Source organism: Acomys russatus, chromosome 14, assembly GCF_903995435.1.
Source record: "Acomys russatus chromosome 14, mAcoRus1.1, whole genome shotgun sequence".
Classification (NCBI taxonomy): domain Eukaryota; kingdom Metazoa; phylum Chordata; class Mammalia; order Rodentia; family Muridae; genus Acomys; species Acomys russatus.
In genome coordinates, this window is record NC_067150.1 from 16227037 (window position 1) to 16363632 (window position 136596).

At 50.6% G+C, this 136596-nt stretch overlaps 10 protein-coding genes across 20 annotated transcripts in view; 5 read left to right on the forward strand and 5 right to left on the reverse strand.

Annotated features, from left to right (window-relative positions):
- The first annotated feature begins 21555 nt into the window (after positions 1–21555).
- Tspan16 (tetraspanin 16) lies at positions 21556–45652 on the forward strand. 2 transcript variants are annotated; one of them, XM_051155783.1, is made up of 7 exons: positions 21556–21624; positions 24334–24531; positions 25680–25754; positions 36430–36537; positions 37647–37799; positions 41256–41339; positions 45605–45652. In XM_051155783.1, the coding sequence occupies exons 1-7, from the start codon at positions 21556–21558 to the stop codon at positions 45650–45652; spliced, it is 735 nt and encodes a 244-aa protein (XP_051011740.1). The 2 variants fall into 2 exon arrangements, with proteins under 2 accessions (XP_051011740.1, XP_051011741.1); XM_051155784.1 differs by lacking the exon at positions 25680–25754.
- An 8448-nt stretch (positions 45653–54100) lies between these two features.
- Rab3d (RAB3D, member RAS oncogene family) lies at positions 54101–60205 on the reverse strand. The gene is made up of 4 exons (XM_051156048.1): positions 59924–60205; positions 59180–59298; positions 58942–59066; positions 54101–54402 (listed from the first exon to the last, which is right to left on the reverse strand). Exons 1-4 carry the CDS (start codon positions 60149–60151, stop codon positions 54215–54217), a joined length of 660 nt encoding a protein of 219 aa, XP_051012005.1. The 5' UTR covers positions 60152–60205; the 3' UTR covers positions 54101–54214.
- Positions 60206–64713: 4508 nt separating this feature from the next.
- On the reverse strand, positions 64714–69323 carry Tmem205 (transmembrane protein 205). 2 transcript variants are annotated; one of them, XM_051156049.1, is made up of 4 exons: positions 69181–69323; positions 68223–68331; positions 67964–68127; positions 64714–65054 (listed from the first exon to the last, which is right to left on the reverse strand). In XM_051156049.1, exons 2-4 carry the CDS (start codon positions 68320–68322, stop codon positions 64749–64751), a joined length of 570 nt encoding a protein of 189 aa, XP_051012006.1. In that variant the 5' UTR covers positions 68323–68331; positions 69181–69323; the 3' UTR covers positions 64714–64748. The 2 variants fall into 2 exon arrangements, with proteins under 2 accessions (XP_051012006.1, XP_051012007.1); XM_051156050.1 differs by having other exon boundaries at positions 68223–68323; positions 69181–69227.
- Positions 69324–69439: 116 nt separating this feature from the next.
- Positions 69440–71928, forward strand: LOC127198203 (coiled-coil domain-containing protein 159-like). Of its 3 annotated transcripts, XM_051156054.1 has the most exons (4): positions 69440–69632; positions 69851–69868; positions 71395–71492; positions 71615–71928. In XM_051156054.1, the coding sequence occupies exons 1-4, from the start codon at positions 69628–69630 to the stop codon at positions 71887–71889; spliced, it is 396 nt and encodes a 131-aa protein (XP_051012011.1). In that variant the 5' UTR covers positions 69440–69627; the 3' UTR covers positions 71890–71928. The 3 variants fall into 3 exon arrangements, 2 of the variants coding, with proteins under 2 accessions (XP_051012011.1, XP_051012012.1); XM_051156055.1 differs by lacking the exon at positions 69851–69868; XR_007831811.1 differs by lacking the exons at positions 69851–69868; positions 71395–71492.
- A 1963-nt stretch (positions 71929–73891) lies between these two features.
- Ccdc159 (coiled-coil domain containing 159) lies at positions 73892–80008 on the forward strand. 3 transcript variants are annotated; one of them, XM_051156051.1, is made up of 10 exons: positions 73892–74199; positions 74788–74876; positions 74955–75036; positions 76922–77117; positions 77649–77716; positions 77813–77889; positions 78235–78356; positions 78565–78647; positions 79557–79736; positions 79874–80008. In XM_051156051.1, the coding sequence occupies exons 2-9, from the start codon at positions 74799–74801 to the stop codon at positions 79721–79723; spliced, it is 873 nt and encodes a 290-aa protein (XP_051012008.1). In that variant the 5' UTR covers positions 73892–74199; positions 74788–74798; the 3' UTR covers positions 79724–79736; positions 79874–80008. The 3 variants fall into 3 exon arrangements, with proteins under 3 accessions (XP_051012008.1, XP_051012009.1, XP_051012010.1); XM_051156052.1 differs by having other exon boundaries at positions 79638–79736; XM_051156053.1 differs by lacking the exon at positions 74788–74876 and having other exon boundaries at positions 74932–75036.
- A 2614-nt stretch (positions 80009–82622) lies between these two features.
- On the forward strand, positions 82623–93563 carry Plppr2 (phospholipid phosphatase related 2). 4 transcript variants are annotated; one of them, XM_051156057.1, is made up of 9 exons: positions 82623–82990; positions 84028–84107; positions 85677–85790; positions 85913–86048; positions 88026–88297; positions 89081–89257; positions 91655–91777; positions 92094–92148; positions 92275–93563. In XM_051156057.1, exons 2-9 carry the CDS (start codon positions 84042–84044, stop codon positions 92616–92618), a joined length of 1287 nt encoding a protein of 428 aa, XP_051012014.1. In that variant the 5' UTR covers positions 82623–82990; positions 84028–84041; the 3' UTR covers positions 92619–93563. The 4 variants fall into 4 exon arrangements, with proteins under 4 accessions (XP_051012014.1, XP_051012016.1, XP_051012013.1 ...); XM_051156059.1 differs by having other exon boundaries at positions 91655–91761; positions 92275–92439; XM_051156056.1 differs by having other exon boundaries at positions 82634–82990; positions 85602–85790; positions 92275–93562.
- A 6995-nt stretch (positions 93564–100558) lies between these two features.
- Swsap1 (SWIM-type zinc finger 7 associated protein 1) lies at positions 100559–102146 on the forward strand. The gene is made up of 2 exons (XM_051155785.1): positions 100559–100801; positions 101319–102146. The coding sequence occupies exons 1-2, from the start codon at positions 100559–100561 to the stop codon at positions 101910–101912; spliced, it is 837 nt and encodes a 278-aa protein (XP_051011742.1). The 3' UTR covers positions 101913–102146.
- A 2305-nt stretch (positions 102147–104451) lies between these two features.
- Epor (erythropoietin receptor) lies at positions 104452–109056 on the reverse strand. Its single transcript, XM_051156060.1, has 8 exons — positions 108894–109056; positions 107802–107934; positions 107265–107440; positions 107021–107178; positions 106212–106365; positions 106033–106120; positions 105242–105329; positions 104452–105143 (listed from the first exon to the last, which is right to left on the reverse strand). The coding sequence occupies exons 1-8, from the start codon at positions 109006–109008 to the stop codon at positions 104532–104534; spliced, it is 1524 nt and encodes a 507-aa protein (XP_051012017.1). The 5' UTR covers positions 109009–109056; the 3' UTR covers positions 104452–104531.
- A 6119-nt stretch (positions 109057–115175) lies between these two features.
- Rgl3 (ral guanine nucleotide dissociation stimulator like 3) lies at positions 115176–134011 on the reverse strand. Its single transcript, XM_051156061.1, has 19 exons — positions 133904–134011; positions 133373–133483; positions 132553–132779; positions 132347–132400; positions 131996–132210; positions 127287–127426; positions 126985–127200; positions 126322–126425; positions 126150–126234; positions 122983–123039; positions 122790–122876; positions 122502–122534; positions 122274–122395; positions 121397–121492; positions 121240–121305; positions 121055–121172; positions 119809–119961; positions 119468–119582; positions 115176–115443 (listed from the first exon to the last, which is right to left on the reverse strand). Exons 1-19 carry the CDS (start codon positions 133934–133936, stop codon positions 115325–115327), a joined length of 2151 nt encoding a protein of 716 aa, XP_051012018.1. The 5' UTR covers positions 133937–134011; the 3' UTR covers positions 115176–115324.
- Positions 134012–134340: 329 nt separating this feature from the next.
- The window catches only part of Odad3 (outer dynein arm docking complex subunit 3), a 12184-nt gene continuing 9928 nt past the window's right edge, over positions 134341–136596 (reverse strand). The window contains exons 9-13 of one of the 2 annotated variants that reach the window (XM_051156086.1): positions 136524–136596; positions 136290–136446; positions 135459–135614; positions 135003–135087; positions 134341–134837 (exon numbers count right to left, since the gene is read on the reverse strand). The exon at positions 136524–136596 is cut by the window's right edge and continues 88 nt beyond it. In XM_051156086.1, coding sequence (XP_051012043.1) covers positions 134719–134837; positions 135003–135087; positions 135459–135614; positions 136290–136446; positions 136524–136596 — 590 coding nt within the window. In that variant the 3' untranslated portion in view covers positions 134341–134718. The remainder of the gene's footprint in view (positions 134838–135002; positions 135088–135458; positions 135615–136289; positions 136447–136523) is intronic. The other variant, XM_051156085.1, reaches the window with a different exon arrangement.

The following is a 136596-nucleotide window of genomic DNA, read 5'->3' on the forward strand; positions in this document are numbered from 1 at the left end:
ATTTGTAAAGGCAGACAGGGACCAGGCAGAGCAGGGGCTGCGTGGAAGGGGCTGGGAGTGGAACAGGGGACTATTCCTCTTCCACTGGGGTCAAGATGGGGAAACTGAGTCTTCTGTTGGGCTTGGGAGGAAAAGATTGAACATAAAACCCTGTCAGGTCCCCGCTTGCCTCGGAGGCAACTCTGGCTGGAAAACATCAACGGCACACAGGGAGGAACAATAATTACTAAGGTTTTGTTTGTAGCCCTGCAATGGACATAGACCGCAAAGGACTGCTGTTTTATGCTATCGACAAGTGAAGCCTAGGGTGTGAGGTTTTTATTTTTTGCTTAGTATGCCTCACCAGGGGTTCGAGGGACTCCATGCCACTCTCTGGCTGCGTTGGAGAGGTGTGATTCAGAAAGCTGGCATTGATACCTGAGGGAGCCAGACCGGAAACTTCTGACTACCTGACGTTGTAGAGACAACTTCATTAATATGCAGCCTTAAATAATTTCCTTATTGCCATTCTCCCACGGGCAGTTTTCTAGCATTTTCTGTCCTGACTCATCTCTGATATGCCAGGGGTCTCCTGTACTCTCCACCTCCTGCTGGGAAGCTTCAACGGTAAAAGTCGAGGGAGAGCAGGCAGCTGTGTGACACCAGGACATGTCTGCCTTAGAGCTTTTGCATGGGCTGTTCTTTTCCTCCCTAACAGATGCTAGCAAGAGCCCCGTCTACGGATGTTGAGGCTGGGGCCAGAGGGCACAGTGACTTACCTCCACTTGCCCAGCAAATCTGTACCTGCTTCTAAAGCCGCAAAAAGGACAACTAGATGACGGGGACACCCCCTAGATGTCCATCTGTTATTCCTGGCCCAGCACTTGATCTGTGTACACAGCTGTCAGGAGCCCACGCACCTGCCCAGAGTGGTCCAGCTGCTTCTGCCTAGGAGACAGAGAATGGAACTCCACCCACCCCTGTGCTGGGCCCCACCCAGTGCCGCTCAGGTCCCTGCCTCTTTCTCTCCTCTCAGGCTGGAACATGGAGCTGGAGCCCTCTCTGCTGCTTCCACTGTGCATGGTCTTGGGGACATCTGAGTCTCACCACATCCCTTGTGGCCCACCTCATTTGGGTCAAAGTCCAGCCTATAGTCTCCAGGCTCTGCATAATCTGCCCTGTCACCACCCTGTCTTTATCTTTTTTTTTTTCCCCCAGACCTGAGGACTGAACCCAGGGCCTTGCTCTACAACTGAGCTAAATCCCCAACCCCGACCCCCACCCCTGTCTTTATAACCTGCCCTCCTGACTCTGGCCTCCTAAATATTCCTTAGAAACCCTAGGCTGTAGCTAACTTCAGGCCTTTGCACTGGCTGTGAGTTTTGCATACACACACACCCCAACTACAAGTTGCCAGCATGTTGGAAAACCCAGGATTTGCCCTATTCACCCAAATGCATCCACGTCAGATTTAAGATTTGGATCCAAAGGATCTTGATGCCCAACCCCCAAAAGAAGGCAGTTGTGCCAAGATCGGCTAGGTCCCCAATCCAGACCTGGCTGTGTGATCTATAGTTTAAAATTTCAACCTCTCTGAGCCTTGATTTTTCTCTTCTGCTTAATGAGGGCTCCTGGTGAGTCAGAGCACAATGCACAGATACGGGTAGGGGGAAAGGCCCTGCAGAGCCCTGATTCCCTGGAGAATCTAATGGGGCCCTAACCAGAGCCAAGGGACTTTTAGAGTGGCTTTCGTTTCGGAAAAGGAGGTTTCAAAGATCCCTTAAGTTAAGATAGTACCCAAGCACCACCCAGGTGCCCGCCAGACCTGATTGTCAAGGCCAAACCTCTGCAGGGCACTGCCAGGCCTGACTCAGCCGGGCGGGGCAGGGGTGCTCCTACAGCTGCTTAAATGTGGGAGACTTTGGCCTCCACGTGATGAGGTGTGAGGTGGAGCCAGTAGACCAAGGCGGAAGAGACTGTGGAGGAGACTACCTTGTTTTTCTCTGGGAGATGGATGGCCAGGATTGGATGAAGGTGGGGCTGAGAGGGGCTGTGAGGAGATGGAGGGTCCCAGCAGCTGGCTTGCAGGCTCCTTCACTGTCTATATGAGAAATGAGGGGTTGGAGACCATTTTCTGCTGGGTGTGGCAGTGCATACATGTAACCTTAGCACTTGGTAGGGAGAGGCAGGAGGATCAGGAATTTAAGGCCAGGTTTGGCTATCTATTGAGGGAGTTTAAAGCCAGCCTGGGCTACATGACAGCAGCAAAAAGTTTCTCTTCGTCCATGCTGTTCCTTTGTCCTGGAACACTGTTCCACCCATTGTGACATTAATAATTGTGTCGCCTACCTCTGTGGTGCACAGCTGCTGCGAAAATATCTTACTCTGGACTCTGCTCTCATGTGCCCCTGGCCTGCCATTCGTGTTGTCTGTCCCATGAGCTTGTAATGTGAATCACTGTGGCATGAAAACGTGTCTAGGTGAGCCCAGAGAGATGGCTCAGTGTGTAAAGTGCCAGCTGTGCAAGCACAAGGACCCGAGGTCAGGTCCTAAGCACCCACGTGAAAAACCAGGCCTGGTGACCCGCGTCTGTAATCTCACACCTGAGGAAGCAGAGAGGTGGGGATCAGGAGTTCAGGGCCAGCTTCAGCTAATGAGGCAATTCTAGACTAGCCTGGGCTACACGAGACTTTATCTCAAAACAATGCCAAGGGGCGGGGGAGATGGCTTGCTGCTCAAGTCTGAGGGCCTGAGCGCAGATCTCCAGCAAGTGACACACAGCACTCAGCAGGCAGAGGCAGGAGGATCTCTGTGAGCTTGAGGCCAGCCTAGGCTACAGAGCACATTTCAGGACAATCAGGGCTAGACAGAGGGACCTTGTTTTGAAAAATAAGATAGATAGATAGATAGATAGATAGATAGATAGATAGATAAAATGGGGAGTGATTGAAGGTGTCTGATATTGACCTCTGACCTCCACAATACACACATGTACCCACACAATAGTGTATATGAACAAGTAAACATTCACATAACCAAGGCAGATTTTCTTTAAAGATTTATTACATATGGGAGCTTGAGTGTGCATATGTGCATCACGAGTGAGCAAATGAAGTTGGAAGAGGCCGTGGGATGCCATAGAGCTGGGGTTACAGGCAGTTGGGAGCTGCCTGAGGTGGGTGCTGGTTGGCAGATCCAAGTCCTCAGTGAGAGCAGTAAGTGCTTCACCCTCTCTCCAGCCCTGTACGGCTTTTGTAATCTGTCTTTGTATTTTTGGCTTTTCCAGCTGTTTCTAGACCTTTGCATAAGTGATGTCTTCTTCCTTAAATATTGTTTCCTCACTTTTTACTTTTAAACCTGGTCATAAAATATATAATGGATGTGCACGTCTAGAGCGCCTGTCTAGAATCCCCAAGTAAAGGCTAGGGTGTGGCTCAGTAGTGTGCCCCTGCGAAATGTGTGTGAGACCCTGGGATACATTCCTAGCTAGCACCACAAAAAATAAATATATAAAATTTTTAAAATTAAAAAAAAAAATAAGTAAAAATTTCTCACCTAGAGGACTTCCTAAGGATGCCAGGGCTCAACACTGGTGGACACAGCTCTCATGCCACAAACAGGACTGGTGTGACCAGCAAGCCCTGTACCACCCATGGGCAGGGAAAGTGATGTGGAGGGACATTTTTTCAACAAGTGTGAGGAGCAAAGCCCCACTGAGTCTACCATCTTCAGCCTGAAGGTTAAAGGGACTGAAGCTGAAGGAGAGAAGCCACTGGCCTCACAGGACGGATTTGTGTGCACTTTCCAGTCATCAGGTCCGTTTAGGCAGATTGATGACTCACTGAACGGATGGATGGATGCGTGGATGGGTGAAAATGACAAATTAAGCCCGGCAATGGTGGCAGGCAATCTCTGTGAGTTTGAGGTTAGCCTGGTCTGCAGAGAGAGTTCCAGAACAACCAGGGCTACACACAGAGAGAAACTCTGACTTAAAAAACCAAAATAGAAAAAGAAAATGATAGGGGCTGGAGAGACGGCTCAGTGGTTAAAAGCAGTGACTACTCTCCCAGAGGACCTGGGTTCAATTCCCAGCAGCCACATGGCAGCTTACAACTGTCTGTAGCTCCTGTTCCAGGGGATCCGACACCCTCACATGGACATACATGCAGCCACACACACACTGTTCATAAAAAATAAATTAAAAAATATAAAATGGCAAGTTAATGAGTGACTGGCTGAATAGATGGGCAAATGAATGAACAAACATGTGCTGAATAAATGGATGAGTTAGTGAACAGATGAATGAGCCAATGCATGAATGAGTGAATGAATGAATGAGTGAGTGAATGAATGAGTGAGTGAGTGAATGAATGAATGAGTGAATGAATGAATGAGTGAATGAATGAATGAATGAATGAGTAAATAAATAAGTGAATGAATGAATGAGTAAATGAATGAATGGGTGAGTGAATGAATGAATGAGTAAGTAAGTGAGGGAATGAATGAGTGAGTGAATGAATGAATAAGTAAGTGAGTGAATGGATGAGTGAGGAGAGTGATGTGCGTAATGAATGAATGAATGGGCGCGCGAATGCCTGAATGATGCGTACCTACGTGCGTGCCTGCTGCGTGAGTGAGTGCGTGACGTGCATGCCTGCCTGACTGCGGGCGGCGGAGTCATGCTGCATGCGGGGGGCGTGATGCATGCCTGCCTGCGGGCGTGCTTCCTGCTGCCTGGCTGGCTGCATACCGCCTGCCTTCTAGCGTGGTTCCCTCTCCCTGCCGCGGTTTGGGACTCCATTTCCAGGCTGACCGCAGGTGGCTTGGGCACTGTTTGGCCCTCAGTATCCTCTTTGGTAAGCTGGGTGCAGTGGGGCGGCAGGCCTCAGCCCACAGAGCCACAGCAGGGCCAGTAAGGCATGCCAGCCTAACATAAGCCACCAGGGCCTCACAGGATTGTTTTCTTTGCTCCTTCCGGAGCTAGGAAAGGAAGCTGAAGCCAGGCAGGGTGTCCTGGCCTGCCTTTGGGACCTGAAGTCACAAAGAGAGGCCACAGGGGCAGGTCCCAGGCTTCCTGTTTTCTTTGGGCAGTGACCTAGTCACCGGATGCTTGCCTGTCTCTGATGCTGCAGCTCCCTGGAATCCACTGCGCACATTTTTTTCATTACAGAGGATGCTCTAAGCAAGCACTCTGTCTCTGAGCTACCGCCCAAAGCACGCTTTTGTTGAGTGTGTGTGTGTACACATATACATATATACACGTATTGTATATATTATATATTTATGCATATATGTGGTGTGTGTGCGTGCAAATACATATTTATAAAACACACACATAGAAGTGTTGTCCATGTATGGTGGTATTAAGTAAAGGCATTCACTTTTTTGTTTTTGTTTTTTCGAGACAGGGTTTCTCTATGTAGCCTTGACTGTCCTGGACTCACTTTGTAGATCAGGCTGGCCTCGAACTCACAGCAATCTGCCTGCCTCTGCCTCCTGAGTGCTGGGATTAAAGGCGTGCGCCACCACTTCAAGTTCACATTTTATATCTCAAAAAAAAAAAAAAAAAAAGAAAGAAAGAAAGAAAGAAAGAGAAAAGAAAAGAAGCAAGAGTCAACAGGACAGCTCCATCCGTAAAGGAGCTTACGTGTAAGACTGGTGACCTAGCCAGGCAGTGGTGACCGTACCTGTAATCCCAGCACTTGGGAGGCAGAGGCAGGAGGATCTCTGTGACTTCGAGGTCAGATTGCTCTACAGATTGAGTTCATGGACAGTCAGGGATGTTACACAGAGAAATACTGTCTTGAAAACAAAACAAAACAACAAAGCAAAGATTGGCGACCTGAGTTTGATCCTGGAATGGATATAAAGGCAGAAAGGGGCACCTAACAGCACCCCTGTGAGGCTGTTTCACCTCCACACATAAGCCATGGCAAAGGCGTCACAGACACTCATTACACACTCATCACACACCAACATCCCTCAGATCACACACTCAGCACACACCAACATCACTCACACCACACACTCAGCACACACCAACATCACTCACACCACACACTCAGCACACACCAACATCACTCACACCACACACTCAGCACACACCAACATCACTCACACCACACACTCAGCACACACCAACATCACTCACACCACACACTCAGCACACACCAACACACTCACTCACACCACACACTCAGCACACCAACATCACTCACACACACACTCAGCACACACCAACATCACTCACACCACACACTCAGCACACACCAACATCACTCAGATCACACACTCAGCACACACCAACATCACTCACACCACACACTCAGCACACACCAACATCACTCACACCACACACTCAGCACACACCAACATCACTCACACCACACACTCAGCACACACCAACATCACTCACACCACACACTCAGCACACACCAACATCACTCACACCACATACTCAGCACACACACAACATCACTCACACCACACACTCAGCACACACCAACATCACTCACACCACACACTCAGCACACACCAACACTCACACCACACACACTCAGCACACACCAACATCACTCACACCACACACTCAGCACACCCCAACATCACTCAGATCACACACTCACACTCAGCACACACAACACACTCACTCACACCACACTCACACCACACCAACATCACTCACACCACACACTCAGCACACACCAACATCACTCAGATCACACACTCAGCACACACCAACATCACTCACACCACACACTCAGCACACACCAACATCACTCACACCACACACTCAGCACACACCAACATCACTCACACCACACACTCAGCACACACACCAACATCACTCAGATCACACACTCAGCACACACCAACATCACTCACACACACACACACTCAGCACACACCAACATCACTCACACCACACACTCAGCACACACCAACATCACTCACACCACACACTCAGACACACACACCAACATCATCAATCACACACTCAGCACACACAACCACCATCACACCACACACTCAGCACACACCAACATCACTCACACCACACACTCAGCACACACCAACATCACTCACACACCACACTCAGCACACACACAATATCACTCACACCACACACTCAGCACACACCAACATCACTCACCACACACACTCAGCACACACCAACATCACTCAGATCACCACTCAGCACACACCAACATCACTCACATCACACACTCAGCACACACCAACATCACTCACACCACACACACACTCAGCACACACCAACATCACTCACACCACACACTCAGCACACACCAACATCACTCACACCACACACTCAGCACACACCAACATCACTCACACCACACACTCAGCACACACCAACATCACTCACACCACACACTCAGCACACACCAACATCACTCACACCACACACTCAGCACACACCGACATCACTCAGATCACACACTCATCACACACCAACATCACTCAGATCACACACTCAGCACACACCAACATCACTCAGATCACACATATGAACACCACAGGCACATAATGATTATTTTATCTTGTGTGTGTTTTGTATGCATGTATGAGTGTGCACCATGTTCATGCAGTGCTCTTGGAAGCCAGAAGAGGGTGTTGGATCCCCTAGAACCACAGTTACAGCTGGTTGTGAGCTGCCATGTGGATGCTGGGAACCAAACTTGGAAGAGCGGCCAGTGCTCATAACTGCTTAGCCAGCTTTCCAGCCCTGATAATGATAGGCTTTAAAAAAAAAAGTATAACTGCCGGGCGTGGTGGCGCACGCCTTTAATCCCAGCACTTGGGAGGCAGAGGCAGGTGGATCGCTGTGAGTTCGAGGCCAGCCTGGTCTATAAAGTGAGTCCAGGTCGGCCAAGCGTACACAGAGAAACCATGTCTCCAAAAAAAAAAAAAAAAAAAAAGAAAGAAAAGAAAAAAAAGAAAGTGTAACTTTCCTCTCCTCTCCTCCGTGTGCTGGGTAGCTTTTTGTCAACTAGACAAAAGCCAGGGTCATCTCGAAAGAGGAACCTCAATTGAGAAAATGCCTTCATGATTTTTGATTACTGATGTGAGAGGGTCCAGCCCACTGTGGATGGTGCCACCCTGGCCTGCTGGTCCTGGGATATGTAAGAAATCAGGCTGAGCAACCCATGAGGAACAGGCCGAATCTAAGTCATCCTTCTGTAGCTGTGAAGGGACATCATGACCAAGGCAGCTCTTACGAGAGGAAGCATTGCACTGGGGGCTGCCTTACAGCTGCAGAGGCTTAGTGCCCTGTCTTCATGGCAGGGAGCATGGTGGCCCACATGGAGCAGGAGAGATAGCTGAGAGCTTTACATCCTGACCCACGGGTGGGGGAGAGACAGACAGAGATGGACAGATTGGGTCTGGCTTGGGCTTTTGAAGCCTCAAAGCCCACCTCCAGTGACACACTTCCTCCAGAAGGCCACACCCCAACCCCTCTCATGTAGTGCCACTCCCTAATAAGTAAGCATTCAAAATACAGGAGCCTTTCTTTTTTTTTTTTTTTTTTTTTTGGTTTTTCGAGACAAGGTTTCTCTGTGTAGCCTTGGCTGTCCTAGACTCGCTTTGTAGACCAGGCTGGCCTCGAACTCACAGCGATCCGCCTGCCTCTGCCTCCCGAGTGCTGGAGGAGCCTTTCTTTAAGTGCTCCTCGGCCACTAAAGATTCTTCTTTAATTCTCTCAAATTCTCTGTGTAGCTCTGTACCCCATTTTTATTTTTATTTTTTAAAAAAATATTTTATTTAATCTTAATTTATGTGCCTTGGTGTGAGGGTGTCAGATCTTGGAGTTACAGACAGTTGCAAGCTGCCATGTGGTTGCTGGGAATTGAACCCGGGTCCTCTGGAAGAGCAGGCAGTGCTCTTAACCGCTGAGCCATCTCACCAGCCCTGTACCTCATTTTTAGTTGGGTTGTTTGGTTTGTTGCTGTCTAATTTCTTGAGTTCGTTATATATTTTGGATATCAGCCTTCTGTGGGATATAGGGCTGGGAAAGATCTTTTTCTATTTTGTAGGCTGACAGTTTTGTCCTTTTGGTGGGGTTCTTTGCCTTAAGGAAAGTTTTTGGTTTCATGAGGTCCCATTTATTAATTGTTGATCTTAGATCCTGAGCTGTTGGGGTTCTGTTCAGAGTTGTCCCCTGTGCCAGTGAGTTCAGGTCTGTTATTCCTCACATTTTCTTCTGTCAGCTTTAGTGTATCTGGTTTTATGTTGGGGTCTTTGATGCACTTGGATTTGACCTTTGTGCAGGGTGATGAACCGGGATCTATTTGCATTCTTCTACAGGCAGACATCCAGTTAGGCCAGCACCATTTGTTGAAGATGCTTTCTTTTTTCCATTGTATATTTCTGGCTTCTTTGTCAAAAATCAAAAATCAAGTGTCCATTGGTGTGTGTGTGTGTGTGTGTGTGTGTGTGTGTTATTTTTTATTTTTTAATTTTAATTTAATTTTTCTTTTTTGGTTTTTTGAGACAGGGTTTCTCTGTGTAGCCTTGGCTGTCCTAGACTCACTTTGTAGACCAGGCTGGCCTTGAACTCACAGCAACCCGCCTGCCTCTGCCTCCCGCGTGCTGGGATTAAAGGAGTGTGCCACCACGCCCGGCTGGTGTGTGGGTTTATTTCTGGTCTTCAATTAAATTCCATTGATCAACCTGTCTGTTTCTATGCCAATACCATGCAGTTTTTATTACTGTTGCTCTGTAGTACAGCTTGAGATCAGGGATGGTGAAACCTCCAGCAGTTCTTTTGTTGTACAGGATTGTTTTAGCTACTCTGAGTTTTTTGTTTTTCCATATGAAGTTGAGAATTGATCTTTCAAGAACTATAAAGAATTGTGTAGGTATTTTGATGGGAATTGGCATTAAATCTGTAGATTGCTTTTGGTAAGATGGCTATTTTTACTATGTTAATCCTACCATCCACGAGCATGGGACATCTTCCCATCTTCTAATAATATCTTCTTCAATTTCTTTCTTCAGAGACTTGAAGTTCTTGCCAAGAAAGTCTTTAATTTGTTTGGTTAGAGCTATCCCAAGATACTTTATATTATTTGTAGCTATTGTGAAGGGTGTTGTTTTCCTAATTTCTTCTTCAGCCTGTTTATCATTTGTTCCACATTCTTAGTCATCAGGAAAATGCAAATCAAAATGACTCTGAGATTCCATCTTACACCCAATACAATGGCTAAGATAAAAAAAAAAAATTAATTGACAGCCCATGCTTGTGAGGATGTGGAGCAAGGGAAACACTCCTCGATTGCTAAGGGGAGTGCAAACTTGTACAATCACTTTGGAAATTTGGTGTTTTATCAGAAAATTGGGAATAGTTCTACCTCAAGACCTAGCTATACCACCCCTGGGCATACACCCAGAAGATGCTCCACCATACCACAAGGACACTTGCTCAACTATGCTCATAGCAGCTTAATTTGTAATAGCCAGGAACTGGAAACAACCTAATGTCTATCAACTGAAGAATGGATGAAAAGATGTGATACATTTACACAATGGATACTACTCAGCTATTAAAAACAATGACATCATGAAATCTGCAGGTAAATGGGTGGAATCGGAAAAGATCACCTTGAGCGAGGTAACCCAGACTCAAAAAGACAACCATGGTATGTACTCACTTATAAGTGGATTTTAGCTGGTGTGGTGGCGCACGCCTTTAATCCCAGCACTTAGGAGGCAGAGGCAGCTGGATCACTGTGAGTTCGAGGCCAGCCTGGTCTACAATGTGAGTCCAGGACAGCTAAGGCTGCACAGAGAAACCCTGTTTCAAAAAACAAAACAAACAAACAAAAAAGAGTGGATTTTAGCCATATAGTACAGGATAACCATGCTGCAATCCACAGACCCAGAAAGCTAAGTAACAAGGAGGGCCCAAGGAAGGAAGCTTGAATCTCACTGAGAAGGAAAAATAAAATAGACATCTGGGGTGGGTGGATGGAGGGAACTGGATGGGAAAGAGGGTGGGCAGGGGAACAGGGGGCATCAAGTGTAGGGAAGATAGTGGGAGAGAGAACTGGAACAGTGTGTGTGTGTGTGTATGTGTGTGTGTGTATGTGTGTGTATGTGTGTGTATGTGTGTGTGTATGTGTGTATGTGTGTGTGTATGTGTGTATATGTGTGTGTATGTGTGTGTATGTGTATGTGTGTGTAAGTGTGTGTGTATGTGTCTGTGTATGTGTGTGTATGTGTGTGTATGTGTGTGTGTGTGTGTGTGTGTGTATGTATCTCTGGGACAAGCTGGAATCTAGGACAATGGAAACTTCCAGGAATCTATGAAGGTGACCCTAGCTAAGACTCCTAGCAATAGGCGATATGGAACCTGAAACAGTCACGTCCTGTAACCAGGCAAGACTTCCAATGGAGGCATGGCGACACCAACCCAGTCACAAAACCAACAGCTCACAATTTTCCTGTTTATAAGAGGTGCAGGGATAAAGAGGGAGCAGAAAGTGAAGGAATGACCAACCAATGTCTGGACCAGCTTGAATCCCACACCATGGGAGAGCCCACCCCAACACTTGTAATAATATTCTGCTCTACTTGCAGACAGGAGCCTAGCATAACTGTCATCTGGGAGGCTCCATCCAGCAGCTGATGAAAACAGATGCAGAGATGCACAGCGAAGCATTAGGCAGAGCTTGGGGAATCCTATGGAAGAGTGGGAGGAAGGATTGAAGGAGCTAGAGAGGTCAAGAACACCACAAGAAAACCTGCAGAATCAACTCACCTGGACCCATAGGGCCTCACAGAGACTGAACGACCAACCAGAGAGCATCCATGGGATGATCTAAGCCCCTCCCCCACATATGTAACAGATGTACAGCTTGGTCCTCATGTGGGACATCTAACAGTAGGGGTGGGGGCTGTCTCTGACTCTGTTGCCCTACCTTTGGATACCTTTTGCCTAACTGGACAGCCTTGTCTAGCCTCAGGAGAAGGAGATAGCCCAGTGCACCTACAGCTTGATATGCCAAGACAGGTTGATAACCATGGGAGGTCTCCCCTTTTCTGAGGAGAAAGGGAGGGAGACATAGGGAAGAGGGGAGGGGAGAGGAGAGGGAGGGACTAGGAGGAGAGGAGGGCAAGCGTCAATTAGGATGTAAAGCAAATTAATTAATGAATAAAAAAATTAAATGCCAAAAAAAAAATCAAACCATAAGCAAACAATGCTGCCCACTCCCCACCCCTCGCAAAAAAAGAAAAAAAAAAAAACCCAAATACACAAGCCTGTGGGAGCCTGTCTTAGGGTTTTATTACTGTGAGGAGACACCATGACCATGGCAACTCTTATAAAGAAAAACATTTAGTTGGGGTGGCTTACAGTTTGGAGGTTTAGTGCATTATGGTCATGGTGACGGGACACAAGGCAGCACGGGCAGACATGGTGCTGGAGAGGGAGCTGAGTTCTACATCTGGATCCACAGGCAGCAGGAAAAGACAGTGGGCCACTAGGCCTGGCTTGAACTTCTAAAATCTCAAATCCCCCCCCTCCTCCTACACACACACACACACACACACACAAACACACACACACACACACACACCCCTCCTCCAAGGCCACACACTTCCTAATAGTGCCATTCCCTACGGACCTATGAGGGTCAGTTTTTGGGTTTTTTTTTTGTTGTTGTTGTTGTTGTTTTGCTTTGTTTTTTCGAGACAGGGTTTCTCTATGTAGCCTTGGCTGTCGTGGACTCACTTTGTAGACCAGGCTGGCCTCAAATTCACAGCGATCCACCTGCCTCTGCCTCCCGAGTGCTGGGTTTTGAAGGTGTGCCATCATGCCCGGCACTATGGGGGCCATTTTTATGCCAGTCACCTCAGTCCACAGCTTGGCCCCATAGGCTGGTAGACATATCATAGCGCAGAACTGCATTTGATCCACTTCAAAAGTCCCCATAGTCTATCATAGTCTCTACAATGCCTAAAAGTCCAAAGTTCAAAGTCTCTTCTGAGAGTCATGCAATCTCTTAATGGTAGTCCTCTGTAAAAATCAAAATGAGAAGCAGATTGCATCCTTCCAACATACAACAGCGCAGGATATGCATTACCTTAAGGAAATACTGGGCCAAAGCAAGGCTGAAAGCCAGCTGGGCAAACCCCAAACTCTGCAGCTCCATGTCTGGTGTCAAAGCGCTCTTCAGATCTGCAGCTCCATTGACTGCAACACTCCCCTCTCCTGGGCTTGTTCCATCCCCTGTGAGCAGCTTTCCTCGGCAGGTATCCCAGGCTCTGGCACCTCCAACATCTTGGGATCTTCAAAGCAATCCGGGGTTCACAGGTAAAGGTGAGGCCTCATGCAGTGGCCTCTCTGGGTCTCCATGCAGGGACACTCCTGACATATGCCTGGCCTCAGCAGCTTTCCATTACTTCATCAGCTTTCTATTTCCGATGGTTCTCTATACCACCTAAGCTTAGCTGTCCTGCAACTCGCTCTGTTGACCAAGCTGACCTTGAACTCCACAGCCTCTGCCATCTGAGTGCTGGGATTAAAGGTGTGCACCACCATGACTGGCTTTCCTTTACTTCCTTTTCAGGGGAGCTGGAGAAATGGCTCAGCGGTTAAGAACACTGACTGCTCTTCAAGAGGACCTGAGTTCAGTTCCCAGCAACCACATGGTGGCTCACCACCATCTATAATGTGATCTGATGCCCTCTTCTGGCATACAGGTGTACATGCAGGCAGAGCACTGTATACATAAAAAATAATAAATAAATAAAGTAAAAATTCCTTTTCACAAGTTGGAGGCTTAGCTAGGTGAGGTCCTGCTCGCTCTGAGGTCACCACTCTCTTTATTCCACTTGGCTTCAGGCTTTTCTTTCATCTGTTTATACTTCCCAGGGCTCCTTTTCTCCTCTAACTCTACACTTTGCTCAGTTTGCTCCTTTGCATTATAGAGCTGCATACGACTGGCCATCAATAGCCACACAACAGTCAGTGCTCGGCTGTTCAGAACTCTCCTTTGCTGGAGCCCTTATTTCATAGCTCTTCAGTCTAGCCTTGGTGTCTTAGTTAGGGGTTCCACTGCTGTGAGGAGACGCAACTCTTATAAAGGAAAACACTTAGTTGGGGCTGGCTTACAGCTCAGAGGTTTAGTCCATTATCATCATGGCAGGAAGCATGGCAACACGCAGGCAGACATGGTGCTGGAGGAGCTGAGTTCTACATCTGGATCTACAGGCAGCAGGAAGAGACAGTGGGCCACTAGGCCTGGCTTGAGCTTCTAAAGCCTCAAAGCCCGCCTACCCAGTGACAAACTTCCTCTACCAAGGCCACGCCTCCTAACAGTACCACTCCCTATTGGCCTATGAGAGCAATATTTGTTCAAACCACCACAGAGCCATTGTAATATGAAATAAACCCTCTTTCCCCATATTCCTTCTGGCCATGGGCTTTGCCATTGCAATAGAAACCAAGATGCAGCCGGGCATGGTGGCACATGCCTTTAATCCCAGCACTCGGGAGGCAGAGGCAGGCAGATCACTGTGAGTTCGAGGCCAGCCTGGTCTACAAAGTGAGTCCAGGACAGTCAAGGCTACACAGAGAAACCCTGTCTCGAAAAACCAAGAAGAAGAAAGAAGAAGAAGAAGAAGAAGAAGAAGAAGAAGAAGAAGAAGAAGAAGAAGAAGAAGAAGAAACCAGGATGCACACCTTGTCCCTCTCTGCACAGTGAACAACCCCAAAGCGTGTTCCCTCTGGCCCTCTGTACTCTCTCACTGTTTTCTTTGAAGACCCCTCTGCCCCTCCATGCCCCATGCAGAAGCTCACAGACTACCACTACAGACCCTGGTTGCTTTCTTTTTATGTGTGTTTAATTATTTGGGTGGGTGGGCAGGGTGGGCAGCCATGTACAGGTATGCTGTGGGCATCTATGTGGAGGTCAGAGGGCAGCTTGTAGGAGTTGGTTCTGTCCTTCCATTGTGTGGGTCCTGGGGATTGAACTCAGATCGCCAGGCTTGGTGGCAAGTACCTTCGCTCACTAAGCCATCCTGCCGGCCTAACCTTCCTGCTTTCTCGGACCCTAAGTCACATGGCATGTCTTTCTCCCTGCCACTTGCACTCCCCCTTTCCCAGTGGCTGCTGGGACTTCAGTATGTCCATCTAATTGCTTTTCTCTTGAACTCTGATAAGACTGCCCCCCCCCACAGCTAACCACTCCCCACACCCTGCCAGAAAACCCACTGCCCGTGAATGTAACCACAGCAGACATAGCAGCTTTATTCATTATTGCCAATGACTTGAAATGGCCAATTGTGTGTCCAGGAGTCAGTGTTGTGCCAGGGTCTGTCTGTACCATGGAATATTCTTCAGGAAGACAAAAAGAATTACTTATTGCTACAGGCAACAGCTTAGAGACGTTATTGCCGCTTCAGATGCTGAAGGCCACATTCAGGGGCCAGTGAGATGGTTCCCTGGGTAAGAGGCTCGGGTTGCCAAGCCCAGTGACCTGAGTTTGATCCCTGGGCCTCTGACCTCCACATCTGCACTGTGCTCTCCACTCACACAGCGCAGCAGGTTTGTCTGTCCACACACAAGTAAATAAGTAACATGTCTTAAAATTGAAATTAAAAAAAAAAAAATTGGTATGAGGCTTGGTGAGGGTCCTGGTTGAGTGGGAGAGTTTTTCTGACCAGTTTTCAAGGTGTTTGGGGGCAAAAGTGCTCCTAGCAAATATGGGGAGACAGACTTGCCAAGGGCAGGAGTGGATAACTGTAGCAGTTCGTACTGTTTGCTGGGTTTTTACTAGGTGCCAAGAGCTTTGCAGAATACCTTCAGATCCACAGAACCTCAACTCTGAGGAAGGTGCCCTTAAGAGTCCCCATTGCAAGAGGGGAAACTGAGGACAGAAGGGCAAAGCCACCCACCTTCTACTGCAATGCCAAATGGCTGACATCAGAAATGTCAGCCCTAGGCAGCCCTAGAAGGGTGGGACAGGAAGATCAAGCACTCAAGGCCAGCCTGGGTTATATAGTGAGTTCCAGGCCAGCCTGAGCTACATAGTGAATTCCAGGCCAGCCTGAGCTACACATGTCTCAACAACGAATATCACCAGACCCTACCCCCTTAGTACAATCCCTGGGACCCTTATGGTGGAAAGAGACAACCAACCTCTACAATAAAGAAATAAAATGTTAAAAATTAGAAATTGCAGAGGGAGAGATGGTTCAGCGGTTAAGAGCACTGACTGCTCTTCCAGAGCACCCAGGTTCAACTCCCAATTCTCATGACTGTCTGTAACACCAAGATCTGGCCCTTGCATTTTTGTTTGGGGTTTTTTTGGTTTTTTGTTTGTTTGTTTGTTTGTTTTGTCTTTTTTTTCTTTCTTTTTCTTTTCTTTTCTTTTCTTTTTTTGAGACAGGGTTTCTCTATGTTATCTTGGTTATCCTGCAGTCACTTTGTAGACCAGGCTGGCCTCGAACTTAAAGCGATCCACTTGTCTCTGCCTCCCAAGTGCTGGGATTAAAGGCGTGCGCCACCACTGCCCGGCTTGACCCTTGATTTTTAAAAGAGGGATCTTGCTATGCTGCCAGATTGGCTGGGATCACAGGGGCACTAGCACACCTGGCCTCCACTAAATGTAATGTATATATTAGATTTTTTTTTTTTTTTTTTGAGTCAAGGTCTCTCTGTGTAGTCCTGGTTATCCAGGACTCAGTTTGTAGACCAGGCTGGCCTCGAACTTACAGTGATCCACCTGCCTCTGCCTCCCTCCTGGATTAAAGGCATGAGCCACCACACCTAGCTCAAGTATTTACTTTTAATTGTATGTTTATGTTATGTGTATACATGATCCTGTGTGTATGTTCACACATGCATGCAAGGCACCTGTTTGTGCAAGCCAGAGTTTGACACTGGTTGTGTGAATGTAAGAGTGTACATGTGTGAGTGAGTATGCATGTGTGAGCGTAAGTGTGAGTGTGTGTGTGAGTGTGCATGTGTGAGCGTAAGTGTAAGTGTGTGTGTGAGTATGCATGTGTGAGTATAATTGTGAGCGTGTATGAATATGCGTGCATGGTGTGTGTGTGTGTGTGTGTGTGTGTGTGTGTGTGTGTGTGTGTGTGTGTGGTGGTCAGCGAGCTCCAGGGATCCTCCTGTTTTGCTTCCTTGTGTTTACACTATAGGCAAATGCTGCTTCACCTGGTTTTTTGTTGTTGTTTTTGTTTTTTTTTTTTTTGGTTTTTCGAGACAGGGTTTCTCTGTGTAGCCTTGACTGTCCTGGACTCACTTTGTAGACCAGGCTGGCCTCGAACTCACAGCGATCCGCCTGCCTCTGCCTCCCGAGTGCTGGGATTAAAGGCATGCGCCACCACGCCCGGCTCTGTTTTTTATTTTTCAAGTCAGGGTTTCTTTGTGTAGTCTTGGCTGTCCTGGACTCACTTTGTAGACCACACTGGCCTAGAACTCACAGAAATCCACCTGCCTCTGCTTCCTGAGTGCGCCACCATGCCCTGCTTCACCTGGGGTTTTAAATAACGTATTTTTATTTTATGTACGTTAGTGTTCTGCCTGCTTGTGTGTGTGTGTGTGTGTGTGTGTGTGTGTGTGTGTGTGTGAGTGAGAGTGTCAGATCCCCTGGAACAGGAGTTACAGACAGCTGTAAGCTGCCATGTGGTTGCTGGGAACTGAACCTGGGTCTCTTGGAAGAGCAGTCTGTGCTCCTAACCACCAACCCAACTCTTCAGTTCTCCTTCATCTGGTTTTTCACTGCTGTTTTGTTTTTCAAGACAGGATTTCCCTGGGTAGCCCTGGCTTTCCTAGACCTCACTCTGTAGACCAAGCTGGCCTCAAACCCACAGAGATCTATTGGCCTTTGCCTCCCGAGTGCTGGGATTAAAGGTGTGCACCACCTGGCTGGTTTTTGTTTTTCTGTGTGGGTGCTGAGGATCAAATTCAGGTTTTCCAGTTTGCCAGGCGAGTACTCCGTTACAGACTGAGTCCTCCTCAGGCCACTTGATTTGTGGTGCTGATTGCTGGGAGTGCAGCTCAGGGATCCCAGTTGCCAGGGCAGCCCTCTACAGGCAAGCCACGCCCCCAGCTCCTCCCTGGGACGGTAGGCCCGGGATCTACCTTTCAGCCTTGCCCTGCTCCAGCCCAGGTACCCTGCAGGAGCCATCCTGAGAAATCCCTCCATTGACCTTCCCACTTCTCATCAAAGGAGAGCTACAGCACAGCACAGAGAAAACCAGCAAGGAAAATTCCTCTGCTGGGCCGGGCCACTGTTTTCTTTGACTCCCTAGAGGATTTAGCTAAGTCTCAGATCAGAACTGGTTTGTTTCTTTCCCTCCCCTTCCCCCCTTGATCTCTTACTTGCTTGGTCCAGGATGTGATCCCAATTCCCAGGATCCTCCCTGCTAGGCTCAGCAGGTGCAGCCAGCTGAGAGAGCTGCAGGGAAACCCTAAGAATGCAGAGGCCAAAGGCCTGGCCTAGTGCTCAGACCTGTTACCTAAGCATTTAGAGGCCGCAGGGTAAAAAGTTCCAGACCAATCTGGAATCAGAGCAAGACTTTTCTCAGCTGGTTATGTAGCTCAGTGAGTAGCGCCCTTCACTGACACGCATGGCTGGAGAGAGAGAGAATTAGAGAGAGTTTTCAAAGATCCTTTTAGCCTTAGGCAGGTATCTAATCCCTCATGGCTCAGTTACCTCATATTGAGGAGAAGGGCTAGCACCAAATTTACTGTGACAGCAAATCCTCTGACACACTTATGACAATGCCATAATGAGCCCCAGTATCATATATAATTACTATTTACTGGTAGAAACATTTAAACATGGATCGACACATATAACGTTCTGAGGATAATTGCTGGTGACTGCTAGTTAGTTTTTTGTCACTGTGACAAAATACTTGACATAATCAACTTAAAAAAGAAAAAAGCGGGCTGGAGAGATGGCTCAGAGGTTAAGAGCACTGACTGCTCTTCCAGAGGTCCTGAGTTCAATTCCCAGCAACCACATGGTGGCTCACAACCATCTATAATGTAATGTGATTTAATGTCCTCTTCTGGCCTGCAGGTGTACATGCAGGCAAAACACTGTATACATAATATTCAATAAATATTTAAAAGAAAAAAAAAAAAAGAAAAAAGAAAAAAGGATCCTGGCGGTGGTGGCGCACGCCTATAATCCCAGCACTGGGGAGGCAGAGGCAGGAGGATCGCTGTGAGTTCGAGGCCAGCCTGATCTACAAAGTGAGTCCAGGACAGTCAAGGCTACATAGAGAAACCCTGTCTCAAAAAAAAAAAAAAAAGTGTAAGAGCCAGGCGATTGGGGGCTTGCTATGAGATTGTGTCTTCTAGAAATATCAGAGGCTGTACCCATAATGCATCACCAACATAATTAACTAAATGTGAGCTGAGCAAGACATTTCAGAATGGGCAGAGAAAAGCCATGAGGCGTGCATCCTACCCAAAGACCTCCAGGCAAGGAAGGGATTCTGAGAGTGGGACAAACAATCTTCCCCGGGAAGAGCGCCCCATTCGGTTATCCCATACTACGCAGTGAGCCCTGAAAACACACACGCAGGTCACACCATACAGACGCGACTGGGCAGGTTATATGTATCAGGAATGTATATGCATATGCATATACGCATGAAACAATGAGGAATAAAAAGAGAGACCATGAATTTGAAAGACAGCAAGCAAAGATCTATGGGAGGATTTGGAGAGAGAAAAGAGAAGGAAGAAATAGAATTATATTAGACTCTCTCAGAAAGAAAACAAAAGGAGCAACCGAAGAGAGAGTCCAAGGCCATCCTCACCTACATGGCCACGGCGCGGCTTCCACGTGGCCCTGGAACTAGGGACGGACAGAGTGTCCAAGTCATCCTGGGCTACGTGGAGTTTAAGGACAACCTGAGCTACAAGAAATTTTTGTCTTAAAGAGAAGATGAGAGGGGAGGGGGAGAGGGGCCAGAGGAAAGGGAGAGAGGAGAGGACTCGGTGGGTATATGGGGACATGGAGCCCTCCACCAACGTATGCCTGAGCGGCATGAAACAGTGTTTGAGGAGACTGGTGACCCGCGCACCCACCCCAGAGGCTTTACCCAGAAGCACGCTTCTATATCCCTAAGGCCGCTGAGAAGCGTCAGTTGTTTTCTATGGGAATAGCGCCCCCTAGCGTCCACCAGGGAACAGCTCCAGAATTCCGCCCCTGCAGCCGCCTCCATCAGGCCAGTATGATTTTGCAGGTCAAGAAAATCATCCTTTAAGTTCAAAATTCTGTGGACTCCACAGAGAGGCTGATTTCAGCGCCTCAGAATTCTCTGTGGAAGAGAGAGACATATCCCTCCACCTGCCGCGCGGGGGAGGCAGGCCACTGCAAGTTTTCAGAGGTGGCTTAAAGGATGAAGCCAGCTGTACGGGGTAATTCCAGCACATGGAAGGCGCAGGCAGGGGGATCTCTGTGAGTTCTACAGAGCCAGTTACGGGCAACCTGGAATACACAATGAGACCCTGTCTCAAAGGGAAAAAAGGACAAGATTATTCTTAGCTACATATCTACTTTGAGGCCAACCTGTGCTACATCATTCTCAGGGGACCAAATGCCTTCCTGCCTCTATGGGCACCAGATGGTACAGGTCTTTAATCCCAGTATTCTGGGGCGGGGGCGGGGGGCAGAGGCAGGCATATCTCTGTAAAGTGAAGACCAGCCTGGTCTACAAAGCAAGTCCAGGACAGCCAGGGCTACACAGAGAAACCAAACCAAACAAAACAAAGTGTGTTACCCTTGTAGTCCCTTCCTCATTCATGCCCCCACTCCCACTCACCCCCCCCCCCCGCGTCTTACAAGCACCTACTGGGCCAAGCCTCAGAGCAGTGTGGAGGGACCACCAGGAACGTCAATTAGTAGTTAAGTACTGGAAGGAGACTTGTCTCCTTCTGTGTCCCGCATGGCCTGTTTGAAGACGGAACTGGGGAACTGGGTAGGGGCCAGGTGGCACACCTGCTGCTATAAATCTTGCCCCAGCTTCCAACTGTTTTGTTGTGCTTTTTAAACTTTTTATTTTTAGGTGTGTGCATGCATGTCTGTGTGAGCTGTCTGCCATGTGATGGCAGGGACCCACTGGGGCTAGAAGAAAGCATCAAATCCCCTGGAGCTGGAGTTCCAGGCAGTTGTGAGCCAACAGGAGTAGGTGTTGGGACCTGACTCCCGCCCTCTGGAAGAGCAGTGTGTATTCCATCTTTCCAACTCTTGACGGGGCCTGTTTCTTTGTTTGTGACAGGGTCTCATAAACAGCCCTGGCTGGTCTCATCTTTGTAAAGATCCTCCTGCCTCTGTCTCTAAAATGCTGGGATTAAAAGTGTGTGCCATCATTGCCCAACCAGCTCCCTATTGTGATGTGATAAAGGGTTAGGGCTGATGCAAGCAGCCCAAGGAAATTGCCAGGCAGTTAGGAAACAGAGCCAGTCAGCTAGAGTGTCCCTTGCTAAGATCACTAGCATGTGGGGACTCAGCCGCCCAGAGGCTTAGGGAGGATGCTGACTTCAACATCCAGAGGACCCCAGCTCTGTCCATTATGCCTGAAACACACATGTCATATTCTTTTTTGAAGAAGCTCTTGTCTTTATTCAATGGCTTCACGGCTGTGAGTATGTCACAATGCAGGCCCTGGAGACGTGGCAGCCCTCCCCTCACAGCCTTTTCCTTGGAAGACAGAAATAAGTTGATCCAAATTGCCTTCCGGATCTGTGCTCCCGGAGGTGGTTGGGGGCTGGCAGAGGGGGGCAGGAGAGATGTAGGTCAGGTTGGTGGGGGGGGGGAAGACATGTTGGAAATAAGTGTGTAGGCACCAAGGGACCCAGAGCTGGGGAAAGAAAGAAAGAAGAAAGAGAAAAGAAAAAAGAAACGAAATCAGTCTGTGGTGTACACTTTTAATCCTAGCACTCAGGAAGCAGAGGCAGGCAGATCTCTATGAGTTCGAGGTCAGCCTGGTCTATAAAGCCAGTCCAGGACAGTCAAGGGTACAAAGAGAAACCCTGTCTCAAAAAACAAACAAACAAACAAAATGACAACACAAGCCAGTGTTTCTTTTGGCAAGGCAAAAGTTTTACTTCTGTAGATGAGTGCACGGCCTCGGGTAGGTTGCCACCACGTTTTCTTAAAAACACAGAGGGGTCCTGTACCTCATGAGTGGTCAGAGCCGGGCCTCACATTCCGAGGATATTGGCTAATACAAACAAGGAAGGTTTCTATGGAGAAGTGAAAGCTGGACATAGCGATTTTGATTTGCAAAAGTGCTGACCCTTGAGAAATTCAATCTTCTGCCAAGTGGCTTCCTTACAATGTTTTTCTGGGGGTTGCCTTTTTTAACCCTTTGATAGGAAAGACAGTGTGTTTTATTTATCTTTCCCATGCCCTGGAGCTGGAGCTATAAGGACCGTGAGCTGCCACGTGGGTGCTGGGAGCTGAAGTCAGGTCCTCTCTGAGAGCGAGCCCTCGTGGTCTTTCTTGTTTTCTATTTTGTGTGCTGAGGATGAAACCTGGTTTGGGGTGAGGAGGACATTGGGTGTCCTGCTCTGTTACTGTCCACCTTTTTCTCTTGAGGCAGGGTCTCTCACTGAGCCTAGAGCTAGGTGGCCAGAAAGCTCTGCGGTCCTCCTGTCTCGGGTCTCTCCTCCCCGCGCTGGGGTTACAGCCCAGGCAGGCAGCGATGCCTGGCTTTGACCTGGGTACAGGAAACTTGAACTCAGGTATCCAGGTTTGTGCAGCAGGCACCGCCGCCCACTGAATCAGGTCCCCAGCCCTGCCCCATACTTTGACAACTTTTTTTTCAGTGTGTGTGTTTCTCTTTCCTAGATTTTGTTCCTTTCTGTTCCTTTCTCCACCTTCTGCTTCACTCCTCTCCTGTCCTTTCCTAATCTTAAAAAAAAAAAAACCAAAATATTTACTTATTGTTTATACAGTATTCTGTGTGCATGTGTGCCTGCAGGCCAGAAGAGAGCACCAGATCTCATTATAGATGGTTGTGAGCCACTATGGTTGCTGGGAATTGAACTCAGGACCTTCGGAGGAGCAGCCAGTGCTCTTAACCTCTGAGCCATCTCTCCAGGGCCCTCCTAATCTTTCTTCTTTTTATTTTAGTGTTGGGGGTGGCAGAAGGGAGTGTCAGTTGACCTCTAGCATGCTTCATTAAAGCAGTTAAGCTTTCTCCCTGAACCTGGAGCTGGTGCCTCAGCTAGGCTGGAAGCCAGCAAGCCCAGTGATCCTCCTGTCTCCGCCTGCCTCAGAGGTAAGGTTACAGGTGTTTGGGGGGGGGTGGGTACCTCAAGTGTTAAATCGGTGCTAGAATCTGAACTCTGGGACCCATGATTTGAAGCAAGCACTCTTCAGTGCTTTAGTGTGTGTGTGCGCGCTCTGTGCCTGCAGAAGCCAGAAGAGGGGACGGATCCCCTGGAACTGGAGTTACATGCAGCTGTTAACTGTCTAGTGTGGGTGCTAGAAACGGAGCTCAAGTCCTTTGCAAGAACAGCAAATGTTAACTGCTGAGCCCCCATGTCCTCTTCATATGAAAATACAGGAACAGCTGGATGTGGTGGCGCACACCTTCAACCCCAGCACTTGGGAGGCAGAGGCAAGTGGAGCTCCATGAGATCTAGGCCAGCCTGGTCTACACAGTGACAAAAACAAGTCATAGTAACAAAGCGGGGTATAACAGGCCATGTTTGTGACTCCAGCACCCAGTGAGTAGAGACAGGAGGGTCAGGAGTTCAAGGTTAGCCTACCCAGTGAGCAAGCCTGGGCTATGCACCTGCTTGTCACTGAAAGATGGTTGTGATTATTTCCCTAAGCTGAAAATGCCAAAATGTCATTTCTGGATAGAATTTTACCTCAAAAAGTCAACTCTGGGGCTGGAGGCATGGCTCAGCAGTTAAGAGCCCAGCAGGATCCTAGGGTTTTGTGTTTGCTTGGCCAGAGCTCTGCCAGCTGTGCCACACCCTCAATTTAAAATGTTCTGTTTTCTGGCTGGGCATGGTGGGGCATACCTTTAATCCCAGTACTCTGAAGGCAGAGGCAGGTGGATCGATGTGAGTTTGAGGCCAGCCTGGTCTACAAAGTGAGTCCAGGACAGTCAAGGCTACACTGAAAAACCCTGTCTCAAAAAAACCAAAAAGAAAAAAAAGTTTTGTTTTCTGTTTTTCAAACAACTAGGAGAGTGTTTCCACATCACCACTGGCTCTGAGTATTACCCTGTTTAGCATTTGTGCTGATTTTATTAGCCTTTGCTTTCCTCTAGCCCCCACCCAGGAAGAGTCTCATTTGCACTCTGACCTCCTGTCTGGTTTCTGTTCTCAAGATGTCTGGGATGGTCCTCACTGGCTTGGGTCTCGGGGTCAAGTATGGAGAGGCCACACTGACGAAGGTCCTCGGGATGTCCTCTGCCTACCTCTTTCATTTCGGCTTCCTGAGCCTGGGAATGGGATGCCTCACTATAGTGCTCAGCCTTGTTGGGTGGTATGGGACAAGCAAGGAAAGCAGATGCACACTCCTGATGGTAAGTAGGAGCAGCATGTCCAGCCAACATGGCCGTCTTCATCGCATGCATGGGGCCCCAGTGTTTTCCCTCCACAGCCCTGTTTTTCTGTTTTCTTTTATATTGTTTTATTTTTTCTTTCTTTCTTTTGTTTTCTTTTTTTTAATTTTGGAGACAAGTTTTCTCTGTGTAGCCTTGGCTGTCCTGGACTTGCTTTGTAGACCAGGCTGGCCTTGAACTCAGAGCGAATCCGCCTGCCTCTGCCTCCCGAGCGCTGGGATTAAAGGCGTGCGCCACCACAGCCCGGCTAGAGGCAGGACCTTAAGTAGCTCAGAATGACCTCAAACTCAAAGATCCACCTACATCTGCCTCCAGAGTGCTAAGAATAAAGGTATTCACTGCCACACCTGGTTCATACCTGGCTTTTTTGTTTTGTTTTGTTTTTTCTTTTTCTTTTCTTTCTTTCTTTTAAGATTTTATTATGTATTCAATGTTCTGCCTGAATGTGTGCCTGCCAGCCAGAAGTGGGCAGATCTCATTATAGATGGTTGTGAGCTACCATGTGGTTGCCAGGAACTGAACTCAGGACCTCTGGAAGAGCAACCAGTGCTCTTAACCTCTGAGCCATCTCTCCAGCACTCTCTCTCTCTCTCTCTCTCTCTCTCTTCTCCTCCTCTCTCTCTCTCTTTCTCTCCTTCTTCTTGAGTCAGGGTCTCATCCATCCCAGGCTGACCTTGATCTGGCTAAGCAACCAAGGATGAGTTTGAGCCTGTTTCTTTCTTTTCCACACTGTTCAAGTGCAGAGTTTTATTTTGATCCCAGTAGGGGGCTGAGACTTGCCTGGAGTCTTTCATATTCGTTTCTTCTTCATCAGCCTTGTCCTCCATATATATGAACCCTTAAGTCTCTCACAATAAGGTTCCCACCTCACAGCTCCCTCAAGCACCCAGGCTAGTCAGCAATCCTGGGGCTTCCCGCGCCCTGGAAACAGAGCTGGGAGGAACAAAACCTGGCAACTGCCTACCCCACCTAAGTCTGGGTTCTTTCAAATTGGAGCCTTGTGAGGTGTGGGGGGAGGACCAGAGGACCTCTTCCCTCCTCAGCTTTAGGTCCCTGGGATCTGCTGAACAAGCTCACAGCCTAGCCCTGTCCCTCTCTGTGCCCTCCAGTATGTGATGTTCCTGGTTATCATTGTCATCCTGGAAGTCGTGGTGGCCTCTGTGGTGCTTGTGTTCTTCCCACTTGTAAGTACACAGTTTCTAAGTCACAGAAAAGAGAGAGAAGTCTGATCCCCAAAGGCATTCCCACTCCATGCCCTCACCAGATACCCAGAAGCCTGGAGATGGGGGAACCCAGGGGTGGGGAGGGGAAAACTGAAAGCCTCAGGTGAGACCAGGAACGTGCTACGTATGCCTTGTCTTCTGTAGGGAGATAGAAGGCAAGGGGCAAGGGAGCCATTGGTAGAATTAAAAAAAAAAAAAAAGATATCCAAAGATTAGGTTTGTAGGGGTGATTCAGCCAGAGAGCCCCCGCCTAGAATCCACAGAGAGGGGGTGAGTATTCTCCCGTCAAGATTCAAAGGCTTTAAACAGTCATGTGGCAGCCACCTTGTGGTAGTTGAAGTGGTGGTGGTGGTGGTGGAGGAGGAGGTGGTGGTGATGGTGGTGGTAGTGGTGGTTGAGGAGGTGGTGGGGGTGGAGATGGTGGTGGAGCAGGTAGTGGTGGTGTGGAGGTGGTGGTAGTGGAGGAGGTGGTGGTGGAGGAGGTGGTGGTGGTGTGGTGGTAAAGGAGGTGGTGTGGTTGTGGTGTGGTAGTGCTGGTGGTGGTGGTTGTGGAGGTGGTGGTATGGTAATGGTGGCGATGGGGGTGGAGGTGGTGGTGGTGGTGGTGATTGTGGTGGTGTGGTAGTGGTGGTGGTGGAGGTGGTGGCAGGGGTGGAGGAGGTTGTGGTGGTGGTGGAGGTGGTGATGGTGCTGGTGGTGGAGGTGGTGGTGGTTATGGTGAGGAGATGGTGATGGTGGTGGTTGTTGAAGTGGTGGTGGTGCAGAAGGTGATGGGGGTGGTGGAGGAGGTGGTGGTGGTGGTGTGGTGGGGGGGTGGTTGACGTGGTAGTGGAGGTGGAGGTAGAGGTGGAGGTGGTGCTGGTGGTGGTAGTGATGGTGGTAGCGGTGGTGGAGGTGGTGGTTGTGGAGGTGAAGGTGGTGGTGGTAGAGGTGGAGGGGGTGCTGGTGGTGGTGGTGGCGGCGGTGGTGGTGGCGGTGGTGGTGGTGGTGGTGTAGTAGTTGTGGAGGTGGTGGTGGTGAAGGTAGAGGTGGTGAAGGTAGAGGTGGTGGTGGAGGTGGTAAAGGTGGAAGGGGCTATGGTGATAGAGATGGTGGTGGTGGTGAGGGTGGTGGTGCTGGTGGTTGAGGTGGTGGTGGTGGTAGTGGAGGTGGTGGGGGTGGTGTGGTATTGGTGATGGTAGTGCTAGAGGTAGTAGCGGTGTAATGGTGCGGGTGGTGGTGGTGGCGGCGGTGGTGGTAGTGGAGGAGGAAGAGGTGGTGGAAGAGGTAGTGGTGGTGGTGAAACAATGGTGGTGGTGTGGTGGTAGTGGTGGTGGTTGTGGAGGTGATGGAGCTGTTGTTTGAGGAGATAGTGTTGTTGGAGGTGGTGGTGGTGGAGGTGGTTGTGGTGGAGGTGGAGGGGGTGCTCTTGGTGGAGGTGGTGGTGGAGGTGGTGGTGGTGGAGGTGGAGGTGGTGGTAGTGGTGGAGGAGGTGATGGTGGTGTGGTGGTGATGGTGGTGTGGTTGTGGTGGTGTAGTGGTGGTGGTGGTTGTGGAGGTGGTGGTGGTGGAGGTACAGGTGGTGGTGGTATGGTAATGGTGGCGGTGGTGGAGGTGGAGAGGGTAGTGGTGGTTGTGGTAGTGTGGTGGTGGTGGTGGAGGTGGAGGAGGTGGTGGTGGAGGCAATGGTGATGGTTTGGTGGTGGTGGTGGTGCTGTGGTGGTGGTGGAGGTGATGGTAGTTATGGTGGAGGTGGTGGAAGTGGAGGTGGTGGTGGTGGCGGTGGTGGTGGTGGTAGAGGTGGAAGTGGTGGTCGTGTTGGTGGAGATGGTGGTGGTGGTAGGGGTTTATGGTGATGGAGATAGTGGTAGGAGGGGTGGTGATGCTGGTGGTTGAGGTGGTGGTGGAGGTGGTGGAGGTGGTGGTGGTGGTGTGGTAGTGGTGGTAGTGATGCTGGAGGTGGTGGAGGAGGAAGATGTGGTGGTGGTGGTGAAGAAAGTGGTGGTGGTGGTGGAGGAAATGGTGGAGGTAGAGGTGGTGGTGGTGGTTGTGGAGGTGGTGGTGGTGGTGGTGGAGGTGGTGCTGGGGGTGGTGGAGGCGGTGCTGGTGGTGGTGGTGGTAGAGTTGTTGGTGGTGTGATAGTGGTGGAGGTGGAGAAGGAGGTGGGGGAGGAGGTAGTGGTGGTGGTGGAGGAGGTAGAGGTGGAGGTGGTGGTGGTGGAGAAGGTGGTGGTGGTGTGGTAGTGGTGGTGGAGGTGGTGGTTGTAGAGGTGGTGGTGGAGGAGGTGGTGGTGGAGGTGGTGATGGTGGTGGTGGTGGAGGTGACGGTGGAGGTGGTGGTGGTGGAGGTGGTGGTGGAGGTGGTGGGAATGAAGAACATGGTGGTAGTGGTGGTGGTAGAGGTGGAGGTGGTATTGGTGTAGGTGGTGATGGTGGTAGGGGTTATGGTGATGGAGATGGTGGTGGTGGTTGAGGTGGTGGTGGTGAAGAAGGTGGTGTTGGAGGAGATGGTGGAGGTGGAAGTGGTGGTGTAGTAGTAGTGGTGGTGTTGTTGGAGGTGGTGGTGGTGTGGTTGTGGTGTTGGAGTTGTTGGAGGTGGAGGTGGTGTTGTTATGGTGATGGTGGTGGTGGTGGTGGAGAAAGAGGTGGTGGAGGAGGTATTGGTGGAGGTGGTGGTGGTGGTAGGGGTTATGGTGATAAAGATGGTGATGGTGGTGAGGGTGGGGGTACCGGTGGTTGAGGTGGTGGTGGTGGAGGTGGAGGTGGTAGTGGTATGGTACTGGTGGTGGTGGTGCTGGAGGTGGTGGTGGTGTTATGGTGGTGGTGGTGGTTGTGGAGGAGGAGGAGGAGGTGGTGGAGGAGGAGGAGGTGGTGGAGGAGGTAGTGGTAGTGGTGGAGGTGGTATTGGTGAAGGTGGTGGTGGTGGTAGGAGTTATGGTGATAAAGATGGTGGTGAGGGTGGGGGTGCTGGTGGTTGAGGTGGTGGTGGTGAAGGTGGTAGTGGTGGAAGTGGAGGTGGTGATGGTGTGGTACTGGTGTTGGTGGTGCTGGAGGTGGTGTTGTTATGGTAGTGGTGGTGAAGGAGGAGGAGGTGGTGGGGTAGGTGGTGGTGGTGGTGGTGGACGTGGTGGTGCTGGAGGTGGTTTGGTGGTGGAGGTGGTGGTGGTACTGGCTGTGTGGTGGTGGTAGTGGTGCAGATAGAGGTGGTGGTGGAGGAGGTGGTGGCCGTGCCGGTGGTGGAGGTGTGGCGGCTATGGTGATAGAGATGGTGGTGGTGGTGGTGGAGAAGAAATTGGTGGTGGTGGTGGAGGAATTGGTGAAGGTGGAAGTGGTTGTGGTGTGGTAGTGGTGATGATGGTGGTGGTGGTTGTGGAGGTGGTGATGGTGGAGGTGAAGGTGGTGGTGGAGGGGGTGGTGGTAGTGGTAGTGTGGTGCTGGTGGTGGAGGTGGTGGTAGTGGTGGAGGTAGAGGTGGTGGTGATAGTGCTGGTGGTAGAGGTGGTGGCGGTTATGGTGATAGAGATTGTGATGGTGGTGGTGGTGGTGGTGGTGAAGAAAGTGGTGGTAGTGGACGAAGTGGTGGAGGTGCTGGAGGTGGAGTTGGTGGGTGGTGTGGTAGTGGTGGTGGTGGTGCTGGAGGTGGTGGTGGAGTTGGTGGTGGTTGTGGTGGAGGAGGATGAGGTGGTGGAGGAGGTAGTGGTGGTGGTGGAGGTAGTGGTGGTGGTGGTGGTAGGGGTTATGGTGCTGGAGATAGTGGTGGTGGTGTTGGTGGGGGTGGTGGTGCTGGTGGTTGAGGTGGTGGTGGTGAAGGTGGTGATGGTGGTGGTGGAGGTGGTGATGGTGGTGGTGGTGAAGGAGGAGGTGGTGGTGTGGTACTGGTGGTGGTGGTGCTGGAGGTGTTGGTGGTGTCGGTGGTGGTGGTGGTGGTGCTCGTGGTGGAGGTGGTGGTGGTGTGTTAGTGTGGTGGTGATGGTGTTTGTGATGGAGGAGGTGGTGGTGCTGGTGGTGGAGGTGGTGGTGGTGAGAAAGGTGGAGGTGGGTGGTGGAGGTGGTGGTGGTGTGTTAGTGTTGGTGGTGGGGCTGGTGTTGGAGGTGGTGTTGGTGGAGGTGGTGGTAGTGGAGGTTGAGGTCGAGGTGGAGGTGGTCCTGGTGGTGGAGGTGAAGGTGGTCATGGGTGATGGTGGAGGTGGTGGTGGCGGTGGTGGTGGTGGTGGTGGTGGTGGTGAAGGTGGTGGTCATGGGGGGAATTGGTGGTAGTGCTTGTGGTGGAGGTGGAGTGGAAGAGGTGCTGGTGGTGGTTGTGGTGGTCCAGGTGGTAGAGGTGGTGGTAGTGGTGCTGGTGGTGGTAGTGTTGGAGATGAGGGGTGGAGGTGGAGGAGGGTGGTGGAGGTTGAGGTGGTGGTTGTGTGGTGCTGTTGGTGGTGGTGGTGAAGAAGGTAGTGGTGGTGGAGGTGGTGGAAGTGGAGGTGGTGGAGGTGGTGGTGGTGGTGGAGGTGGAAGTGATGGTGGTGTAGTGGAGGTGGTGGTGGTGTAGTGGTGGTGGTCAAGGTAGTGGTGGTGAAGAAGGTGGGTGGTGGAGGAGGTGCTGGTTTTGGAGATGGTGGCCATGGTGGTGGAGGTGGTGGAGGGTGGTGGTGGTGTGGAAGTGGTGGTGGTAGGGCTGGAGGTGGAGGTGGTGGAGGTGGTGGTCGGGTGGTAGTACTGGTGGTGGGGCTGGAGGTGGAGGTGTGTAGTGGTGGTGGTGGTGGTTGTCCTGGTGGTGGTAGTGGTGGTCAAGGTGGTAGTGGTGAAGAAGGTGGAAGTGATGGTGGGTGGGCTAGTGGTGGTGGTGGTCGTGTTGGTGGTGGTGATGGGGCTGGTGGTGGTGATGGTGATGTTGTTGTTGTTGGTGTGGTGGTGGTGGTCCTGGTGGTGGTGGTAAAGAAGGTTGAGGTGGTGTTGGTGGTGGAGGTAGTGGAGGTGGACGTGATGATGGTGGGCTAGTGGTGGCGGTGGGGCTGGTAGTGGAGGTGGTGGTGGTGGAGGTGGTGGTGGTGGAGGTTGAGGTAGAGGTCAGGTGGTCCTGGTGGTGGAAGTGAAGGTGGTCCTGGTGGTGGTGGAGGTGGTGGTTGTGGTGATGGTGAAGGTGGTGGTCGTGGGGGGAATTGGTGGTGGTGCTTGTGGTGGAGGTAGTCGTTGGGGGGTGGTGGGAGTTGGTGGTGGTACTTATGGTTGAGGTGGTGTTGGTCGAGGTGTTGGTGGTGGAGGTGGAGTGGAGGAGGTGCTGGTGTTGGAGATGGTAGTGGTGGTGGTCATGGTGGTGGTGGTAGTGGAAGATGTGGTGGAGGTGGTGGTGGTGTGTAAGTGGTGGTGAAGGTGGGGTGGAGGAGGTGCTGGTTTTGGAGATGTGGTGGTGCAAGTGGTGGAGGTTGTGGTGGTGTGAAAGTGGTGGTGGTGGGGCTGGTCGTGGAGGTGGTAGTGGTGGTGGTGGTGCTGGTGGTAGAGGTGGTGGTGGTGAAGGTGTTGGTTGTGGAGGTGGAGTGGAGGAAGTGCTGGTTTTGGAGATGGTGGTGGTGGTGGTAGTGGTGGTGGTTGTGGAGGTGGTGGAGGTGGTGGAGGTGGTGGTCGTGTTGTAGTGCTGGTGGTGGGGCTGGAGGTGGAGGTGGAGGTGGTGGTGGTGTGGTGGTGGTGGTGGTTGTTGTTGCCCTGGTCGAGGTGGTGGTGGTAAAGAAGGTTGAGGTGGTGTTGGTGGTGGAGGTGGTGGAGGTGGACGTGGTGATGGTGTGCTAGTGGTGACAGTGGGGCTGGTGGTGGAGGTGGTGTTGGTGGAGGTTGAGATGGAGGTGGTCCTTGTGATGGAGGTGGAGGTGGTCCTGGTGATGGTAGAGGTAGTGGTGGTGGTGCTTGTGGTGGTCATGGGGGGAATTGGTGGTGGTGCTTGTGGTGGAGGTGGTGTTGGTTGAGGTGGTGGAGGTGGTGGTGGAGGTGGTGGAGGTGGAGATGGTTGGTAGAGGAGGTGGTGGTGAAGGTGGAGGTGGTGGTTGTTGTGGTGGAGGTGGTGGAGATGGTTGTGGTGTGGTATTGGTGTTGCTGCTGGTGGTGGTGCTGGTGGTGGAGGTGGAAATGGTCCTGGTGGTGGAGGTCATGGTTTTGGTGGTAGTGGAGGTGGTGGTGGTGGCAGTGGTGGAGGTGGTGGAGGTGGTGGTGGTGGCAGTGGTGGAGGTGGTGGAGGTGGTGGAGGTGGTGGTGGTGGCAGTGGTGGAGGTGGTGGAGGTGGTGGAGGTGGTGGTGGTGGCAGTGGTGGAGGTGGTGGTGTGGTAGTGGTGGAGGTGGTGGTGTGGTAGTGGTCGTGGTGGTTTTAGTGGTCGTGGTGGTGGTGGTAGAGGTGGTGGTATTGCTGGTGGTGGAGGTGGTGGTGGTATTAGTGGTGGAGGTGGTGGGGGTGGAGGTAGTGGTGGTAGAGGTGGTGGCGGTTTGGTGGTGGCGGTGTGGTGGTGGTCGTGGTGGTGGTAGTGGTGGTGGTGGAAGTGTTGGAAGTTGTGGTGGTAATTGTGATGGAGGTGGTTGTGGTGGAGGTGATGGTGGTAGATGTGGAGGTGGTAGTTGTGTACGTGGTGGAGGTAGAGGTGATGGTGGTGGTGGTTGTGGTGGTGGAGGTGAAAGTGGTGGTAGTGTGGTGGTGTGGTGGTGGTGTGGTGGATGTTTTGGTGGTGATGGTGTGTTTGGAGGTGGCGGTGCAGGTGGTGCTGGTGGTGGAGGTGGTGGTAGTGGAGGTGGTGGTGGTAGTGGTGGAGGTGGTGATGTGGTGATGGTGGTGGAATTGGTGGAGGCGGTGTTGTTGGCGTTGGTGTTGGTGTTGGTGGTGCATACCTTTAATCCCATCAGAGGCAAAGGCAGGCAGATATCTGTAAGTTAAAGTCCAGCCTAGTCTACAGAGTGAGTTCCAGGACAGCCAGGGTTATGCAAACATTTATATGGCTTATTGGGGAGGTGGCGACAGGCCACTCTGAGGATTGGAAAAGCCGGGAATGGAGACTGCCTTCTTGTGGGTCACTGAGCTAACCACAGAATAGGCAATCCATGTAGAGGCTGGAGAAGGGCCCGGGCTCAGCTCACAGGCTGCAGGTGCAGCACGTCCAAGTCCTGAGTTCCATCCCCAGCACCATATGAACCTGGCATGGTGCTGTACTTCCGGGATCTCATCCTGGGGAGATGGACGGAGACAGCGGGATCTCTGGGACCCATGGGGAGCCAGTCTAGACCTATCAGTGAGTTACAACCCTGTGAGAGAGCCTGTCTCAAAGCACAAGGAGGGGCCCGCAAGGTGGCTTACTGAGTGAAAGTGCTTCCCACTGAGCTCAGTAACCTGAGTTTCATCCCAGGACTCACAGTGGAAGATAAGTACTGACTGGTCCTCTGACCTCCATACACTTTGACCTCCATACACACATGGGACACACATACACACAGGACAAGTGCAATTCAAAACAAAACAGGGAGAGGGGAGGGAAGGATGGGAGAGGGAGGGAGGTAAGAGAGGGGAGGTGGAGAACACTTGAAGTTGACCTTTGGCCTCCACATGAATTCAGGTGTGTGTGTGTGTGTGTGTGTGTGTGTGTGTGACACAAAGAGCCAGGAGTCATGGCAGGCACCTGTAATTGCAGAACTTTAGGAGGCTGAGGCAGGAGGGACATGAGCTTATGTTCAACCTGGGCTACTTGCCAAAATCCTGCCTTAACCGGGCATGGTGGTGCACACCTCTAATCCTAACACTTGGGAGGCAGAGGCAGGTGGATTGCTGGGAGTTACAGGCCAGCCTGGTCTACAAAGCAAGTCCAGGACAGCCAAGGCTAATACAGAGAGACCCTGTCTCAAAAAACAAACAACAAAACAAAACCAACAAAACCTGCCTCAAACAACACACCTAGGGTCCTGACTCACCCACTCATCTTTGGGTCGAGCCCATGAGGCCTGTGTGCAGGGGCTGAGGGACGGAAGCCCACCTCGTGGCAGCTGGCAGTGGGGCCACTGTGAGAGAAATGAGAGGCAGTGAAAACTGGCCCTTGCTGGGGACAGCCAGGTGTCAGTGAGGAGGTAGACAATGGAGTAGGCTCTGCCCCACACACAGACCAGGGACACAAGATTCAGTCACCTGTACAAGCGGAGGGAGGGGTTCCCTGAGGGGAGGCTGGTGAGTACTGGGAGAAGAAGTTTCCATGGCTGACCGTCTAGCTGTTCGTTCTGAAGATGGGACGGTATCATTGATGTGGCTGGGATTTCTTGGCTTTTGTTCAAGGCAGGATCTTTTTGTTGTTGTTTTGAGATAGAGTTTCTCTGTGTAGCCTTGGCTGTCCTGGACTAACTGGGCTTAAAGGCATGAGCCACCACCGCCCGGCTTCAAGGAAACATCTTGAATCCCTGTGTAGCTGAGAATGATCCTGAACTGATATTTTTATATCCACCTTCCTGCCGATGGGGTTTCAAGTCTGTGCCACCCATGCCTGGTTTGTGTGGTTGGTGGGAGTAGGATGGGAGGGGGGTGGTGGGGGAGGGAGGTGGGCTGGAGTGTGTGTGAGGGGGGAATTGAACCCAGAGCTTCATGGATGCCAGGCAGGTGCTGACTAATTCAGCCACAGCCTCAGGAACCCCACTCCAGTATTTCAAAATATTTATTTATTTATTTATTTTGGTTTTTCAAGACAGGGTCTCTCTGTATTAGCCTTGGCTGTCCTGGACTCGCTTTGTAGACCAGGCTGGCCTCGAACTCACAGTGATCTGCCTCCCTCTGCCTCCCAAGTGCTGGGATTAAAGGTGTGTGCCACCACGCCTGGCTAAAATCTTTATTTAAAAATAAAAATTTGGAGGCTGGGTGTGGTGGTGCATTTCTTTAATCCCAGCACTGGGAAGGCAGTGAGGGGTGGTTCTCTGTCAGTTTGAGACCAGCCTGGTCTACACAGAGAGTTCTAGCCCAGTCAGGATTGGAGATTTATTGAGACTCTATGTCAACAAATAAACAAATAACAAAATATAAAAAGTAATATCTAAATTTGCCCTTTTTGTATTCTAAGAGAATTTGCTTAGTATTTAATCTCTCTCTCTCTCTCTCTCTCTCTCTCTCTCTCTCTCTCTCTCTCTCTCTCTCTCTCTCTCTCACACACACACACACACACACACACACACACACACACACACACGTCTCACATAGCCCAGGCTGGGCTACTTACTAAGTAGCTAGAGAAGCTAGGCTGACTATGAACTCTGGACCTCTGCCTCCACCTCCTCAGTGTTGGAATGATGTAGTTAATTTTCCAGTATGGCCTAAATACTGGGCACCAAATTGTTGTGGTTAATTTACCAGTATGACCTAATAATGTCTATTATCAGGCCTTTAATTATTAGTATGGCAGTATTTTCTAACCTGCTAGCAATCAATCAAGACACAGACAGACACCTGCTATATTTTAAAATAGCCATTAATCCCAGCACTCTGGAGGCAGAGGCAGGTGGATTGCTATGAGTTCGAGGCCAGCCTGGTCTACAAAGTGAGTCTAGGACAGCCAAGATAATGAAACCCTGTCTCAAAAAAAAAAAAAAAAAAAAAAAAAAAAAAAAAAAAAAGCCTTAGTTACCTGGGGCAGGGCAGATATTAATCCCCTAAACTACTTTCCATAGTGGGGCAGGTATGGGATACCTGCTCCAATCCCGTGCCATCTGCTTCTAATAATTTCTATCAAGTTACTTCCTATCCATAATCCCATATACTTGCTAATGGTCTTCACCTGGGCCCAATCCTCTATCCACACCGACCATGTGCTTCTCCTCCACCTAACCCATGGTGGCCTTTCTCCTTCTCTCTTCTCCCCAGTCTCTCTTCCTCCCAAGATCCTTTCTCTCTCCCAAAGCCCAGGAACTTTAGCCGCGCCCATCCCATTTGCCCTGCCCAGGTGTGAAAGTCTTTTATTGGTCAAACAGGTTAAGCTCTAGGCAAGGTAGGTCACAGAGACAGTAATTAGCAGTAATTGGCCTCAGAATACATCTGACCAACCCCCAACAAAATGACATCATGCCTGCCTGCCTACAGTTGGTTTTTTTTTTATAATTATTTTTAAAAATTTAATGCATGAGTGCTTTATCTGCAGAAGAGGGTATCAGATTACATTACAGATGGTTGTGAGCCACCATGTGGTTGCTGGGAATTGAATTCAGGACCTCTGGAAGAGCAGGCGGCTCTCTTAACCACTATTTTTAAGCTTTATTTATTACTTATATAATATTTGGCCTGCATGTGTGCCTGCAGGCCAGAAGAGGGCACCAGATCTCATTATTGATGCTTATGAGTCACTATGTGGTTCTGGGAATTGAACTCAGGGCCTTTGCATGAGCAGTCAGTGCTCTTAACCTCCAGCCCAATAGTTTTTAAAATGGAGTTTGCTGCCAAAGTGGGGGCCTAGCCGGCTTGCAGGGATAGGAAAGAGTGGGTGATTCAGGTTCCTTGGTTACTGGGCTGACCAGTATGGGGGGAAAAAGGAAGGTGGGGGAGGGAGAAGGGGGGTGGAGCAGAAGGAGGGACCAAAGGCTCTCTCATTTTGGCTTGTGAGCTGACCAATCTCACCAGCCCCCGAAGGTGCTCTACATCAGTGACTCACCCTCGCTGCTGCCGCTTCTGGTCTCTCCTGGAAGGTTCAAGACATAGCCTCGGAGCACACCTTGCTGAGCCTGAGGAGGAACTACCGAGGTTACAACGAGCCTGATGACTTCTCCGCACAGTGGAACATCGCCATGGAGAAGGTGCGATCATGCCTTTCATAACCAGCACACTCCCAGAAGAGGAGCAGTTAAGTCTTTTTTGTGTTGTGTTGGGGGTGGAACCAGCGATGCTCCACACGTTAGATGAACTGCCCCTAACAGTCTCCCAGGCACACTTTAAACTTTAAAAAAAAAGAGTCTCCTGTAGCCTGGCCTGGCCTGGCCTGGAGTTCACACTACTCACACAAGTGAAGGTGACCTTGGACCTCCTGCAGGCGCATGCCCAGTGCAGGCTTAGGGCAGTTAGTTACCAGGAGAGAAAAAGGAGCCCTAGTTAGTCTCCCTACTGAAGCGCTTCATGTCCAGGGTCAGACAACTGTGGGTTGAAAAGACCTAAAGTTGCCGGTCGGTGGTGGCACACGCCTTTGATCCCAGTACTCGGGAGGCAGAGGCAGGTGGATCGCTGTGAGTTCAAGGCCAGCCTGGTCTACAAAGCAAGTCCAGGACAGCCAAGCCTATTACACAGAGAAACCCTGTCTCGAAAAACCAAAACCAACCAACCAAACACCCTGATGTAGTGGGTCACTAAGGACTGGGAAGCTGAGCAGGAAGATCATCGTGAGTTCAACACCAGCCTCAGCTCAGACTGGGAGACGACAGAGGCAAAAGACCTTGTGAGTCACAGCAAAGAGCCTAGTTTCTACCTCGTGCATTAGGGACATTTAACCGGAGTCCCGGGAGAAGAGCAGAAGAGCGTGGCAACTCTGTGGTGGCTGTGATTTTCTTGGTGCCTGCTTTATTACTTAAAGGGGCCGCTTTACATAATGCATGTGAACCCACGTGTACAGTGCATATGCACGTGGAGCCCAGAGGAAGACATCCGGTGTCCTGCTCCATCACACCCCACCTTGTTCCCTCGAGACACGGCCTCTCGCCGGACCTGGATGCTAGGCTGGCAGCCCCGTAGTCCCTGTTTCCCTGTCTGCCTCCCAGCACTGCGGTTACAGGCGCATGTAGCATGCCTGGCCTTTTGCAAGGGTGTTGGGGATTCAAACTCAAGTTCTTGTGCTTGTGCGGCCAATGTTCTTACCACTGAGCCATCCCTTCCACAGCCCTCATGGGGAGTCATTGGTGTTCCTTCTCTCTTGCAGCTGAAGTGCTGTGGGGTGAAAAACTACACTGATTTTGCTGGCTCTTCCTTTCAAGTGACAACAGGCCAGACCTACCCCAGGGGCTGCTGTAAATCCATAGGCTCTGCAAACTGCAATGGGTACAACGTGTCCTCAGATGTCATCTACCAGGAGGTAACTCAGAGCTTTTAGTGTGTGCTGTCTTAGAGACCCCAGGATGTCATGACTGATCTGTTGGGACCCTGCCTGAGGGCTTGGAGGGACAAGAGAGAGAAACTCACTGGGCATTCAGTTTATTTTGATGGTGTCACTTTGGGCTAACAAGTCAGCTTTCTGAGACTGTAACAAAGCACCTGAGATTATCAACTGAAAAAGAGGGAATATTAACTGGCCAGGGTGTCTCACACCTGTAATCCCCAGCACTGAGGAGGCACAGGCAGGAGGATCCCTGTGAGTCTGAGAGCCCAGCAATGACTATACTGCAAGAACCTAGATTTAAAAAATAAAAAATAAAAAGGAGGGCTGCTGGAGAGATGGCTCAGAGGTTAAGAGCACAGTCTGCTTTTCCAAAGGTCCCGAGTTCAATTCCCAGCAACCACATGGTGACTCACAACCATCTGTAATGAGATCTGATGCCCTCTTCTGGCATGCAGGCACACATGCAGGCAGAATTCTGTATAAATAAAATAAATAAATAATAAAAAATAAAAAGGAGCCGGGCGTGGTGGCGCACGCCTTTAATCCCAGCACTAGGGAGGCAGAGGCAGGCGGATTGCTGTGAGTTCGAGGCCAGCCTGGTCTACAAAGTGAGTCCAGGATGGCCAAGGCTACACAGAGAAACCCTGTCTCGAAAAACCAAAAAATAAAAAAAAAATAAAATAAAAATAAAAAGGAGGAAGGCTGGTAAGATGGGTCAGTAGATAGAGGTGCTTACTACCAAACGTGAGACAACTTGAGTTTGAGCCCTGGGACCCACTTGAAATGAGAGGCATCATCCTCTGACCTCCATGTGGACACTGTGGCGTGTGCATCATGAGCATGTGTACACAACACAAAAAAGAAAGAAGAAAGGTTGGAGCAATGCCTTTAATGTGAGCAGGATTCAGCTGTGCTTTAAGCCAAATGCGTTCCACAGAGCCTCCTGGCTTAGGCGTTCTGGAGATTCAGGGAGGTAATTAAACCAAGAAAGCTCTGGCATGGCCACTGATGGAGCCCCCAATGGGATCATAAGAGAATGGCATTATTAGGGTGGCCTCTGATCTGAGAAGTGGGTCAATAGGGTAGGAATTGGAGAGCTCAGATGAGTGCTTAGTGCACAGTAGTCAATAATGACTTTATGAGGGATTAGTGAGATGATTTGCCGCCACGCCTGATGACCTGTTTGATTTCCCAAGACCCACACGCTAGAAAGAGAACCCACTGTAAGTGGTTTTCTGACTTCCATAAATATGCTGGGCTCCTGAGTCATATTCTCTCTCTCTCTCTCTCTCTCTCTCTCTCTCTCTCTCTCTCTCTCTCTCTCTCTCTTTCTCTCTCAACAAACAAAAAAGTACTATGTGCAAGTGGGAGAAGGCCTTTAAACAGTGAGAAAAGCAAGCCTCAGCTGGCCCAAACTTGTAGAGGCCAGATGTGTCAGGGGCCTGTGAAGGGATCTTCCACAGGCAGCTTCTTGGTACACCTCTTTGCCTGGATTCCTAACCATAATGAACTCCAGTTCCCTCACCCATGAGACAGAGAAAAGAGTAGCACCCATTTCATAATACCATACTGAGAGACGAATGAGGAAATACAAAGAAAAGGATGAAGTGTTGAATAGTTGATGCTTTCCTTTTACTCATATGTAAAGAGCACTCAGAAATAAGTAGCAACATAGCCCAGTGGAGGAATATGTGCTCAGCTTGAATGAAGCCTTGGGTTCAGAATCCCAGAAAGGGGAGGAGAGAGGCAGGGGGAGGAGGAGGAGGAGGAGGGGGAGGAGGAGGAAGAGGGATGCACATATCCACAATCCCAGCCCTCTGGAGGTTAAAACACGAGTCAAGCCTGAGGTCAGCCTGGGTTAAATAATGAGACACTATCTTAAGTAAACAAACAAGTAAATAAAAACAATTTAAAAATAAGGCTGAAGATGTAACTAAGTAGGTAGTGTGGTTGCCTGGAATGCCTGAGACCTTTGGTTTGGTCCCTAGGACCACATAAGCCAACAAACACAGCTATGATCCCAGTACTTGGCAAGCGAAGGCAGGAGAATTAAGGAGTTCAAGGTCATCATCTGCTACCTGGAGAGTTCTAAGATAGCCTGTGCTATGGGAGACCATGTTCAAAAGCAAAGCCAAAACCATAGGAGGAGCTGGATAGGGAGTGCTCAGTGGCTAAGAGCACTTGGTGCTCAATCATGAGACCCTGAGTTCCGGTCCCAGCACCCACACTAGGCAGCTCGTAACTGGTTTTCTATTGCTGTGATTAAAACACTATGACACTATAAAATCAACTTTGGGAGTAAAGTTTATTTCACTTTGCAGTTTTTAGTCTGTCATTGAGAGAAGTCAAGGCAGGAACTTGGAGGCAGGAGCTAAGGCAGAGGCCATTGAGGAGCCCTGTTCACGGGCTTCCTCCTCATGGCTTGTTCAGCCTGCTTTCTTATACAGCCCAGGACCAGCTTCCCAGAGATGGCCTTACCCACAGTGGGCTGTGCTGAGTCCACTCACATCAGTCATCCGTCCAAAAAGATGCCCCACAAGCTTACCTCCAGGACAATCTAAGGAAGGCATTCTCGCAATGAGGTTCCTCCTCTCAGATGACACTAGCTTGGGTCAAGCTGGTGAAAAAAATAAGCCAGGACAACATATCACTTGTCAGTTTGACACACCAATACAATACTATTAAACCATAACCCTTCCTTTCTTGGTTATCCCCCCCCCCAAGATCTCATATTAATATTACAGTATAAAACATCACAAATTAGGGCTGGAGAGATGGCTCAGAGGTTAAGAGCACTGACTGCTCCTCCAAAGGTCATGAGTACAATTCCTAGCAACCACATGGTGGCTCACAACCATCCATAATGAGATCTGGTCCCTCTTCTGGTGTGCAGGTATACATGCAGTACAGAACACTGTGTAACAAATAAAAACAAATAATTTTATTAAAGGAACTGCAATTGAGAAAATGCCTTCATCAAATGGCCTGTAGGCAAACTGGTCAGTGGTAGCACAAGCCTTTAATTACCAGCAGAGGTGGGGGGTGTGTGTTGGGGGGAGTAGAAAGGGGGGGGGGGGAGAGGGGAGAAATAACAGCTGGTTCATTCCACATAAATTCTTGAAGTCCTCACAAAACTTTCACAGCATTGGTTCCATCTAGGGTTGGGGTAGCCAAGGCACAGAGAGGCACCTTAAGTTGCCTGAGATCACACAGCCCCTGAGGATATGACTGACTGGCCACACCCACTCTCCAGCACATACTGGGAGAAGGGAGTGAAAAGGAGGCCAGGCCAGAAGCTGGGCTGGAGATGGCCAGGGAGGAAAGAACCCAGAACTCCATCTCTTCCACGGGGACAGGAGTGGACAGAGGGTGGACTTTAGAGAGCCCCAGAGTCCCTGAGCTGCTAACAGCTCTGGCTTATCTGTGTCTCAGGGCTGCTTTGTCAAACTTCTGAAAATCACCAGGTCTCAGAGCTTCACCCTGAGCGCAGTCTCCTTGGGGGCTGCAGCAGTGCAGGTAAGACCCAGTCTCCCCGGTCAAACTGAACTTAAAAAAACAGCACATGAGCCCAGCATGGTGGGGCACACCTGTAGTCCCAGCACTCGGGAGGCAGAGGCAGAGGCAGAGGCAGGCGGATCGCTGTGAATTCGAGGCCAGCCTGGTCTACAAAGCGGGTCCAGGACAGCCTGAACTACAAAAAAAAAAAAAAAAAAAAAAAAACCCTGTCTTGAAAAACTAAAAAACAAAAGCCCAAACCAAACAACCAAACCAACAAACAAAAAACCAGCGCACCTGTGGAGGTCAGAGAGGACAATTTGTTAGAGTTGGTTCTTTCCTTCTAATATGTGGGTCCTAGGGAATCAAACTTTGGTCATCAGATTTGGCCACAAGCTTCTTTACCCACTAAGCTATCTTGCTGGCCCCAGTCAAACTCTTTTATGAAGTACATAGAACATGCTGAAAGGTGTTCTAGCCACCAGAGACACAGCAGTGAGTGAAAGTCTGAAATCTGCTGTGGCGGAGCCAAGAGTCAAGAGAAAGATAAAAATCTCAGTTCAAAACACTTGATACCACCGGGTGTGATGGCACACGCCTTTAATCCCAGCACTCGGGAGGCAGAGGCAGGTGGATCCCTGTGAATTCGAGGCCAGCCTGTATCTACAAAGTGAGTCCAGGACAGCCAAGGCTACACAGAGAAACCCTGTCTCAAAAAACAAAAACAAAACAAAACACTTGATACCATGACTGGGGATGAACCTCAACTGGTAGAGGGCTTTTGCCTAGTGTGCTAGGCCTGCCTTGATCGGCTCGCCCTCCCCCAAAAAACCTAGTGTAGTGTCACATGTTTATATATAATCCCAGCATTCTGTGGGTGGATCTGGAGGATCAGAGTTCAAGGTCATCCTTGGCTGTGTAGTGATTTTGTGGCCAAATCTGGGCTATCTGACACCTTGTCTCAAAACAAAGGCTAAATGTGACCTAAGCAGGGAAGCCAGGTGAGCTACTCTGAGGAGGCCTCCTCACGCCCAGTGCCTGAGGAGGTGAGTACAAGCCTATTACGAAGCTTGAGAGACTTTGTGGTCAGAGGGGAACGGCACTCATAGCTCTCGTTCTAGGAGATACAATATGCTGACATCTTTGGTCACCTGCACCCGAGTGCATGCAGGCCCACACAGGCAAGCATACAAAAATAAAACAAACCTGTGCCTGGCATGATGGCACACGACTTTAATCCCAGGGCTTGGGAGGGAGAAGCCAGGGGAACCTGTGAGTTTGAAGCCACCTTGACCTTGTGGCTAGACAAGACTGACAAAGGGCCACAGGATTTATTGCCACCCATCGTTTGTGACCTGAGCAGTTCAGGGAGAAATTTGTCTTTTATTTGTCACAGAAAGTCATTGGAAGATTTTGTGGGTTTGTGTGTTGTTTGGTTTGGTTTTTCTTTTTTTCTTTTTCTCTCTTTCTTTCTTTCTTCTTCTTCTTCTTCTTCTTCTTCTTCTTCTTCTTCTTCTTCTTCTTCTTCTTCTTCTTCTTCTTTCCTTTGGTTTTTCAAGACAGGGTTTCTTTTTCTCTTTGTAGCCTTCTTGGCTCTCCTGGAACTCACTCTGTAGACCAGGCTAGCTTTCAAACTCAGAGATCCGCCTGCCTCTGCTTCCCAAGTGCTGGGATTAAAGGCGTGTGCCACCTCGGCCAGCCATCATTTTTCTTTTAAGGTTTATTTATTATGTATACAGTATCCTGTCTGCAGGCCAGAAGAGGGCCCCAGACCTCATTATAGATGGCTGCTGGGAATTGAACTCAGGACCTTTGGAAGAGCAGTCAGTGCTCTTAACCTCTGAGTCATCTCTCCAGCCCCTACTTTTTTTTTTTTTTTTTTTTTTTGAGACAGTGTCTCATTATATATCCCTGGCTGGCCTCGAACTCACAGACATCTGCCTGCTTCTGCCTCCCAAGTTCTGGGAATAAAGGCATGTGCTGCCTCGCCTGGCTCTTCTTTTTCTGATTTCAATTACCTATGTAGCTTAGGATGATCCTGAGTTCCTGATCCTCCTGCCACTGCCTCCCAGTGCTGGACTCACCCCAGCTTATGGGGTGCTGGAGATGGAACCCACACTTTACCCATACTAGGCAAGGGTCATACTCACTGCGTCACATTCTCAGCGTCTTCTTTTTTCTTTTTGAGACAGTCTTACTCCATATCCCAGTCTGTTCTAGAACCCCATATGTAGTCCAGGTGGGCTTCAAACCCATGGCAATCCTCCTGCTGCAGGCTCCTAAGTGTAGAGATTGCAGACATGAAGTACCACCAAAAGACATTTTATACATTTTTGTTGGTGTTTTAGAGTTTTAGGTTTTTGAGATATTCTCTTACTGTGCAGGTCAATCTCAATAACCCAACCCCCTGCCTCAACCTCCCCAGTACTGGTGGCTTTGGAATTCTTGCCTTTTTTTTTTTTTTTTTTGTCTCCTGTATCCCAGGCTGGTCTCAAATTCACTCTGTTCACTATGTAGCCTTGAGCCTCCTCATCCTCCTTTTCTACTTCCCAAGAGCTGGGATGACAGGCATGAGTCTCTCACACACACACACACACACACACACACACACACACACACACACACACACTCCACCTCCAGCCAGGAGTTTATTTTGGATTATGGTTCTGGTAGCTGAGTGTCTTTGGCTTCTGGTCAGAGTCTCATGACTAAGGCAGAGAGTCACACACACACAGAGACACAGACACACAAAGACACACACACACAGATATACGCAGACACACACAGAGATATACACAGATACAGACACAGAGACACAGACACATACACAGACACACAAAGACACACACACATAGATAGACATACACACACACAGATAGACACACACACACAGACACACAGAAAGACAGACAGACAGACACACACACACAAACACACACACACACACACACACACGAGGACCAGCAAGATGGTTCAGCTGGCAAGGGTGCATGTTGCCAAGCCTGATGTCCTGAGATCAAGTCCCTGGATCCACATGGTGGAAAGAAAGAATTGATTGTCAAAGCTGGTCTCTGACCTCTACACTCACACCATGACATGTGCAAATACACATGTTCACACACAATAAAGTAATAATTTTAAAAGAAAATTTGATCAAAAGCCGGGTATGGTAGGCTACACGAGTAATCCTAGGCTTTGGGAGGGGGAAACAGGATAGTCAGGGGGTTGAAGCCAGGCTGGGCTACAAGACTAAAAAAAGAAAATCAGCCCCCCACGTGGTAGCCCAGCACCAGGAAAGCAGAGCTAGGCCGGTCTCTGAGTTCTACGGACACAATAAATTCCAGGACAGCCTGGACACATAGTGAGACCCTGTCTAAAATAAAATAATAAAATAACGGATTTAGGGGCTGGAGAGATGGCTCAGTGGTTGAGTATGGCCTGCTCTTCCAAAGGACCCAGGTTCAATTCCCACATGGCAGCTCACAACTGTCTATGACTCTAAGATCTGACACCCTCATACCAATGCACATAAATTAAAATTTAAATAAAATATTAAAAAAAAATAATGGATTTAGCAGAAGAAAACAAAAGAGGCCACCTTGCCACAGCTGTAACCACGGAGCTGAAGACAAGGTGTTGGAACAGTAGCTCCAAGACTACTTCTTCTGCAGACGTTATTTCCCACCCGAGCTTCCATTTCCTAACCATTGCTGGAAGTTAGAGAACAGAGGCTTCCTATTGGTGCATCATTATAGGAAAGTCGTGTGGGATTCTGGGAAATGTAGTGCTCAAGCGAGGCAAAGGCCAAGGCAAGAGTTACTGAATCAGAGGCATAAATTATACAGTGTTAGCCAAATTTTCAGTATACAGAGCTGCCTCTCCTCTTGCTCCATCTGCAGACTAATGACCACGGATATTGACCCCGTCACCGGTTATGGGGGGAGGGGGGGAGAGTGTTCGACGTCCTCTCTGACCCTAGCAGCACACATGGTGCACATATATTCATGCAGACAAAACACTCATACACACAAAACAAATCTGTAAAATAACTTTAAAAACATTTGTGGGGGGGGAGGTGGGCACCGTGTGCCACTGCACAGGTGTGGAGGTCAGAGGACAACCTGCAGGAATCGGAAGTTGAGAACCTGTTCAACTTCTACAGGTGGGTCTGAGGGCTTGAACTCAGGTCATCAGACTTGGCAACGAGCACCTGCACCCACTAAGCCACCTTGTCACCTTGTTAACATCATCCACCTTGACTGTGCCTTGACTATCTCTCCCGACAGCTGCCGGGAACTCTTGCCACCTTACTGCTGTTCATGAAGCTGGGCTGACAAAGTCTGGGAGAGGACAGGACACAGAGTCCACCTGGCTGCGGGAGACCAAGTCCCTTATTTCTCTGGGGGCACTCACTGCTCTTTAGGGGAAAATTAGTAATAAAATATCATGGGACCCCTATCTGTCCATCTGTCTTTCTTGGTTTTTGTTTTACACTCCAGCTGGCAAGGATATGAACTTGAAACAGCTAAGTGTAACAGCGTGTGTGAGTCTAGGTTTGTGATAATGAAATGCTTAAGGCTCGGTGCTTTTTTTTTTTTTTTGGTTTTTCGAGACAGGGTTTCTCTGTGTAGCCTTGGCTGTCCTGGACTCGCTTTGTAGACCAGGCTGGCCTCGAACTCACAGCGATCTGCCTGCCTCTGCCTCCCAAGTACTGGGTTTACAGGCATGCACCACCACGCCCGGCTAAGGCTTGGTGCTTTTAAAGGACTGATCTGATACAGGGCAGCAGGCAAGCTGCACTGGTGACCAACTCCTGGTGTGTCAGAATGCCCCTTTGTTGTTAAACATTTTTGAAACTACACTGAGGTTGCTCCTCCCGTGGCAAAACTGAGATAGCAGGGCATTCTCCCACCAGTGAGCACTAACCAAGGGCTGGCACCCCAAAAGGCCTGACATCATTACAGAATCATTTGCATTGTGTTAGGGTTTTGTTGTTGCTGCTGCTATTTGATTTGTTATTGTTGTTGTTGCTTTTGGGTTTAATTTTTTTTTTTTTTTTGCCCCATTATTATGTCACCCACCTCACAAATATTTGTAAAAATAATTTTTTTTTCTCTTTGATTTGTCAAAATAGGGTTTCTCTGTGTAGTCTTGGCTGTCCTGAACTTGCTTTGTAGACCAGGCTGGCCTCGAACTCACAGTGATCCGCCTGACTCTGCCTCCCAAGTGCTGGGATTAAAGGCGTGCACCACCGCTGCCCAGCAAGGACCTTAGTTGTAAAAACAGAATCCCTGCCAGGCAGTAGTCGCTGATGGCTGCACCAACCTCCTTAGTCCCAAGCCCCTCCCCCACCTCTCTGCCAGGCCCAGCCCCCTTTGTAGGCTTGCAGGACCTGCTTGTGCTGGAGAATGACTATATCCTTCTGTCCTTCAGTGTTTGAAATAAACAGTCTCATCTTTTGAGGCCGGATTTGGTCTCTTTCCTGCCTTTGTCTTTTTACTCTGTCCTCCCCCGCCACACACACACATAACATGCAAAGTGGAAAAACAGGGAGCAAGTCTAGTGGGTTCAGGGTTGTGGGATTTACTTTATTTTGAATATGGGTGTTTGCCTGGATGTATGTCTGTGCCCTGTGTGTGTGTGCCTGATGCCCTCGAAGGTCAGAAGACGGCATCAGGTCCCCTGGAACTGGAGTTACTGATGGTTGTGAGCCACCATGTGGTTGCTGGGAATCAAACCCAGGTCCTCTGCAAGAGCAGCCAGTGCTCTTAACCTCTGAGCCATCTCTCCAGCCCCACAACTTAAGTTATTATTACCTTGTAAGGTTTGAAATAAATTACTTAGCTTGTGAGTAGATAATTCCATTGTGGCCAGAGCCAGTTAACTTCTTCCAGCAATCTTTGAAAATTATTATGAGTTTGCAATTGATCTCTCCTGATTTGTATTTTCTTTGGTTGAATTTTCTGTAAACCTATCTTATATTCTACATAATTGATAGATCTCTTCTTTGTATTTTTTCAGAAGCAATTTGTAATCCCCAGCAAGGCAAAATTGTCTTTACTTCATCAAACATTTTCCCCCCTAAGGTATCTGTATCTGAATCCGCCAATAATATTATCATCTATATAATGATTTTTTTTCCCAAGTCAGGGTTTCTCTGTGTAGCCTTGGACTCACTTTGTAGACCAGGCTGGCCTCAAGCTCACAGTGATTTGCCTGTCTCTGCCTCCCCTGTGCTGAGATTAAAGGTGAGCGACACCACCTCCCAGCTAATAGCTGTTGTACAAAATATTGACACAGTGTTTGACTATTTAACATTCCTTATGGAAGAACTTTCCATTGACACCTTTTAACAAGTTGAGCATTATCATAAGTAGGCACCACGAAGGCAAAATTTTCTTCATCCTGTTCTTGTAAAGGTATAGTTAAAAAAAAAAAAAAAGCAGTTTTAAAAATCATTATAATATCCCATCCCTTAGGTATAAAGAAGGCAAGGGCATTCCAGGCGGTAAAGAGCCCAGTGGCTGAATCACCTTATTTGTGGCTCTTAAATCTGATAATATTCTCCATTTTCCATTTCTTTTTAATGACAAATATAGGAGAATTCCAAGGACCAGTTGATTCTTCAGTATCTTGAGCATTTAGCTGCTCCTGTACCAGCTGTCCTGGTGCCTGTAACTTTTCTGATGTCAAAGGTCATTGCTCCACCCACACGTTTGTCAGTTAACCATTTTAAAGGGAGAATGGTTGGTACCCTTGAAAGACCAACAGCTGGTCCTGTCTATGTACAATCTCAGCCGTCTGTGACTGATCTTGATAATACCTTTTAATGTTTCCTCAGAAGCATTTTTTATTTTATAGTTTGTTTCTGAGGTCGGAGGAATGTTAAATGGTGTTTTCCATTGCTGCAGCAAATCACATCCTCATAAATCCATTGCTATAATAGCCACATGTGGCTTTAATTTTCCTATTTGTCCTTCTGGCCCTATACACTTGACTTATCTTGCACTTTGTTTCATCTCAGATAAAGTTCCAATCCCTAGAAGTTGAATATTTACCTCCCTAAGAAGCCAATCTGGATGCCAAGATTTTGGTGAAATTATTGCTATATCTGCTTCTGTGTCTATTTTTTTTTTTTTTTTTTGCTTCTGTGTCTATTAAACCTTCAACTTCAATGCATTTATTTGTATTTTTAGCTTTGGTCTCTGATCATTTATATCAGTTTGTCATATTTTTTGTTTTTGTTTTTGTTTGTTTGTTTTATTTTTTTGTTTTTTGTTTTCCCCGAGACAGGGTTTCTCTGAGTACCTTTGGGTGTCCTGGACTCACTTTGTAGGCCAGGCTGGCCTCGAACTCACAGCAATCTGCCTGCCTCTGCCTCCCAAGTGCTGGGATTAAAGGTGTGCGCCACCACACCAGGCGAAACCGGTAAGCTTTTAATGACTGCTAGTTAGGCTCCCTTGTGAGTAAAGCTCCCGGTATTTCTTTTAAACATTCCCTTGACCCTCTCCTTCAAATTTATTGTCTGTCAATCCCCACTACATTTTTCAGTCTATATAGGAGGCAAGTATGATAGCATTCAGGCACATTCCCCCTTTTAAAGATGGCTTCCTAGGAGTCAGATTGCCTGGCTTAGGAAAATTTTAGCATAATTTACCACATGGAGAATGTCATTTTTCTTTAGTGTGTTTGTGTCACAGGAACTAAAAAAATGAAAATAAAAGCATTAGGTTCCCAGGACACACTGGGGCAGGCCCAAGAGTGGCCAGCAAAGGTGGAGCAAAGGAGTCCCAGGAATCTCAGAGAAAACCAGTCTTGGAGATTCCAAGCAGAAAGAGGAGGCATCGAGACCCAGCACCAGCTTGCATCTCCAGCCTCCCTACCAGCAGATAGGTTCCTCTCCGCCTCAGCCGTTGTAGCTGCCCACTGACAGCAGCATGCCGGGCACCTGCCTTCTTTTTTTGCTGTCCTTGGTTTGGTTTGGCTTTTTCAGACAGGGTTTCTCTGTGTACCCTAGAGTTCTGGGATCAAAGGTGTGTGATGTTGCTGCCACCGCCACTCACTACTACTCACTTTTCAAGATAGAATCTCTCTGTGTAGCCCTGGCTATCCTAGAACTCACTGTGTAGACCAGGCTGGCCTCAAACTGAGATCCGCCTGCCTCTGCCTTTTGACTGCTGTGATTAAGAGCCTTTGTGCCGCCACCACCTGGCACAGTTGTTCTTTTGTTGTTGTTAGATATTTGTTTCACCTGCATGTATATATGTGCACCATCTATGTGCCTGGTGCCTGTGGAGGTCCTAAGAAAGTGGCAGATGGCCTGGAACTGGAGTTATGCGTGGTTGTTGTCACCATGTAGGCCCTAGGAAATGAACCTGGGTCCTCTGCAAGAACAACAAATGCTTTTTTTTTTTGTTTTTTTGAGACAGGGTCTCTCTGTGTAGCCTTGGTTGTCCTGGACTCCCTTTGTAGACCAGGCTGGCCTCGAACTCACAGTGATCCGCCTGCCTCCGCCTCCCGAGTGCTGGGATTAAAGGCGTGCGTCACCACGCCCGGCAACAAATGCTCTTAACTGCTGCACCATCTTCTCCAGCTGGGCACTTGCTACTCTTACAGAGGACGTGGGTTCGATTCCCAGCACCCACATGTCATCCATAACTCCAATTCCAGGGTTTCTGGATGCCCTCATCTGAGCTCTGCAGGCACCAGGCATGCAAGTGGTACACACACACACACACGTGAGCAGAGCATCATAAACATAAGATAAAACAAACATTCTTCAAAAGGGGCCTTACACATTTATGTTTGGAGTGGGATGGGCAAATGTACCACAACATATATGTGGGTGTCCTGGGAAGTTTTATGCCAACTTGACACAAGCTTACAATCATCCGAAAGGAAGGAACCACAATTGAGAAAATGCTTCCTAGCCAGGCATGGTGGTGCGCACACCTGTAATCCCAGTACTCGGGAGGCAGAGGCAGGTGGATCACTGTGAGTTTGAGGCCAGCCTGGTCTACAGGCGACTCCAGGATATCTCAAAAAAAAAGGGGGGGAGGGGGAGAGAAGGAAAAATGCTTTCATAAGATCAGATTTTCTTGATTAGTTATTGGTGAGGGTCCAGACGATTGTGGGTGGTACCAAACCTGGGCAGGTGGTCCTGGGTTCTATAGGAAAGCAGGCTGAGCAAGCCCTGAGGAGCAAGCCAGCGAGCAGCACCCTTCCATGGCCTCTGCATCAGCTCCTGCCTCCAGATTCCAGTTTGAGTTCCTGACCTGACTTCCTTTAACGATGGACTACAATGTGCAAGTGTAAGCCAAATAAAACCTTTCCTCCCCTACTTGCTTTTTGGTCTTGGCATTTCATTGCAGCAAAGAGAGCCTAAGACATGAGAACGGCTTGGGAGGAATCTGATTTCCACTCTGTGGGTTCTAGGAATCAAATTTGGGTCATCAGACTTGGAGGCAAATACCCACTGCTCTATCTTTACAAAGCAAAACGTTCTTTAGTCAAGGTGGCTGGGGCCTGGCTAGAAACAGCCGCAGACCTGATGAGGGCTCTGTACCCCACAACCAACCACTGGCTTTGCAGCGAACTTACACAATACACATATGGGCATAATAGCTTCCTTTATTTTGTCACCTCGGAAGAAGCACACATTTTTTTTTTTCTGGACTGGATGTCAAATTTAAAGAATAGGAACAGGCAGGCCAGAGTTGACTCAGCATTGTTTCAGGGTTGCTAGAGGGGAGCCAGGAACAGAAACACCCCCTGGACATAGAGACCAGGCCTGGGCTGAGCCCGATGGTAGAGCACTTGCCTCACCTGCAGGAGGTCCTGGGCTCCTCGCCCAGCTCTGCAGCAAACAGGGTATGGTGGGGTGGCCTATTGTCCCACCATGTAGCAGGCAGGAAAGTCAGCCAGGCACAGTGATGCACACCTCTAATCCCAGCACTGGGGAGGCCTAAAGGCTGGTGGATCTCTTTACACAGAGTTCTGGGCCAGCCTGGGCTACAGAATGAGACCCACAAACAAGGACAAGAAAAACCAAAAAACAAACCTAAAAATCCCAGACCATCAGACCACTGTAGTCATCCATGGCCACTTCTCTCTGGGAGGAAGAAGGTGCCAGAAACTGGGTGCTCCTGGGCTTTCTCTTGCTGCACACAAATGTTAGCCTGGTCTTCAGCATAGTTTCTGTCTGTAAATTCCACAGGCTCCCATCCCCCTTGGCCATCTCCCCAGATGGTAGCCTCTGTTCATCAGGGACCCAGTGCCCACCCTTGGTAAAACCTACTGGAATCATCAAGACATTCAAATCACCCTTAATTGGAGGAATAAACAAAGTTTCCACATTATTCAGTTAAAAAAAAAAGTTTTTATAGCCAGGTGGAGGTAGGAACATGCCTTCAGTCCTAGTACTCAGGGAGGCAGAGGCAAGCAGATCTCCGTGAGTTCAAGGCTAGCCTCAGAGTGAGTTCTAGGACAGCTAGGCTACACAGAGAAGACCTGTCTCAACAAAACAAAGTTTCTTTTACATTGACTGTGTGCATACCCATGCACACCATGACACATGTGTGGAGGTCAGAGGGTGACTTGGGATCAATTCTACCTCATGGATCATGGAATCTTAACTCAGGTCACAGGCTCTGTAGCAAGTGACTTCAGATGAGCCACCCCACCAGGCAAATCCACAGTTATAAGAAAACCACAGGTGCTTCCCCTGTGGCTACTCCAAGTAGAACCGAGGGAGCCGACAGGAAGCCAAGACCAAATCCAAGAGGCAGTCAGAGGTGATTTTGGTGCCAGGAAGTGACATGAACGGCCTTGGATAAGGACAGGCTATTCGCCACTATGTTGAGGAATGGTGGATGGCTCAGGAGAATCTTTGACAGGCTTGCTTTCTTTTCAGTTCTGAGACAGTCTCCAGGCTGGCCTTGAACCTCCTAGGTAGTAACCAAAGGTGACCTCAACCTGATCCTCCTGCTTACACTAAAATGACATCCCTGAACCACAGGCATAGTTTGTGTGGTGCTGGGCCTCCGACTCAGGACCCTGTGCAACATGCTAGCATGGAACTAGGAAGCTAGCTAGTTCCAGACACCTCTGAATTTGTCATTGTTGTGGTTTCTGTTCTTAGACAGGGTCTCTCTTGCTTTTTTTTTTTTTTTCTTTGTTTCAAGACTGTTTTTCTGTGGAGCTTGGCTGTTCTGGAACGAGCTCTACAGATCAGGCTGGCCTCTAACTCAGAGGTCCACCTGCCTCTGCCTGCTGAGTGCTGGGATCAAATGTGTGCGCCACCATGCCCAGCAAGTTGTTGAATATTAAGAAGTTAATTTTAGCTGTTTTGACTATTTAATGATAAAGCAACATAAAAAAAAAATTGGCTCTCTCCTCCAAGTCTTCCGAAGCCCTCGCTTTGTTAATGTGATTTATCCACTTGCTTTCACCCAGTTTATACAAAGATAGCTTCACCCTGATGCCCTTACAGACAGATGTTGGCAGGGCTAGAAATACATGTCAACCTGAACCAGGCATTGTTGCTCACCCCTGGGAGGATGTTGAGCTCGGTAAGGCTTCAGATGTCATTTTGGCTGTGGGGACTGACGGAGTGGACTCCACCTCTGATAGAGAATCAAGGATTTGCAATGCAGGCCATCTGGACAGTGTCACCTGAATCATGAGATGTCAGGTATGTCGGTGAGTAGGGAGGACATCCTGGCTGGAGAGAATTGGGGATCCTACAGGATAAGCCCCAAACTTTGTGGAGACATCGATCACAACCTGCAACCCATCTCCAATTCACAGGAGGGCCTGTTGCTCCCAGGAGGTACTAGCTGAAACACTGGGTTGCCCATTGGTGTCCTCTCCCCATCCCCACGACCCCACAATGTCCCTGGGCCCAGTGGTGATGGAGGTGACACTGACACCAGGTCTATACAAGAGTCCTCAGGTGGAGGGCTCCTGCCATCAGAAACTGACCAGCAAGAGTGCATCCTCTGTGGGCTGGTTTCCCCACTTCCTTCTCTACACAGGATGTAAGATTTGTAAAACTCTTGCTTAAAACACCACCAGGCAGACCAGGGCCGGGGCGAGCAGCTCAGTCCCATGGCTCTGAGGTGAACTGATAGAAAGCTGGACTGCTAAGAGTGGGGCAATCCCAGCCCCTCCCCCCATGTGACAGGGCCTGGAATGTTCCAAAATTTAATTCTGGGAGTGGCTTAACCTACACTGAGTGACACAGATTCAGAGGCTTGGAAGGCACTTTGGAGAGTCACCCATGCCAGGAGTGGCTCTGAATCTGGCCCCTGTATAACTGGAAAGCAGGCTTTTTGGCAGATGCCAGGGAACCAGTGTGGAAACTGGGGACCTGCCTGCGCCCTTGGTTAGCGGTCAGTTCACAGGCAGTCTTTAAGGCCAAGCTGGTGGACCTGAGCTATAGGGGCCGCTGGGGCTAAGTTGGACAGCAAACCACCCCAGGCGACACCTTCAGCCAACAGTACGAAGAGTAGATCATACACCTGGGAAACGGTTCTAAGGCAGAAGGCAGAGAGTGTCCCCTCCATCACTCATAGAAGGCAATGCTGCCACAGACCCCCGCCCCACGCTCCATTAAAACGCCTTGGGAAGCAGTAAGCACCTACATGGGGTGTCCCAACCCCTCAGACAATGCTGAGCAGAGCCCTGTGCTCCAACCGGGACTGTCTGAGCACACTAGCATGGTGAGAAAGGGGGATGAAGTTGTACAAGAGGTGGGGGGGCTTGCGGGGGGGGGAGGAAGGGAACCGGTGGGAAGGGGTGCCCTGAGCTTGGAAATGGCCCCCATAGCTCACACCTCGGCTGCAGTCCTTGAAGAGGCAAGCGGGGCACAGGTGTGAGGTGGTCAAGGGCCGCACTTAACAGCCACAGCTGCTGGGCTCGGGGGGCGGGGCATCTCCAAGGGCTGGGCCTTTCCCGTTGCTGCCGGGGCCGGAGCTGGGTTCCAGGGACTCGTTCATCTTCTCACAGATGATGTCCACCAGGCGCTCGAATGCCTGCTTCACATTGATATTCTCCTTGGCGCTGGCCTCAAAGAACTCAAAGCCTGCATGGACAGAAGGTGGGGGACAGATGCGACAGTCAAGCGAGTCCCAAGGGGCTGGACCTAGAAAGCAGAATTGTTTAAACCTGTATTCTGAGCTCACTCCTGCCTGACCTGCTGTGTGTGTGTGTGTGTGTGTGTGTGTGTGTGTGTGTGTGTGTGTGTGTATGCACATGTGCATGTCGGTGTGTTGTCCCTCTTCTACCATCATCATTTTTTTTTCTCTGAGACAGGGTCTTTCAATGACTTAAAACTCATCAGGCAGGCTTGGCTGGCTAGCCCAGAAGCCCCTTGGGTGACAAGTGTGCACTGCCATGCGTGATTGTTTGAATGTAGATCCTAGGGTCCTTCCTAGCTCCAGTCAACCCCTTTTGAAGTTGAGACAAAGGTTCAGTGTGTAGCAATGCTGTAATAATCCAAACAGCCTCCAACTTAGCGATCCTCCTGCCTCAGCTATCAGAGTGCAGTGATTACAGGCTGCACCTTCATGCCTAGCTAAGAGTCTTCAGGAGACAAGATGGCTCAGTGGCCAAGGTACTTGTTGCCAAGTCTGAATTGATTTGAGTTCAATCCCCAGAGTTTACAAGACCGAAGGGCAGACCTCCATATGTGTGTGCGCGTGTCACACACAGACACTAAATAAATAACGGGACTAGAGAGATGCATCAGTCATTAAGAACACTGGCTGTGGAGCTGGAGAGATGGCTTAGTGGCTAAGAGCACTGTCTGCTCTTTCAGAGGTCCTGAGTTCAATTCCCAGCAACCATATGATGGCTCACAACCATCTGTAATGTGATCTGATGCCCTCTTCTGGACTGCAGGTGTACATGCAGACAGAGTGCTGTATATATAATAATAAATAAATATTAAAAAAAGAAAAAGAAAAAAAGAACACTGGCTGTTCTTCCAGAGGGCCTGGGTTCAATCCCCAGAACCCACATGTAGCTCCCAACTCTCTCTAACTCCAGCTGTGGGGCATCTGACCCCCCTTCTGGTGTCTGCAGCACATGGCGCACTGACACGTAGGTTTGTGGGCAAAGAATCCAAATGCATCTTAAGAAGAGAAGCCAGTCCTGGACTCACTTTGTAGACCAGGCTGGCCTCGAACTCACAGCGATTCACCTGCCTCTGCCTCCATAATGCTGGGATTAAAGGTGTGCGCCGCCATGCCTGGCTGTAAATTTTTTAATACGAGGATTCTTGTTTGTTGCTGTTGCTGCTGTTGTGTATGTGTGTTTAGCTAGGTATAGTGGCACACGCTTGTAAGCCCAGGACTCAGAAGGCTGATGCAGAAGAACTGCTGAGGCTCCAAGCTAGCCTGGGCTATAGTGAGGCCATCTCTCAACCCCCAGCTAGCCTGGGCTATAGTGAGGCCATCTCTCAACCCCCAGCTAGCCTGGGCTATAGTGAGGCCATCTCTCAACCCCCAGCTAGCCTGGGCTATAGTGAGGCCATCTCTCAACCCCCAGCTAGCCTGGGCTATAGTGAGGCCATCTCTCAACCCCCAGCTAGCCTGGGCTATAGTGAGGCCATCTCTCAACCCCCAGCTAGCCTGGGCTATAGTGAGGCCATCTCTCAACCCCCAGCTCAGAAAGATCACAACGGGAAGCTGGAGCCAGAGGGAAGAAAGATGCTTAGCACGAGGAGGTGCATCTGATTTCCAGCATTAAGCGTAACCCTGACTAGGTGAGTGTACGATTTCCACTTCATACTCATCTCGGCTACTAAAATGGACCAGCCCAAGGACGCCTTGAGTCTTCCTGCAGCTCTTGGTCACTGATACAAAGCATGTATGGAGAAAACTTTAGGGTATTTCTCGGTGCAGGATTGGAAACTAGAGCAAAATAGGTCTTCTACCACGGAGCCAGCCCCTCACTGAGAAATTCTATACAGGGGCTCTACCACCAAGCCATGCCCCAGCCCCTCACGGGGGGGGGGGGGATTCTAGGCAGGGGCTCCATCACTGAGCCATACCCCAGCCCCTCACGGGGGGATTCTAGGCAGGGGCTCCATCACTGAGCCATACCCCAGCCCCTCAAGGGGGGATTCTAGGCAGGGGCTCCATCACTGAGCCATACCCCAGCCCCTCACTGGGGGATTCTAGGCAGGGGCTCCATCACTGAGCCACGCCCCAGCCCCTCACTGGGGGATTCTAGGCAGGGGCTCCATCACTGAGCCATACCCCAGCCCCTCACTGGGGGATTCTAGGTAGGGGCTCTACTGCTAAGCTACATCCCCAGCCTTGAGTAATGCTCAGAAGCTGCTGGCTGGGTGACTGAATGGTGAATATTACAGAGTACAAGAACTCAGCTCTTAGGAGCCTGGTGAAATCTGTGCGGCTCTACTATCTTCTAGGGTAAATTTGGTGTTTTATTAACGTGTATCAACTCCCCCTCACACATCTGCATTCTTTTTTTTTTTCCAAGACAGGGTTTCTCTGTGTAGCCTTGGCAGTCCTAGACTTGCTTTGTAAAATAGACTGGTCTTGAACTCACAGTGATCAGCCTGCTTCTGCCTCCCGAGTGCTGGGACTAAAGGCATGTGCCACCAAGCTCCAGTTTTTTTTTTTTTTTTTTTCTTTTCCGTATTTCTTTTGTTTGGGTTCTTTTCTTTTTTGTTATTGTTTTGTGTTCTTTTCCCCCCTCTTTTTTGGAAGAGAGTCTCACTATGCAACCTTGACAGACCTAGAACTTGCTATGCATCCCAGGCCAGCCTTTAACCTCTGCCTTCTAAGTGGCTTTCTTTGGTTCTAACAGGGTCTCATGCAGACCAGCATGGTCTGGAACTCACTACGTAGCTGAGGTTGACTTTGAACTTCTGACCCTCCTGCCTCTGCCTTCTGAGTGCTGAGATGAGAAGTATGTACCACAATTCCTTGTTGTATGTGGTACTTCAAAGGTGTCTCGTATGCTAGGCAAGCACTCTGCAACCCTAGAGCTGCAACCCTAGAACAGTTTGGGATTTTTGTTTATGAATTTATTTTAATATTTAAAACTTATTTTCTGCATATGTATGTGTGCCTGACTGTATATGTGTGCAAATGGTTGTTAGCTGCCATGCCGGTGCTAGGAATCAAACCTGGGTCCTTTGCAAGAACACAAGGTATTCTGGGGCTGGAGAGATGGCTCAGAGGTTAAGAGCACTGACTGCTCTTCCAGAGGTCCTGAGTTCAATTCCCAGCAACCACATGGTGGCTCACAATCACCTATAATGTGATCTGATGCCCTCTCTGGCCTAAGGTGTACACACAGGCAGAACACGTATACATAATAATAGATAAATAAATCTTAAAACCAAACAAACAAGGTATTCTTAGCTGCTGAGCCATCCCTCCAGCTTAAGAGATGTCTCATTGTGCATCCCAGGCTAACCTTCACCTCTTGGAAACTCTGTTGCAAGTTCCTGCAACTTTTAGGCCTGATTTAGGATTTGGGTGTGACTACACCTGGATTTTCACAGGTCAGAATCTTCCCCGTAATGACAGAAAACTCAGTTCCTACAACAAGTCAATATCCTGAATGAAAGAGGAAGCCTGCAGTTCCAGCAAATTGGGAAGCTAAGAAAGAAGGATCTTGAGTTCAAAGTTCAGCCTTGGCTGCATAGTGAGACTGTTAAAAACAAACAAACAAACAAACAAACAATAAAAAAGTGTAAAGTGGGGCTGGAGAGATGGCTCAGAGGTTACACTAACTGTTCCTCCAGAGGTCTTGAGTTCAATTCCCAGCAACCACATGGTGACTCACAACCATCTATAATGAGATCTAATGCCCTCTTCAAGCCTGCAGGTGTACATGTAGGCAGAGCACTGTATACATAATAATAAATAAATCTTTTTTTTAAAATGTAAAGTGGTATGTATGGTGCACACCTTTAATCCCAGCACTCAGGAGGCAAAGGCAGGTGGATCGCTGTGAGTTTGTGGCCAGCCTGGTCTACAAAGTGAGTCCAGGACAGCCAAGGCTGCACAGAGAAACCCTGTCTTAAAAACCCAAAAGAAGGACTGGAGAGATGGCTCAGAGGTTAAGAGCACTGACTGCTCCTCCAGAGGTCCTGAGTTCAATTCCCAGTAACCACACGGTGGCTCACAACCATCTATAATGTGATCTGATGCCCTCTTCTGGCCTGCAGGTGTATGTATAGGCAGAGCACTGTATACATAATAATAAATAAATCTTTAAAAAAGAAAAGAAAAAAAAAAGTAAAGCCTAGATTGGTGGTATTGCTCAGTAGTAGGGTGCTTGCTTAATGTACAGACAGCTGGGGTTACAGGCCTGACTGGGCGGGTGTGCATATGTGAGTGGGTGTTTGTGGGCATGTATATACATGTCTGGCCTCTTATTCGGGTGTTGGAGACTCTAACTCAGAGCCTCATATTTGCACAACCAACGCGTGCTTACTCACTTACCCACCAGGCCATCTACCTCCCCATCCCCAACACATGGGCATTTTTCTCCCCTCCCCCCTCAAATCCTCAGTTAACCACTGTGGGATTCAATGGTGAAGATGAGAGTTTGGAGACATGACGTCAGGTTGGGTACTAACCAAGGTCATCAGCGAGCCTCCGGCCATCCTCGGCAGGCACAACCCGTTCACCCTCCAGGTCACACTTGTTTCCCACAAGGATGACCTGGGCATTGTCCCACGAGTAGGTTTTGATCTGTGTAGCCCTGTGGAGTTGTAGACATTGAGGGGAGGTTAGGGATGGGGGGTGGGGGGGGGGGTGCAGGGGGGGGGGTTGTAACAAAGGCCTAGGGCATGTCAATGGTTGCTCAGAACTCACCAGTCCTGCACGGCGGTGAAGGACTCCTGGTTGGCGATGTCATACATGAGCAGGAAACCCATGGCTCCACGGTAGTAGGCTGTGGTGATTGTCCGGTAGCGCTCCTGGCCTGCTGTGTCCTGGGCAAACAGCAGTCAGTCAGCTAGGGGCCACCTGCTTCCCACCTGACATTGCAGGACCCTGAAAGGGACAGGGGTCTGCTCTTGTGGCCCACTCTGATGGGAGAAGAGTGTTGTGACTTTCAGAGGCCCATGGGGAAGCATTGCAGGCATGTGTCACCAAGTCCCACTGTCCCATCTGAGAATTCAGTTAACTGACCTCAGCTCCAGTGCGCAGGGCTGTCTCCCATTCATGAGCGACCCTAACCTTGTCTCCAAGAACCAATGTAAGAGTCACACACAAAAAAGAGCCACCTGGGCCTCAGGCTGCCATCTCCATCTGCAACCCCCTTGCTACCACAATGGTCTCAACAGCTGGGCTGAGGACAGGCTCTGAACCTGGCAGCCTTCACAGAAGTCCCTAAGATGGTCCCAAACTTCCTCCTCACTAGTCACTGGTACCTCCGACATGCACCTTCTGTCTGCCTTGCCCCTCCACAGGCCACCCAGGGCAGGCGTGTTCACACACCCTGCCGGGAGCTCTACTCAGGGTTTTTCCTTACTGACTGCGCCCCTCCGCCGCCCGTGCCCCCTCCCTCCCCCCACATCCCCCCACCCACATTCCCTGAATGGCTATTCAACCCACCCAAATCTGCAGCTTGATCCTCTTGTCATGTCGATAGACTGTCTTGACCTTGAAGTCGATGCCCACCGTGCTCACGAACGCGGGGGTGAAGGAGTCGTCAGCGTAGCGGAACAGGAAGGAGGTCTTGCCCACACTGCTGTTCCCGATCAAGAGCAGTTTGAACATGTAGTCAAAGTTCTGGTCGGCAGCATCCCTTGGGCTGGCAGGGGGCTCACTAGCAGATGCCATCGCAGTGGGGTCTGCTTGGAAGGGAGGCCAGAAATCCCGATGTGAAAGAGCAGAATTCTGTGAAGGGCGGGGCGGGGGGAGCAGACACCAACAACTGAGACTGTGGGTCCATTTGGGTCCAGCAATCAGTTCTTCCCACACGTGGATCTGGGATGGAACTCAGGTCATCTGGCTGGGCAGCAAATGCCTTCTGCAAAGCCGTCCCTAGCCCTCGTTTTATTTATTTTAGGACACAAGGTCTCATTATGGAACCTAGTCTGGCCTCTAACCCTCACTACTCCTCCTACCTCTACCGAGTGTATGGGGTTGACCTGTATGTACCTCCACCTTGGGGCTGTAGTTACAGGTAGTCGTGAGCTGCCTGACGCAGGCACTAAGTCAGGTCCTCTGAAAAAGCTGCTTTTAACAGTTGAGCCATCTCTTCACTCCTCTTCCTTTTCTCTTTTTTATTCTTTGAGAAAAGGTCCCACATAGCTCAGGCTGGCCTCAAACTCTCCCTGAGTGGTGGATAACGACCTCATACTTCTGAGCCCTGTCTCTGGAGCTGGGATTACAGGCATGCACTGCTATGCCTTTCCTTCTTAATGATTCTTGTTAAATTCACCAACAAATCTCGGCTGAGTCCTTCTCTGCCCCAGGTGCTGGTCTCTGAAGAGCCACAGCTGTGCGGAAGACAGAGCCTCACCTTTTTGGGGGAAGCCGCAGTGGAAGGGCTGTGGTTGCCACCTGATCTTTACACAAAAGGTGAAGCTGAGGCCTGGGGATGGTGTTCACCTAAGGTTTCAGCCCCAGCACCCACTGCACCAGGTGTGATGTGCACACCTGTAATTCCAGCACTAGGGAGACAGGAGTATCAGGAGTTCAAGGTCATCCTGTGCTACACTGGAAGTTTGGTACCAAACTGGGCCACACGAGAACCTGTCTCAATTAAAAAAAAAAAAAAAAAAGGCAAAATTGAGCCTTTGTAGTGGAAAGTTCCGATCATTTACTTTAATGTTGCAGAAGCCAGGTAACAGGTGAAAATTCAGGGCCTGTGGGGGGGTTGTGAGGAAGTTGCACGGGCTGCAGGCTGGACTTTGCCCAGTCAAGCAGCTGGTATGGCCAGGTGTGAGCTGGAGGCGGGTGGTGACTGCCAGCTAGGCAGAGCCCCCTCCATCAGGGCCTGGATGTTGACTTTGGGGGGGGGGACCTGCCATTGGGTGCCTGTCCTCTCCCCTCCAAGTCCACTTTAACCCTTTCCCTGTCCCCCAGGGGAAGTGGAATTTCTATAACTATAGCATGGTTTAAAAGACCAGTTGGGCTTCCAAGTGGGTACCTGCCATTTTATTTGTTAAAGGGGCAGGGCCTGGCTCTTTCTTGGTCAAAGCTGACTCACCCGAACCATGGTCCACAGACCGGAATGAACGTCATCAAACCCAGGAGAATTATTCTAGTCAATGATCACAAAACCCACCACCCCACATCCTGTTGTACATATGCCCACACTCCAGCATGCTGTTTCATCCGAATCTAGGGTGCCCTTCCAAGCTCCCCAGGCTTCAGTTTCTCCAGCTGTCTAGAGTCGCTCTCTGAAGCCCAAGCAAAAGGATTTCTCAACGGTGTTTTCTGTTTCTCTGCCCCGTGCATTTCCAAGGAGAACGCAGCCAACCCCACCCTGTATTCCGGGAGAACGGGTTTGAGAAGGGACCGCAAAGCGTCCGTCCGGCAGGGCCTCCAGGCTGGCCCCCGCCCCACCACCTCTCCTCTTCCAGGCCATCTAGGGGTCCCCAACCCTTAAGGCTGGCATCCGAGCTGTCACTGCAATGCGTGCACCAGCAGGTGCCTCCCCCATCACCATATGGCGCCCTCACTCGCCCCTGGCTGGGCTTCTCGCCCGCTCCGCCACCGCTCGCGGAGCCAGCCGGGCGTGGGGAACCCAGAGGAGCCAGCAGCGGCGAGTGGGGTGCGGGACCCAGTCTCGCGCGGACCCCAGCTCAACCCTGTCACAGCGCACGCGCGAGCCGGCATGCTGGCTGGCGCACTCGCTCCTGGGCTCACCTCGGATCCCGCCTCGCACACAAGGATCCGCCCACGAAGTCGCTGCGCCCGCACACGGCCGCGACCCCCGCCCCGCAGCTGCCGCCGCCGCCAGCACTGACACCCGGATCCCGCGCCGGCTCCGCCCAGGTGGAGGGCGAGGCAGCAGCAACAGCAGGAGCGACTACAGGGGGCGGGGCTATAGGGCGGGGCTGTCCTGAGAGTTGGAGTCCGGAGGTGGGCGTGGTCTTGCGGGTGGGGGCTCCGCACAGGAGCCAGGAGATGGGCGTGGCCTGTCGGGGACCTAGACGCCGCAAAAATCCTAGAGCAGAGTGGGCTAGGCCTTGTAGGCGGAGTCAGTCAGAGCTAGAGAGAGCCCAGAGGAGCTGCAAGTCCCCCCCATAGCCTCTCCTTCCTAACTACAAGTAGAAAATGTCTTCTATGCACTCTGTGCTTAAAAGGAAAACTTGAGCAGCTGAGTTCTAGTCCCACTTGCCCTTTCTAGGACTGTGACATTTTTTAATCTCCCCGAACCCTTTTCTCATCTGCCAAGTGGTTCATAACAAAACGTGTGTAACCGTGTTTTTGTTTTTATTTTATTTTTTTGTTTGTTTTTATTTTATTTTATTTTTATTTTGGGAGCTGGAGAGATGGCTCGGCTGTCAGAAGCACTTGTTCTTGCCGAGGAGGATCCGAGTTTGAGTCACCCACACGTTGGCTCACAACCATCCATAACTCCAGTTCCAGGAGATCCGATCCCTCTTCTTACCTCATCAAGCAGCAAGGGCCCACGTGGTGCAGACATGCAGGCAGGCAGAAACACTCAGGTAAACTAAAATTAAAATCTGAAAAAAATGAATATTGCTTTGTCTTAGAGACAAGGTCTCACTTAGTTCAGGCTTGCCTCGAACTCACCATGAAGTGAAGAGTCCTCCTGCCTCCACCTCCCCAGGTCTGGGATTGAAGGTATGCAAAATCATGTCCGGTTTACATGGTGCCAGGGATGGGGCCCAAGGCTTCTCATCAACTAAGCAAGCACTCTACCCTCCCACCTCATTTCTGTTCAGTGCTGGGGGCTTCATGCCTGCTAGGCATACTCCTGTGCTGTGTGGGAGGATTCTAAGTCCCTGGCCCTAAAGGGTGCTGAGTTCCACTGTTCAATACTCTTAAGGGTTCTTGGAGTTAAAATATGTTTTAAAAATAAGGACATTGAGGGTCAAAGAAAAGCAGATATTTACCTGAGAGTGCACAGCAATATTTAGAATTCAAAATAATATAGAGGGGCTGTCAACATGGATGAGTGGGTAGAGGCCCTTGCTGCTAAGCCTGAAAAGAGGATTCCAGGGACCAACAGGGTGGAGTTGATCCCAGAGACCCACAGGGTAGAAGGACCAATACCCACAAGTTGTCCTGTGAACCTCCACGTATACACACACTAAATAAATAAATATAAAAAACAAAACCAAAACCAGACATTTAGACATGGGGGGCTTACAATGTAACCCCAGTGTTTGGAAACAGAGGGCGGCAGAGTTCAAGGCCATACTCAGGCATGTGGTAAGTTCAGGACCAGACTGGGCTATATGAGACCCTGTCTCAAAAGGTGTGGGTGTGTGTGTACATGCGCATGAGTGTGCAGGTGAGACGGTGTGCACCTGTAACCCTAGTACAGGCGGGAGGACAGCCATTAATTTGGGGCTAGCCTGGGTCACATAGTAAGTTTCAGGTCAGATTGGCTACATAGTGAGAATCTGTCTCAAAAAAATAGACAGAGACTGATGCAGTGGCTCACGCCTGTAATCTTAGCACACAAGAAGTGAAGGAGGCAGCACTGTCATGAATTTCAGGTCTCCCTGGGCCACAGAATTCCAGGTCAACCTAAACTACAGACCCTGCCTATACACACACACACACACACACACACACACACACACGAGGGGGGGAGGGGAGAGAGAGACAGACAGACAGAGGCAAACAGAGACAGAGAGAGCAACTTAAAACTTCTCTACTCACCCAGATGCCTCAAGGGACCAACACTCCAACATCTATGACTCGAGATGGAGTGCATTAGCTAGGGAGAGCTGAGTTAAGCTGAGAAGCAAGCAGCCCCCAAAGCCTCCAGACCACCACTCACCTAGCTTCACATGTGGGGAGGGATGCTATGGACTAAGGAAGGATGAGGCATGTTAGTTCTCTCCTGTCTCGCAAACACCTGTGCTCACACCTCACCAGCCAAAGTGAGTCAGAATACCTCTCCCCACTGTGGCAGTAGGCTAAGAAGTACAACTGTGTCTGAGAGGTGGGAACCTGCTGTCGCTGCAGTAACATACAGTAAGGGCAATGGTTAGAACCAAGCCAGGCATACAGCAGGTACTCAATAAATGATCATTAGAGAGCTGCTGGAACTTCAATAGCTCTCACCCCGACACATCATGCCATAAGCACAGGGAAACTTGAGGCACACACGCACGTGTACACACAAGCACACACACCATCTGGCTTCTCCGGGGGGGGGGGGGGGGTGGAAGAAAATGACCACAACCATCTCCAAAGAAGCATTTATTGGTACATAGGGCCCATGTTAGAGGCTCTTGAGCCCCAGGGCAAGGCCAGCAAGGCAGAGCCCGTTGCTCAGCAGGCACCCCAGGTTGCAGAGGGAAGACAGGCCGTGGTAGTGGAAGAATTTCTGGCGGAGAGCGCTGTACTTGGGGTCCTTCTCCCGCAGTTGGCGGTAGGGGTCGGGGCCCTGGTGGCTGCCTGGCACCTCTGTACCCAGGCCTCGCTCTTTCTCCACAGCCTGCAGGGCCCACATGACGGCCGTGGTGCGAGCCTCCAGCCAGCGGGCATTGATGGTGGCCAGTGTGAGGCTCAGGAGCAGCAGGGCAAGCTGAGGACAGTGACAGGAAGGCAAAGTGAGGGGGCTCAGCGGCTGGCTGGAGGGACCCAAGAGAGGGCATGCCTGTGTCCTCACATCCCAGAGAGACCCCTGAAAATAGCAATCCTTAGGAAAGTATCTACCTATAGGTGGCTTTTTCTCTTCTGCTCCTGGGGCCCCAGGGCATGGCCTGCTCTCCCACAGTTCCCCAAACACCAAAACCTCTTCAAAACATATATATATATATATATATATATATATATATATATATATATATATATATATATTTTTTTTTTTTTTTTTTTTTTTTTTAAAGTACTGAGAATTGATCTTGGGGCTCGGTTGCAATATGTGTTCTTCCCCTGAGCTACATACCCAGCCCTCTTTTCTTTTGTGCATATGTGGTACATGTACTTGTTCATGTTCATAAGTGCACATGTGCTTGCGGGTGCATGTGTATGTACATGTGGTCTCCTGCCGCCCCGCCCTCACCCCCAGACAGGGTTTCTCTGTGTAGCCCTGGCTGTCCTGGACTCTCTTTGTAGACCAGGCTAGCCTCAAACTCACAGAGATCTGCCTGCCTCTGCCTCCAGAGTGCTGGGATTAAAGGCGTGTGCCACCACCGCCCAGCATGTATGTGTGGTTTTGTGGGGGAGCCAGAAGTCACCTTTGTTTGGGTTCTCAGCCTTTTACTTTTTAAATTTGTTGAATTTATGTGTGTATGTGTGTGTTTGTGTGTGTGTGTTGGAGTAGTTTCTCTTCTTCCACTGTGTAGACCCTCAGATTGTCAGCAGGCTTGGCAGCAAGGGTCTCTGTTTTTGAAGACAGTCTCTCACTGATCGTAGACCACCCTCATTCAGCCAAGCTGACTGGTTGGCCAATGAGCTACAGAGCTCCACCTGTCCCCATCCTTGGCTCCAGCCTTCCCCATGGTGGGTAACCCCTCTGTGTTTGTTATCTGAGTGGATGCTAAGGATTCAAACTTGAGTCCTCATGTTTGCACAGGAGGCACTGTTTGGCCCAAGCCATCCCCCAGCCTCCGCTCTTTTCACTTTGAGACAAAGTCCCACTAAGTTGCCTGGGCTGGAGTGGAACTCACTGAGTAGCCACACTGGCCTTAAACTTACCATCCTCCTGCTTCAGCTTCCCAAATAGCTGGCACGATCAGCTTGCCCGTCTTCTCTCCCCAAAATCAAGACAGATAATACTAACTGTTCCTTCATTCTCCCTGCCCAAAAGCACACAGCCCAAAAGCACACAGCCCAAAATAGGGCCCATCCCTTCTGTGGTTCCAGCTCAGACCCAAGCAACTGACACTAGGCCAACAGGAAATGGATTAAACACCTGGGGAATACCAGTTACCCATAACTCTCTCATCTCTAAAAGATTATTTTTTTGGAGGAAGCAAGTGGAGACAGGATCTTAGGAGCTCAGGCTGGTCTCAAACTCCTTAAGTAACTGACCCTGGCCTTGAACTCCTGACCCCTCCCACTTCTACCTCCCAAGATGGGGCATAGGTATCACCAGTAAATCAGCCTTAGGTTTTTAATGTAAAGTTTTACTTTTAGTTAATTGGTTGTTTTCATTTTGTTTTGAGGCAGGGTCTCTCTTTGTAGTCCTGGCTGTCCTGGAACGCTCTATGTAGACCAGGCTGCCCTCGAACTCACAGAGATAGATCAGCCTGCTGCTGCCTCCCAAATGCTGGGACTAAAGGTATGAACCACTATACCTGGCTTGTTTTGTTGTTATTGTTGTTTGATGCAGTCTTACTATGTAGCCCAGGCTGGCCTGACACGTGTGCAATCTCCCCGGCTCATCCTTTCGCCTCCTGGGGTGACAGGTGTGTGTGAGTGTATGTGTGTGTGTGTGTGTGTGTGTGTGTGTGCGTGTGTGTGTGTGCACACGCGCACGTGCGTGTACGTTTATACCACCACATCAGGCTGAGAGATTACTCTCAAAGCACCTGTGAGGGCTCACCTGCCCTCATCTGAAAACTTCCAGAGCAGGGTGAGGGAAGGGTGGGGGAAATCTGAGCTGCGGAGGATTGTGTGAGGGAATATGTAGATGAGAGGGGAAACCTAAACTCCCAGTCTGTCTGGTTTTTAAACAATGAACTGAGGTCAGTGCCTCAGCTCAGCTGAGTCACTCCAGGTTGGCAGGAGGCCCAGCGATTGGGCAGAGGGGAAATAAGAGCCAATGGGGAAGATAAGGCTGGACAGAGAGGGCTGCAGGGGGGGAACATGTGCACCCACTGGTCAAGGTACCCAGTGACCGGCTCTGTCTTCACCGAGAATAAGAGTCATGTCTTTGTCCCTTTCGAAACAACGTTGCCTGAGCTGGTTATGGTGTCACACACCAGGAGGATACCCTGAGGACGGGGAAGCTGGAGAATCGCATGTTTGAGGCCAGCCTGGCCTGTACCTTTGGGGATATAGAGATGACTCAGCACTTGAGAGAGCAGAGCAGCGAGTTCAGTTCCCAGCACCGACTTCGGGCAGCTCACAGCTGCCTGTAACTACAGTTCTAGGGGGACTTGTCACCTCTGGCCTCTGAGGATACCCACGCATATATGCTCACAGACATAAATGAAAACTTAAAAAGCCGCCAGGCGTGGTGGCGCACGCCTTTAATCCCAGCACTCGAGAGGCAGAGGCGGGTGGAGCTCTGAGTTCGAGGCCATGCTGGTCTACAGAGTGAATCCAGCACAGCCAGGACTACGCAGAGAAACCTTCTCTCAAAAATATCTCACACACACAGAGTGTTAGAAGAAGGTATGTAGCATCAACTCTGGTCTCTACATATGATTGTGCACATGAATGTACACATCCAAACACACACACACTGAAATAAGGTCTTCATAACTGCTCACTGGAGTCTTGGGGACAAGTCTGCAGAGAATTGTGACCCTCAAATCCTCATACCTGACTCATTTCCCACAGTGTGAGGTGGATCCAGGCTCGCTGTGGAGCCAAGATGCAGAGGTTGACAAAAGCACACCCCAAGGAGACGTGAAAGTAGACCGGAAAGAGCTTGCTCTGCACGAGCCCAAAGGTGTGCCGAGGAAGGCTCCGGAAGAGCAGGAAGCCTGGGAGACAGAGGGCCACAAGCACCTGTTAGGAAACATCCAGATCCCTCTCCCATTTAGTCCTCACCCTAAATAAAAGGTTGGAGGGTCCCTACCTGAGGCAAAGGTCACCCACATCTGCATGCCCCAGGCACCAGACAGGACCAGCAAGTGGACCACTTTAATCAGGCTTCCTGGATCCTCACCTTCCTCCATCCTGTGGCCCTGGGAAAGAGGCAGCAGTGACTCAGCTTAACCTTCGACCTTTGCCCAATAGTTTTGAGGCCCTGGTAGAGAGTGCTGGGGTCCAGCCTCACACTGGCGCAAAGATGAGAGAAAACAGTCTGGAAACGGCAGTTCGAAGACTCAAAGCAGTTCCCTAGACAGTCTCAAGCCCAACAGGTCGACCTGAGCTCAGGCTAGGGGCTGGAATTATGGCTTTGAGGTCGGGAAATGGTTGGTATTGGCCTCACATTCCCTAAACATACTTGCAAAATAGTAGCAACAGCAATATAATAAGCAATCTCAGCCCAGTATGGAGGCTCAGACCTATAAATCCTCCATTCCAAAAAGCATTTAAAAACAGAGACTCACAGTTGTAAATCCAACATAATGGGAGGATGATGCAGGAAAATTACTGAGTGAGAGAACAGCCTGAGATAGCGCGAGACTACCTCAAAATAAATAAATAAACATCTCAGGCTCCAGCTACCGGAAGAGAGCTTGCCTCACGTGCAGGAAGCCCTGCGTCCCATCTCCAGCTCTGCATAAGTCAGGCCCTGGCTTTCTCCAGTCATTCCAGCACTGAGCAGGGACAGGAGGGTCAGGAGTTGAAGGCTAATCCGAGATTCATGAGGCCTTGTCTCAAAAGCAAACAAAATTCTAGAACAAAAGGCCTCAGGTTCTCTCTAGACTCCCAATACCCACTGCACCTTATAGAAACCCAAAAGCTTGAGCCATAGCAGATCAAGTTCACATGCCTAGTCTCTGTAAATAGCCAAGACCCCTTATCCGGAATCCCGAGATATCCTAGGACCATCCCAAAGCACCCCCGCAGCGCCCATGGGACCCCACCGTTGGAGCACCCGAGGTCAGGTGTCAGAGCCAAGAACCGGGGCAGCTCCGTGTGCAGCTCCCGCTCTCCTGAAAACTCCCAGGTTTTCTTCCGCCCCGCAGGCCTCGCCCCACCTCCCAGACAGCCGCAGCCAATAGGATCACAGATATGACTCTTCTGGACTCGCCCACTTAAGGATTTGCCCAGTTGGCTTGCGGGAATCATCCTGCCAACCCGCCTCTCCGAACTTCATCCAGTCACACCGAAGACGCTCAGGCGCCGGTGAGCTCCGCTCCTGACCCGGAGTGAGCAGGCGTGGCTGAAAGGAAGGCCACGCCCTTCTCTGTGACTCCACCTTCGGCCTCCGTGCGTTTTCCAGTGATGGTGTCCTCAGGGGATCAAAACTTCAGCGTCACAGCTCGGGGACTGGCTTCGTGGTCCCTGATGGGAGAGCATGAACAGGTGGTATGAGGTAGGTAGGGATGGAAGAAGGGGTCGAGAGACCGGCGGAGATTGACAGGACAAGGGGCGGGGCCAATCGCGATGGTCACGCCCACTCGCTCGAAGAATTCTCTGGGGAAGGGCATATCAGAAGATTAAATTGAGGTGGGGGGAGGGCAGGCACGGTTAGGGATCTTCCTGCGGTGAAGCTCTGAAATGTCTGTTTCCTTTTCCCCTCTAATCTTCTAGGGCATCTGTGGTCCTCAGGTAACATTCTAGAACAAATTCTCGTTTACCAAGCAGTGAACTAAATCTGTGTAATCAGGACAGCCCAATAAAGTACATGTGACTTTTTTTTTTTCCCAGACAGCTTCTCACTGTGTAGCCCTGTCTGGCCTGGAACTAGCTTTGTAGACCAGGCTGACCTGAAATTCGGGGATCCCCTGAGTGCTGGGATTAAAGGGGTGAATCACCACATCCTGCCCTTTGTGTGGCTTTGTTGTTGTTTCAGATTTTTAAATTTTGTTTTATATGTATCATTGTTTTGCTTGTATGTATGTCTATGCACTGCTTTCATGCCCGTGCCTGCAGAGGTCAGAAGAGGGCGTCAAATCCTCTGGGACTGGAGTTACAGAAGGTTGTGAGCCACCATACTGGTGCTGGAAATTAAACCTGGGTACTATGGAAGAGCTGTTAAACCAACTCTCAAGTTTTTGTTTTTAGGTTTTTTGTGACAGAGTCTCTCTATGTAGCCCTGGCTGTCCTGGAACTCACTATGTAGACCAGGCTGGCCTTGAACGCATAGAGATCTGCCTGTCTCTGCCTCCTGAGTGCTGGGATTAGAGGTGTGTGACTACTTTATGTACGTTTTTTTTTTTTTTTTTAAGTTTTTTTGTTTTTGTTTTTGTTTTTAAGTTTTTAAAAAAATTATTTATATGTACATTTGGTGTTTGGCATACATATAGGTCTGAGTGAGAAAGTAGGACCCACTGGAATTTGAGTTACAGACAAGACAGTTGTGAGCTGCCTTGTGGGTGCTGGGAATCCAACCAGGGTCCTCTGGAAGAGCATCCAATGCTCTTAACCCCTGAGCCATATTTCCAGCCTCTTTTATGTTCCTTTTTAATATAAAACTTGATTTTTTTTTTTGTTCTTGCATGTGCATGAGATATGTCTTAAGTGTGCACGTGTCATGGCACACTTGTAGAGGTCAGAGGACAACTGTGTGGGGTTGGTTCTCCCCTCCCACTTTAAGTTGGTTACTGAGGGATCCAATTCATGTCGTCAGGGTTGGCAGCAAGCACTTCCCTCCTCAAGCCCTCTCTCCAGCCCTGGAAGACCTTATGTCTTTATGTGGGCTGTCTGGTTCTCATACCCTAACCCACCTCTGTCTTTGGACTTACCTTTCATCTGACTTCCACTTCTGCTAACACTGAGAAGACTCACTCTGGGCTGAAACATCTCTGAGGCAGGGTGTCTCTTTAGGGAGACTCTAAAGGGGTTAGGAGGCTGGGGCTGTTTCTCAGTTCGCAGAGCACGTGCCTTGCATGCAGCTGGCTTCCACTAAGGCACTGTGTAAACTAGATGTAGCCACATACATCTGTTGTCCTAGCGCCAGGGAGGTAGAAGCTTGGAGGATCAGGAGTTCAAGGTGGCTACGTGATAAGTTGGAGGCCAGCCTGGGATACTTGAGACTCTTGTCTGAAAGGATTGGGAGTTAGAGACTGGTCTTAGAGTGCCTCCTATCCTGCCCCCCCACCCCCACCCCCCCCCAACCCCGTGTGTGTCTGCAGTGATCCTCTTTTGGCCGGCCTATCTCGGGACCCTGACTACTGTGTAGCTCACCTCTGCTCACCACCCTCCCTCTCCATCACATCTGTCAACGAGAGGGGCAAGTACTGGTATTTTTTGGAGGGCCTCGTAGACGCTAGAGGGCTAGGAGGGGCCAACAGTGGCAAGCTTGTTCTCACTTGTCCCTGAAGGAAGCCTTCTCCTCCCCTCACCCCATCCCAGGGTCCTTCTCAGTCAAAGCTTTGGACTGTATGACCCACTGGTCCAGGAACTTGGAGCCTGAGATCCTGACCGCTGGTCCCAAACAAGCAGTGAAGTGTGCGGGCTGGCAGAAGGAGGAGTGGGACCTGGTTCCTCAGCCTCATGAGGACGGTATATCCTACTCCAACTCAGACCTGCACAAGGAACATTGTCATGACCAGGACCTTGTGAAGAGGAATCACAGTACAGCCAAGGTGATGCCCGCACCCGCCCTTAGGGAGCCCTCGTTAACCTAGGGATGCACTTGCTGTGTGCCGCTGTGGAGCCAGGGAAGGGTTTGCCCGGCAGGGACCTACACACAGCACCTCCAGGAGGGAGGGGGGAAGGAATGGGAGGAATCCTACTTGTGTTTTTGTTTTCTTTTTTTTTTTTTTTTTTGCTTGTTTGTTGTGAGACAGTGTCTCTTGTAGCCAAAGCTGGATCTGAACCCCCCTATCTTCTGCCTCCATCTCCTGAATGCTAGAATTATAGGAAAGAGACATTATGTCTTTGTTTGTTTATTTGTTTGGTGGGCTTTTTGTTCTTGTTGGTGTTGCTGTTTTGTTTTGTTTTGAGACAGGGTTTCCCTGTGTAGCCCTGACTGTCTTGGAGCTCACTCTGTAGACCAGGCTGGTCTGGAACTCAGACATCCACTTGCCTCTGCCTCCTGAGTGCTGGGATTAAAGGTGTGCAACACCACTGCCTGCCTGACTTTAATTTTTTTGAAGGTGTGTGTGTGTGTGTGTGTGTGTGTGTGTGTGTGTGTGCACTTGACAACAGTTCCCTAAGAGGCCAGTCCAGAAGAGGGCATCAGGTCCCTGGAGCTAAAATTCAGGTAGATAGTTGAGAGCCTTCTGACCTGGATAATGGGGTGCTTAAGAACATTATGCACTTTATTTATTATATTTACTTTGGTTTTTCAAGACAGGGTTTCTCTGTGTAGCCTTGGCTGTCCTAGACTTGCTTTGTAGACCAGGATGGCCAAGAACTAACAGTGAACCACCTGCCTCTGCCTCCCAAGTGCTGAGATTAAAGGTGTGTGCCACCACACCCAGCTGCACTTTTTTTTTTAAGATTTATTTTTTTATTTATACAGTATTCTGCCCACATGTGTGCCTGCCCACCACAAGAAGGCACTAGATCTCATTACAGGTGGTTGTAAGCCACAGTATGGTTATTGGAAATTGAACTCAGGACCTCTGGAAGAGCAGAAGATGCTCTTAACCTCTGAGCCATCTTTCCAGCTCCATTATGCACTTTTTAAAAGACAATAGTATAAGGCCAGGTATGGTGGCACATGCCTTTAATCCCAGCACTCAGGAGGCAGAGGCAGGTGGATGTCTGGGTTCAAGGCCAGCCTACTTTATAGAGTGAGTCCAGGACAGCTAAGGCTACCCAGAGAAACTCTGTCTGGAAAAAACAAACAAACAAACAAACAAACAAGACAGTGTAGGGGGGGCTGGAGAGATGACTGCTCTTCCGGAGGTCCTGAGTTCAAGTCCCAGCAACCACATGGTGGCTCACAACCATCTATAATGTGATCTGATGCCCTCTTCTGGCATGCAGGTAGTGAACTGTAAACATACTTTTAAAAATCTTAAAAAAAAAAAAAAAAAAAAGACAGTGTAGCCCTAGCTGGTCTGGAACTCACTATGTAATTCACACGGTGACCGCAAAGTCACAGAGATCTGCCTGCCTCTACCTCCCAAGTGCTGGGATTAAAGGCGTGTGCCACCAGGCCCCATATATATACATGTATGTGCACATTAGTACAAGATGTCTGTCTATGGAAGCCAGCAGGGGGAATCAGCTCTCCTGGAGCTAAAGTTTTACGTGGTTGTGGGCCACCCAATCTGGATACTGGGAGCCAAATTCCAGGCTCCTGCCAGAGCAGTGCATTGAGCTATGTGTTAAGACAGAAGGGCATCCGTTTGTTTGTTTGATGTTTCTTGTTTCTGTGTCTATTTGGTTTCCGATTGTGTGTGTGTGAGACTCATGCTTGTGTTTAAAATTGTGAGTCTATGTGGGTTGATCGTGTTTAGCAACAGCTTGTGGCTGGGTAGTGGTGCCTCACACCTTTAATCCCAGCACTCAGGAGGCAGAGGCACTCTGTGAGTTCAAGGCTAGCCTGGTCTACAGAGCAAGTTCCAGGACAGCCAAGGCTACACAGAGAAACAAAACAAAATAAAAGGAACGCAGCTTGTGGCGGCATGTCAAGTAAGTGCTGATGGTGGTCACTGTAGACAGACATCACTGTCGCTGCTCTTAAAGCGAAAGGTCAAATCAGGGATAGCCTGGCATCTGCTTTCTGTCAGGGTCAATCCAGAGGCCCACAGACATTTGAGATGAGGCGCACAAGTGGACTTGTGAGCATGTGCAGATGGTGACCTTGGGGGTAGGGCCAGTGGATGAATGTCCCTGGACACAGTGTTGAGATAACCGGCACTCAAGAGAAGCACTCCCGTGCTACCCTCTGAACTGCAGCACAGTGAACAATCTAGGAATAAAGTATCATTCTGTTCTCTTGCCCCAGAAGTACCTGGAGTCTGGCTCTTCCAAAGTAAGAGGTAAGCCTGGAGGGGGGAGACATTTGGGTCTCTCTCCTCACTTAATTTTTAAAAAAGATTTATTTATTTTATTTATTGTATATGAGTGCTTTACCTAAGGAAGAGGGCATCAGATCACGTTATAGGTGGTCGTGAGTCACCATGTGGTTGCTGGGAATTGAACTCAGGACCTCCAGAAGAGCAGGTGGTGCCCTCAACTACTGAGCCATCTTTCCAGCCCATCCCCACTTAATCTTTATTTTACTTTTACTTTAGTTACGTCCTGTGTTTAGGGGGGGTTGGGGATACGTGTGTGCCACACACATTGGAAGGTTAGGGGACAACTCACCAGAGTTGGTTCTCTCCTACCCTGTGGGTTCCTGCCATTAGCCTCTTCAGACTTGATGTCAAGTGCCTTTTACCCACTGGCCGCCTTGCAGGCTCACTTTCCACTGTCTTCTCCAGTATCAAGATTCATGCTCATTAAATGCCTCAAGGGGCTCCCCGGCTTTATATTAGCCCCTTCCTCTCCCCTAGCCCCTGCCCCCCCCAAAATCTCTGCCCTGATTTTACCTCAGCAATGGCTTACACTCTTGCCTCTGCCCACAGTTAAGAATACCATGATAATTCCTGACTCTCAGAAGCTCTTGCGAAGTGAACTGGAGTCTCTCAGGACCCAGCTTCAGGCTCAGACTAAGGTGAGCCCCCCTCCACCCTCTGCACCCTGTGTTCTCATGCTCCTCCCCACTCCAGGGCCTCACCTCCTACCTCTCCAGGCCTTCGAGTTCCTGAACCACTCTGTGACCATGCTGGAGAAGGAGAGCTGCCTACAACAGATCAAGATCCAGCAGCTTGAAGGTAAGGACTAGATGGAGGCGGAGGTCTGCACAAGGTTTCCCCAGAGGGAAAAATAAGTAACAGGTCAAGGTCAAACCAAGGTCAGGAGGGAGGCAGAGGTTGGCGGATCTCTGTGAGTTCGAGGCCAGCCTGGTCTACAAAGTGAATCCAGGACAGTCAAGGATACACAGAGAAACCCTGTCTGCGGTGGGGGTCGGGGGCAGGGGGAAGGAAAGAAAAGAAAAAGAGAGAAAAGGCGGGGGGTGGGTCAGGAAAGCTGGAGTCCAAGCTAGCCTCAGACCCACATCTTTTGCCACCTTCTGGGCCTGGGCCTCAGTTGGTAGAGCACATGCCTAGCATGCATGAAGCCCTGGGTTCCATCTCCAGTCTGGACTAAAACTGGACCAGATGATTCGCGCCTGTGGTCCTAGCACTCCAGAGAGGGAAGCAAGAGAAACGTTGGAGGTTATCATCCAGTTAGGGAGTTGAAGGTCAGCCTGGGCTAGAGATTCTGTCTGGAAAATAAAAGATAAAAACAGAGCCCTAGCGGGCTGGAGAGATGGCTCGGTGGTAAAGAACACTGTCTGCTCTTCCAGAGGTCCTGAGTTCAATTCCCAGCAGCCACATAGTGGCCACAACTATCTATACTAGGATCTGGTGACCCCTTCTGGCATGAAGAGGTGTACATGCAGATAGAGCACCATATATTAAACAAACAAACAAACAAACAAACAAACAACCCCAAAAGAACCAGAGCCCTGGGCTGAGGGATAGCTTGTCAGTTAAGAGCGTCAGCTGCCCATGCAGAGGACCCAGATTCTGTTCCCAGCATCCACATGATGGCTCACAACCCTCTATAACTTTAGTTCCAGGAGATAGGACACCTTCTTCTGGCCTCCATGGGCACCAGGTAAAACACCCATAAAACAAAAGCCACAGTGAGGCACGGTGGTGCACACCTGCAATCCCAGCACTAGAGGAGGCAGAGGCAGGTGGAGCTCTGTGAGTTTGAGCCTAGCTTGCTCTATAAAGTTAGTCCAGGACAGCCAAAGCTACACAGAGAAACCTGGTCTCAAAAACAAAAACAAAAAACCCCAAACAAACAAAACAAACCAGAAACCCCAAACAACAACAAAAACATAAACCACATAAAAATAAGTAATCTCTTTTTGTCTTGTTGTTTGAGACAGGATTTCTCTTGTAATTCTGCCTGTCCTAGAATAGCTTTGTAGACCAGGCTGGCCTCAAACCTGCATCTGCCTCCCAAGTGCTGGGATTAAAGTCCTGCAGCACCATGCCCCGCAAAATAAGCAATCTTCCCCCCGGCCCCCAGACAAGGTCTCTCTGTGTTAGCCTTGGCTGTCCTGAACTCGCTTTGTAGACCAGGCTGGCCTCGAACTCACAGTGATCCACCAGCCTTTGCCTCCTGAGTGCTGGGATTATAGGTGTGTGCCACCATGCCTGGCCCTAAATCATCTTGAAAGTTAAAAATGTTCCAGGGCTGGGGACATGGGTCTGTTACATGGGTCATCTTGTCATGAGGACTTGAGTTCATCTCCAGAACTCAGATTGAGAGAGAGAGAGAGAGAGAGAGAGAGAGAGAGAGAGAGAGAGAGAGAGAGAGAGAGAGAGAGAGCGCTGGCTGGGCTCCCAGTTCTGCAGAGGTGGAGGTAGAGACCAGAGCAAGCATGGACTCCCTAGCCAGCCAGTCTACCCTAATCTGGGAGCTTCAGGTTCAGTGAGAGACCCTGTCTCAAAAGATAAGGTAGAGAAGAACTGAGGCCCTTGAGCCTCCCTACTCCTCCACACATCCGTGTGCCAGTATACCTGTGCACACCACCTGTGCAAACACCTGAACAGGTACATACATATAAATAAAACCAAGGGCATCCCACCCTCTCCACAGAAGTGCTGAGCCCCGTGGGCCGCCAAGGGGAGAAGGAGAGCCATAACTGGGACTCGGAGCAGATTAGGCAGGAGCTGTACGAGGCCCTGACCCAAGGGCTGCAGGGGTTGCAGAAGACGCTGAGGGAAGGTGAGGAGCTGCAACAGGCCCGTACCACTCGCTCCCTGAAGCTGTTGGCCCAGGAGATCCGGGACAGGTGGGTGTGGGCTGGAGGGCGGTGTGCAGGTTGCAAGAAAGCGGGGGCCACTGCAGGAACTTAATAGAGCAGGGAGTGGAAGAGTGGGGGGATACGACATAGGGGACAGGACAAGACAGGACAGGATGCTCAGAGGAGATAGGTGGCCAGGGGAGAGGGTGTTGAGGAGTCTAAGGGAACTGGAAGGTTAGGGGGACTGCAAGCTGGGTGGGGAAGGAGGCAGGGGCTCCGAAGATTGAGCGAGGCTGAGAGGTTGGAGAGGATGAGGCTGGGAAAACCCAGGTGGGAACAAAGTAAGCTGGGAAGGTGAGAGGACGCAGCCCGGGGGCTGTGGTGGGCGGAGTCTGGGACTGGGTGGAGCCTCGGTCTGGGGACAGATTCTGAGGCTTGTAGGCAGGGCTTTCGGGTACCGTCTAGAGCCTGATACCCGGGAAGGACCTACGGTGGTGGAAGGAGCCTGCGGCTGTAGATAGGCTAGGCAGATGAAGGTGTGGGCTAGGAATGTGGGTCCAGGCGCTTTTCTCCCCTCAGCAAGAAGTTCCTGTGGGAGGAACTGGAGCTGGTGCGGGAAGAGGTGACTTTCATCTATCAGAAGCTCCGTGAGTGCCGGAGGGGGGGTGGAGGAAGCGCACAGCTTGTCAGGGGTGGGGCTCCTTTGCGTTCCCCCCTGGTCACGGAGCTCTTTCCTCTAACAGAGGCCCAGGAGGATGAGATCTCTGAGAACCTCTTGAATATCCAGAAGATGCAGAAAACACAGGTGAAGTGCCGCAAGGTGAGCGGAGAACGCGAGTGCCTGCTGGACGTGATAGGGGGGGCAAATGGGATCTTCCTCCGGCTTCTCTGCCATTTGACTCAATCTAGGAGGCAGAATTCGAATGCCAGCTCTGAGAGTTAATGCTGTGCTACTTTGGGCAAGTCACTTTGCCTTTCCGGGCCTCGATTTGCCTCTCCATATTGTGGGTATAATCGTTGTGATCCTGAGCTTTCCTGGGGGCCTCATGCTCTCAATACAGCCTGGAATAGACGTGCTACATCGTGATTATTTTTCCTGTGGTCGCTATTATTATTTCTGTGTCTAACCACTTGCTCCCTCAACACCCTCCCGAACGAACCTCAGGTTTTGACCAAGATGAAGCAGCAGGCATATGAGCCGTCTTCATGGCCAGAGGCTGAGGAGGTGACCGCAGAAGGCAGTGGCTCCTGGAAGGATGACCTACAGAAGGAGCTGAGTGACATATGGTGAGGCCAGCTTCCAGTGTGACCTCTGACCCCTCATCCTCCTCTAACCTGCCCCTTCAGCCGCTGCATCTGGAACCCAGTTGGTTCTAAACCTTCCTACGTCTCCCAGGAGTCACCCTCTCCACAGCCTCCCTTGCCCTAACTCTGATTCTGGGGTACCCTGGCTACTGCAGCATCTCTTGGGGCCCCTGTCTCTGTTTCCCAACAGGTCTGCTGTCCACAGTCTGCAGAACTCCATCGATTGTCTTACCTTGTCCATGGGCAGCAGGCCCAAGGCCTCCAGTCTCAGGGGTGAGCGCCTAAGTGTAATGGGACAGGTCATTCCCAGCCTGGTGACTATGAGGTCGCCTTCAGAGGTCCTTCCAAGGGGCATATAGGCTGCGGGCTTGATCCAGGGTTACAGTGGGTGGGTAGGGGACGGAGAGACTGGTTGAGACTTTGAAGGCCTGTAATTCCAGAAATTAGGGGGTGGGTGAAAGAGCACCAAGGTGCAAGACCAGCTGGGTGTTTCATGCGTGAGCCACTGAAGTCATGTTTAGGATCTGTGAGGTTTGTTTGGTTGGTTTGTTTTATTTTTCAACACAGGATCTCTCTGTGTGGTCTTGGCTGTCTTGGACTCGCTTTGTAGACCAGGCTGGCCTCGAACTCACAGTGATCCACCTGCCTCTGCCTGGGATTAAAGGCGTGTGCCACCACCGCCTGCCTTTTTTTTTTTTTTTTTTTTTCCTTCTTCTTCTTCTCTTGGTTTTTTGAGATATTGCCTCACACAGCCCAAACTAACTTAAGCTTACAAGCTAAAGATGACCTGGACTCCTGCTGCTTCTGCCTCCACCTCCACCACCACAGTTCTGGGATTACAGGCGTGTGCCACCATTACTGGCTCCGTGGGATTTCATCTTTAGGTTTATTTTATGTTTATGGGCATATATCTGTGCATATATCCCTGCATGCCTGGTGCCTGAAAGGTCAGAAGAAGGCATCAGATCCTCTGGAACTGGAGTTACAGAGGATTGTGAGCCACCAGGTGGGTGCTGGGAATTGAACCTGGGTCCTGGCAGAGCAGCCATTTCTCTAGCCCCAGATGGGATCTTTTTAAAAAAGAGTTCATTTAAAGGGCTGTTGATATAAGGTGGTATTACCTTGGGTCACACATGGGATGTGGGTGTCTGGATCATAAATCAGTGTGGTTTCATCTTTAAGGGATACAGAGTCCAAATTCTGAAGTTGGTAGAGGGTCATGTTCAGGATGTGAAGGGCCAGCCCACCATGTCTCTCTCACAGGCCACAAGGGACACCAGTGCCTGAATTCTCAGTATCCCTCTTGGGACTCCGATTCTGACTGCGAGAGACCTTTCAGCAAGACCTGATCCTATCCTCCTGGTACTGCCCCCTCCATCCCTCATGTGGCCCACTTGTGATTTCCTCCATGGGAGCCTTGAGACTGGCACTCTGTCTGGGCATCTGGTCCCTGGCTGGCAACCCTGAGTAGCTCATGGCCAACCTTTTCTTCCCCACAGCTTGAGCAGCTGGGACTGCTTGCCCCGAAGACCCCTCCAGAGAAAAAATAAACTAGCTGAGACCTTCCTCCATGCTGGACTCTTTGCACCTGCTGGTTCTAGAGTCTGGGGTCCTCCCCATGCCATCCACAGATGACGCCTCGGTGTCTGGGAGGGTGCAGAGACTCAGCTCTTTTGAGGACGTGGGTCTAGACAGGCTAGTGAGACGGGATCTAGTGGGGCATGTGATCCCAGCACTCGGGAGCTAGGTGGAAGAAGGCATGACAAAGTTAACATAGCAGGGAGGGGACCAGCCTGAGCAACAGCAGACTTTGTCTTAAAAACACAGAAGTGCACCAACTAAATGGCCCAGTGGGTAAAGGCATCTGCCGCCACAGCTGAAGACCTGAGGTTAATCCCAGGGACCCTCATGGTGGTGGAGCACCAGCTCATGCAAGCTGTCCTCCAACCTATAAAGACACACGAAACACAGCACACATCCCAATAAATGTAATTTTCAAAAATTATTTTCACCCCGGGCCTGGTGGTGCACGCCTTTAATCCCAGCGCTCGGGAGGCAGAGGCAGGCGTATCACTGTGAGTTGAGGCCAGCCTGGTCTACAAGGTGAGTCCAGGACAGCCAAGGCTACACAGAGAAACTCTGCCTCAAAAACAAAAACAACAACAAATTGTTTTCAAGACACGGTTTCTCTAGCCTGGGCTGTCCTAGAACTCTGTAGACCAGGCTAGGATCAAATTTACAGAGATCTTCCTTCCTCTGCTTCCCCGATGCTGGGACTAAAAGCAAATACATGTAATTTTAAAAATTTAAGAACACAAAATCAGGACAGTGCTTGCCTAGCATGCAGAAAGCCTTGGGTTCCAACCCCAACATCATACAAACCAGATGTAGTAGAACAGATCTGAAATTTCAGCACTCAAAAAGGGATTAGGCTGATTGCAAGCTTAAGGCCAGTCTTGGCTACAAATAGAACTGGACACCAGCTTGGGCTGCGTAAAACCCTGTTTCAAATACAAAAGTGCGGGCTGGAGAGAGGTTAAGAGCACTAGTCTGTTCTTCCACAGGTCCTGAGTTCAATTCCCAGCAACCACACGGTGGCCCACAACCATCTACAACGAGATCTGGTACCCTCTTCTGGTGTGCAGGTGTGCATGCAGGCAGAATACTGCATACACAATAAATAAATCTTTAAAAAAAAAAAAAAGTGTATCTCTTTGTCCAGATAGAGTCTTCCTTTCTAGATCCCGATGCCCAAATGGGAAGAGGCGTAGTACAGGGTGTTCTTTGAAGAGGCTGAGCTCCTCTCTTCCCTCAGCCTATCCTACCCTGTCCTAACTCTTCATTCTTTTTCCTTCCAATCTCTGCCAACGCCTGCCTCGCCACATTGAGTTATGCAAATGAATGTTCTGTAGCTCCGCCCTGACACACTAACAACTCCCCGCCCCATTGTGTTATGCAAATAAGGGACCCAATAACCCCGCCTGCCTGGGTAACTGTGGATCAGTCCCCCTCGGGTTATGCAAATAATTGCCCGTGTCCCGCCCCACTCTGTTATGCCAATAAGACTGTGGCCCCGCCCCCTGCCTCGGAGTCTGCGCGGAGCAGCAAGCCCGGCGGTCCAGACTTCATCTCCGTGTCCGCCTGCTTGACCAGCGGTCTGTCTGACTGTTCTGCGGCTCCGGGATCATCTAGACGGAGCGAAGGTTCTAGCGCCAGCGGCCTAGACAGGGTGAGGGAGACGCGTGGGCGCCCCTCTTCCCAGACCCGGTAGCTGCTCAGCCCAGATACGCAGGTCCAGACCGGGGACATGGGTCCTTCCGATCGGTTCCCTGCGGGTCACTTGCGGGGGGTGGGGGGGGGGGGGGATTGCTAGAGGGAGGGGAGGCGGTGATCTCGGGCTTTAGATGGGGTTGGGGGAGGGGAACCTGGAGAGGGACACCTCTCCCCCACCCCCACCCCCCACCCCGCAAGGGCCCTCAAGAGCCTGGCCACAGTGCTGCGAGGATGACTGTGAGTGAATGATGGTGTGGCCGCCGGTGTTGGTGTGTGATTGTGTAACTGGTTGTGTGGCTATCTGGCTGTGATGGATTCGGGTGTGTCGACTGATGTGTGTGTGTGTATGTGTGTGTGTGTGTGAGGGGGGGTAGCGCACACACCAGCAAGATCATTAGCTAGCTTCCTTAGGGTGTCTGACTGCTTGCACTGTGTGTGTGTGTGTGTGCATGTGTGTGTGTGTCTAGGTGTCTAGTTGGGTGGTGAATATCATTCTGTGGTTACTGTTGTGTTCCTTCTGATGGTGTGTGGATGTTTTGCAATCGGGCAGGTGTCTGATCCTACCTGCCTTTTGTATGTGTGTGGCTGTAAGTCTGTTTCACATATATACCTGACCATGTGGCTGAGGTAGGTTGTGGGTGGTACCCTGTCTCTCCTATGACTGTGGAGAGGGTGTTCATGTGTGTGAGTGTCATCGAGGACCTTGTAACTGGGGGTGTGACCCTGTGACCCTGTGACCCGTTCTGTGGCTCTCATTGTGTAGAGTGACTCTGCCGTGACTACATGTGCTGGCAACCTTGAGTCTATGGTGGTGACTGTATCAGGGTAAGGGTTTGTTGGGGGCTGGGGTGTCTGTCTGACTAGTGTTTGAGGGGGTCTGTTCCATCCGTGTGGGTGTCTATGACAGGCCGTATGCAAACTGTGTGTGTGTGTGTGTGTGTGTGTGTGTTTAGGAGTACCGGTGATTTGTGTGAATGAGCAAATCTGGTTTGCTCAACATGAAGCAGGCTCTGCACACAGGATGCTTGGATCTTGCTGTGAAATGGATGGATGGGTCTCATGTTCTGAGATGTCTGTGTGTGCGGTGTGTGGATGGGAGCCGTGGCTGGGTTATATCCTGTGAGAGTACCCATGTAAGTGAATCTGTCACTCCAATATGTCACTCTGGAGTAGGTCTCAATGGAGCCCTGGATGCACAGTGCCTACCCTCTTCTGCCTGGCCCTCAGTTTCCGCATCCATGCAGTGGAGATGAGTGCTCTTGCCCTGCTGGCCTCCAGGAGTGGCTGTGAGTTGCTGTCCATCGAGGTGGATGCCTGTAGGAAGCCCTAGGGTGCTTTCACAGGTGAGACCAGGTGTGACTATGGGTAAAAGCTGGCTTGACTGTATCAGCTACTGATGCCTTGGGGGTTGAAGTTAGATTTAGGGGGTTGGTGAAAAGAGATGGAGGGTGGGGGAAAGGCAGCTGGCCTGGGAGGATGGGGTGGGGGCAGGGCAGCTGGAAGAGGGGGAGTATCTGGCTATCAGCCCACAGCAGATACCACAAGCCATAGGGGGTGGAGGGTGGGGTAGGGGTGGGGGATGGGGTGGAAGAGACTTAGAGGAGTGAGAGGGCAAGAAGCATGGGATCTCCTGGGAAAAGAAGATGAAAGTCCCTAAAATATGACTAAGGTGGGTACCAAGGAGAGAGGCACCCTTCTTTAAAGCTGGAAGTGTCTCCTCTCAAAACTGGTTAAAAGGCATGGGATTGCCGGGCGCGGTGCCATATGCCTTTAATCCCAGCACTCGGGAGGCAGAGGCAGGTGGGTTGCTATGGGTTTGAGGCCAGCCTGGTCTACAAAGCAAGTCCAGGACAGCCAAAGATACACACACACACACAGAAACCCTGTCTTGAAAAGCCAAAAAAAGAAAAAGAAAAAAGGTATGGCATCTATAGAATTTCTTTAATAGAAGGTAGAGAGAAAAGACTACTATAGAATCTTTTGAGAGAACCAGCTGTTGCAGGTTGCTCCCTGACTCAGGTCATCTGGCTGGGCAGCAAATGCCTTCTCCTGCAAAGCCGTCCCTAGCCCTCGTTTTATTTATTTTAGGACACAAGGTCCTCTCTGACTTCTATATGAATTATGTGGTGCGTGCACGAGCATGCACACATGCCTGCCTGCACACACACACAAAAGTAATAAATGTAACTAAAGGAAAAAAAAAAAGTCTTAGGTCTCTGTTGTAGAGGAGGCCCTGACGTCCAGTGAGCAGGGACAGGGGCCAGCAGGGTGGGACTGGATTGCGGAGCATGGCCAGGTTAAAGAGCAGGCTCGCAAGCCCAGGATGCCTCACTTGCTCAGTGGTGTGCCCCCGGAGTTCCTGCTCCTTCTCCCTCCACAGGCCCAGCCTTCGCCATGGCTGGAGGGAGACCTCACCTGAAGCGGAGTTTCTCCATCATCCCCTGCTTCGTCTTCGTGGAGGTGAGGACCTCAGAGCCGCTCTGAGAAAGTACTCCTGGTTTCCGGTTCGTCCTGCTGTTCTGCCCAGCCTGGCTCCCTGCTCCTGGCCCAGCCCTTTCCCATACTCTTTTCCCACCTTCCTGGCTCCACTCCAGTCCTAGCATCACTCTCTCTGAATGGGACCAAAAATGTTGTCTCTGAATCCCCATTCTGCCCTGACCTATCACATTTTGGGACTTTGCATGCCTGCGCTTCCATTTCCTCATCTCTAAAGTGGGCATAATTAACAGGACATGGTGATTCCTATGTGTAACCTCAGCATCTGGGAGACGGAAGGAGAAGAATTTCAGGGAAGAGTCAAGGCCAACCTGGGCTACATGAGACTCCATCAGAGAGAGAGAGAGAGAGAGAGAGAGAGAGAGAGAGAGAGAGAGAGAGGGCAGGGCAGAAAGAGGGGCAGCCATTGTAATGCGTATTTGTAATCCTAACATTTAGGTGGCAGAGGCAGAAGAATGTCTTTAAATTCAAGACCAGTCCATATACTTAGGCTAGGTAGGACTACAGAGTAAGATCCTGTCTCAAAACAAACAAGCCAGATGTGGTCCCACACACCTTTAATCACAGCACTTGAGAGGCGAAAGGCATGTGTATATTCCGATGACCTCCGTGCCTCCTGGACGACAATGAGTTCCAGGCCAGCACGGAAACTCTGTCTCAAATAAAACTTTATGATTTCCAAGACAGTCTGAGATACATAATGAGACAATCTAAAAAATAATAAGTAAATAAATAGATAAATAAAAAATGGATTGAAGCCAAGCACGGTGGTGCACGCCTGTAAATCCCAGCACTCATGGAGGCAGAGGCAGGCAGATCGCTGTGAGTTCAAGGTCAGCCTAGTCTACAAAGCGAGCCCAGGACAGCCAAGGCTACACAGAGAAACTGTTTTGAAAAAGCAAAAAGCAAAGCTGGGAATGGTGGTACACCCCTTTAATCCCAGAACTCAGGAGGCAGAGGCAGGAGAAACTCTGAGTTCAAGGCCAGCCTGGTGTGCAAAGTGAGTCTAGGACAACCAAGGTAACACAGAGAAACCCTGTCTCGAAAAAAACAAAAGAAAACAAAAACTGGGGTTGAGTATGTGGCCCAGTTGATAGAAACTTGCCTAGCTTGAAACAAGCCGTGGATTCTATCCTTTTGTAACCCCAGTACTAGGGAGGTGGACGCTGGAGGATCAGGAGTCACCCCCAGTTCCATAGTGACATAGTGACATCCTGGCCTACATGAGGCCATGTCGAAAACAAAACAAAAGCCCATCAGACACAGGAAAACAGGGCACCCTGGCTACAGTTGCTGGAAAGGTTACAATGTGGTAACTCAGTAACTTCTTCCGCCCTCTGCTTTTGTCTCCATCCTCCTCCCCCTCCACCACTCTCTTTCCCCTTCCTGTCCCTGACCTCACTGCCTCTGACCTCCTCCTGTCTCTTTCTGCTTCTCCTGGGGTCTGACTGGCTGCAGTCCGTGTTGCTGGGCATCGTGGTCCTGCTTGCGTACCGCCTGGAGTTCACGGACACCTTCCCTGTGCACACCCAGGGCTTCTTCTGCTATGACAGCGCTTATGCCAAGCCGTACCCGGGCCCTGAGGCAACCAGCCGAGCACCTCCCGCCCTCATCTACGCCCTGGTCACTGCTGGGCCCACCTTAACGGTGAGATGGTGTGGGTCACCCAGGTCAGATGCCAGGCAGTAGAACCTCCCAGAACCCAAGGAGGCCAGGTTGCGGCTGGTGGAGTCCTGGCCTTGAAGACCCCATCTTGGTCTTGTCCACAGATCCTGCTGGGGGAGCTGGCACGTGCCTTCTTTCCTGCTCCGCCCTCTGCCCGTCCCATCAGTGGGGAGAGCACCATTGTGTCCGGGGCCTGCTGCCGCTTCAGCCCCCCACTGCGGAGGCTAGTCCGTTTCCTCGGTGAGAGATGCAGCCTGGGGTCAGTCCAATGGTCTTGGGGAGGGAGGTGAGTTCAGGGACAAAGGGATAATATGGTCCAGTTCTACCTTAAAAATAATCTCAGGCCAGGGAATCAAGATGGCTCAGTGGTCACAGGTGCTTGAGACTTTGATTACCCAGATCCACGTGGTCAAAGGAGAGAATCAATTCTTGAGCTGTTCTCTGACTGCACTCAAGGTGTGGCACGCGCACACATGTACACATGTGCACACACACATAGAAACAGGCATGCACACACACAGACACACACACTCAGATGCACGCACACACATAGATACATTCATAGATGCATATACATAGACACACATACATGTACCCACACATAGATCCAGGCATACTCACACACATACACAGAGACAAAGACATAGGCATGTACATGCACGCATGAATAATAGAAATTCTTTTTTTAAAGCCAGAAATGGCACACATCTGTTGTCCCAGAGATGGAAGATGGGAGGTGGAGACAGGCGGACTCATGGGAGCTTTGGACTGCCCAATCTGGCCTACTTGGCAAAATTATAGGCCTGTGAGAAGCTCTGTCTCAAAATGTGAAGGTGTGAGAGGCATGACACCTGAGATTGTCCACTGACACCCCCCCGTAACAACATATGCACTTGTACACAAAGAATTCAAGCCTGTATGGTGGTGCACATCTGTAACCCCAGAACTTGGAAGGCTGTGGTAGGAAGATCTCAAGTTTGGAAGCTAGCCTGGGCTACAAAGTAAGTCAATATCTTAAAGCAACAACAACAAAAGCAGGCTGTGTGGGTTGGCACATTCCTATAATTTCGAAGGTTCTGGTCAAGGGCTGAAAAGATGGCTCAGTGATTGGGAGTGCTTTGTTGCTCTTGCAGAGGACCAGGGTTGAGGTCCTAGCACCCACATCAGAAGCTCCCGTTCGCCTCCATGGGCACCTACATCCATGTGGTATACATAAACCTACAGAGGCACACATGCATGCACATAAAAATAATAAGTAAATCTTTTTTAAATTTTTTTTTAAGTTCAGGCTAATCTGAAAGTTCTAAATATCAAGTTTAAGGCCAGTTAGGGCTACACATCTGGACTGCCTGTGGAGGAGTGGGGCTGGGAAAAGGGACGTGCCAGTCAGAGGGTTCAGTGGTATAGGCACTGCACCTGCTCCCAAGCCTGATGGTCTGAGTTCAATCCCTAGGGCATAGATGCTGAAAGGACAGACGTATAGGTCTGTCACACATTGCCCTCTGACCTCTGACACATAAATAAATGTAATTCTTTGAATTTAAAAAAAAAAAAAATATATATATATATATATATGGAAGAGAAGGGGGAGGAGGAGGAATCATTCCAATAAGGTCTTTTTAGGTGGTCCAAGTTCCTGATGCAGTGGCGTTGAGGGGTCCCAGGGTAGCTGTGATGAAGTCAGGTAGGGCCTGCCCCTGACACACTGTATTTCTTAGAGACAGACTATGTGTATATACTATAGTGAGGACCCGATGGTGGCACCAAATGTAAGGGGACTTCACCCAATTATCATAGGGCCCTAGATTGGCTTTAGTGGCCATCCTAGGAATAGCAGGACAACTGAGAGCAGGGACTTGTCTAAAGAAGCTTGCGACCAAGCTGACAACCTGAGCTCCATTTCAGGAACCCATTTAGTAGAACTAAATCCTGTAGCCTATCCCCTGATCTCCACACAGCGGTGCCCACACAAACAGATACACCCCCAAATAAATACATGTTTTAAAAAAATTTTTTTCCTGAGAGGGTTTCTGTGTAGCCCTAGCTGTTCTGGAACTCTCAAGAACTCAGAGGTGTGCCTACCTTTGTCTCCAGAGTGCCACAGACACCCTGAAGAAAATATTTTATCAGACACAGACAGCAGGCTTAATGGAACCCTGTGGGCACTCGGGAGGGGTCCAGTGAAAGGAACTTGACCTCTTTCCTCCCGTTCGCCAGGGGTGTACTCTTTTGGCCTCTTCACCACGACCATCTTTGCAAATGCGGGACAGGTGGTGACCGGTAACCCCACACCTCACTTCCTGTCGGTGTGTCGCCCCAACTACACGGCCCTGGGGTGCCCACCACCGTCTCCTGACCGACCAGGGCCTGACCGCTTCGTCACGGACCAGAGCGCCTGTGCAGGCAGCCCCAGTTTGGTGGCTGCCGCGCGTCGCGCCTTTCCCTGCAAGGACGCGGCCCTGTGTGCCTACGCTGTCACCTATACTGCGGTGAGGCCCTGGGGCAGCTGCCTGGGGTCTGGAAATGGGGGGGCCCTTGACTTGAGGGAGGTCTGGGAAGGAGGCCACACCCTCGTGGTGCATCCTAGACCTGCGGGCTTGACTACTCCTCTATTGTACTGGACTCCGCCCATTGGCGTCGCTGAGAGGCTGCTGGCCCTGAGTAGTGGCTGGGAGACTAAGCTAGGCTTTGACTCCGCCTCCTGAAGTCCTCGTCCCTCCCCTTTGTTGAAGAGGTCACGCCCCTGACTCTAAACGGTTCTAATTTGGTGCGTTTCCTTTCTCCTGGGCTTTGTTGCTTCGATTTCTTTCCTTTTCCTGGCCTCTGGAATGACTGATATGTCTCTGTCGTTCCCGTCCCCCAGCCCCGCCCCCGACCACTTCTGTAGCCCCGTGAGGTTCTAAGGCCACCTCTGGAGCTCCTGGACTTTGCCCCCTTGACCCTGATTCGACTCCCTAGGTCATGTTTTAATGTTTTAATGGCAGCGAGCATCTTTCCTCGTCCTGGGGAAGCCTGTTCCATAAGTCCTCACCCGTCCTTTTTGGCACTCTGGCCATACCACCTGCATGCAGAACCCCTGGGGAGCTTTGAAGCCCCTCTCCTGCCATTCCAATTCCAGGCACCCCTTCTCTCTGTGTGGTCACATCTTCACCTCTGCACTGCCCCGCTGAGTGTCCACTTGCTCCGATCCTGGAGCCGCCTTCACCCTCAAGCCTCCCATGCTCTGAGCTGAAAGGCGTGGGTTCATCCTCTGAACAGTTTGATTCCCACAGATGTACGTGACCCTAGTGTTCCGCGTGAAGGGCTCCCGCCTGGTGAAACCTTCCCTCTGCCTGGCCCTGCTGTGCCCCGCCTTCCTGGTGGGCGTGGTCCGTGTGGCAGAGTATCGCAACCACTGGTCGGATGTGCTGGCTGGCTTTCTGACAGGGGCGGCTATCGCCACCTTTCTGGTGAGTCCCCCGCCCATCCATCTCTGTATAGAAGACCTCTCCCCAGGCCCCTGAAGCGAGAGGCAGAATTGCTCAATGATGCTGATGGTACAGGTGCTGTGTGACCTGGGCAGGGGAGTTGTCTTTTACTTTGACCCTGACTGCTTGCTTGTTCTCGTGTGTGAAATGGGTTGAAAGGTCCTACCATGGAGGGCAAAATTTAAAGGGATGCGACACCACTCTGCAGTTGAGATAAATACTATTTTTCGGGCTAAAGTGCTTGCCTTTCAAGCATGAACATTTGAGTTCAGCGCTCCAGCGTCCATGTAAAGCTGGAAGTGGTGTGTTTGTCATCTCCGCACCAGGGAGGCAGAGGCAGGATGATTCCTGCGGTTCACTGCCAGCCAGTTTAGTCTAATCTGGGAGCTGCAGGCCAGGGAGTGGCTCTGTCTCAGAAAGCAAGGTGGACCAGTCCTGAGGAATGATAGCCCAGGTTGACCCCTACCTTTCACACACACCAACCTGTGCCCTCCACAAGCACATGAACACACCTGCATAGACACTCATGCACCTCCACATACACAGACATGCATAACCACCTGTGCATTTACATATGTACATACATATTTAAAAGATTAGTTTTAATTTTGTGTGAGTGTCTTGCATGGAGTGTGTGTGTGTGTGTGTGTGTGTGTGTGTGTGTGTGTGTGTGTTAGCTGAAGAGGCCAGTGTACTGGGACAGGAGTTGCAAATAGCTGTGAGCTACCATGTGGCTGCTAGAAACAGAATGCAGGTCCTCTGCAGAAGCAGTCAGTGCTCTTAACCACAGAGCCACTTTCCCAGACCCCTAAATACATTTTTTGAAGTATATTTTGGCCAGGCATGGTGGCACATCCCTTTAATCCCAGCACTTGGGTAGCAAAGGCAAGATCTCTTGAGTTTGAGGCCATCTTGGTCTACAGGGTCTCACAATGCAGGGCCGATTGTTGTGGAAATGTGATGCCTAAACCAGTTGGCCTTGAATTCACAGAGATCTGCCTACTGCTGCCTCCCAAGTGCTGGGACTAAAGTTGTACACCAAATAAAATAAAATAAAATAAAGTTGTACACCACCACTTCCGGAGGGTCTGTTGGGTTTGTTTGTTTGCTTGCTTGTTTGCTTGCTTGCTTGCTTTTTGAAACAAGCTCTCATGTAGCTCAGGCTGTCCTTGAACTTGCTATCTCAAGCATAACTTTGTCCTTCTGATCCTCCTGCCACATCTCCCTAGTGCTGGGGTCACAGACATGCCCCACCAATGCCCTGCTTTTGTGGTACTGGAGGTGGAACCCAGGGCTTCATGAATGATAGGCAAGCATTCTCTGGAGTGAGCTGTAACTCAGGTCCTCGTAAAACATTTGAGGAAAGGGCTGGCGAGAAAGCTCAGCTAGTAAAGGCGATTGCCACCTAAGCTGAGATGCCATCCTGGGTCACAACTGGTAAGAGGTACTAAGTGCAGTGTGTGGTGGGTGACCCTCCCACAAATTGAGTAGTAATAATAAAAAGTAAGAATATTTCTGTAACATTAACAAGAGATATTCATGGCTGGAGAAATAGCACAGCATTTAAGAACATTGGTCCTTTTGCAAAGGACCTGAGTTCAGTTCCCAGCACAAACATCTGTAACTCCAGTTCCAGAGGATCTAATGCCCTCTTTTGGCCTCGTTGGCTACCAGGCAAGCAGGTGGTGCACTGACATACATGTAAAACACTCATAGAAAATAAAAAGAAAGAAATATTTTAAAACACAATATTCAGCTGGGTGTGGTGGTGCATGCCTTTAATCCCAGCACTCAGGAGGCAAAGGCAGGCAGATTGCTCTGAGTTCGAGGTCAGCCTGGTCTACAAAGGAAGTCCAGGACAGCCAGGACTACACAGAGAAACCCTGTCTCCAAAAAAAAAAAAAAAAAGGTTTTGGAGCTGGGCTTGGTGGTGCACGCCTTTAATCCCAGCACTTGGGAGGCAGAGGCAGGCAGATCGCTGTGAGTTTGAGGCCAGCCTAGTCTACAAGCCAAGGCTACACAGAGAAACCCTGTCTCAGAAAAACAAAAAACAATATTCATGCCAAATCATTGCAGTATACTAAATGTCAAACAAATGCAGCGTGGTGGTGCACACCTCTAATCCCAGCACCTGGGGAAGGTGTAGGTAGATCTCTGTCGCATTCAAGGCCAGCCAGGTCTACACAGAGTTCCAGGACATCCATAGAGAGACTCTGTCTCAAAAAATCAATGAATAAGTAAAAAGTAAAATTATAAAGGAAGGTTATATGTCTCTAGAAATCAGATCTTCAGTTTCTATCTGAAAAATGGAGAGGGTGTTTTCATAATTCTTGTGTTGCTGATCTCAAGCCTCAACTTGCTCCTGTCTCTCTGGCCTAGGTCACCTGTGTCGTGCACAATTTCCAGAGCCGACCCTCCTCTGGTCGAAGGCTCTCCCCCTGGGAGGACCTGAGCCAGGCCCCCACCATGGACAGCCCCCTCGAAAAGTTAAGTGTGGCCCAGGTAAGGGGGCCCAGGAGCTGCTCTGGGCTGGAGAGGGTGGTGGCTGGAGGAGGCCAGTGAGGTAGGAAATCAGGTGACACATGTCCCCTTGTCTCAAAAGAGGGGGTAGAGGAGCCACCCAGCTCCGGGGGTGAAGTAGGAAGAAAGCCTTAATGAGTGGACGACTACCCTCTCCTCTCCCTCCCAAAGTTACATCCTTAATCTGTAGATCTCTTGCATTTTTCTATCGGGGCGGCTGGCTTTTGAGCCATTTTTTAACTGTGAGTTGCGGGGTCCTGGGATCCTCTAGCCCCTCCCCTCTTATTTTTTGTCTCAGGAACCCGAGACCTGCAGGCCGCAGCATTCGACACCGGCACGGCTCACCCCATCCAGTAAGTGTTGGAGAAGTTGGGGGGAAGGGTAAATAGGAGCTCTTCCAGGTGGGCAGAGGGCTCACCTGGCTTATGTGCCACTTGCTCAGGTTTGCTAACCTCTTGATCTCCGACTGTCATCTCCAGAGCCGCAGAACTGTGCCCGCCGTGGCCACCTGATTCCCAGCTGTGTGTCCTCCAGGGCCCCAGCGATGTGCTCCTCGCCCCGTGTGCCCCGCCCTCGACTGAGGTCTGAGCCAACGCCCCTGCCGCTGCCACTGCCCCTGCCCGCACCGACTCCCAGCCAGGGTCCCTCGCCTTCCTCCCCTGGACCCGGGGGCCCAGGCGGGGGAGGTGGGCGTGGCCGGAAGCTGCTGCTGCCCACGCCCCTGCTGCGGGACTTGTACACCCTCAGTGGACTCCATCCCTCCCCTTTTCACCGTGACAACTTCAGTCCTTATCTCTTTGCCAGCCGCGACCACCTGCTGTGAGATTCACCACCTAAAATCTACCCAGTGTCCCCTGTTTCCCCCTGCCACGCGTGCGTGTGCCACATGAGTGCTAAAGGCCCCTGCCCTCCAAACCAGTCAGGCCCAGTGTCAAAAGATGGCTGGATGGACACTTCGAGGGGGGAAATCTCTTGGCTGCTCTTTGGCCTCCTGGGACATCTGGGTAGGCAAAAAATAACCAGGTGGGCCCATGTCCGTAGGATTGCCCTTTAAACGGCTGATGTTTGACCCACCTGGCCGTTGCCTAGCCAATGAGAGCTCCAAGTTCTCAGAATTCAACCCAAGAGTTTACAAAAATTTATGGGAACCTCTTCTTAGCTTCCTCAAGCAAGAGGGGCAACTCCAGCGAGTGTTCAGCATCTAAACAGCCAATAGGAGCCCTTGGCTTTCAGAATTGCCAATGGAGGGTGGGAATGATTCCAGTCAATGGCGGACCGCCCGTGTCAACGGCAAGGAGGGCTATCCAGACTCTCCCCAGGATCCTAGAGTCCAGCTGGAGGGTGGGGAGCAGGCTCCCCCATAGCAGCGTCCTGCGGCACCCCTTCCCTTGTAGCCCTTCCCCCAGGTGCACCATTTCACGCCCTCCAACTCCCTACTTAAGTAGGGCTGGCCCCAGTTCACAGGTTTTGGAGCTCCGGGTGCTGTCCCCCTTGGCTGTACCCAGGGCACCCAAACCTTCTATTATTTCTTAGGGCTGTGGAAAAAGACTTTATTTTTTTGGGACCCACCCTTCTTCTTCACACTGTCCCCTATGCCTCAGCCTCATGCAGTTGTGCCATCTTGGGGGGCATGGGTGGAGCAGAAGGGGGTTACCCTACCCTGAATAGCCAAAGGCAGTGGGCAGATGAGACACTGTCCCCCTCCCCTGCCCCCCTCATCTTTAATAAAGACCTGTTTGTAACAGAAGTTTGGCCACCTGCCTGCCTCCCCCGAGTGCTAGAAGATGGGGGAGATGGTAACACTGGCTCTAGATGGCTGTGACTGTGGATGTGGGTGGGCTGTCACAGTGTATCCAAGGACAAATGTGGAGGTGGTGGTGGCCATGCCACCAGTGACATGGGTCCAAATCCGAGGTCAGGGTTAGGGATGTGCTTGCCTAGCCAGCATCCATCCCTAGTATCCCTGTAGTCAAGGCACTGGCTGGGGGTGGGGGCAGGGGGACAGAGAGACCTGGAATTCAGCCTTATCTTTGGCCGCAGAGCAAAAGTCTGAGATCAGTTTTGGTTACCCAAGACCCTGCCACCCACCCCCACAAAAGCCTCAAGTCTAACACTGTGAAACTGAAAACTCTGGGTTCTACGATTTAGGTAAGAGTGTGAGGTTTCTATTTATTTGCTTTTAGAGACAGGGTCTCATTATGTAGCCCATGACTAGCCCCCGCCTCAGCTCAAGCCGGGAAAGATGGTCTAAGAACTGTGGAGTGAGAGACAGTGAGATGGCTCAGCAGGTGAAAGCACTTTTCTTGGAGCCTGACAACCTGAGACCCATTCTTAGAACCGAGGGTGGGAGGAAAGGACAAACTACGGAAAGCCTCACATATACACTGTAGTTCATCCTCGCTGATGCTGATGCTGATAATAGTTCTTTAAAAGAGGGCTTGGAGGCCTGGCACGGTGGTGCACATCTTTAATCCCAGCACTGTGGAGGCAGAGGCAGGTGGATCTCTGTGAGTTTGAGGCCAGTCTGGGCTACAGAGTGAGTCCAGGACAGTCAGGGCTGTTATAGAGAAACCCTGTCTTGAAATACAAAACAAAACAAACAACAGCAACAACAACAACAACAAAAGGGCCTGGAGGCACAACATGAAGTTGTGTTCCCAGCACTCATGTGTGGCTCACAACCAGCTGTAAGTTCAGCTCCAAGGGATCTGATGCTTTCTTCTGCCCTCTGGGGTACCTAAGCTCACATTCCATATAGACACAAAAGAAAAAAATTTAAAAACATTTTTTAAAGGAAATTGAGGGCTGGAGAGATGGCTCATTGGGTAAAGGTGCTTGTTGCCCCAAAACTAAGGAGTGCAGAAGAGAGAACTGACTCATGCAACTTGTTATCTGGCCGTAGCCTAGTATCATTTCCCATGCACTAGGTAAAAGTAAGGAAACATTTCCGAGTGGGTGAGCAGTGGCGCATGTCTGCGATCTCAGTCCTTGGGAGGTGGACAGGAAGATGAAAGCTCCACAGTTGTCCTTGGCTACACAGTCGATTGGAAGCCAGCCTGGGCTACATCAGCAGAAAAGGAGAAAGTGTGTGTGTGTGTGTGTGTGTGTGTGTGTGTGTGTGTGTGCGTGCGTGCGCGCGCGCGCAAACGCGTGTGTTCTGGAATGGAGACAATTTTATATTTAAAGAGAAAACAGCTCAGGTGAGATGTGAGGGAGAAAGGGAGTCACATGACTATCTGGAAAGTGTGTGTATGTCTAAGTGTACATGACTATCTGGAAAGTGTGTGTATGTCTAAGTGTACATGACTATCTGGAAAGTGTGTGTATGTCTAAGTGTGTATAGATGTAAGAATCCTAGGTAGATAAGTAAGGCAGCAAGTGCAACAGTCCTGGGGTGAGGCCCAGGCCTGATTACTCCAGGAAAGAACAAGGACATCTGTGTGGCTTGAACTCAATGACTGAAGAGCGGACAGAGGAGGAGGAGGCGACCGGGGAGGTGGAGGGACCAGTCAGTGGCCACGGCGGGGTTAGCCATGAGAAGGCTCACCTGATCGTAGAGCCTGTATCTTGACCAACCGAGGGGTACTTACTTCAGTTGTGCGTGCCTGATAATGTACTAGGAGGTCAGGGAGGGCTTCCGATTTCAGGACCGCGGACAGCGCCCAGACGCCTCTGTCCTTGGTGCTGATTTGGTGGGCGGGCAATGGAGGGGCAGAGCAGAGGGCTGGCTGGCCGGCTGTGGAGGGATTGGTAGAAGGTGCAAATTGTTCTTCTAAAGCCCTCCAGGCCTGAGAGCTAAGCTCAGTGGTAGATCGATCATTTGCCTAATGTGAGAGGCTGTGCCCCATCCCCAGTATATAATGTTTGTGGCCGGGCACCATGATATATGCCTTTAACCCAAGCATCTGGGAGATGAAAATAGTAGGATTAGAAACTCTAGGTTGTTCTCAGTAATACAGTGAGTTTGAGGCCAGCCTGGGCTGCCTGAGACAACACTGGGCAGGTGAGATGCCTCAGCAACTACAGGTGCTTGTTACAAAAGCTGTTGACTTGAGTTTGGTCTCCAGAACCCACGTAAAGGTGGGGTGGCTCCCCATTCACACACATACACACACTAATAACAATGAGGATGATGATGAAAAACATGAAAGCACTGGAGAGGCTGCTTTTGTAGGAGATATGGGTTCGATTCCTAGTGCCTGCATGGTAGCTCACAACCATCTGTATCTCCATTCCAGGGGATTGGATGCTCTTTTTCTGGCCTCTGAGGGTATCAGGTATGTATGCACATGGTGCAGATATTTGTGGGGGAAACACACACACACACACACACACACACACACACACACACACACTTTTAAAGGAAATGAAACTTGAGAAAACAAATGACCCGGGCACGGTGATGCACGCCTTTAATTCCAGCACTCAGGGAGGCAGAGTCAGGTGGATCTCTGTGAGTTTGAGGCGAGCCTGGTCTATAAAGTGAGTCCAGGACAACCAGGACTATTATACAGAGAAATCCTGTCTCAAAAAATAAAAAACTCCAAAGGATAAACAAACAAACAAACAAACAAACAAACAGAAAAACAAAAAACAAATGAAAGGACACATTAGTTTTGGACACCTGCTCAAGTGACGTCTCTCCAAGCAGGTGGTGTTCAGTTCAAGTTAATGAAACAATGGGGACCGACGAGATAGCTCAGCAGATAAAAAGGCCTGCCACCAAGCCTGACAACCTGAGTTCAAATCTCAGGGCCCACACAGTGGAAGGAGAGCTCAGATTCCTTCCCCCACAGACCATCCTCTGCTCCCTGTGCACTGTTCTAGAGACATGTCTCAGCGGGGAAGAACAGTGTCTGCAGAGGAACCAAGTTCAGTCTAAGCATCCACAGAACAGTTCACCTCTGTAACTACAGTTCCAGGGGATCCGACTCTTCTGGTCACTGTAGGCATGAGGCACACGTGTATGCAGAGAAATCAGCCATATGCATAAAATACAGATAAGTAACTAAAAACAAAAAGAATTGAAGGGCCTGGAGATATGTCCCCTCAGAAGTTAGTAGCATTTGTTGCTTTTCCAGGGGACCTGAGTTTGATTTCCAGCACTCACACAGTGGCTCACAATCATTTGTAACTTCAACTCCAGGACATGGGATGTTCCCTTCTGGCCTCCGTGCACACTGCACATTTGTGTTGCACAAACATGCACGTGTGGACAAAATACTAATACGCATTATATGTGTGTGAAAAGCAAATAGCGTGTGTGTGTGTGTGTGTGTGTGTGTGTGTGTGTGTGTGTGTGTGTAAAGCAAATGGCAGCCAGGCCTAGTGCTGCAGTCTGCAATCTCAGCTACTTAGGAGATTGAGACAGATGGGTCATGAGTTCAAGGCTTGCCTAGTTCAAGTTCAACAGCAGCCGAGGCACCTTAAGGACATGAATGTCGATTTTTTAAAAATCCAGCTGGACACAGTGGCACACACCTATAATCCCAGGACTCAGGGAGGCAGAGGCAGGCAGATCTCTATGAGTTCAAGGCCAGTGTGATCTATAAAGCAAGTCCAGGACAGCCAAGGCTACACAGAGAACCCTTATGTCAACAAACAAACAAACAAATAAGTAAATAATTGTAAAACAAAAAAGGAGGGAGGCTGAGAAGCAGCTCAGTAGTTAACAGTACACATTGCTCTTGCAGAGGACCTGGATGCAGTACCCAGCACTCATATTGTGGTCCAGTTCTGACTTCTGAGGGCACCAGGCTTATGTGGTGCACATAATACACGCAGGCAAACACATATAGCAGTTAAATAAAAATAAACAAATAAAAAACTTAAGTGAGGAAAGAAAAAGAGGGCCAGGGCTGTTTGTGGCTCAGTGTTACTGAGTGCTTAGCTTACTGAGTACCCGTGGGGCCCTATGTTCTGTCCTCAGTCCTGAGAGGAAGGGAGAAAGGAAGAGACCCAATCAGCAACCAGCCAAACAAGCAAACAAACAAACAAAACAGAGCTAGACAGAGTCCTCAGAGCCAAGTTCTGGGTAAGGAGGAAGACATGCAAAGGACCTGTGCTCAAGTGTGCTCCTGTGACCTGTGCTCCTGCACTTTAAGCTTTGCTGTGAGTCTGAGGTGGGGGTGGGAGGCTGAAGCAGCCTCCTTTGCAGAGCAGTCTACCAATGTGCTGAAAATGGCTGGCTGGACGCTTGTATGGAAAACGTCAATCACAGAGTCATCTCAAAGTGCATCCATGTATGTGTGTGTGCGTGTGCAAGGAGCAGGGTGTAGAGTGTGAAAGTGGGGATACTGCATGGAATGATTTGTGTCAAGGTTGAACTGTGAGTGTGTGTGTGTGGGGGGGAATAATATAAATCTGAAAAAGGAATATATGTGAAATGCCATGGTGTGTGTGTGCAGGGTGTAGGGGTGCCCAGCTGTGTGTGTGGGTGTACCGGGGGATGTTTGTGGAGCTGTTTTCTGTCCCCAGAGGGAGAGAGTAAGCCCAGGAAATCACAGTTCTGTCCTGTCCCTGGGTCTCCAGGCAACCGTACCACTTTGAAGTTACTAGGAAACAAGGTTTCCAGGGAAACAGAAGCTTAAGTGACAGCTCTAGAGCCAAGGTTGGGTGAAGAGACTGGCTGAGCAATCCCTGGTCTTGGTTCCCATCGGCTCTTCCTTCCTTCATTCAGTGACTTAACAAGAATTGCAGTTCTCCACTGAGTCTGCAGACACTCATGAATGAAGCCACCAAGTCTGTCAGTCTCTCCTCTCTCTCCCCACAAGCAATGTTCTCTCTTCCCCCAGCACAAGCAAGCATTAAAAAGATCGCAGACACATCCCCCTGAAAAAAACCCAGTCATCATGGCACACACCTGTAATCTCAGCACTCGCGGAGGCAGAGGCAGACAGATCTCTGTGAATTCAAGGCCAACGTGATCTGCAGAGCGAGTCCAGGAAAGTCAGGGCTACACAGAGAGACCCTGTCTCAAAAAACCAAAAAGAAAGAAAGAAAGAACTGTCCCAGGCCAAGAGAAAGGTAGATGGCGGGCCTCTTCTGAAGCCCTCACACAGGGAGCCTGCGAGAGGGCTCACCGTGTAAAGTGCTGCATGTACAGGTATGAGCACCCATGAAAACACCAAACACTGTATCAGTTTCATGGTGGGGCTGTGACAGCCAACCAGTCTGGGGTGCACAGCGAAGAATGTGATACACTGCCTCAATGAGACGGAAGGCACAGACAGACCTCCACACACTCAGGTGGCACGTGTGTTCCTGCACACACCCACACACACCAAAGATTTTTTTAAAAAAATTATAGCAGAAATGAGGGCCAGTGGGATGGCTCAGAGGGTTCTTGCCAACAGTCTTGAAGATCTTTCATCCTCGGAACCCACATGGTAGGAGAGGAAGAACTGCATCCCAACCCATAATTTGTCCTCAGAACACATGCATATTGTGTCATGGGAGTACACACACACACACACACACACACACACACACACACACACACACACCAACTAAATAAATGTAATTAAGCCCCATTGAGGAGGGCTAGGGACATGGCATAGTTTGTAGAGTGCTTACTTAATGTGCATAAAACCCTGAATTTGGGGCTGGAGAGATGGCTCAGTGGATTAGAGCACTATCTGCTCTTCCAGAAGTCCTGAGTTCAATGCCCAGAAACCACAAGGTGGCTCACGGCCATCTATCCTGGAATCTGATACCCTCTTCTGTCAGGTGGGTGTACATGTAGATAGAGCGTTCATACATAAAAACAAAAACAAAAACAAAAACAAAAAACTTGCCTCCTAACCTTAGCTTACCCATGTGCAAATGAGTATTATGTTTCCTTGTGATCATTGCAATGTATTGGTGTGAATCTTTGCTAATGTCACAGAAGGAAAGGGACAGCTTGTCTTCGCATGTTTGAATATTTGGGTGTGGTTTTGTGGGTTACAGATTCATAGATGGCCTTTTGTATGGGCGCTGGGACTCATGGGCTTTGTTTTTTAAATAGGGTCCCAGACATTTCACACTTGTCTGGAGCTCTGAGGCTAGGCTGTGCCAAGTTACTGTAAGGCTGGAGATCGAACTCAGGGTTTTTTGGTTTGGTTTAGTTTGGCTTTTCGAGACAGGGTTTCTCTGTGTAGCTCTGGTTGCCCTAGACTCACTTTTGTAGACCAGGCTGGCCTCAAACTCACAGGGATCCACCTGCCTCTGCCTCCTAAGTGCTGGGACTAAAGGCGTGCTCCACCACCTCCTGGCCCTATAATTATATTTTTAAACCCAGGCTGGCCTCAAACCTCAATATACAGCTAAAGGTGACCTACATATTTTAAGATTTATTTTTACGTATGTGTATGTGTGTGCGCATGTATAGATGTGTGCCGTGTGCCCGCGGAGGCCAGAAGAGGGCGTCGAACTCTCTGTAACTGGAATTACGTATGATGTGAGTCACTTGGTGGTGTCAACTGAACTCAGGTCTTTTGGAAGAGCAGCCAGTGCTCTTAACCACTGGGCCATTCTCTCCAGCCCCACCTAAAAGCTGGGGAGGCTCTGGGGAGCGCGTCTGGACCCTCAACCTTCCTTTTAATCTGATCCCGCAGCTGCCTGCAGCAGATGCTCTCAAGCACCCATTTTCTCCACCGTTTTGACCATTTGCGGGCACCTCCGGCGACCGAGGGTGTGACTATGAGCTATAGCCAATGAGGCCTCGGTGGGGGCGGGCCCAGGAGGACGCCACACCCCTGATTGGCCGGCGGCACTCGGCAAATGGCGGAGGCGCTGAGGCGCGTGCTGGACGCGGGCCGCGCGTGCGGGGCCGGGGAGGATGGCGCCGCCGGGCCTCCGTTGTTGCTGCTCGGGACTCCGCGCTCCGCGCAGACGTCGCTGCTGTTTGCGGCTGCCCTCGAGGCGGCAGGGGAAGGCCGCGGGCCCGTCCTCTTCCTGACACGAAGGCCGCTTCAGAGCCTGCCGCTCAGTACACCCGCGGCGCGGGACCACTGGCGGCTCCAGGTAGTGTCGCGCAATGGCAGAAAAGCTTGCGCACGAGTGGCAGTTCGGCAGGCCAATGGCAGCGCGGGTCGTAGATTGACGTGTAACTCGTCACAAAGCCTACGTGGAAGTGGTGGGTGGAAGAGGCGGAGTAGCCACGCGGGGCGAGACGGTGAGGGTTTAAGTTAAGATTAAGCGGAAAAACCATCCTGTGGTCGGGCGGAGTTAGAGCGCATGGGCGCCGAGCCAAAACACACCATCAACAACAATAAAACCAAAACGGGCGCGGCTCACTCAGTGGAGCACTTGCCTAACGCGCGCCAAGCCCTGGGTTCCATCCCTTTAACCAGGCTAGGTTTAACCACGCCTGGGATTCGGTTCTCAGGAGGTCAGTAAGTCTCAGGACATCCTTTGGCTACAAAACGAGTTTGCAATCATCCTGGCTTACATGAGACCCTGTATCAAAGAAAATAATAAATCTTCCTTATGCAAGTCTTGGCCTCCAATATTAAAATCTATCCTTTTCCCGATCTTCTAGAAGGTTCGATTCCAGTACCCATCCTCAATTCAAGAGCTTCTTCACTTGCTAGCCTCTGCCCATGAGGCCCCCGGGCCCGCACTATCCCTTCTACTCCTGGACGGCCTGGATGAATACCTAACAGAAGATCTGGGTGCCCAGGAAGCTGCCTACGTGGCTGCATTGCTTCTAGATACTGCTGCATACTTCAGCCACCGTCTTGGAGCCAGTGGCAGCTGCGGGCTTGTGGTGGCCCTTGAGACCCAAAAAGAAGCTGATGGGGATGTCCCTCATCTGACATTACTTCAGCGGTATTTTCCTGCACAGTGCTGGCTGACGCCAGATGCCCTAGGCTTGGGACAGCACCACTGCCTTCGAGCCAGCCTGGACTTGGGTAAGCCGAGCCTCAGGACAGAGTGGTCAGTGACTTTTTTATCCCGTGGAGAGATGAAGATCGGCCCATGGCCATACCAGGCTTCTAAGCCCAGCTCTGATAAAAAAGGTCCAAGTGCTGGAAGCCAGCCTGCAGCGTTGGTGGGTGACAACCTCTCTGGTCCTCAGTTTCCCTTGGATGGAATACTAACTTCAGGGACAGGTGTAGACTCAAATTCTTGAAAAATGGAGGTTTTCTGTTTATCACCTGGCATCGTTGGGGGCTGGTAAGATGACTCAGTAGGCATTGGCAACAGGCAGGATGACCTCACTTTGATTCCTGCGACTAATGTGGTAGGAATGTAGACAGTTGTCCTCTGGGGGCTGGAGAGATGGCTCAGAGGTTAAGAGCATTGTCTCCTTTTCCAGAGGTCCTGAGTTCAATTCCTAGCAACCACATGATGCCTCACAACTATTTATAATTAAATCTGGTGCCGTCTTCTGACATGCAGGCATACATGCAGGCAGAGCACTGTATATGTAATAAATAAATAAATCCTTTAAAAAGATTGTCCTCTGACCTCCACATTTGGGTAGAGACACACATATGCCCTCCACACTTATAATAATAATAAATAATAAAACTTTAAAAAACAAATGAAATCATCCAAGGCTTCCTTTGTCCACTTACCATTGTTAGTGAGACTCAGCCATGTTTCCAAGTTTGTTTCTTTTTACCTGCTGCTTTTTTTCCCCAGACAGGATCTTCTGTAGCTCAGGCTACCCTCAAACTACTTAGCTGAGGCTGCCCTTGAACCCCTGATCCTCTAGCCTCATCTCTTGAGGGCAGGGCCTATGGGGTGTGCTCCCATTCTTGGCCCCTCCTACATATTCCATGGGTGCCTGTATTCCAGTTACTTCTGTGTGCTGACTTACATACCATTAGGGGTTATTTATGGCGTACAGTTGGGAGTAGAACGACTCCATATAGAGTTTGCATATATTTAGCTTTCTTAGACTATCCATTGTTAAAGTCACTGAACTGAAGTTGAGTATGCTGGTGTGCAAAATGGTAAGGCCAGCTTTGGGAGGCAGGAGGTCACAAGTGCAAGGTTGTCCTTGGCTATAAAGGGTGTTGGAAGCCACTCTGGCTTACACTAGACCCTGTCTCAATAAATAAATAAATAAATAAATAAATAAATAAATAAATAAATAAATAAATAAATGGGCCAGGTGTGGTGGCACAGGCCTTGAATCTAACACAGAGGTAGGCAGATCTGTCTGTAGGCAAGTTCCAGGCCAACCAGGGCTCCAAGTTCCAGGCCAACCAGGGCTCCATAATGAGACTCTGTCTTGTTGGAGGTTGGTCTGATGTATTTTGATGCTAATTACTGCTTGAGGTCTCTGTGCCTAACCTGTACCATGCCCAAGAGCCTAACCTGTTTGACCAATAAAAGGCACCTGGGCTGGGCAAATGGCCAAGGTTCCTGGGCTTTGGGAGACAGACTCTTGGGAGGAGTGGGGGAGGGGAGAGCAGGAAGGAGGAGGCTGTGCCATGGGTTAGGTGGAGGAGATGGAGGATGGAGATTTGGCCCACATGATGATAAATAGCAAATATTTGGGATTATGGTTGGGCGGTAGCTCAACAGAAATTATTAGAAGCAGATGGCATGAGATTGGGGCAGGAATCCCATACCTTCCCTAATATGGGAAGTAGTTTAGGAGATTAATATCTGCTCTGCCCAAGGTTAACTAAGGCTATTTAAGATCCAACAGGTGTCTGTGTCTTCATTGATTGCTAGCGGGTTAGAAAATACTATAGGCCTGATAATAAACATTAAGCCATACTGATAAAATAACCTCAACATTGTCTCAAAGACAAAACCCAGGAAAACTCATAGGCCCACCAAATTGGATTTTGGTGGTATACATACTTGGGTGAGTTATAGGTTTTCTGTCTGGGCGAGTAGATGCTTGTTCGTGCCCTGCAGGGGTAGTGTCACAAACAGTGGATGAGGCAAAGTTTCTGAGCAGCTTGTGTTGGCAACTAGTGAAATCTACACTGACCATTGTGGTCTGTCTTCATGTTGCCAGATCCAAAACTTCAGTCTTGGCTCATAGACTTCAGCTGTTTGTTTCCATACTCTAGATTCAGGGAAAGAGGACGGGCTGCAGCTGAGTAGTCAGAATGCCCGCCTAACAAGCGAGTCACTCCAGTTTAATGCCCAGTGCCTCATAAGCTGGCCTGGTGGAGTACGCCGGGAGTCCCAGCCTCCAGGAGGTGGAGGCAGGAACACTGAGAGGTTAAGGTCAATTTTAGCTACTGTGTGTCTCAAACAACTGAAATATAGGTCATCAAGAGAACTGGAGGTGGGGTGGCGTGGGGAGCATTTCCCATGCAAACCTAAGGACACGAGTTACGTGAAAACAACAGAACAGAAAACAAAACAAACAAACAAAAAAACTGGTTGTGGTACAGTCTGCAGTCTTTGCAGCAATCCAAAGGCAAGATGAGAGGCAGACAAGAAAGACAACCAGAAACACACACAGACAGACAGCCTGGAACAGGAAGTGTGGCAGGACCAAGGCACTCTGCTTCAAGGTGAGAGGAGAGAACCAGCTTGTATACATGAATTAAAGCATACATGCACCCACACTCACATCATACATATGCACGCAGTAAGACTGCCATGATAGAAAAATGGATACATATGTATTTCTATATACAGACAGATACCTATCCATCTTAACATGTCTGCCAGTTCCTGGGCAGGGTGCCGAGGTCGGCCATGACTTTAATGGCCTTACCTATCCCGTTCAAGAAGTCGTGGGCTTGGGATCTGCATGCTGCAGGCTGGAGTCCTAGGAGCAGGCCACGTAGCTACGGTGCAGAGGTTCTGGGCCTGGAACAAGGCTATTTTCATAGGGGTGAGAGTAGGGGCCATCAGACGAGTCCCCGCGGACTCCCTGGGAACCCCCTGAACTGTAATCTGTTGAGATACCCGAATCGGACACCACAAGATACAGGTACTTCAGGTGAGGTGGGGTGGGAGGTGGCTCAGGAGGCAGTGCCCGAGGACACAGGAGCTGAGAGCTGGGGTCCAGGATGGTGTACTCAAAGCTGGAAGGTGAGGTTCCCTCTGGCCTGGGCTTTGAGGCCAAGTCAGAGGGGCAGGAAGATGTTTCTGAACCTTCATCCATAGTCACCGGGTCCACACTGTCCCCAGATCTTGAGAGGTTCTCACTGCCTGGGCTCCGGGGCAGCAACCACTCATCCAGTACCAGGTAGGTGTCCTGGGCATGCTCGCTGCCCACTGGCTCCAGTAAGGGTCCTTCCTCATTGGCCTCTGCATGCCCAGCCTGTGTCACTCCCCAAGGACGCTCTGAGAGAACTTCTAGGTGGGCAGGTGGGTCCTCGGGGAAGGAGCTGCTTGGGCTCCACCAGAGACAGCTGTCCTGCTGCAGCAGCCACAGCTGGAAAGAGAGCACCCGCCAGTTCAGCTCAGAGGCCCAGGCTTCAGCATGTGGCAGCGCGAAGCCGCAGGAGCAGAGAGGACAAACAGGACACCTACCTGGAAGTTACCCTTGTGGGTGGTGAAGAGACCCTCGAACTCCCTCTCTGGGTTTGGGATGCCAGGCCAGATCTTCTGCTGCAGAGCCCTGTTGAAATGGGTAGAAATAAGTCCTTGGGTGTGTGACACTCACTAGACACTTATCCGTGCCCTCTCAGACTCCCCACCACAGTGACGACAGGATGGGAAACAGCCTGTGGAGGAGGCATCAACCAGGCCCTAAAAGGGTAATTGGGGTAGTTTTGAAGGATGCATAGGAGTTCAGTGTATGCTGCCTTCATTGGATTCCTTTCTATGGGGGGAGGGTTTCCCCAGAACCACCAAAGTTTTGTGTGTGTGTGTGTGTGTGTGTGTGTGTGTGTGTGTGTGTGTGTGTTTCCAAAGAAGTAAATAAACAGGGGCCACGAGAGGCAAACAGGATATGTCCTTACAGAAAAGCAGGAAGGGCAAAGCTCTGAGTGTACTGGGGGATCATAAAAAAATGTCAGCATGGCTGGTCAGATCATTAAAGCCACTGGCTTAAAGCTTTTCCATTAGACTTTCTGGTTCATTTGACAAAGTTGACGACATTGGGAAATGGAACCCACAAAGGAATGCAGGAAGGAGCCAAAAAACACCCAGGGCAAAGTGCCCACGAGCTGAAGTTCAAGTCTAGGTGTGTGGTGTGACATGCAATTCTAGCACCGACCACGCTGTGTAGCTCTGGGCAAGTGCTCTCTCTGAGCCTTGCTTTCCCTAGAGAGGGAGGTCCCAGGGAACAGTCTAAGTTAGAGCTCAGGTAGGGGGCTCACCGGCGGTGGGACAGCAGGGCCAGCACTGCCAGCAACAGCGAGATGAGGACAAGGATGAGAGACAGGGTCAGGATGAGAGGGTCCAGGTCTGGGGGGCAGGAAAGAAGTCAGAGAGGTTTGCCGGGTCTTTGACCCAGCTCCTCCTCCACCCACCCACCCCCCAGGAACTGGGGCCTCACCGCTAGCGGTCAGCAGCGACGCGGGCTCAGACCAGGCGCTCCAGAATCCGCTGAAGCTCGGCTCGGCCATGCGCGCTCGAACAGCGAAGGTGTAGCGCGTCCCGCCCCGCAGGTTGCTCAGTATACATTCAGTGCGTCCTTCCAGGACCTCCACCTAGGGGCGGGTGGAGCCAGGAGACTGCTAACCAGCTAACACCGAGTGAGAAGAGGCTCTGGGAGCTTGCAGGGAGGCATGTAGTCATCACTCTAACCATGGGAAGGGTACTGGGGGATGGGGGGGGGGGGAAGGGGGCCCTCAAGGCTCAAGTATCAACTGGTAAGGCTCACTCTTGGTTCAAGGCCAGAGGGAGGAACCCCGCCCCTCCTGCCCCCAAAGTCAGGAACTGGCCCTGAGCCACATAAAGGCAGAGGCAGCACTCACAGAGAGTGCCTCCATGAGGTCTGAGAATAGGTACCAGGTTGTGAGAGGGACTGATGGGTGCTCAGAGGCAACAGAGCAAAGTGGGGGTTGGGGGGCCGGGGGCTACCGTCAGCGCCAATGGTACGGGCCTAATGAGCCTCAGTGGGCCCAAGTGGCTTAAGGAGAAGGCTCATGAAAGTTGTCCGTTGACCTCTACAAGTAAGTGCACAGAGGCGAGTGTGCAAACCCCCCCCCCCGACAAATAATTTTTTAAAATGTCTAAATGTCAGGAAAGAGCAATTAAAAACTAGCGATGGGATGGTGGGCACTGGGAGAGAGACCTGAAGCGGTGGGGCTTTGGGTCAGGACTCAGAGAGATTGGAATGCAGGGCTGTCCCCTCGGGCTCACCCTTTGTGTCCCCCCTGCCCGATTGCCTGTCGACACGTCCACCTCGTAGCGGATGTGGGTGGTCATAGGTGCCCCAGGAGGTGGCAGCCAGCGCAGTACCACGTGGCTGCCCTCCTCTGCCGGGCGCGCCAGCAGCCCCGCGGGGGCGTCCAGGAGCACTGCAGAAAGTGAAGAGGGTCGGGTAGGCGGGGACCCAATCCCGTCCCCACCCCGACCGATGTCGCTCCCATGCCCCCTCACCTACCTACTTCATTGATATGGATGATGCGGTGGTAGCGAGGGGACCCGGAGGCCGCCGTCACCTGCAGCTCCAGCGGCACGAAGCTCGACGTGTCTGCAGTCGGCAGTGAACACCAAAACCGCACCGAGCCGCGGATGGTGGGCGCCTGGTGCAGGCGACATGACTTTCGTGACTCACCCCTGTGCAAACCGGGGGAGCCGGGAAGAAAAGGTTAAACAAGTAGGGAGGGCAGGAGGTGACTGGAGACTTTCCGATTTCTTTTGCTCAGATCCTGGAACCAGAGCATTTTGACTAGCAGAGCCATTGGAGTGCCCTAACTCCAACATGACACCTGAGTCGATTGATGGAGAGGAATTCCACCAGGGGGCGACATCCATACCACTCACCCACCCCCTCCCACTTCACCCCAGAGCTTTCCACCCTTAACCCTGTTTCCAGGCTGAGGGAGACATTCCGGCCTGTGACATCCAGGAAGCTCTGCTGCACCCACCCCCGCCTAAGGCCGCCTGGTCCTGGGGGTGGGGGGTGGGGGAGGCTCACTCAAGCTGGTAAGAGAAGCTGTAGTTGAAGCCCGTCCCGGAACTCGCCGCTTCCTCCCAGAAACACACCAAGTCTTCCAAGCGCTGCGTGAAGCACAGAAGTTCTTCGGAGGCCCGGGATGCCAGCAGGGCCGCTATGGAAGGGGGTGGCCATGGCGAGGGAAGGGGGTGGAATCAGGGAAGTCGAGGCCCTTCTTCCACAGTCCCCTTACCCTCCCTCCGGTCGCCTGTGAAGACCCGATAATGTTAGTGCCCCGCCCTCTTCTCCAAGAGAGCCTTCGTGGGGTCTTGCAAAAGTGGCGCCTCTAGAACTCCCAAGAGCAGCGACCCTGCCTGCCTTGTTCCACCCCCGTGAGCACGCCCACTCACCCATCAAGTTGAGCGGTGCTGGCCCCGCCCTAGCGGGTGTGTGTGCAGAAGCCTCGACCTCCTATCTGTCCCCGCAGGCACCCAGCTGCCCCTCGATAGCGCCAACCGTGTCCCCCGCCCCCTTCCTCCTCCTAGCGTGCAGTAAAAGGGAGCTAGCACTATCCGCCCGCCAAACTGTTTACAACCGGTCCCGGTCTCCCACTACCTGTCCCACTTCACAGGGTCACTGTGAGCTTGATCACCTCTCCCAGGATCTCGGACCTAGTACTAGCTTGCTGCCGTGTCCCAGGCATGTCCCAGACTCCCCCAGAACACAAAACAGAGCCCAATGTATTGTCTCATGCCTGTTATCCCAGCAACTAAGAAGTGGAGGATCAGGAGGTCAAACCAAGCTCAGTTACATAGTGAGTTAGAGAGCAGCCTTGGTTACATGGACCCTGCCTCAAATAAACAGTACAGGCATAGTGACACAAGCCTCTAGTCCTAGTAGTTCAAGGCCCCCCTGGTATGCTTAGTGAGATCCTATTTCAAACAAACAAACAAACAAACAAACAATCTTAAGCCCTTCTAAGCCTTCTGCTCTGGGCCTCGCTCCGTGCCTCACCAAGTTCAGACACCAGTTTGGCTGCTAGGATCCCCTCTGGAGGTTCAGACGATGTACAGTGGGAATTCAGGCACTAGCATTCTCCTTCCCTTCAAAGACTTACAGAGGTGTAGCTCTTACCTTTGCTCTCAAACTTTGGGTCCGGGAGGCTGGGTGAGGGTGCCCAGGCTGCCCCAGCAAGTAGGAGCCAGAGGGGGCCCACAGGAGGCCAGAGGGGCACTCTGAGGTGGTCCATGATGCAGCTCCAGCTTTAGGAAGCCCAGGGCTCCAGCCCCTCCGTGTCTCCCCCTTACACACACGCACACGCACACGCACGCACACGTACGCACACACACCCCTTCCCTTTCCTCTTTCCCCTTTCCCTCAGTCCACAGCTGGGTCAGCAGCAGCTGCAGGACACAGCTGACCAGGAGCTTCCAAGCCGTAGCTCCCTCCAAGGGGTGGGGCCAGCAAGCAGTCTGGGGACAGATAAGTACAGGCCTCCAAGGGAACAGGGGCCCTTTTGGGCACAGCCACTGCCTAAACCACTGTAGGGGGTGGGGCAGAGAGCAGGGTTTTGTTTCAGGTGGGTTTGCTTATGTGGTCATGGACGGGTGACTTACCTGACTTCACCTCTAATCAGGGTGGCTGTGACTCCAGCCTGCTGTGCAGCCAGCAGGCTACAGTGGAAGCTGTGCTGCTATAAGAATCCTAAAGACAACTAACTAGCCACTGGGTGTGGGAGTGTGACAAACACGTGCTATGGTGTTTTCTGTTTGTGAATTGCAAGGATTTGGGAATATGAGATATCATGTGTGACTTTTAAAATTATTAATTGTGTGTAGTGGGCAGCAGGGCACATATGGAGGGCACGGGGCAACTTTGGGAGTCAGCTTTCCCACCATGTGGGTTCCTGGTAGTTGAGCTTAGCTCTTCAGGATTGGCCGAACTGTCCTTTCACCTACTGAGCCATCTCACCAGCCCTGACTCAAATTCGCTCTACAGTGAGCCGGATGGTCTTGGGTGATCTGAGGATGTCTTGGACCTGTGGTCTTTCTGCCTCTACTTCCTGGGTTTGCGCCACCATACCCAGTCTGTGTGGTGCTGGGAACGTAACTTGGGCCCTCAAACATGCTGAGCAAGTGCTCAGCCAACTGAGCTATAGCCCAGTGTTGGTTTTGTTTTGATTTTAAAGAGTCATTTGTTTATTTTATGTAGATGAGCGCTCTATATACATGTACACTTGCAGGCCAGAAGAGGGCACCAGATCTCATGCAGGATTGTGAGCCACCATATGGATGCTGGGAATTGAACTCAGGACCTCTGGAAGACCAGCCCGTGCCCTTAACCGCTAAGCCATCTCTCCAGCCCCTTGTTTTGTTTTGACAAAGGATGTCACTAAATAGCCCAGACAGTCTTGGAATCATGGCAATCCTCCTGTCTGGAGCTCCTAAGTGCTGGGATCACAGACCTGTGCCACCATACCCAGCTTCCTGTACATTAAAAAAAAAAAAAAAAATTAATAGGGTGCAGCACTTGCCTAGCAGGTGGAAAGCCCTATTAGGCAAGTGGGTGGATTTATCCCCAGCACCACCAAAATAGAGACATAGGTGGGTGCATACATGCATATGTACATACATGGGTAGATACATGCATGGATACATAGACACATATATGATATATACAAACACACAAGGATACATGTGTGGATATGTTTTTACATACATGCATGCATACATATGCACATGGACAGATAGATAATAGATACATATGTACATAATACATACATGTACATCTACATTGTAGCTCAGTCGTTGGATGAGAATGGCTTCTATAGGTTCATGTCTTTGAGTGTTTGGTTCGCAGTTGGTGGACTGTTTAGGAAGAATTAAGAGATGTGGCCTTTGGGGCTAGAGAGATGGCTCAGTGGTTAAGAGCAGTGGCTGTTCTTCCGGGGGACCAAGTTCAATTCTCAGCACCCACATGGCAGCTCACAACTGCGTGTAACTCGAATTCCAGGGGATCTCACCCCCTCACACAGACATACATGCAGGCGAAACACCAATGCACATAAAATAAGAATAAAGAAATCATTAATCGTTGTGGGTTCAAGGCCAGCCTGGTCTACAAAGGGAGTCCAGGACATCCAAGGCTACACAAGAATCCCTGTCTTGAAAGCCCCCCCCCCACAAAAAAGAGGTGCCAGAAAGATGGTTCAGTGGTTAAGAGTAATGGCTGCTTTTCCAGAGGACCTGGGTTCAATTCCTAGCACCCACATGGTGGCTCACAACTATCTGTAACTCCAAGTTCAGGGGATTCAATACCCTCTTCTAGCCCTCACTGGGCACTGCAAACATGGAGTACACCTACACAGATACAAGTAACACTCTCAAGCACATAAAACGACAACAAAAGACAGATATCAGTACAACTTTCTTCCTCAAGAAACAGGGTTTTAGGGTGTTTGTATATGCCTTTAAAAATTCCTCAAGCCAGGTGTGGTGGTGCACACCTTTAATCCCAGCACTCAGGAGGCAGAGGCAGGGGGATCGCTGTGAGTTCGAGATCAGCCTAGTCTACAATGTGAGTCCAGGACAGCCAGGGCTCCACAGAGAACCCCTGTTTCCAAGAACCAAAAAAGAGCTCTCTTCTCTTTCTTCCTCTCTTCTTCTTTCTCTCAGGTACCCCCCTCCCCTCCTTTCCCCATGCTCATTTAATAAACTTCATATAATCTAAAAAAACAAAGAAAAGAAAACATCCCTTTTGGAGACACCTTGGTTATGTATCAAAGGCTCACAATCCCAGCGACTTTCCTATCTCTGCTCTTCTGGCACCCTAAGCTGTGATGACAGGCATGTGCCACCAGGCCCATCTGGAAATGGGTATGGGGGGACACTCGCAAGAGCTAGTTCAAGTAGGATGGTGCTACACACCCAAACGGTCGGAAGGAGCTAATATTTGTGAAAGAAAAAACAAAAAACAAAAAACAAAAAACCGTGGGCTAGAGAGATGGCTCGGCAGTTAAGAGCACTGACTACCCTTGTAAAGGACCCAGGTTTGATTTCCAGCACCCATTTGGTCACCCACAACTTGTCTGTAACCCCAGTTCTACCGTTGAATATAAAATAGACACAAAAAAGCCAGGCGTGGTGGCGCATGCCTTTAATCCCACAGAGGCAAGCGATCACTGTGAGTTCGAGGCCAGCCTGGTCTACAAAGCGAGTCCAGGACAGCCAAGGCTAACACAGAAAGACTCTGTTTCAAAAAACAGAAAAACAAAAAAAATAGACACAAATATATAAGTAATTTAAAACACAGCTGGGCGTGGCAGCTCACACCTTTAATCCCAGCGCCCAGAAGGCACAGGTGGATCTCTGTGAGTTTCAGGACAGGCAGAGCTACACAGAGACACCCGGTCTCAAAACAAACAAACAATCAAAAAATAAGAAAAGAAACCTTCACAATAAAATATTAGCAGTGTAACAGCATGGGGTAAAGGCAGTGAGGTGCCTCAGTGGGTAAAGGGTCTTGCAGGCAGCCTCACGACTCACATGGCAGAAGGCGCAGGTGGGCTCCTGAAAGTTGTCCTCTGACTTCCATGCGTGTCCTGTGGCGGCATATGCTTTCTCCCTCCCCTCCTCAAGAAAATATAAAATTTAAAAATGCTAAAAATCATGACATAGATGGGTGGCAGTGGTACACATCTGTATTCCCAGCACTTGGGGAGACAGAAACAGTAGTCCTCTGAGTTCGAGGCCAGCCTGGTCTACAAAGAGGGTCCAGACCAAACGAGAAAGCCTGTCTCAAGAAAAAGGGGGAAAAAAAAAGCACGGCCCACACTGTAATTGGTCTACCAGACCGTACATGATGCTTCTCTTCCCCGCCACACAACACGCGGGCCTTCCATACATGCCGTTGAGACAGTGTTCAGAGCAACAGAAATGGCTCCCCTACCCCCCTACCCCCCATTCACCAGAATTCTCTCTCTTCCTCCCAATAGCGCTCAGATTCACCTTGAATGCATGTTTTCCTCCCAAACTCTCTGCCGGTTTCTCTGAAGTTTTCCTGCCAGATCCAAGGTTGGGGGCAGAACCTGGACCTGGCCAATCAGCGGAAGAACCTGGACCTGGCCAATCAGCTGAACGGTGACTGGTTCAGCTGTGGGCCAGGGTCACCCAGTGGAGCCCACGCTGGGACTTCAGCTGGAGCAAATGGGGGAGAGAGGCACTGTTTCCTGCCGTGCTGAGGGGTGAGGCTGCTGCTGCTGCCCTGTGAGGCGTGAACCTTCAAAGCCTGGAGAACAGGCAGGGGCTTGTAATCCCAGCACTTGAGAAGTAGATCAGGAGGGCTTCCTAGGCTACATAGCCAGTTTGGGGCCACCTCTGGCCTAAATGAGATTTTGACTAAAAAACAACAACAGAGCAGGGCAGTGGCGGCACACACCTTTAATCTCAGCACTCAGGAGGCACAGGCAGGTGGATCTCTGTGAGTTTGAGGCCAGCCTGGTCTACAAAGCGCATCCAGGACAGCTAGGGCTGTTACATGGAGAAACCATGTCTCAAAAAAACCAACAACTCACCCCCCCAAAAAAAAAACCCCAAACAACAAAACCAAAAAGAAAAAAGAGAGAAAAAACAACAACAACAACAACAAAACCCCTAAAGACCAAACCCCAAACAACAACAAAACCAAACAAATAGAAAACAGTAGGTGAGGACATGGCTCAGTGGGCAAAGTGTCTGCTGTGCAAGCCTTGAGGACCCAGTTAAGGGAGAGATCCTGTCTCAAAGAATAGTAAGGGTGGGGCTGGAGATATTTCTTTTTGGCATGTGCCTACTTAAGGATTTGTGTGTGTGCATTATGTGCATGTGTGAGCATTACGTATGTGTGTGTGTGCTCACTCTTGCAGACTTGCATGGAGGCCAGAGGGTGACGTCAGGTGTCAACCATTCTCCGTCTTACTTTTGGAAATATGTACATGTTACTATTTTGTGTGTATATATAAGATCTGTGTTGGGGGCCGGGCGTGGTGGCGCATGCCTTTAATCCCAGCACTTGGGAGGCAGAGGCAGGCGGATCGCTGTGAGTTCGAGGCCAGCCTGGTCTACAAAGCGAGTCCATGATGGCCAAGGCTACACAGAGAAACCCTGTCTCGAAAAAAAAAAAAAAAAAAAAAAAAAAAAAAAAAAAAGATCTGTGTTGAGTGCACACGTCTTGGTGCACACACATAGGTCAAAGGAGAGTCTTGTGGAGTCAGTTTTCTTCTTCCACCTTTACGTGGATCCTGGGGGCTGAGCTGGGGTCTCCAGACTCGCCTGGTGACACATTTAGCCACTGAGCCATCCTAGTGGCTCAACACTGGGGTCTGTCTCTCTCCACCTCCTGGAGGTGGGATTATGGGTGCACCCCACTATGCCTTGTTCTCTATATGGGTGCCGGGCCTCTGAAGTGAGGTCCTCGATGCTTGCAGAACAAACACTTGCCCTCCAAGCCACTGTGCAGGCCCCTTGAAATGGAAAGAAGGGGGGGGAGGGATGGGAGGATACAAGGGATGGGATAAACATTGAGATGTAACAAGAATAAACTAATTAAAAAAAAACAATTAAAAAAAAAAAAAGAAATGGAAAGAAGTTGGTCAGATGCAGAAGCTGCATCATAGTCCCCTTCAAAACCGAAGCTCAGGAGGCAGCATGCAGTGGTGGCGGCGGCTGTTACTATCAAGGCTGCCTGAGCTCACATCGTCTATGCGGTGTCTCTTATCATCCCCCACCCCCCCCCCCCCCCCCCCCACAGACAGGGAATGATGCGGCCCTGGTCTGGAACTCACAGCACAGCTGGAAATGACTTTGAACTCAAGACCCTCCTGCCTCTGCCTCCCCAGTGCTGGAGTGACGGGCATATCCCCACCTCCCCCGTTTCTCACTGCCGGGATTTGCGAGAGGTGACTAACTCCTTTCCTGCTCCCACGTCTTCCCTCATGACAGAAAAGCCGGATAGTGCCTCCTAAACTTGGGAGGGAGAAAACCCCGAGCTCTGCTTATCTTTCTGACTTCTTCTTAGGAGTTTTTGTTTGTTTTCTTTTAGAATGGGGTTTCACCATATAGCCCAGGTTTGCCTCGAACTCATTATGTGGCCTAACCCACCTGATTCCACCTCCCAAGCAAGCTCCGGGACTATGGCATGTGCCACCATGGGAATACTCGGTGCTGGGTCCCTGATGGCCATCTGAACTACATCCTATAGTCCAAAACCCCTTAGGCTTTTTATTTGGGGGAGGAGGGCATGCTGGGTAAGCGCTCTGCTACCTGAGCTAAGCTCCCAGCTCTTAGGGCTCTTGACTTTTCCTAATTTATGGTCTTCTCACACATCCATGCTTTCTGGAACAATGATCAAGTACCCAGGGAGTCAGAGAGGTGGGGTCCAATGTTGGGAGTTCCCCAGGATATGGAGCAAAATGGCTTCATTGGGAGATGGAGGCTCTCCAGGAAATAGGCCCCCTTCTTTGATGGTGGTAGAAGCCAGGTTTCAAGCTCTTCTTTGTGTCTGTGCCCCAGAACGAGAAGAGCACTGCCTCAGGTTGGGGAGGCAGAGGACGTGTGCCGTTTCCCCTCTTTCCGACGCAGCAAGAAGTCCCCAGGGGCAGCTGGGCTCATAGCATAGAAGACATTGGCACTGTCCGGAATCAGGAGCTCTGCATGGAAATGGGGACCACAGTGGGTGACCTGCAAATTCTTGGGGGCTCCTTTGGTAACGGTCTATCATTCAAATGGCTTCTCCCCCACCCCAGGCTCTCCCAAACCATTTCCCAGGAAGCTCGGGCTGCCATGACCTTAACCCAGATGCAGTCTACCAGCCACAGGCTTTCACACTCAACAGCCGTTTGTGCATGTGGGTGGGGGTGGGGGCAGAGTTGAGATGCCCCTCATAGTGTTGGGCATCTAAACACTTGGTCCCCAGGTGGTGGCGCTATTTGGGGTTGCTGAGGGCCTGTGGCTTTGTTGGCAGAAGTATATCCCTGTGGACGGGCTTTGAGAGTTTAAAGACACGTGCCATTTCAAGTTCAGACTCTCTGCTCTGTGCTTGCCACTCAAGATGTCAGTCAACGCTCAACATCAGTGTCAATGCTCAACATCAGTCATGGGCTAGAACCTTCTATAACCATACGCTCATACAAGCTTCTTTCTATAGGTTGCCTTGGTCATGGTGTTTATCACAGCAACTGAAAGGTAACTAATATAGTGTGTATATGTACATAGGTGTGGATATTTATATGCATAATATACATTACACACACCCTTGGCACTGGACACCAAACCTAGCTTTACACATACTAGGCAAGTAGTCTACCACTGAGCTGCATTCCCAGCCCCGTCTCCAAGGTACTGACCTTGAATATGTAAGGTAAAGACTACCACTGAGTGACATTCCCCAGCCCATTTTTTAACATTTAATTTTGGTGGTGGGGGGAGGCATGTTGAGACAGGGTTTCTCTGAGTAGCCTTGGCTGTTCTGGACTTGCTTTGCAGACCAGGCTGGCCTCCAACTCACAGCGATCCACCTGCCTTGCCTCCCTGAGTGCTGGGATTCAATGTGTGCGCCGCCACCACCTGGCTCCTCTTTGTTCTTGTGGCTTTTGTTGTTACTGTTTTTGTGACAGGGTCTTCTGTAGCTTAAGCTGCTGCCGACTCTCTATGTAGATGAGGATGGCCTTGAACTCCTGGTGCTCGTGCCTCCCGAGCGCTGGGATGACAGGTGTAACCAGCACACCTGGCTTGTGTGCTATGATGTAGTCAGGATTCCATGCGTCAGCTGAGCTCTCTAGCAGCTGCATCACATTCCAGACTCCTTTGTTTTCTTTTGAAACAGGGTCTTAACTAAGTTGTCCAGGCTGACCTAGAACTTGCTCTCAAGTGCAGGATGGCCTAACTCTCCCAAAGGCTGGGCTGACCATTCCTGTTCTAGGTAGGCTTTGAACTTGGATCCTCTTGCTCCGCCTCTTGAGCGGGTAGGATCACAGCCCATGTTACCACTCTCAACTGCCCCCAGCTCTATTTTTCTCTTTAAGACTAGGTCTTCCAGCCGGGCAGTGGGGGTGCACACCTTTAATCCCAGCGCTTGGGAGGCGGAGGCAGGTGGATCGCAGTGAGTTGGAGGCCAGCCTGGTCTACAAAGTGAGTCCAGGACAGCCAAGGCTACACAGAGAGACCCTGTCTCAGGGGGCGGGGGGGGGGGGGGTGGGAGTGGGGAAGACTGGGTCTCTCTAAACTGTTCAGAATTCACTCTGTAGCCCAGGCTGGCCTTGGCCTCCTACATGCTGGGGTAACAGGCCCGCACCTCCATGTTCAACCTCTCACATGCTCTTCTGTATGTGCCTACAGGTGCTCATGCGTGTTTGGGGACATGAGGCTTCAGAGAACAATCGTAGGTGTTGTTCCTCAGGATCCTGTGACTGGTTTTGCTTTTTAGGTTTGGGTTTTTTTTTTTTAATTGTTTTTTTTTTTCTTTTTTTTTTTTAAATCAGGGCCCGGCCCTTTACTGGCCTGGAATTCATCAATAGATTGGCTGGCAGGAGCCTCAGGGAGTCTCCTGTCTGTCTCTCGAGCACTGGGATTACCGATGCACACCACCATACCCAGCTTTATTACACACGGCCTGGGAAATCCACCTCAGGACCTTGTGCTTGCACGGCAGACACTCCACCGGGTGAACCTTTGTGCATTCTTTGTTGAAATTATTATGATTTATTTTTATTGTATACATATGAGTGTTTTGCCTGTGTGCACGTATGTCTATGCCCCATGTGCATGCCTGGTGCCCACCGAGGCCAGAAGAAGACATTGGTTCATGAGCTGCCAATGTGGATGCTGGGAATCAAACCTGGTCATTTGAAAGAGCAACCAGTACTTTTAGCAACTGAGCCACCTCTCCAGCTCCAATTTTTATTGTGTGTGCCTGTGTGTGTGTGTGTCTGTGTGTGTGTGTGTGCGCGCGCGCGTGAGCATGCGTGCAGTGTCCACAGAGGTCAGAAGGGTCAGTCCCCCTGGAACCAGAGTTCCAGGTGGCCACAAGTTCCCTGAAGTGGGTGCTGGGAACCAAACCTGGATCTTCTCACCCACTGAGCCATCTTACCAGCCTCACCCATTCTGTGCTAGTGCCCAGCTCCCACTACATAATGCTTTACAGCACGAACTCACTCATTTCTGCCCAAGGCTAAGCAACTTTGTACTCCTGAACCCAGGATCACTTGGCCCTGTCCCGACCCACGCTCAGATCACTCCAGGGCCCTCGTGATGAGCTGAACAGACTCCCTTCCCTTTTCCAACCCCCTCGGTTTCCTGTTCTGTCCCGGCTGAGCCTGAACAACCACAAATACTACAAGCCTCCCACTTCTCCCTTTCCTATCTGACCGAAGGTGACGTCACTGCCTCACAGCTCCCATAGACCACCCTGAGCCAGGACAACATCTTGACCCCGCAGAATGAAGGTACAGACACTGTCCCCACTCCATGGGGCCTCAGCACTCTGCCTGAATTGACTTGTGGCCCTGCTGGTCCAGGCCAGGCTGAGCTCTGTGAGGGGTGGTGTTGGTTGTAACTGGAGACACACTAGAAGGACCCCAAGACAAGCTTGGGCCAATTACCTGGCTCAGGTTGACTGAGGCAGAGGACCTGCCGGCCTAAGGTGGCATCACTCAATGGGCTGAGGCCCTGCATGCTTCAGAGCACAGAAAGGACTGACCGATTAGGTGGCCCGCTGCAGAAAGTGCCTGCTGCCCGATGACTTCAACTTGATCTCTGGAGCCCATGAGGCAGAAGGAGGGAAGGAACTCCCTGCTGTCTGACCTCTGCCAATGCATTATGATATGCTTGTTCCCCACTCAAAAATGAGTTTGTGTTTTGTTGCTGCTTGTTTGTTTTTTGAGACAGGGTTTCTCTGTGTGGCCCTTGACTGTCCTGGAACTCTGTAGATGTACACCAGGCTGGCCTCAAACTCGGTGACCCATTTGCCTCTGCCTCTCTGAGTGTTAGGATTAAAGGCATGCGCCACCTGGCTTCACTCAAAAATGAAATAAATAAAATGTAAATTAAAAAAAAAAGTTTTGCCATGCGTGGTGGCACATGCCTTTGATCCCTGCACTTGAGAGGCAGAGGCAGGCGGATTACTGTGAGTTCGAGGTCAGCCTGGTCTACAAAGTGAGTCCAGGACAGCCAAGGCTACACAGAGAAACCCTGTCTTGAAAAAAAAAATTTTTGTTTGTTTGGTTGGTTTTTTGATTTTTGCTTTTTTCAAGACAGGGTTTCTCTCTCCCTGAGTGCTGGGATTGCAGTCGTGCGACACTGTGCCCAGCATAATAAAAAACTATTTATTTTATTTTATTTTTTTGGTTTTTTGAGACAGGGTCTCTCTGTATAGCCCTGGCTGTTCTGGACTTGCTTTGTAGACCAGGCTGGCCTCGAACTCACAGCAATCTGCCTGCTTCTGCCTCTCGAGTGCTGGGATTAAAGGTGTGTGCCACCACACCTGGCAATAAAAAGTCTTTTCAAGGAGAAAGTAATCCGAGCAGCAGCAGCAGAGCTTGGCCTCTGTTTCCTGGCTCTCCCTGCTGTGGATGCTAGCTCTGGAGCCCTGAGCTAAGGTAAACTCTTCCTCTATCTGTCTGCTTTTTGTCAGGTGTTTTGTCCCAGCCCCACTGGCCCCAAGCTATCCCCACTTACCTCGGTCCCCAGGCAGGACCTGGAAGAGCTGGTAGTCACGGGCCCAGGGCTGGGACACGCTGTGCTTCTCCAGGGCTCTCTGCACCACACTGGGGGCCTTGTCCTGACAGGTGAGCTGGAGAAGAGCAGGAAGGGACCAGTAACGCGGCTTAGCAGGTAACAGTGGCTCCGATCACTGACCCTGACATGGCGGCAGGAAAGAGCTAACACCTGCAAGTTCTCCCTTGATCTACACATACACACTACATAAATGTAATTTTAAAAAAATTTAAAGGGGGACGGATGTCAAAGGGACAGGGTCCCAGATCCAAGGACAAGGCTGTCCCCTCCCAGTCCCTCACCAAGATGCTCCGATATAGGTTCCCGTGGTTATTGTCGATGCTGACTCGGATGACACGGGCCTCTGAGGTCTGCTGCCCAGGGAGGGGAATTCCAGAGCTGCTCAGGGTCAAGGTCATGGGCCAGGGCCCTGGTGGATCCATGTTCATAGGGAGCTGTAGGCAGTGTGGGGTGATGGAGGCCTCAGTCTTGCTCATCTGTGTGATGAGCACCGTGAGGCTCCTCCCCACTGTCTTCACTCAGCCGATGAACACACTCACCCAAGAGCCCTAACACACTAGAGCCCAGGGACCACACAGTTAGGGTACACACACAAGGCTAAGGATATGTCATCCCACCCACACAGGCTACAGTTCCATTACAGAAAGAAATGAACACATGACCTCCCCACCCCACATACACACACATACAACACACAACACAACACACACACACACACACACACACACACACACACACACACGAAAAAAACGAGTGGATGCACATGGTGCGCATGCCCACAGTGGAAAACCCACAGCGTCCCATCAGGGAGTGACCTCATGCATAGTCCTGTGGATGCTTGGATCATTTCCTAGACAGGTAAGCTTAGGGGACTTGCATGTTTTTGAAGAAGTGACAATTGGAGCTGGTGGCACAGAACTGTTATCCTAGCTATTGGAGAGGAAGTCAAGGGTAGCCTAGGCAACTTAGTAAGACCCTGTCTCAAGACAGTGAGGGTGCGGGGCATGGCTCAGTGGTAAAGCCTTGTGAGGCCTTAGGTTCAATCCCAGTTCTTTTATTTATTTATTTATTTATTTATTTATTTATTTATTTATTTTTGGTTTGTTTTTGTCATCATTGTTGTGGCATATGATGTCACGGAGCCCAAGCTCATTATATAGGCAAGGATGGCTCTGAGCCTCTCTGGGCCTCTTGCCTCCATCCCCCAAGAACTGGGATCATAGACCTGGGCTACCACACTTGGCTGGATTATTGCTTATTAGGAAAAAGAGAAGGGAGGATCACACCGGGTGTGCCCTGCAGATAGACGGAAATCCAAGTCAGACTAAGGAGAAGCCGGAATGATAGGGGGTTGCTCATATGGCCATGGAGGTATATAGTCTCCCAGACAAAGAAGCAGAGAACAGCCAGTCTGTCATACACACACACACACACACACACACACACACACACACACACACACACAGACACACACCACTGAACCCTTGGTGCCCCGGTCCTCCACACAATCACAGATTATCTTGGTACCTTGGTGCTGGGGCCCTGAGGCCCTGGGGAGGCTGGAGGACTGCCAGGAGGAGGGTCTCGATTTCGAGGACTGGATGGGGGGGACCCTGGAGATACGCTGGCAAAGACACAAAATTCACGGTGGGATGACTAGCCCGACTTGTGTCCTGCTGTCTCTCGTCCCCTCTGCCCTGGCTGCTCACCTAGAGGTGGGTGAGGATGGGTCCCCGGGGCTCCCACCAGGGGAGGAGTTCTTCTCCCTGGACAGCTTCCTAGAGTGATGGACAAGCAGATGACTTAACTCTGAGAGTGGATCCCCGAGCCTCCACCCAGATGGCTCCCTGCACACGTCGTGACACTCACGCGCTGAGACGCTTTGTAAGGCTGATGCGACGGCGGATGCGTGGGGAGCTGGGGCAGGAGGCCGCTGGTGGCTCGATGACGCGGGAGACACGGTAGCTGGAAAGAGGGTCAGCGCGTGAGGGGTGTTGGGGCAGGAAGCAGAGTGAGGTGAGACTTAAGAGTGAGTTGTGAATCAAGTTTGGGGTGAGGAGGGAAGGCGGGGTTAGAGCGCTATGTCAAGGTCTGGATAGAAATGGGAATATCGGGGGGATCGGGGTGCATTACAGATGAGGTGAACTGACTGGTTAGTGGAGTGCACAGCACGTAGAGGGTGAGATTATCTAGGGGTGTGGCTCAGGCACAGGTTGCTTGCCTAGAGTCTCTCCCAGTGAGAGGCGGGGCCGTGGCTTAGGGATAGAACTCGGACCAGTGTGTGAGGCACTAGCACTGCAGATGATCAACAAAGCGGAAACTGCAAGGTGAGACCACTGAGTTGAACTGGGCCAAGGGTCAAAGTTCAGGGCCAGGTAATTCAGGGGATCAGCGTTAAAGGCCATGGACTGGGTAGAGTGGAAGGAAATAGTGGGGCTTAATCGAGTTGGAACGTTAAAGCTAGTGTATCAGACGAGCAGTTAGTGAGCCACAGATTCGGATGACAGGATTGGAACAGGTGGGCCAGTCAAGCTGAATGGCTGGCTGGACACTAAGGGGCTGAAATCAGAGTGTAGGAAGGGGTCACATCTTGGGCTAGAGGTGGGCGGCGGCAGTCAGGCAGGAGAAAATAAAGCTTATGGGTGGTGGTGGTGGGGGGAGCTGTTCTCAGGATGGGGTCTGGGAAGTTTCTGGAAGGGAAAGTGTGGCGGGTTGATGTGTGGTCTGGACTTGGTTGAGTGGTCACCTCTGTTCCTCGCTGAGCTGGCGCTGTGCTCGAAGGGCAGCCAGGATTGGCGGGCGGGGGCTCAGGCTGTAGTGCTGGCAGCGCTGCTGTAGCTGTTGGATTCGGGCCAGGATCTCCCACTCCTGCGGAGGGGGGTGTCTACTGAACTCCTGCCCCACCCTGCCTCCCACCCTTGGGCATCCCCTACTCCACCCCATCCCACCCCTGCCCCAGCACTCACTCACTTACCTTCCTCCTCTTTTCAAAGTTGATGAGATTTCCCTGAGGGGGCAAAGCTGGCCTGAGTCATAGCATCCAAGGTCAAGGGTCAAAAGTCAAGTTCAAGGGCTAGGATGGCATGAGCCACCTTGGAGTGTGTGTGTGTGTGTGTGTGTGTGTGTGTGTGTGTGTGTGTGTGTGTATGGGGGGGACAGTGTCAGGTAAGAGTACAAAGCAAGATCAAAGGTGGATATCTGAGGGACTGCTGTGTTGGGGGTAACAGAACAGGGGTCAGGAGTCAAGGGTAAGGGGTCAAACCTTCAATGTATCCGGTAAGGCTGTATCCAGCATAACCAAGTCTGTGAGAAAGGTGCCAAGGTAGGGGACAGGACCTGGGGGCAGTTTCTGAAAGTCCCAATGCTTCAGTTAGTTAGGGGCATTGCTGATCCCATGCCACCCCCAAAGAGACGCCTTTGCCATCCCCAGCCCCATCCTGAGCCACATCACTTACTGAAGACAGACTTCCTGGGGGGCTGTCATCATCTTGGGGTCCCTCTGTAGCCTCCTCCTGAGAGGAAGGGAAAGACTAACTGAAGCTGATGCCCACTTTGACACTTTCCACAGAGGCCACTTTGAGACCCGCAACCCATGTTGCCTAATTAAAAATCACAGGCTGCGGGGTGGAGGCCCTGTCTGAAAACAAAAGAACACCACAAATGAATTGTTAATGTCAAACAGGTTGTGGGGTCAATCTGGGGTCAATGAAAGCCGGAAATCAGGGAAGACCTAGAGCAGGGGGTGGGCCCCCAGAGTGGGTGGGAAGAAAAATTTGTCCCCTAGTCTACGTAGAACTGGTTGACTGAGAATCTCCAGAAAGACCCCGAGCTCATTTCTGTTCACTGCTCAGATGTACAGTTCAGACAGCAAGGTCTGCTCTGTCCCCATCTGCACTGGAGTCCCCTATGGGATCAGGGATGTGTTTGGTTCTTGGTGGGTCAGAAACAATGCCAGGCACATAGTTAGGTTTGCTTTTTGTCCCTCAAAGCCTCCTCGTTTGAGATACACTTCCACCAAAAAGGTTTCCTTGGGGGATGGGGGGCGATGTGTGTGTTTTGGGGTGGTGGTGGTTACATGCAGTACCTCAGGAGGCCAGAAGAGGGCGCAGGATTCCCAGGTGCCTACCTACGGTGGTTGTGGGCTGCATGAGTGGAACACTGGAGCCAAACTGAGGTCCTCTCAAAGACTGCCAGCGTTCTTGACCTCTGACCATGTCTGGTTCCCTGATTTTTGTGTTTTGAGACAAGGTCTCCCTGTAGCCCAGGCTGGTTGGAAACTTATGATCCTCCTGTCTCTGTTCCTGAGTTCTATGCTTACAGATGAGAGCGCTCCTACCTTGCCAAGCCATTAACAAGACAGTTTCTTTTCTTTCTTTCCTTTCTCTCTCCACTTCCTTCCTCCCTTCCTTCCTTTCATCCTTTTGTTTTGTTTGTTTGCTGCTGTTACTTTGTTTTATTTTTGAGACAGGGTCTCATGTAGCCCAGGTTGACCTCAAAGTCTCTTTGTAGCACAGAGTGATTTTGAACTCTTGATCTTCCTGTCTCTACCTCCTGAGTGCTAGGATGACAGATGTGGACAGCCTTACCCATGTTTTTTGTTGTTGTTGTTGTTGCGTTTTGTTTTTCCAAGATACGTATTCCTCTGTGTCATCTGGCTGTCCTATAGCACACTCTGTAGACCAGGCTGGCCTCAAACTCAGAGACACGCCTGCCTCTGCCTCCACAGTGTTTGAGCCACCACCTAGCTCCAACCTCACCCACTGTATACAGTGCTGGAGAGGGAACAGGGGCTTCATGTTACGTAAGCATCTGCCAACTGGACCCCAGCTCAGCTCCACAGGATTGAATACCTACTGACCTGTCATGAGCTGTTTCTTGTGCTAACCTACCAGGGGTGGCCAAATGAGACAAAATGGCGGACCATCAGTGAAGGAAAGATAGTCAAGATAATTCACGGCAGAGGAGGCAGAAGTCAGGGCCATTGGGTAGGCAAGGGGACTGTGGTGGCGATGGGGGTTGGGGGATGGGGGTATGAGGGGGTGGGGGGGGGGGTGGGGGTGGGGGTGGGCTTCCTGAAGGGGAAGGCATTGGGAAGCCATCTGCAGGAGGCGAGTGGGCAAAGACGGTGTGGACTGTTCCAAGCCCAGAAACCAGGCTTCACGTTCACCTACACGGAACTCTAATCCGCTCCAGACTCCTGGGACAGTAAGTCAGACGTACTGGCCCACGCTGGAAAGTCCCGTTATGCCCAGAACATGGTTCTCCCTCCCACCCCCCACCGCACCATGATTCTAGCCCCAGGTAACCAACCCTTTCCTCTGAGCTTCTTGCATTTTGCTGAATGAATAAACAAGGCCGATGCTGACTATGAATAAGAGGGAAAACAAGAGGGGAAAGGAAGCAGTGAGCCGGCTGTGGACAACATCACCCAGGGAAGGGCGTTTCCAGAATAAGGCGCCTGGGCAAGACTGGCTCCAAGTCCCCTTGCCCTAGCCAGCCAGGAACTTGCACTGTAGACCAGGCTGGATTTGAACTCTCAGAGACTCACTTGCCTCAGCCTCCCAAGTGCTGAGATGAAAGCCTGTGCAACCTGCCCTGCTTTGCTTTGTTTTGTTTTAAGACAGAGTCTCTTGTCGTTCAGGATGGCCTTGAACTCACTACCCTCTCCCTCCCAAGTGCAGGGATTAGAGGCTGCAGCACCACCACCATGCCTAACTTATGTGGGCTTCATGCATGTGACTAAGCCACATTCCCAGCCTCTTTTTTGATTTTGCGTGTGTGTGCATGTAAATATGTTTGTGGTGTGTGTGTGTGAGTGTGTGTGTGTGTGTGTGTGTGTGTGTTAGGCCAAAGGTCAACACCAAGTTTCAACTCCAGTTCTAGGGGATCTGATATTCTCTTTCGATCTCTGTAGATATGCATGTGCCTGGTGCACACATACACGGAGGCAACAGCCACAAATATAAAGTAAATAAATAACAAACACAAAGCTTTTCCTATATTGATCTCTCTCTCTCTCTCTCTCTCTCTCTCTCTCTCTCTCTCTCTCTCTCTCTCTCTCGTTTTTCGAGACAGGGTTTCTCTGTGTCGCCCTGGCTGTCCTGGACTCAATTTGTAGACTAGGCTAGGCTCGAACTCACAGTGATCCACCTGCCTCTGCCTCCTGAGGCCTGGGATTACAGGCCTGAGCCACCTTACCTGGCTTCAACTTTGTTTTTCTTGAGCTAGGGTCCCTTGCTTAATCTGGAGCTTGACCTTGATGCTTTTGCCTAGTTTTCCTATCCAGTGAACCCCCCACCCCCCCCCCCCCCCCCCACCTGTCTTCCTCCCTCTGTGCTGGGGTTACAGGTCTCCCATGCAGCTTTTATGTGGGTGCTGGCTTCTGAGCTCACTTTTCCAACTGAGAAACCTCCCTGTCTCCTTACCTTTTGGATATGTTGAGGCAGAGGCTCACACAGTTCAGGCTGGTCTTGTTAATGTAGCCCTGGCTAGCCTGTAACTTGCTGTGTAGACCAGGCTGACCTCTAACTCACAGTGATCCTCCTGCCTCAGCCTTCCAAGTGTTAGGGTTACAAGCCTGAGCCACCACACCTGACTCTCTTGAGTTTGGGGTACCCAATACCTGGGAAAGAATCACTCGGCTGCTGAGATGGTTACTCTCATCAGAAAAAATCTGCGACAGCTTCCTGAAAGTGGACAGTGGTTCCCTGTGGGGATGAGAGAGACATGATGGGGTCAGCGGAGTGGACAGCCGGAGCCAGGATCTGGTGTGCTACACAGGGCACCTGACTCACCGGCTCACAGCTCCCCAGCTACGCTTGAGCCTGTAGATGGGGTTAGACTGCAGGGCGGACAGGATTGCTCGCAATGAAGAGAAATTTCGCAGTTCCCTGCAGCGCTGGGAGTAAGGGGGAGGCTCTGGTCAGTGGCCACATGCCAGGGCTGTCTCCCAGGCACAGCTTCTTTAGATATTGTGACTTTTTGGTTTTGTTTTGTTAACAAGACAAGGTCCAGTTACATCCAGGGCTGATCTCAAACTCTCCCTCCTGTACCTCCCCAGGGCTGGGATTACAGGCATGTGCCGCTACACCAGCTTGAGGTTGGGTTTTCTGATGCCAGGTCAGACTCCAGGTCTCGCCTGTCAAGTAACTAAGCGTGTAAACTGAGATGCGCCGGTCCCGCCCCACCCCTCCCCCAGCCCCACCCCTTCCACGCCCCATCTCCCCCATCTCCTCCAAGTCCTCCAGGCCCACATCACACACTCTTGATCCTTGTGTGTGTCTGTGTCTGTCTGTCTGTCTCTCTGTCTCTCTCTCTTTCTCTGTCCTTCCCCCCTCTTGCCCTCTGTAATCCTATTCTTTCATCACACCCACTTCCCCGTTCTCCACTCCTCAGCCACTAGGAGCACGTCTCCCACAATTCCGGGTTACTCTCCCAGTCCCATCCCCAACGCACACCTGGGCGATGCGGATCCACTTTTCGATGCGCTGTGCCCTTTGTGAGGCCGCCAGGCCAGGTGCCGCGAGCACCGAGCCCAGCACACAGCCGGTCACCGCATTGAACTGGGCCACCGTGGCACGCACCGTGGGTGAGATGCCCGCAGCTCCCGGCCGGTCGCGCTGAGACCACATGGAACCCAGGCACTCGCAGGACCGCACGCGCAAGAAGAGCTCCTGGGAAGGGAAATGGGGGTGAGGTGGGTGCTCGGCTTCGTCGCCTCCCCCTTCCCTACGGCCCTGTCGCTGGCTGGGGTCCCCACCACGTCCATAAGGGTCAGCTGCTCCGCCACCTCATCCACGCTGAAGTCCAGGAGCTCGGGGCCTTCTGAACTGGGACCTTCCTCTTCGGAGCAGTCCTCTGTGAGCTCTGATCTGGGGGACTGGGCAGCCCTTGGAGGACCTGAGGAACAGATACAATTCTTTAAAACTCACATTTGAGCAGAGAGGATGGCTCTGCAGTTGAGAGCACTTGCTACTCTTCCAAAGGTCCAAGGTTGGATTCCCAGCACCTTCCTGGCAGCTAACAACTCTATACCTCCAGTCTCAGGGCATCCAGTGGCCTCTTCTGGCCCCGGTGGGCACCATGCACACGTGATGCCCTGACATACATGTATACATCCATACATGTACACACAAAATAAAAGTAAATGGAGAAACAGCAGATATGGAAGGAAGGAGGGAGGGAGGGAGAAAGGAAGGAAGGAAGAAAAAAAAAATCCTCAAATCTGACCAGGGATGTTGAGGCCTTGATCCCAGCACTTGGGAGGCAGAAACCAAGTGAAGTTCTTGTGAGTTCTAAGCCAGCTAGGGCTACATACTGAGACACTGTCTCAAAACAAAACAATGAAACACTACCCCTACACACACACACACACAAACACACACACACACACACATATGCAATTTGGTAATTTGTCCTGGGTCCTGTGGCTATGTAGCTTGCCCTGTGTGCCTAACCCCTCCAGTCCCACCTGTGAGACTGTAGGCATGTGCCTCTGTGTCTCACTTCCTTATCTGGGAACACCGTGAGTACATTGGGTTTTTTGTTTGTTTGTTTGTTTGTTTTTTAAACATTTATTTATATATTTAATTCTCTGTGTGTTTATGGTTTGTGTATGGAGGTCAAAGGGCAATGGGAGTTGGTCCTTCCCTTCTACCCTGTGGGTTTCAAGAATCTAACTCAAGTGAGGAGGCTTGTCAGCAAGTGTTTTTAAGTGTGGGAGCCATCTCAACAGCCCACACTGAGTGGTTTTGTTAGTTTTGTTTTGCTTTGAAAAGGGGCTTTCTACACCACCTAGGTTGGCCTTGAACTCTAGGCTGTCCATCCTAAACTGGGATTATAAGAATAAAGCACCACACCTGGCTGGGTTCTTAGGTTTTTTTTATTATATAACACTCCCTTCCTTGTCTTGGGTTGATGAGGCTTTGGTGGGGAGGGCATTTGGTTGAAGGATTGCCGTGAGTTTGAAGCCAGCCTCAGCTACATAGTGAGACCCTGTCTTAAGGTGGAGTGGTGGTGGCTCAGGGACATTGCTGCCAAAGCTGAAGACCAGAATCTCATCAGTATAACAGAAAGGGAAGGGAAAAAAGCAAAAGTTGTCTTCTGACCTACACATACACATATACACACTGTGACATGAAGATGCCTCAGAAATGAAAATAAATGAATAAATGTTAAAATAAAATAAAACAAAACAAATCATAGGGATGGAGAGGCGGCTCAGAGGTTAAGCACACATAGTTAGTCCAGAGCCCAGAGTTCAGTTCTAAGCACCTAAGTCAGACAGATCACAGCTGCTAGTAACTCCAGCCAAGGATCCAATCCCCGGGCTCTGAAGGCCCCTGAGCTCATGTACCCACCCTATATAATTAAAAATAAATCTTAAATAATAAATTAAAATGTGCCAGGCGTGGTGGCACATGCCTTTAATCTCAGCACTCGGGAGGCAGAGGTAGGTGGATCGATGTGAGTTTGAGACCAGCCTGGTCTACAAAGTGAGTCCAGGACAGCCAAGGCTACACAGAGAAACCCTGTTGAAAAACCAAAATAAGTAAATAAATAAATAATAAAATAAAATGTAGCTTCTAATTCTAGCTTAGTGTTGTGGTGAACCCCTGTTACCCCAGGGAGCAAGAATTGGGAATCTGAGGTCATCTGAGACGCCATTGTGGGTTCAGGCATGGACAGCTATACTGTTTCTTTCCCTTCCTTCCTTCCTTCCTTTCTTTTTTTCTTTCCTTTTTAGTTTTTCAAGACAGGGTTTCTTTGTGTAGTCATGGCTGTCCTGGACTCACTCTGTAGACCAGGCTGGCCTCGAACTCACTTGCCTCTGCCTCCCGAGTGCTGGGATTAAATGTATGTGCCACCACATCTGGCTGCTATGCCCTGTTTCAACAAAACAAAAGAAACTCCACAGAACCAACCTAAAACCCCAGATCCTTGTCTGTCTGGATATGTGGCTCAATGGCAGAACACAGATGTGAGGCCCTAGGTTCAATCCCTAGCTTCACAAAAAAGAAAAGAAAAGAAAAGAAAAAGAAGAGAGAGAGAGCGCCGGGCATGGTGGTGCATGCCTTTAATCCCAGCACTTGGGAGGCAGAGGCAGGTGGATTGATGTGAGTTTGAGGCCAGCCTGGTCTACAAAGCGAGTCCAGGGCAGCCAAGGCTACACAGAGAAACCCTGTCTTGAAAAACCAAAACCAAAACAAAAAAACATTCACCAGTTGCCTGACAACTTGAGTCCAGTCCCCATGACCCACATGGTGGAGAAAGGGAACTGACTCCATAATAAACAAAATAAATGTAATAGAAGATTTAAAACATGAAAGCAGGAAAAGGAAACTTCTTGGTAATCAGTTGAGGAGAGAAAAAGCTTTGTCAGTAGGCATAGGTAAGTAGCTGCTGCTGCTCGAAGGGCAGAGCGTGTCAATTCACGGCTTAACGGATTAAAGGATGAGGGTTTAGGACCCAGAATCAAATAGGGATGAGATCAAACACAGATGGGGAATGATGGCTGTGTAGAAGCAGTTATTCAGTTAGCTGATCCAAATTGTTCTGCTCCTGGGGACAAAGCCAATGAGATCCTTTGCTAATCAATCACAACTGATGTGCCGAAAAATAAGACACAGGGTGTGAGGTGCTCAGAGGAGAGGTGACATGTCTTTCTTTCAGCACTCAGGAAACAGACAGGCAGAGTTCAAGACCAGCGTAGGCTACCTAGCAAGTTCCAGACTAGCCAGGGCTACACGTGAGACACTGGCTCAAAACAGAACCAAAAGCTAAAACCTAAAATCCCATTTAGGCTTACTGAGATGGCTTATGGGTATGTGTGGGCCATAGCATGCTCCCCCCCCCCCAATAAATAAAATGTATATAAGTGAATGAACACATGAATAAAACGTATTTATTCATTAAACATGTATACACTCCATTTATTGCGTGTATGCAATTTTCAGGAGTCTGTTCTCTCCTTCCATCATGTGGGTCTCAGAGATCAAACCAGAATCTCAGGCTTGTCAGCAAACCCCTTGACCTGTTGAATCCTCTCAACAGCCCCAGAAGTGACATTTCAGCAAGGCAAGAGAGAGGTTTGTAAATACTTTTCTCTATCCTCAACTTTGTATGTTTTGGAGACAGCATTTCTGTATCATGTAGCATATGGGAAGGCAGTCTGGAGCTCACTGTAGAACAGGTTGCCCACAGTAACTTAGTACCCATAATAAGCACAAGTACCCATAATATGGCATTTTGGCATACATTCCACTGCACCTGATAGATATATAAAAAGTAAGATTTAGAGCCAGGTGTGGTGGCACATAGCTTTAATCCCAGCACTTGGGAGGCAGAGGAAGGCACATTGCTGTGATTTCGAGGCCAGCCTGGTCTACAAAGGTAGTCCAGGACAGCCAGGGCTCGAAACAGACAGGTCTCAAAAAACCAAACCAAAACCAACCAAGCAAACAACAACAACAAACACAAACCAAGCCAACCAAACAACCCTCCCCCACCCCACCCCCTCAGAACCCATATAAAGGTAGAAGGAGAGACCAGACTCCAGAGAAAGCCTGCACTCTATGGCATGCAGGAATCCACACACACACAATAACAAATACAAATTAAACCAAATACCAAGACACTTGGCCAGCCCTTAATGCTAATGGAGTTTCCGTTTGTTAAAAGTCCTTCGTAGGAGGGTGGGACTCCTAGTCCACCACTGTGAGGCCAGAGCTAGAGGGTCAACGCTTGTTAAATGCAAAACTGCATGAGGCAGACACTGTTATACTCCCATTTTACACACAGAAAACTGGTCTCCGAGCGATGAAAAGACCTAACCAAGGCCACACAATCAGAAGGTGGCAAGCCCAGCACTTGAACCCAGGGTACCATTCTCAGCTGGGCCAGCACTCTGAGTGCAAGAGCACACCAGACAACTGCTAATACTTTTGCTAAAGACTTGTGTTGAGATGCAGAAAGAATGTTCATTTGTTTTTTTAAAAAAGCCTTGCCCGCGGGGCTAGAGGAATGGCTCTGTGGGTAAAATGTTTGCCTGTGCAAGTGTGAGGACCTGGGTTCAGATCCCCAGCACCCACGAACAGCCAGGCACGGTAGTGCACATCTGTAAGTCAGACAACTGGAGGGACAGACCAGGAAGACCCTTGGGGCTCAATGGCCAGCGAGTCCAGGTGAATGGGTGAGCTCCAGGTTCAGGAAGAGAACTTGTCTCCAAAAACAAGAGACAGTAGGAGAGGAAGCAACCTAGCATTGTCTTCTGTGCACACATGTGCAAGTACACACACCACACACAGGTAAAGGAAGGGTTTTGTCCAAGGGCTGGGGGTGTGGCTCAGTGGAATGGCACTTGCCTAGCATGCACAAAGGTCTGAGTTCCTTCCCAGGCACTAAAATAAATAAATAAAATGTGTTCAGGGTCTGTGACTTGGAGACTTACCAGTATTGAATGTCCCTTACCTGCCCAAGCCAAACGGTGCTCCTCCTCCGGCTGCTCTCCCTTAGCCTCCTCCAAGAAATCTTCTAGAAGCTTCTCTGCTTCCCTGGCTTCCGCCCCTCCCGGGGCTGCCCAGCCCAGAAAGAGTCGGACATTGCCCAGGTTCTGATGGGCAGGGGGATCCCGGAAGTCCTGAGGGTGATCTCGTAGCCAAGAACCAAGTATGGAAACCACAGCCCTGGACAGAAAGTGGCAGTACGTGACTCGAAACTAAGTCCAAGGATCTAGACCTTCCTAAGCTTGCTGCGGGCAAACCTGACCTTGAGGTCCCCTCCCCCATGCTCCCTTGGGTCGGGGTGGGGGTGGAAACCAACCTCAGGTTCTTGCTGAAGTTCAGATCTTGTCCCTCTGTCCTCTGGCTGTCTACCCTGGGAAGAAAGCCTCTGTCAGATGGGAAAGGAGCTACACGGTTTTTTAGGACCTGTGCTCAGGGGTTCCAAATCTGAGGAGACACTTGGAGAGGGCTGGACAGATAAGGTTCTGGGGATAGGAACATGCGGGTCTCTTGAAAATAACTGACCCAGGAGGTGGTGGTGGTGGTGGCGGCGGTGGCAGCAAAAAGCTCAGAACGCGGGCTGTAGGCACAAAGGCCCGGTGGGTGGCCAGGAAGGCGGGCACGAAGCCAGGATCCTGCTCGCGGTCTCCGGACACCAACTCATGCACCAGCCGCTCCAGTCGGGCCGCCCTCAGTGCCCGCACCTTGCTGGTGCGGTACTGAAGGAAGGTGTCAGCAGCCGGGGTGGGGACCTGCGGGGAAGTGGGACCATGGCTGAAATAACTTGAGGGGCGCTCCAAGCACCTAGTTTCCAATCACATCCGTCTCTGGCACTTTTTTTTTTTTTTTTTTTTTTTTTTTTTTTTTTTTTTTTTTTTTTTGGCTTTTGAAGGTGGCCATTTCTGAGAATGAGATGTCTATATACATCCAATCATCAGAGGCTAACATCAACCCTGGAGGACCCCCAATTCCTCTAAGCAATTCCCTCTGTTTCCTCCTCACCGGGCCACCCTAGGCTTCAGCCAGCCGTGCAGTCTCGCTTCATTGGCCAAGTCTAGGTCCCACCCACCACCACCTGGCTGCCCACCCCCCCTTCAGCTTTCCTGCACCCTGCCGGTCAGTTCCACCTTTTGGGGAAGCGCTATCACCTGGCACTACCCTATTTCCTGGATTTATACCCAGTCACCTGGCCGCCCCCAGGCCCTTTCTACTTACCTGGTCGCCTGAAAGCTCCGCCCTTCCTTCTGGCCGGATTGTTCTAGGGACGTTCACTCTCAGCTCTCCAGCTTTCCCGGGTCCCTGAGCTGAGCCCGCCCTCCCCGGCTCACCTCAGCCCCATCCTCACCTGGCGGGCTCCAGGCCCCTCTGGGGTCGAGCGCTGACTGCGCTGCCGCCGCAGGGAGACGCTGTACACCGCACCGTCCTCGGTTTCCTCGCCCCAGTCCTGCAGCGGCGCCTGGACGTGGAGGCCGGCTCAGAGAAGTGCCACGGCCTCAGATACCCTTGCCATTATGTTTGGCCCACTTTCCCGAACTGAATATGAGAGGCTCGGGCTGGGATTCCAGGTGGGTCCCTCTGCTCCACGGGCACCCTCCTCCCAGGTCTTGAGTGGATGGAGTATCATTTAGGGACATCCCGGAGTTCAAAGTCACCCAGAATCTTTCGGTTGTCTCTTCCGGAGATGCGCTTAGACCCCTGTCCCCATCCCCCAAACCAGCCACTTCAAGGGGTCAGGAACTCTGAATCCCCAAATGGGGACTCCCGGACACATCCATTTTGCAGAAAGGTTAGAAAACGAGGGCTTGGATACCTGGAATTTCTGAATCTGGGGGTACACTAGGGACTAAAGATCCGAGGATCCCCAACTTTCTCTTACCAGGGCGAGCTCTTTGCCCGCTGTCCTCTCCATGGCCCCGGTGCCCGTCCTGCTCCCTGGCGCCGTGGAGTGAAGCGGAAGGGCCGGCGAGCCACGGGCAGTGGGGCGGGGCGGACGAGCGGCCAGCCGAGGGGCGGGGCTGGGCAAGGCGGTCCCACGACTCCAGAGGTCCCCAACTGGACACCCCGAACCCAGGCCAACCTATAGAAGCCCGTTCCTCCCCAGAGGTGTGTGTCAATCTGTCACCCAGACATGAGTCTTCCAGTCTTCCCAGACCCCAGATATGGGGGGCGGGGGGAGCAGAGCAATGGACGGGAGACAGAGTCTGTGTCCCGGGGCGGGAAGTTCTTTGTTCAGTTGGGGTTGATCAGCCCCAGGTGTAGGGGGTGTCTCCTATGCCTGAAGGAGGAGAAGGACACTGAATCTGTACCACAGGTGATCGGAGCCAGATAGCCTCAGGCTGGAAGCCGCGAAGTGTCTGTGGCCCTGCATTTTGTGGGGGCAGCCTTTTGGAGGCGGCGCAGGGTCAAAAAGAGGTGAATACCCAAGGGTTTGGTCAGTGACCTTTATTGCGCGATTCTGAGGCGGGCACTAAGCCGCCTCGAGAGAGATTTACTGTGGGAACTAATGGCTCGGCCTTTCCTCTCCTGCGAGCCAGCGCTGCTGGTCTGTGGTGCTCCCTGCTTGAGCCTCCTCCCGCTCTTGAGGAGGCCTGCGGGGATGGGGGGCTCCCTCTAACACACACTTGCGGGTGGACCCAGAGGGTTGGAGGGCTCCCTGGAGTCCCAGAGGCATCCCAGGGGACTTGGCTGAGTCTAGGATCTGCGCGACCTATTGCGTTTCTTGCCGCGGGCTTCGATTAACTTCTGGGAACGGAGCTTGAAGACAGCACGGGTCACCAGTTCATGATCATCCTCCTCGCTTTCCTCTTCGTCTACAGAGAGACATGCGGGTGGGGAGGGTAAGAGAGCCTTTCTTTTTCCTTTCCCAGCCTTCACTACATCATGCCCCTCCTCTTTGGCCTTGACCTAAGGCCACCTCATGTCCCTCCCACTCATCCCCTTCCTGCCCCCCCCCCCACCTCCACCCCCACACTGACCAAAGAACTTGTCCTTGACACTGGCAACAGGCAGAAGGATGCGAGTGTTGTACAGGGGCAGTTTTCCTTCCAACGTGGTCAGGAACTACGAAGAGACAGAAGAGAGGTTGTGGAGACTGCAGAGACCCTCTGTTCCCCCTCCTCCCACCATACGTTAAGATAATGCTGGGATTCTAGGAAGAGATCACAGCCCACTCTTCACTGTATGGGCTTTCCCAGCAGGCCTATCCTGTCACTCAAGCCTACGGCCTCGTTTCTAAGCCCCGCCCCCCATAGACCTTCCCTGAATCTCCAGCCCTGCCTGCTATGTGGGATGCACCCAGTAGATCCCGGCGTCTCTTCTTTGGCTATGGGGCTCTCGCTAGCCTCAGTCTCCACCACTCTCAGCCTACTCTCTGGTTTTCCACCCTCCCCTAAGTCTTGTTCCCTGCAGACCCGAGAGTGACTTCTGTGCACCTCTCTGTCTTCTATGTGTCGCAGCATCTCTGGCACGTTATGGCTCTCCAGTTGCCCCTGCAGTTTGAGGAGCTTTTCCTGAACCACCACCAGCAGATTGGACACGTAGTCATCTGTGTCGGGGTCTAATGTCTTTCCTGCCAAAACGTTCTCATCCTGCAGCAGAAATGGCCCAAGTTAGCTGCAATATGCCGTGTCCCCGGAAGGAGACACGCTTCACGCCAGAGTGGGGGCTTTTCCCAGAGAGGGGAGAGTTTGAGGTAGACTTATCTACAGGGATGATGTCTCCCTCTACTGGGTGGGGCCCTTCTAAAATCAGAGCCTGGTCTTGAAGGCAGAGCTTTGGACTTGAGGTCCAAAGGACAGGGAGGTCTTGTTGAGATTAACAGCAGTCAGGCTATTGTGAGGGTGGCTTTCTGAAGAAGTGACACTTTTGCACACAGGGTGGGACTTTCTCCCACAGGGGTGGAACCACCGCTGGAGTTGAGCTGCTTAAATTCTGGGTTGGGCAGATGGTCGCTCTTGCCCATGGAGTCAGAGGTTGAGGCTGAGAGAAAGAGGACTTCCCCAGGAATGTGGGACCGAGACAGTGGGGCATGGCATGAAACTTTCTTCTGTAAATGGGGCCTTGCGTTCTAGAGAGGAAACAGGCTGGTATCCTATAGTCTGTGTGGCACCTTAGCTCCAGCTGTGCTCATGCTATTGGAGGGCATGGGCTGGGCTGCCAGGGGTGGAGGGGGGGGAAGGTCTCCCAGGGACAGTGGCCAATAGGGACAGGACTGCTTGGGATGTGGCCTCCCCAGAGTGGAGCATCACCAGGGCCAGGCCTACCACTTTCACATGGCTCAGTTTGTTGGCTAGATGCTCCAGGCCATCTTTGGCCACCTGGATGGTTTGCAGGGTGCGATCCAGTTTCTCCTGGATGCTGCTGTGCCGCTGTTCCTCCGTCTTGAGTGTCTCCTGCATTTTATCCCGGAGCCTCTGCTGGCTGCCAGGAGCCAGGAGCTGTGAGCAAGCAACTGACTCCAGCACCCCCAGGGCCTCCCTCAGCTCCTGAGACCTCACCTAATGAGCATGGCGTCTCCTGAGTACTTGAGGGTCTCCAGCTCTGCCTGCAGCCGCTGCTTCTCCTCCTTCA

Coding starts and splice junctions, on each gene's coding strand:
- LOC127198203 (XM_051156054.1), top strand. Junction 71,493..71,614: donor CACATCTGTCAACGAGAGGG/GCAAGTACTGGT, acceptor ACCCCATCCCAG/GGTCCTTCTCAGTCAAAGCT.
- Rgl3 (XM_051156061.1), bottom strand. CDS start 133,936: ATGGAGAGGACAGCGGGCAAAGAGCTCGCCCTG. Junction 126,235..126,321: donor AGCTGGGGAGCTGTGAGCCG/GTGAGTCAGGTG, acceptor TCATCCCCACAG/GGAACCACTGTCCACTTTCA. Junction 121,306..121,396: donor CTTACAAAGCGTCTCAGCGC/GTGAGTGTCACG, acceptor CCATCACTCTAG/GAAGCTGTCCAGGGAGAAGA.
- Tmem205 (XM_051156049.1), bottom strand. CDS start 68,322: ATGGAGGAAGGTGAGGATCCAGGAAGCCTGATTAAAGTGGTCCACTTG. Junction 68,128..68,222: donor GTGGGTGACCTTTGCCTCAG/GTAGGGACCCTC, acceptor TCTGTCTCCCAG/GCTTCCTGCTCTTCCGGAGC. Junction 65,055..67,963: donor CACTGTGGGAAATGAGTCAG/GTATGAGGATTT, acceptor CACTGTCCTCAG/CTTGCCCTGCTGCTCCTGAG.
- Swsap1 (XM_051155785.1), top strand. CDS start 100,559: ATGGCGGAGGCGCTGAGGCGCGTGCTGGACGCGGGCCGCGCGTGCGGG. Junction 100,802..101,318: donor GGGACCACTGGCGGCTCCAG/GTAGTGTCGCGC, acceptor CCGATCTTCTAG/AAGGTTCGATTCCAGTACCC.
- Rab3d (XM_051156048.1), bottom strand. CDS start 60,151: ATGGCATCTGCTAGTGAGCCCCCTGCCAGCCCAAGGGATGCTGCCGAC. Junction 59,299..59,923: donor GGATCAAGCTGCAGATTTGG/GTGGGTTGAATA, acceptor CTGTTTGCCCAG/GACACAGCAGGCCAGGAGCG. Junction 59,067..59,179: donor TTCACCGCCGTGCAGGACTG/GTGAGTTCTGAG, acceptor ACAACTCCACAG/GGCTACACAGATCAAAACCT.
- Plppr2 (XM_051156056.1), top strand. CDS start 84,042: ATGGCTGGAGGGAGACCTCACCTGAAGCGGAGTTTCTCCATCATCCCC. Junction 86,049..88,025: donor GAGGCTAGTCCGTTTCCTCG/GTGAGAGATGCA, acceptor CCCGTTCGCCAG/GGGTGTACTCTTTTGGCCTC. Junction 89,258..91,654: donor CGGCTATCGCCACCTTTCTG/GTGAGTCCCCCG, acceptor TCTCTGGCCTAG/GTCACCTGTGTCGTGCACAA.
- Epor (XM_051156060.1), bottom strand. CDS start 109,008: ATGGACCACCTCAGAGTGCCCCTCTGGCCTCCTGTGGGCCCCCTCTGG. Junction 107,935..108,893: donor CCCAAAGTTTGAGAGCAAAG/GTAAGAGCTACA, acceptor CCCCTTCCATAG/CGGCCCTGCTGGCATCCCGG. Junction 105,144..105,241: donor CCCACAAGGGTAACTTCCAG/GTAGGTGTCCTG, acceptor CTCTCTTTCCAG/CTGTGGCTGCTGCAGCAGGA.
- Tspan16 (XM_051155783.1), top strand. CDS start 21,556: ATGCCTGAAACACACATGTCATATTCTTTTTTGAAGAAGCTCTTGTCT. Junction 24,532..25,679: donor GCAGATGCACACTCCTGATG/GTAAGTAGGAGC, acceptor TGTGCCCTCCAG/TATGTGATGTTCCTGGTTAT. Junction 37,800..41,255: donor CAGATGTCATCTACCAGGAG/GTAACTCAGAGC, acceptor TCTGTGTCTCAG/GGCTGCTTTGTCAAACTTCT.
- Ccdc159 (XM_051156051.1), top strand. CDS start 74,799: ATGATAATTCCTGACTCTCAGAAGCTCTTGCGAAGTGAACTGGAGTCT. Junction 77,717..77,812: donor TTTCATCTATCAGAAGCTCC/GTGAGTGCCGGA, acceptor TTCCTCTAACAG/AGGCCCAGGAGGATGAGATC. Junction 77,890..78,234: donor CACAGGTGAAGTGCCGCAAG/GTGAGCGGAGAA, acceptor AACGAACCTCAG/GTTTTGACCAAGATGAAGCA.